The sequence below is a fragment of the Dromiciops gliroides genome, chromosome 5, assembly GCF_019393635.1.
Source record: "Dromiciops gliroides isolate mDroGli1 chromosome 5, mDroGli1.pri, whole genome shotgun sequence".
Taxonomy (NCBI): Eukaryota; Metazoa; Chordata; class Mammalia; order Microbiotheria; family Microbiotheriidae; genus Dromiciops; species Dromiciops gliroides.
Window position 1 is genome coordinate 302841030 of NC_057865.1, and position 144179 is coordinate 302985208.

Genomic DNA, 144179 nt, shown 5'->3' on the forward strand with positions numbered 1-144179 from the left:
AGTCCCTGAGACTAAGAGGACTAAAGGGGCCACAGAAGGACTAGCAGCTCTGTTCTCCAGTAATTGGATAATCTTTCTCTTACATGAAAGCCCCGTCTGTACAACTGCCCTCAAACTAACACCAATGCCAGGAAGCAGGAGTCAGGGTCATTCCAATGACAACAGAAATGTCGGTGGTGGTGTTCACAACTGGAATTCAACATTTCTGAATAAGACTTTTTTGATTTTCCCAGGGCCTTCCATCAAGATGGCAAATGGAAAAGTTGCCACTGAGCTCAGCTTCCTCTTCCTCTCAGAATAACAGGAAAGTTGCAAATCATGTCACAGCCCAGGAAGAGGAAAAAGGAAGCAAATCCCAGCCATGTAACTCTTACATTCAACAACATCAACAACAACAACAGCAGAAGGCCCGATTATTGGTGGATCACCACCATGTTGGTCTTCTGTCCCTTCCTCTGTGGGATTAGAGCCCTGCCTGACATCAGCTCTTGAGGCCTCCACTTTTCCATTTGTCAGCATCTTAGCTGAACACAGTACCTCTGTTACTTAAGAAATTGAGTTTTGGGGGATGAGATGTGAGACTCGAGGAGGGAGGGGGCAAGAAGTGTGGGGCTTTTTATATCACTATTGAGTAGAGTTGGGAACTGGATTTTGACAGGAAGGTTGTAGAGGTTGGGCCTCTGTGCAAAGAGTTCCCAAAGCCATCCTTTGGCAGTCTTTACCACCCCACATTGGATAAAGGTCAAAGAATTCACCCAACCCATCTGGAGAGGAACAGTAGCCATGTTTGAGGGATTCACAGGATGGCACTGGGCCTGTTTGGACACTATTGACTGCAGAAGGAAAAGAGCTTCTGCTGGAAGAACTGACTCCAGGAAAGCAATCATGGGAAAACCAGCAGAGAGAAACCAAAGAAATCACTGGAATTTTTTCTTTCTAAAGGACCACAAAATAACATTCTGTAAAGGTGACTTTAAATATCAATGAAAAATAGACTTACAAGAAAAATAAGGAATAAAAATCAGTCCTGCCAAAGGACAACCAGAGTTGGGGGTAGGATGGAAGAAGGTGCAAGAATTTATTAAGTGGTTGTGATGGCACAGTGCCAAGGGCTTGCTGAATATTATCTCATCTGATTTAAGAGAGCAGTTGAAATTCTTACTCATCAAGCAAAAGCAACATAACAAAGGTGAGTTGGTTGACTTCTCTAGGCTGCCGAATTTGTTTGGATTCTGACTGTCGTTATCCACCGTTTTACTGTGTGTGTCATCATCCCGCCTACATTTATGTCTTCTACAAATTGGTCAAGATCCCCCCCTATGCCTTTATTTAGGTTATTGATAGAAATGTTGACTAGCCCAGGGCCAAGCAGAGATCCCTGGGGCAACCCCTGAAGGCCTTCTGCTAAGGTGACATTGAACCATTAGGGTTCAGCCAAGTGCCCCACTGGACTCTGCTTCACCTTTCTCATAGACGTCTTTTCAATTTGCAAACTATTGAAAGTTCCCCAGTTGTTGGGGCAGCTAGGTGGCACAATGGATAGAGCACTGGTCCTGGATTCAGGAAGACCTGAGTTCAAATTTGGCCTCAGACACTTAACACTTACTAGCTGTGTGACCCTGGGCAAGTCACTTAACCCCAGTTGCCTCACCAAAACAAAATAAACAAACAAAAAATATACATAATTGTGGGGCAGCTAGGTGGCACAGTGGATAGAGCATTGGTCCTGGATTCAGGAGGATCTGAGTTCAAATCCAGCCTCAGACACCTAACACTTACTAGCTATGTGACCCTGGGCAAGTCACTTAACCCCAATTGCCTCACAAAAAAAGTTCCCCAATTGTAGAGTCATAGGCTTTCAGTGACTGCAAGTTGCCACTCCATGCCCAGAATCATAACCAAAGATGTATCCTATTGGACTTCTTTGCTCTTTAAGCTGGAAGAAGAAATCTGATTGAAATCTTATTCTCTGTGGTCCACAAGCAGGGTTACTGTGGTTACTTACAGGCCAGGTGGCCTGAGAACGAGACTCTCCCTAAATCGTACCACTTGGGACCCCCTAAAGCTTGGGACAGTATGTCCTGGAATCAGTGCTCCACTTTAAGAAGGAGTTAAAAGTCAAAAAATAGGCAGTCAAAATGAGCAGGCAGAAAAAACAGTGGACCCTCAAAAGTTTCTTTGGTGACAAGGTAAATAAAAATACACCCTCAGAAGAAGATAACAAAGTCAAAGCTCCTATATCCAAAGCTTCCAAGAAAAATATGAATTGGTCTTAGGCCATAGAAGTGCTCAAAAAGGACTTTGAAGATAAAGTAAAAGTGGTAGAGGGAAAAGTAAGAGAGGTAGAGGAAAAAATGGAAAGAGAAATGAAAGTGATGCAGGAGGATCATGGAAAAAAGTCCACAGCTTGAAAAGCCAAATTGGCCAAATGGAAGAGGAGGTACAGAAGCTCTCTGAAGAAAATCATTGCTTAAGAATTACAATAGAGAAAATAGATGCTAATGACTATGAGAAATCAAAACAAAATTAAGCAAATCCAAATGAATAAAAAAAATAGAGGGCAATATGAAATATCTCCTTGGAAAAACAGCTAACCTGGAAAATAGATCCAGGGGAGATAATTTGAAAATCACTGGACTACCTGAAAACCATGACCAAGGAAAGAGCTTAGACATAATTTTCCAAGAAATTGTCAGGAAAAATTGTCCTGATATCCTAGAAGCAGAAGGTAAACTAGAAATGGAAAGAATCCACTGATCTCCTCCTGAAAGAGATGACAAAAGAAAAACTTTCAGGAATATTATAGCCAAATTCTAGAGCTCCCAGGTCAAGGAGAAAATATTGCAAGCAGCTAGAAAGAAATAATTCAAGTACTGTGGAACTATAATAAGGATAACACAAGATCTAGCAGCTTTTACATTAAAGGATCAGAAGACATGGGGGCAAAGGAACTAGAATTACAACCAAGAATCACCTACCCTGCAAAACTGAGTATAATTTTTCAGGGGGAAAAATGAGACTTCAATGAAAAAGAGGACTTTTAGGCATTTGTGATGAAAAGACCTGAATTGAATAGAAAATTTGACTTTCAAATACAAGACCCTAGACAAGCACAAAATGGTAAATAGGAAAAAGAAATCATGAGGTGTATTAAAAGATTAAATGGTTTATATTCCTACATGGGAAGATAATACTTCTAACTCGTAAGAACTCTCTCAGCATTAGGGTAGCTGAAAGGAATATACTTAGACAGAGGGCACAGGTGTGAATTTAATATGAAGGGATGATATCTGTAAAGCATTTATTTTTTATTTATCCTTTTTTGTGTGTGGGGCAGGCAGGGTGGGGTGGTTTGTGTCTGGAGCCGGATTTGGGCTCAGGGCCTCCTGGGTCCAGGGCTGGTGCTTTGTCCATTATGTCACCTAGCTGCACCATGATGACATCTTTAAAATAAAGTTAAGGGGTAAGAGGAATGCACTGGAAGAAAGGGAAAGGGAGAGGTGAACGGGGGAAAAGAACCTCACATAAAAGAAACAAGAAAAAGCTTACGGAGTGGAGGGGAAGATGGGGAAGGAGTGGGGGAATGAGTGAGCCTTACTCTCATCAGATTTGGCTCAAAGAGGGAATAACATACACACTCAAGTGGGTATAGAAGTATATCTTGCCCTGCAGGACAGTGGGAGGGGAAGGGGATAAGGGGGGAGAGATGAAGGAAGGAAGGGCAGATTGGGAGAGGGGGCAGTAAAAAGCAAAGCACTTTTTAGGAGGGATAGAGTAAAAGAAGATAGAAAATAGAATAAATGTCATGGGGAGGGAATAGGATGGAGGGCAATACAGTTAGCAATAGTAACTGTGAAAGAAATGATAAGCAGGATGCTATCAGAAGGACTTATGAAAAATGCAGTTCATCTACAGAGAATGAACTGATGGTATCTGAATACAGATTGAAGTATAATTTTGTTAGTTCCTCTTTCTAAAGGTATTTTGTCTGTTTTCTTTCACAACCTGACTAATGTGGAGATGTTTTGCATGACTGCACATGTATAACATATTGAATTGCTTGATCTCTTAGGGAAGGGCAGGAAGGGTGGGAGGAAGAAAATTTGGAACTCAAAGTTTTAAAAAATCAATGTGAAAAAATTTGTGGTTTTTAACATGTAATAGGAAAATGCTAAATAAATAAAATAATCTTTTAAAAATCCTAAAAATAAATAAATGGACAAATGAGCAAATAGATAGATAGATGAATAGGTGAATAAATAAATAAATAATGTAACTGGGAGTGCTGAGTAAAATAAAAATACAACACAACATAGATAATGTTCATTTGTGGTTTTCTGAGTCAATGCAAGGCCACAGAGAGCCATTTCAATTTGCATTTAATGCCACTTTTCTAATAGAGACCTTTCCCATTCCTGCCTGCTGCTCCAACCTTCCTCCCTCTGGTTACCTTTCATTTACTCTAAATGTATATTGTATCAATAAAGATATATTGCCTCCTCCATTACAAAATAAGCTCCATGAGATCAAGGACCATTGTTTTACTTTTCTTCATAGTCCTGATCCTTAGAATAGTGCTTGGCACATAATAAACACTTGATAATTGCTTTTAAAAAGATCTCACATTCCAAGGGGAATATTTCCTCTCCCCACAGTTTTGCTTAGGGTCCCCTTATGTCCTGGTTCTTGAGACTATAGATGAACAAGTTAAACTTGGGGGTTATAACAGTATATATCATGCTGACTACAGAATCCTTTACTGGGTGTGTAAATGAGGCATGCAGCTAGACAGCAACTAGAGTCCTGTAGAATCAAGTCATTACAGAAAGGTGGGAGCTGCAGGTCAAGAAGGCTTTCTACCTCCCACTGGCTAATGGGACTTTGAGGACTGCTGAGATGATGTGGACATAGGAAACCAAGATAAATGAGAGGGGAGATAAGAATAATACTGCTCTCAGAGGATTTCAGAGAAACCTGGAAGGACTTACGTGAATTGATGCTGAGTGAGAGGAGCAGAGTCAGTAACATCAACATTTTGTGATGATCAACTATGATAGACTGGAAAATAATAAAATACTTTTATAATTTAAAAAGTCAGTGGGAAACTGCACATGAAAGAGATATTTACTCATATGCCTGCTGAGTGTAATCATTTTAACCCTATTGGTAGCATAGAGTTGAGATAATTAATAGGTCTACATGCCAAAATGAGTAAATGAAACAATTATAATGCATCATGTCATAATCTTATCTCTGCCACCACCATTTTCAAATAAAAATAACATTTTACAAGTAAAAAAATTCTATTTCGCAAGTCAAGGAGATAGAAGAAGAGATTCTGGTGGCAGGTCCTAAGAACACGTGACCTGAGAAGCAGGATGAGAATATTTAAAAGGAATCCAAGGGAGAAGAGAAGATGGCATGAGTTCTGTACAAAGCTCAAAGGGATATTGACTAAAAAAGAAGCCAGTGTTTTTTGAAAGGGAAAAGGATATTTTTGGTAAACTTGGATAAAAGGTTCAAAGTCAATACCATTTGATTTAACAAAGATTTATTAAGGGGGCACCATTTGAAGTTGGATGGACCAGTGAGTAGAGTGCTAGGTCTGGAGTCAGGAAGGTAAGCTTTTATCCTTTGAAACTGTAATAAGTATACCATTTATGTGTTTATCCAAGTCCCTGATAAAAATGGGGAAAAAACAAGGCAGTTCCTTGGTCATGCCTCTGGATCCTTCCTTCCAGACAATATCAAATGCCAACCATTCAGTCAGTCCCTTCTGAATCTGTCTAATCACACTGTCAATGAGCTCCCATTTCTCCTCTTTGTGATTAGAATCACATGAAGTACTTTCTGAAATGCTTTGCTAGTACTGAAGTAAAGGCTGTCTGCAGATACATTGTCTTAACCTAGCAGTTCAGTAGACTGGTCAAAAGTGGAATATGGTTCATGTGGCATGGCCTCTTCCTTTGATGATACAATCTAGAATTTTGTCATAAAGTGACGCCAAGCTCACTGGTCTACAGTTTGGGGATTCTCTTCTCTTCCCTTTTTGTCCTTTCCCAATCCTCCAAGCCCTTTACCATTTCTGTGCCAGCTGCAGGTGACTCAGAAATCCCATCCTCTAGTTCTTTCAGAACCCAAGGTCTTTTTTTTTTTTTAAATCTGGGCCTAGTGACTCAAATTCATCCAGAACAACTTGATAATATTTTACACTCCGGAAGTATAAACTCTCTTTTGGATATTTTTGTCTTATCATTGCTCCTTGGAAGAAAGGAGTCAAACCAGAATTGATGGCTCTCCATCTCTTTTTGTCAATGATCATCACCCCTAACAGTGATCTTCACCCTTGAGTTTCCTCTTTCTTCAATATAAGACTAAAAACCCACCTTTTTACTATTCTTAGCTTCATTTGGCAGCCTCGGTTCCTTCTGAGCTATAACACTCCTGATGTTAGTGTTATAGGACCAAGCCACACTATTAGATTCACTGTTGTTCCCTGCTCTGGCTTTCATCTTTTGTATCTGTCTTATAAAAGTGTAAGTTGTTTGGTGATTTCCTTGGACATCCACATCAGTCACAAAATTACAAAATATCAGAGGGGGAAGAGACCTCACTAGACATCTTGTTCAATAACAAAAACACACTAGGAATTCCTATCTCCTCAGACAAATTCTGTAAGGGTCTTTCTCAATGCTCTGTGTAAAAAAATTAATTATTAATAACTATATCTAATCTGGGAAAAATATATAATTGGATTTATGAAAAATTATGAGTGTATGAAAATGATAAGTTTTGGAAAATTATAATTGGGCCATAAGGCCCCACATTGGGCACTATTAAAATGTGAAAATATTTTTACTGACTAGCCTAATTTGGGTGGCTAATCTGACTGGAGGACTAATCTGGGGACTGTTGACTAACTAGCTATCTGGGTTTTTTTTTGTTTTTTGGGGGGGTAGGCAATGGGGGTTAAGTGACTTGCCCAGGGTCACACAGCTAGTAAGTGTCAAGTGTCTGAGACTGGATTTGAACTCAGGTACTCCTGAGTCCAGGGCTGGTGCTTTACCACTGTGCCACCTAGCTGCCCCGACTAACTGGCTATCTGACTGCTGTTAATTTAATGTGGGCCATTTATAAAGTTCCACCACACTGCTCTACTCCCCAGATAGATAAGCAAACTATTAAGAAGCCTCTTAACTAAATAATCAATGCAGAGTTTATTTATGAGATACTATTTAAAATTAAGAAAACAGGGAAATAAAATGTACAACCTGACTGCATTGCGGTACGTCTCTTTCCACTGCGTCTCTTTCCCACCTGCTGCACCTGGAACTTTTTTAATACAATAAGGGCCTTAGCTACAAGAGGCCTTAGGGCGCTCAGGTCCTTTATTCTAACTCCAAGCCCCTTTCACTTTGTAAATCCCCCTGCTTCTAACTTTCTTCTCCTTACTGCCACCACTGAACCCCTGTGTTTCTCTCTCACCGACCTTCTGTCTGTCTGCTCCGTCAGTCTGCCCTTTGGCCTCTCTTTTCCCTGCTCCTTCTCCTGCATCTTTGTAGCTCCCTCTCTAGTGTGCTGCACTCCAACCTTTCTAATCTTGTCAGCTGCCGCTTGACCTCTTCTCCACCTCATCTCGTCCCATGAGATATGGTATGATAATCTTTCCATAACACTTTCAGGTGTCATGAACACATACTAAATTTGGCTTTGATCCAGACACATGGTGGTAAAAAGTGTTATTGATTGCATAACTACCTCAACCTTGTAATTCCCAAACAATAAAAGACCTAACTAAAGATCAGAGGCTTCTTTCACTTGCTGGTCTGGGAGTTAAATAAGGGAAAGGTTAAAGGGGAGTTTAATGCTCTTGTATCCAATTTTAAATCTCACAGTTTGGTTCATCGGAATGAACCCTTGCTGTCTAACTCCCAGGTCTATATATACCTTTTCTTCTCTCCACTCAAATCTGGGGGCTTCTTGCGCCCCCACAGTCCAAGCTAATCTACCAGCCAGGGCTGTAAAGCCCCGTGGGCTGTACAAGATGCCAGGTCAGACAGCTGGGGGAAAAAAAGCCCTCAGCTCCCTCCGACCTGAGTGGAGCTATCTGAAAGATCCCAGGGAGCCTGTGCTGAGGTACATAAGCCTGGAGCGCACCGCCCCCCCCCCCCCAGCTGCAGCCCAGTTTGATGCACCTTACATCTGTGCCCACTGTGGATCTTTCCATTGCCTTTTAGTTCAATTGCGACTTGATTCTTTAGAGAATTTTATATATCATTTTTTGGTAGCCATGTGCCATCACCAGGAGAATATCAATGTTAAATGAAGATCATGTGTGTTATCTTATGTTAGTTGTTGTTGTTGTTGTTGTTGTTGTTATTCAGTTGTGTCCAAATTTTTGTGACCCTATTTAGGGTTTTCTTGGCAAAAATACTGAAGTGGTTTGCCAAATCCTTCTCTGCCTTATTTTATGGATGAGGAAACTGAGGCCCAGGAGGCCAAATAACTTTCCCAAAGGCATTGCAGGTAATGAGGGACAGAGCCAGGAGAGAGAATTGCTATGGAAATTGGGTCATTTATCCAGCCTTTGGCAATACTTTATTTGTTGGAACTCCTGACAGTGACAATCAATTCTGTGACCCAGTCATTTGGCTAGGTCCATGATCTGTTAGGGAAGGAAAGAAGACAGAATGGGGAGTGGGATCCAGGCAAGTGAGGTTACTAGGTACAATAAATTCTGTTTTATTTATATACCACAATTTGTTCAACCATTCCCAAATTGATAGGCATCCTCTTTGTTTCCAGTACTACAACAAAAAGTCCTGCCATGATAATTTTTGTGCATATAAATCCCTTCCCTTTGACCTTGACTCCTTCAGTATATCTGACTAACAGTAGTAATAGTATGCATAGTTTCATAAATTTGTAGTCCTAAACTGTTCTGAAGAATGTTTGAACCATTTCACAGTTCCACCAAGAGTGTATTAATGTGCTTAGTACCCCATAACAAAACTCCTGCAGCAATCACTACTTTTCTTTTGGACATTGTTTCCATTAAGATGAGTATAAGGTAGACCTTCAGAGTGATTTTAATTTGCATTTCTCTAGTATTAGTGATTTGAAACTTTTTTCTATATGGTTCAAAAAAAATTTATACAATGGCAACCCTAATGCAAAGAAAAATAAGGGAAAGATTTAATTATTCTGATCAATGCAATGAGCAATTATATTTCAGAAGACTTAGGATGAAATGTGCTTTCCACCTCTTGGCCAATACCTAAAGGATCAAGGGTATAGTCATTTAGGAAGACATTAACATTTATTGTCTACTATGTGCCAGGCACAGTATGCAGATGGAGATACAAGGAAAGGCACAACCATCTCTGCTCTCAAAGGGGTGAGTCTAATGGGGGAGACAGCATGGAAGCAACTATTTTACAAACAAGCTATAGACAGGATACATTGGAAATAATCAAAAAAGGAAAGACATTAGAATTAAGGGGGATCAGAAAAGGATTCTTGCATAAGATTGAAGTGCAAAGGAACTGGCATTGTGTGAAAGGTGCTCTGCATTCTGGTGACACTGGCCATGTTGCTCTTGCTTCCACAAAATCTGAGACTGTCCATGCTCCAAATACTCTCCCTTCTTGCTTTTCTGGTTTCCTTCAAGTCACCACTGAAATCTAATCTTGTATAAGAAGCCTTTCTCCAGCCTTTAGCACTATGGTGTAAAGAAAGGGAGAAAAAAGAAGAAATGAGAGAGAAAGCAAAAGAAAAAGAGAAGAAAAGGAGAAAAAGAAGAAAGAATATTTTTAAAAAATAAAATACACAGAAGAGAGCTGAAGGAAATTTAGAAGGGGACAGAGACAAGAAGGGTAATTTTCTTAGTATTTTGCTCAATTTAGTACTTATTAAAACTAGATAATGAAAGTTCTTATTTCTTATTGGGCCCTTTCTCTGTTCTTCATATATTTAAATATTCATGCGGTTGATGTTGATCAAGTTTGATAATATAGAAAATTAAAAGTAAAGCAATTATAGCTTCCTTGAATATGGAAGAAAATCTTTGTAAAGTAAGAATGCTCTGAGTGAGGTTTGGATAAATTAAGTCTGAACTTGTTCCCTTAAAACCATTACTCATATAATTGTATATTGTTGGCTTTGTGCCTCAATATGGCAGGATAAGAACCTTGTTCCTTTTTTATATCCTTTTCCATTTGGCTTTTCAAGCTGTTGACATTTTTTTCATGACCCTCCTACATCACACTCACTTCTCTTTCTGTTTTTTCATCTACCTCTCTTACCTTATCTTCAAAGTCCTTTTAGAGCACTTCCATGGCCTGAGACCAATTCATATTTTTCTTGGAGGCTTTGGATGTAGGAGCTTTGACTTTGTTATCTTCTTCTGAGGGCGTATTTTGATCTTCCTTGTCACCAAACAAACTTTCTAGTGTCCGCATTTTTTTTTCTGTCTGCTCATTTTGACAGACTATTTCTTGACTTTTAACTCATTTTTAAAGTGGGGCACTGCTTCCAGGATGTACTGTCCCAAACTTCAGGGGGTCCCAGATGGTATCATTTAAGGAGAAGCACATTCTACATTCCCCTGGCCTGTGCTCTGGTCTATAAGTAAACTCAGGCCTGCTTGCTCTTTAACTTGGTAACAGAATTCTGTTTCACTTTGGTTGCAAGCTCAGACATGCCTGTGCCCCTCCCCAACCTGGGCCACCACTCAAAACTGCTTCATGGTTCTGAGCACAGGCAGCACAACAGAGTTCTGCCTCAGCACCAGTAGAGACCCCTGCATTCTACCCCCAGCCAACCACTCAACCATCTTACTGTTCCCCGAACTCAGTTTCAGAAGTAGCTGCTGCCTCAGCTGATTCCAAGGCTCTGGAGGCCTGATTCTCTGGAGCTGGGACTGGATCTGTGCAGTGTGGCCTGGATCTGCACTCTACTCTCACCTGGTACAACAGACCTTTCCTGCCAACCTTCTAAGCTGTCTTTGGCTGGAAAATTATCTCATCCCATCCTTTTGTGGGTTCTGTTGCTCCAGGAATTGTCTTATGGCATTATTTGAAGGAATTTGGGAGGGATTTGAGGGAGAGCTCTGAGAAGTCACTGCCTGTCCTCCACCATCTTGGCTCCTCCCAGGAAGTTCCTAACTTGGACTGTCTTATAATTTTAACTGGGGGCAGCTAGGTGGTACAGTGGATAGAGCACTGGCCCTGGAGTCAGGAGTACCTGAGTTCAAATCTGGTCTCAGACACTTGACACTTACTAGCTGTGTGACCCTAGGCAAGTCACTTAACCCCAACTGCCTTACCACAAACAAACAAACAAACAAATAATTTTAACTTGTTGTGGCTTTGAAGGACCTTGTTCTTATTGGATCAATTAGGACTGACTTGATCTATTTTGCCATTTCATAATTTGGAGTTAGGGAGAATTTGTTGGACATGAAAATTCTGAAAACTCCTTTGTCCTCTGCAGATATGGATGACTGTGTGATGTACCCACTTTGTAATCCCAATAAAGAAAGAGATCATTGCTTTCCCAAAGTCATGTCCTTTCTCCACTCTGAAGACATTTTGGGATTCACTCTGACCTATATGGCTTTTTCACTTTCACTACCCACAACACTAGTTCTCATAGTCTTTGTGAAGAATTGAGATACTCCCATAGTCAAAACCAACAACTTGGCTCTCAGCTACATTTTCTTCATCCCCCTTACTCTCTACTTCCTCTGTTCTTTGATCTTCATTGATCATCCATCCTCAGCAACCTGCATCCTTCAACAAATGATATTTGGATTGGTTTTTACTGTGGCTACTTCTCCTTTTGTGGCTAAAACAATCAATGTGGTTCTGGCCTTCAAGACCACAAGATTAGGCAGCAGGATCAGGAGGTTGATAGGTCCCAAAGTATCCACCTCTTATTTTCTTTTGCTTTGTGATCTAAGTGATTCTCTGCAGTATCTGTTTGGTGACCTTTCCTCCATTTCCAGAAACAGAAGCTCATTCTGAACCCAGCTACATCATCATTGAGTGTAATGAAGGCTCCACCATTGCCTTTTACTGTGTCCTGGGCTACATGGGGGTCTTGGCCTAGGACAATTTCATGGTGGCTTTTCTTTCCAGGAAACTTCCTGACACCTTCAAGGAAGCCAAGTTCATCGCCTTTGGTATGCTGGTGTTCTGCAGTGTCTGGGCCTCTTTCTTCCCTACCTGTTAGGGTGCCAAGGGGAAGACCATGGTGGCTATGGAGTTTTTCTCCATCTTGGCTTCCAGTGTCAGTTTATTAGTCTGTATCTTTGTCCCCAAGTGCTATGTGATCCTAGTGAGGCCAGAAAGGAACATGCAAGAAGGGGTAAATAAAAAAGGGGATTTTGTTTGTTTGTTTGGAATTTTATTTTCCAAATTACATGTAAAAGCAAATTTCGACATCAATTTTTATTTGGGGGGTGAGGCAGTTGGGGTTAAGTGACTTGCCCAGGGTCACACAGCTAGTAAGTGTCAAGTGTCTAAGGTCAGATTTGAACTCAGGTACTCCCGACTTCCAGGGCCAGTGCTTTATCCACTGTGCCACCTAGCTTCTCCTGACATCAATTTTTAAAAATTTTGTGTTCCAATTTCTCTTCCTCCCTCCATTCCCACCCCCACCCCAAGAACTCAAGCAATTCAATGTAAGTTATACATGAGTAGTCATGGAAAACATCTCTACATTAGCTAGGGGGTAAAGAAAAAAGTAAGCCAGAAGATTAACGATAAAGGAAATGTAAGTTAAACATCCCTAACAGTGGACAAAGATGGAACTAGTCAATATTTGAGGGCTTGTGGGAAGGAAGCCAGACCAATACACCATCTGTGGAGTTGAGAATTGGCCCAACCTTTCTGGGGAAAAAATTATAATTATTCAGGAAAAGTGAAGGAATTGTACATCCTTTGATTTAATTATTTCTGGGCCCATGTCAAAGGAGGAAGAAAATGCAGTGAGAAAGTATAGAAATGCCTCTCTTCAGTTTTTAAAGTCCTTCAAAACCTGTGCCCTTCCTATCTTCCCACTCTTTTCACCACCTATTCACCTTCAGGAATTCTGCAATTCAGTACATGGAACTGACCTCCTTGCTGTTCTTTACACAAGATGCTCCATTTCATGACTATGCATTTTCACTGACTGTTCTCCATGCCTGAAACTCTCTCCATCTCCTCATTTTTATGTCCTGGATTCCCTGGCATACTTCAAATATAAGCTAAACTCCTGCCTTTTGAAAGAAGCCATCATGGGTAGAACCAAGATGGTGGAGAGAAGCCAGCAAGTTGCCTGAGTTCTCCTATGGTTCCCTCAAAAAGAATATTAAATCAAGCCTTTAAATGGATTCTGAAACTACAGAACCTACCAAAAGACAGAGAGACACAATCTTCCAACTTGAGATAATTTACAAGACATCAGGAAAGGTCGGTCTCACTCGGGCAAAAGGGGAACACAGCACAACTCAGCTAAGCACAGAGCAGTGCAGCACAGAGGGGGTCTGGGCAAGTCATCAGGAGGCTCTTGACCACAGCAGAGCAACTGAGGCCCCTTGATCTTGGCTCAGCAAGCTCGTGGCACAGCGGGCCAGTTGTAAGATCTGCCAGCACCAGCTGAGAGGTCAAGCTACCAGCTGGACAGCAACCCACAGGACAGGCATGACTGGGCCAGGCCATCCCAGTGCCTGGAACAAGCATAGGGAGCAAACCCAGGGTGGTGAGGAATCCACAAGCCACAGAAGTCTCACAGTACAAAGTCAGTGACACAGCCCCTATCCCCAGCACAAAAAGCTTGAAACCGTGACCTCTGTTCCCCAGGAGCAGACCTCAACTTTGAAAAATAAGCCACAATATGAGTAAGAAACAGAAAAGGACTTTTACCATTGAGACCTTCTGTGTCGACAGGGAAGAGCTAAACACAAACTCAAATGAGGATAATACTCTCAAATTGCCTACATGTGAAGCCTCAAGAGGGAAGATGAATTGGTCTCAAGACCAAAAAGCCTTCTTGGAAGAGCTCAAAAAGGATTTTAAAAATCATTTGAGAGAGAAGAAAAAATGGGGAGATAAATGAAAGCAACACAAGAAAATTATGAAAAAAGAATCAACAGTTTGGAAAAGGAAGCACAAAGATTGACTGAGGAAAGCAATTCCTTAAAATAATTCATTTGGCCAAATGGAAAAGGAGGTTCAAAGGCTTACTAAAAAAAAAACACAAAACCAAAGCCTTAAAAATTCAAATTGGACAAATAGAAGCTAGTGACTCTATGAGACAACAGGATTCAGTCAAACAGAATTTTTAAAATGAAAAAAATAGAAGAAAATGTGAACTACCTCATTGAAAAGACAACTGACCTGGAAAAGATCCAGGAGAGAGAATTTGAGAATTATTGGACTACCTGAAAACCATGATCAGAAAAAGAATCTAGATACCATATTCCAGCAAATTATCAAGGAGAACTGCCCTGATATTGTAGACTCAGAAGATAAAAATCATCATTGAAAAGAATCCACCGATCACCTCCTGAAAGAGACTCCAAAAGGAAAATTCCAAGGAATATTGTAGCCAAATTCCAGAATTATCAGGCAAAGGAAAAAATACTCCAAGCAGCCAGAAAGAAACAATTTAAATATCATGCAGCCACAGTCAGGATTGTACCAGACCTGGCAGCTTTACAATTAAAGGATAACAAGGCTTGGAAAATGATATTCTGGAAGGCAAAGGAGCTTGGATTGCAACCAAGAATCAACTACCCAGCAAAACTGAGCATTGTCTTTCTGGGGAAGAGATGGGATATTCAATGAAATAGGGGACTTTCAGGGTTTCCTGATGAAAAGACCAGAACTGAATAGGAAATGTGATCTTAACATACAAGACTCAAGAGAAATATAAAAAAGTAAACAGGGGGAAAAGTTATTTAATAAGGTTAAACTGTTTACATCCCTACACAGGAAGATAATACTTATAACGCCAAGGGGGTAAATAGGATAGAGGGAAATAGACAGTAATAATACTGTAAATGTGAATGGGATGAGCTCTGCCATAAATGGAAGCAAATAGCAGAGTGGATTAAAAACCAGAATCCTACAATATGTTGTTTACAAGAAAGACATTTGAAGCAGAGAGATACACACAGAGTAAAGGTAAAAGGCTGGAGCAGAATATATTATGCTTCAACTAAAGTAAAAAAAGCAGGGGTAGCAAAGGCAAAAATAGATGTAGTTAAAAGAGATAAGGAAGAAAACTACATCTTGCTAAAAAGTACCATAGATAATGAAGTAATATCAATACTAAACATGTATGTGCCAAGTAGTATAGCATCCAAATTCTTAGAGGAGAAGTTAAATGAGTTACAAGAGGAAATAGACAGCAAAACTATACCAGTGGGGGATCTGAATCTTCCCTTCTCAGAATTAGATAAATCTAGCCACAAAATAAATAAGAAAGAAGGTGAATAGAATGTTAGAAAAGTTAGCTATGATAGATGTCTGGAGAAAATTGAATGGGGATAGAGAGGAACATACCTTTTTCTCAGTGGTACATGGCACATATTCAAAAACTGACCATGTATTAGGGCACAAAAACCTCATAGTCAAATGTACAAAGGCAGAAATAGTAAATGCATCCTTCTCAGATCATGATGCAATAAAAATTACATGTAATAAGAGCCATGGAAAGTAGACTAAAAATTAATTGGAAACTAAATAATCTCATCCTAAAGAATGAGTGGATCAAAGAACAAATCATAGAAACAATCAATAACTTCATCCATGAGAATAATAATAATGAGACAATATACCAAAACCTATGGGATGCAGCCAAAGCAGTGCTTAGGAGAAATTTTATATCTCTAAATGCTTACATGAATAAAAAAGAGAAAGAGGAGATCAATCAATTCGTTGTGCAACTAAAAAGCTATAAAAAGAACAAATTAAAAATCCCCAATTAAATACTAAATTAGAAATCCTGAAAATCAAAGGACAAATTAATAAAATTGAAAGCAAGAAAACTATAGCATTAATCAAGAAAACTAAGAGCTGGCTTTATGAAAAAAAAATCAATAAAATAGATAAACCTTTGGTTAATTTGATAAAAAGAAAGAAAGAAAGAGGGCAGCTAGGTGGTGCAGTGGAGAAAGCACCGACGTTGGATTAAGAAGGACCTAAGTTCAAATCTTACCTCAGACACTTAACATTTACTAGCTGTGTGACCCTGGGCAAGTCACTTAACCCTCATTGCCCCACAAAAAAGAAAGAAAGAAAGAAAGAAAGAAAGAAAGAAAGAAAGAAAGAAAGAAAGAAAGAAAGAAAGAAAGAAAGAAAGAGGATGGGGGCAGCTAGGTGGTGCAGTGGATAAAGCACCGACCTTGGATTAAGAAGGACCTGAGTTCAAATCTGACCTCAGACACTTAACATTTACTAGCTGTGTGACCCTGGGCATGTTACTTAACCCTCATTGCCCTGCAAAAAAAAAAAGAAAAGAAAGAAGAAAAACAAATTACCAGTAGCAAAAATGAAAGGGATGAATTCACCACCAATGAAGTGGAAATTAAGCAATAATTAGGAACTATTTTGCCCAACTGCATGCCAATAAATTTGACAATTTAAATGAAGTGGATAAATATTTACAAAAATACAAATTGCCCAGGTTAACTGAAGAGGAAATAAAATCCTTAAATAAGCCCATATTAGAAAAAGAAATTAAACAAATCATTAATGAACTCCATAAGAAAAAATCTCCAGGGCCAGATGGATTTACAAGTGAATTCTACCAAACATTTAAAGAACAATTAATTCCAATACTATACAAATTATTTGGAAAATATGTGAAGAAAGAGTTCTACCAAATTCCTTTTATGACACAAATATGGTGTTGATACCAAAACCAGGCAGAGCCAAAACAGAGAACGAAAATTACAGACCAATTTCCCTAATGAATATTGAAGCAAAAATCTTAAATAAGATATTAGCAAGGAGATTATAGAAAGTGATCACCAGGATAGTACACTATGACCAGGTGAGATTTATACCAGTAATGCAGGGTTGGTTCAACATTAGGAAAACTGTCAACATAATCAACCACATCAAAAGAAAACTATCATATGATTATCTCAATAGATGCCAAGAAAGCTTTTGACAAAATACAGCACTCATTCCTAATTAAAAACACTAGAGAGCATAGGAATAGATGGAGCTGTCCTTAAAATAATAAGCAGTATCTACGTAAAACCATCAGCAAATATATATAATGGGGATAAGTTACAGGCATTCCCAATAAGATCAGGGGTGAAACAGGAATGTCCATTATCACCTCTATTTTTTAATATTGTACTAGAAATGTTAGCTTTAGCAATAAGAGAAGAAAAAGGAATTAAAGGAATCAGAATAGGCAAGGAGTAAACAAAACCATCACCCTTTGCAGATGATATGATGGTATACTTAGAGAATCCTAGAGAATCAACTAAAAAACTACTTGAAACAATGAACAACTTTAGCAAAGTTTCAGGATATAAAATAAATCCACACAAATCATCAACATTTCTATACATGATCAACAAAATCCAGTAGCAAGAGATAGAAAGAGAAATTCCTTTTAAAGTAATGGTAGACAATATAAAATACTTGGGACTCTACTTGCCAGGACAAACCCAAGAACTATATGAACACAATTACAAAACACTTTTTACACAAATAAAATCAAATGCAAATAATTTGAAAAATATGAATTACTCATGGATAGGCTAAGCTAATATAATAAAAATGACAATTCTACCTAAATTAATTTACTTATTCAGTGCCATACCAATCAGACTACCTAAAATTATTTTATAGAGCTAGAAAAAATAATAACAAAATTTATCTGGAAGAACAAAAGGTAAAGAATATCAAGGGAACTAATGAAAAAATGCACAGGAAGGTGAGCTAGTTGTACCAAATCTATAGTTTTACTATAAAGCAGCAGTCATCAAAACGATTTGGTACTAGCTAAGAAATAGAGTGGTGGATCAATGGAATAGGTTACTCACAGGAGACACAGTAGCAAATGACTTTAGTAATGTACTGTTTGATAAACCCAAAGACTCCAGCTTCTGGGATAGGAATTCAGTATTTGACAAAACCTGCTGGGAAAACTGGAAGATAGTATGGCAGAAACCAGGCACAGACCAACATCTTACACCTTATGCTAAAATAAGGTCAGAATGGGTACATGATTTCTACAAAAAGGGTGATTCCATAGGTAAATTAAGAGAGGAAGGAGTGGTTTACCTCTCAGATTTATGGAAAGGAGAATAGTTTATGACCAAACAAGCAATAGAGAATATTATGAAATGCAAAATGGATGATTTTGATGACATTAAGTTTAAAAGTTTTTGTACAAACAGAAGCAATGCATCCAAAATTACAAGGGAGGCAGAAAGCTGGAAAACAATTTTTATAGCCAGTATTTCTGATAAAGGCCTCATTTCTAAAATATATCAGGAACTAAATCAAATTTATAAGAATCCAAGTCAATCCCCAATTGAGAAATAGTCAACGGATATGAACAGGCAGTTTTCTTTTTTTTTTTTTCAGGCAGTTTTCTGATGAAGAGATCAAAGCTATCTATTGCCATATGAAAAAATGCTCTGAATCATTATTGATTAGAGAAATGCAAATTAAAACAACTCTGAGGTACCACCTCATACCTACCAGATTGGCTAATATGACAAAAAAAGAAAATAATCAATGTTGGAGAAGTTGTGGAAAAATTGGAACACTAATGCATTGTTGGTGGAGCTGTGAACTGATCCAACCATTCTGCAGAGCAATTTGGAACTATACCCAAAGGGCTATAAAGCTGTGCATACCCTTTGATCTAGCAATACCACTTTTAGGTCTTTTTCCCAAAGAGATCATAAAAAAGGGAAAAGGACTCACATGTACAAAAATATTTATAGCTGCTCTTTATGTGGTGGCAAGGAATTGGAAGTTGAGGGGGTGCCCATCAATTGGGGAATGGCTAAACAAATTGTGGTATATGAATGTAATGGAATACTATTGTGCTGTAAGAAACGATGAGCAGGCGGATTTCAGAGAAACCTGGAAGGACTTACATGAACTCATGCTGAGTGAGATGAGCAGAACCAGGAGAACATTATACACAGTATGAACAACATTGTGTGTTGATCAACTGTGATAGACTTGACTCTTCTCAGCAATACAATGGTCCAAGATAGTTCCAAAAGACTCACGATGCTCTCCAAATCCAGAAAAAGGAACTGTGAAATCTAGATGCAGATTGAACCATAATATTTCTACTTTTTTTGTTTTTCTTTTTTTCCCTTTTGCTCTGATTCTTCTTTCACAGCATGACTAATGCAGAAATATGTTTAATGTGATTGTACATATATAACCTATATTAGATTGCTTGCTGTCTTGGGGAGGGAGAAAAATTTGAAACTAGAAATCTTATAAAAACAAATGTTGAAAACTATCCCTACATGTAACTAAAAAATAATAAAATACTTTTATTATTAAAAAAAGAAAGAAGCCATCCCCCTTAATGCTAGTGCCTTCTTCCTGAGATTATCCCCCCATGTAGTTTGTATATATTACTTGTTTGTATATAGTTGCTTACATGTTGTGTCCCCCCCATTATACTGCCAGCTTCTTGAGGGCAGGGACTGGGGTTTTTTTTACCATTCTTCATATCTCCATCACTTAGCACAGTGCCTGACATATAATGGTGCATAATAAATGTTGATTGACTTGACAGCAACACTTTTTGAGGTTAGCAAAAACTGGAAATAAAAACAAATGTCCATTGACTGAGGAATAGCAAAATGTGACATAGGAATGGACATTCATTGTGCTATTAGAAATGACCAACATCAAGAAATGAGAGATACATGGAATGACTGTATGGATTCTTTTTTTTTTTCTTTTTTGTGAGGCAATTGGGGTGAAGTGTTAAGTGTCTGAGGTCAGATTTGAATTCAGGTCCTCCTGACTCCAGGGCCAGTGCTCTATCCAATGCGCCACCTAGCTGCCCCTTGGAATGACTGTATGAATTGATCCTATGAGGCAATGAGAATCAGCCCAACAATATAGATTTGATACAAATAGTCACAGTGGGCAAGCATGTTCAAGGTCCAAAATTAGAAAAAAAAATTACTCATATCTGGACATTCTTTTGTATTTTATGTTGTCCTTTCCCCAAAAACTCTTTTTTGTCCCATGAAAACTCTTGATTTCTCCCCCAAAAGCCCTATTTTCCCTGCCATATGACTTGATTTGCTGAATCTCTTCATTGTAATTCCTGCAGTGTAACAATCACAGACTAGTAGGTTACCTTGGTTGTCCTGCAAAGGGACTTTGTAGAATCCAACTATGTCATTTTGGATGATTAAAAACTTAACTAGGCACAAACCAGAAATAGATAAAATTGCCCTTGATTAGATTAAACTATCCTGGGAATAAAGTATATCTAAGCAATCAAAGAGTCTTGGGAAAAGAACAGAATGATGTGGATCTCAAGCAGTATCGCTCTTCTTTATTTCATTCCCAAGGGAGGATATGATAACAATACATACGACTCAGCATCGTAGTCACCACTTCCCTCCAAACTTAGCTGTTCTTTTAGTCCTACCAAGAAAAGCTGAGTTCCACATCACAATGGTGTTTATCCAAGGGATGGTTTTATTCGACTTCTTTTCAAAGGGTGGTGTCTATTTCAAGGAATTGTAGGTATTGACCTAAAAAAACAAGAAAAATACATTACTGACTCCTCTATTCAGACTGCAATGTTAGGGTTAGAAAAGAGTTAGGACTTTACGTCCCATTGTGTATTTAAGAATTTTCATCATCAAAAGTAATACTAACAATTGCTAGCTGTTTACAGTGCTTTATAAAAAGCATGCAAAGCCCTTTATATGGTCATATTTAGCTCATAACAACCCTGTAAAATAGGTGCTATTGTTACCCCTATTTTATAAATAAGGAAACTGAGGCAGAAATTGTACCTAGAGCACACAACTGGTAAATGTCTGAAGCAAGATGAAACTCAGATCTTCTTGACTCTACAATCAGGATTCCATTTACTATATCACTTAGGGGCCTACTGGGTAGGATATGAAGAATTGGGCAATGCTAGCTACAGAGGGTGAAATGTGGGAAGGATTTAACCAGAAGAAAGTAAAAAATGCTAAAATATTAATAGTATAGAACTGGATGAGAATGCACATTATAAATCAACACTAACAACAACAATAATCCTAAATCTAAAAACTAAGCAACATGAATACAAAAGGAGTGGGCATTCACTAGCGGTAAACCAACAGAATTAGATGTTAATTCCATAATATAAAAACCTGTTCCTGAGTACATAATATCTTGGGGAAAGTAACCAAGCTATAGACAAAAGAAGACAAATATCAAATACTATAAAAGTGGTGGTGGTGGTGGTGATGATGATGATGGACATGAAGAGTCAGATTGGATAAATAATCAGAAGAGAAAGGAAAAATGGGGACTGGACCTGACATTTAATTAGTAGAACTAATTTAATTAGGGAACTTCAAAGGGAGGAAACTCATCTCCACCAATACAGGTCTAGGTACCTTCTCTGCAACAGTCTTAGAGAGATGAGAAGTTGTGACTTGTCCAGGGTCACACTGTCAGGATACTGTGTTCAAGTCAGAAACCAAATCTGAGCCCAGGTCTTCCTGGTTCAGAATCCAGCTCTCTATCCACTATGCCATGCTGTCTTTCATCATGGAAAAAAGTTATATAAAATGGGAGGCAGAGAGTGGTCAGAGGGGGGTACCTATGTGTACTTATGAAAGATAATCAATAAAATATGACATTTCCTCACAAAGTTCATTGGGCTTAAAGAGTATTCTGATTCAATTTTTTAGACAGATGCTCACACCAAGGCTTTTCACCAAAAGAGCTAGAATGTTTTCAGGGCAATTTCTGGGCAGTGCTAGGAAAGGAGAAGTGTGACTGTTTCTCCAAAAACATGGAACTGAAAACCCAGGGAAGTGCAGTCTGGACACCAAGCCCTTTGCAGCCAATATCTCCATGTCAGACTCAGCCCTGACATGAGCTTCCCAATACCCAGGCCTAAAATCTCAGAATACTTCTCAATCCCTTCATTATAGCAGCTCTCTCACCTCCCATGCTTTCTCCTGATCACAGAGGCATCATGTGGCTTTCAAACTGACTCCTAAAACTACATACAGAGCCCCTTGGGTGTCTGTCCCTCCACTAAGGTCTGAGCCTGTTAAGGATGTCAATGAACAAATGATGTCCACTCACTTGTAGAATTTCTGTTCCTGCTCCTCTCTTCTGGGGATGCCAAGGCATCTCTTTTGTTAACCCAGGAAATGCAAAGTGATTCAGGCTCAGAGACTCCTCCAGCAACTTCAAAACCAGATCTTGGGACACCACTTAAGCCATTAGGAGCCTCTGAAAGGATTGAAATGTTTAATGAGAATGATGAAATGCTTCCTTCCCTCCCTGTAGAGCAAGCAAGTCTTTGAACAGAAGTCTCCTATCATAGATTCTAATGAGGCTCTAATCCTGTAGACAAAGGTAAATGCAGGGAGACTCAGTGGTAGGTCTGGGAAAAGTTGGAGTCAGATTGCAAAGGTGTCCCTTATCAAAAGCTTTTCCAAAGACTTAAAAAGATGCTTGATTGCTTCATCATCAGTGGCTCCTTTAGATGAATTTCCTAAAGATCTCTCAAAAAACATCTTCCTTTCTCCCCTTACATCTTAGCTTAGACCACCTGGCCTACTTGGCCATGCAGTCTCCTCAAAGTGGCCCCAGGGATACTCAGGTCAGTTCCTGAGTTTGCAGCCCTGCTCAGGAAGACCAAATTACAGGGTGAAAACAGGAGACTGGATATTTGGGTCACAAGGGGTCAGTCTGATGCCCCTGGTGTGGTGGTAGGGGAAGAAAGAACAATTTCCCGCTTGAAGGGGAAACTCAGAGGAGAAGGGATGTGAGGGGCTCCCCACAAACTTTGCTTGCTGCATAATTCAGAGAAGGACTTCTCTCTTTAGATGACATAGGTACTGTCCAATAAGAAAAAGAATGTCTATCCTCTTCATTTGGAAAAGATAAATTTTTCCTTAGCTCAAAATTCAGTTCTTTTCAGTTTCCATGAGAAACATGAAAAACAGGAGGGTAGAGTTAAGATGGCAGGGAACCCCGCCCCCTCAAACAACTTTATATAATGTCTCAAATTCTGGAGTGGCAGGACCCGAAAAAGGATGGGGGTGAAACAATTTTGCAGACCAAGACAACTTAGACAGTTGGCAGGAAATGACTTATTGACCAGGGTGAGAGTGGAGCACATTGCAACATAAGCCACACCCCAGCAGACCTACAGTAGGCTTTGGGGAGCAACTGAATTAATGGTGGTAGTGGTGGTTTCCAGACTTCTCAGCCCACAAATGACAAGGAGGCCAGACAACTGGACAGAAAGAGATTACTGGAGCCCCCTTTTCATGAGCAATAGTGATATAATAGGGGAAGGAGAGTGGGAGATATTCCTGAATGATCTCAAGATCTGAGAGTGCAGGGGTGGGAGCTGGGAGAAGCCATGGAAGGGTTAATAATGGCTGAGATAACTAACATTTCTCTAACACTTTTAGATTGGCCAAGCACTTTGCAGATACTGTCACATGATATGTGAATGAAATACTGTATGTGAAGGATTTTGTGAACCACAAAGTACTCTATAATAGTTCCAGCACGGTGCAGGAGATAAGACCCTGTGCTTGGAGTAAAAGGACCTCCACTGGAATCCCACTCCAGACACCTACCAGATGCATTACTGTGTGCAAGTCACTGAACTTGTATTCATCTGCAAAATGCAGTGGTTGGATCTGAGGGCCTTTAAGATCCCTGTAAGCCCTGAATCTATGATCCTATGATCCTATAAAGAGCAGTTTTTAGAAGAAGCAAAAACAGTTTAACTCCATGGCTTCCTACAAGGTCACTGAAGCTTCATCAAAGTAAGACTATGGGGCCAGATGGATGGTGGGCCAAACCCAGGATGGCTGTTCTGAGTCTGAGTCATTTCAAGCAAACCTTTTCAAGGATTTATTCCTTCCTGTGGCTGTGGTCTATTCTCTACTGGGTATTTAGAGGCCACTCGTATCATGGGAGCGAAAGGCCCCTGAACCCTACAGACCTGGGTGGTTAAATAGATGTAGGTCTTCATCCTCCTTCTGGGGAACACCCATCTTCTTGTAAACAGCTTCCTGAAGAACATTCCCTGCTTGAGAAAAGCATGAGAATGGAGAGCTTTCAGGTTGAGGGGCTCACATCCTGACATCCTCATCATGACTTCCCCAGATGGATCAATGCCCCTCTCACTGAATGAAGAGACTCCCTTTCCCCAGCTTGACATCTATTCAAAACTATGGGCATTTCTTCACCTTCCCCACCATCTATCTACTTTGCAGCTTCCTTTACCAGCTATGATCTTTCCTTAGAATTGTTCACAATGAGACTTCCAGTTATGTCTTAGGTCTTCCTCCTCTCATGTGCTAGCACTCCTTTGGCCACATGTCCTGTATCAGCCTATCTTAGGACACGCAGGAGAGGTCAGCAGGTCTGACAATCATGTATACTGAAACAATTGAAGTGATATGTTGGCTCTATTAGGCATCCTTCATTTACTTCTGGCATAGGGATCCCCTAAAGAGGTCAATTCACTCTGTCATTGTAGTTTTCACACACACCACCCCCCCCCACCGTAAACTCTCACCCTGAGACTGAGGCCCCTCACTCAGGTCCTGATCATCTTAAGATGAATTCCTGGCCTAGATAACCCACTGCTGGGCCTCCTACCTCTGATTTGGTCAGTCCATCCTCTAGCTTTGCACCACAGGAAGAGAGCAAGTAGGAACAGTACTATCAGGACAGCCCCAAGGACCCAGAAGAGCTTCAAGGCTTTGTGACCTATGAAAGAGAAATTCCATGGGCCCTCTGTCCCTGACTCTCTCATGATGTCCAAGGAGCTAAAGGCCGGTCAACATCCAGATAAAGACACTAGGTTCTTTGTGGGAATTCTAAATGCACTTGTTGGCTCATTATTTCATAACTGCTGACTCCTGATACTAAATTCCATATCTCTCCAAAGCACTGGGTCCTTCCATAACCTCCAAGCATGGGTGAAGGGTTGGAAATGAGGCCTATCAAGGAAAGCCCCCATAGCCTAGCAGTGTGGGCTCTAGAGGTCCTGTGCTGTTCCTTATTATGTCATTGGAAGAGCTGAACCTGCTTAGACAGTGAGAAGCAGGTCCTTGGGGCCCTTTCCTGATGGGAGTGTATCTAAGGGATGTTCCCATACTCCCAGTAACTAAGTGGGATTTATCAGAGATTGGTCCAGGACAGTGAAATAGTCTCAGAGTGTTTCATCAAGGAAACAAAGTGGGGAATGTGGTAAGATGATTGGAATTTGGCTGTCTGATTGGATGAGCCACACCTGGCCTGCCCTGAAGTGACGTGTGCTGCTGATGTCAGCAGGAGAAACCACTCTCCAGAGGCAGTTTTGAAGGACCTCCCCTTTTGGGGGAGGGAGAGTAAACTCTTGCTGAGGGGACCTCAGTCTCTTCCGGAGTCACTTTCCTTCCAGTGGTGTGAGCAGCAGCAGAGGCAGATGAGTCCTTCAGGCCCTGGCTATAAGCTGTTTTTTCCACTGAAGCTACAAGCCCCAGGTAGTGAGTTAACATAAAAGCCCTGCTTTCTTTTGAATTAGCTGAACTGGAAGTGAGTTTGGGGATTGTATAGACTTAGTTTAGAGTTAGGAGGATTATCCGTATTTCTTTTTCCTTATTCCCTTATCTTTGATTTTTATTAATTTCACCTTTGCTGTTTATTTTATTCCCATTAATAAAACCTGGTTCATTTGTGGGAAAGAGGCTCTTAGGCTCCTTTCTTATTGGCCTGGGAGAAATATCTAAAAAGGCAGTTTGGAGGGGAGGGAGCTTTGGACCTAGAGGTCCCTCATTATTTCCAGGACCCCAATATTATGGTGAGCCACTCAATTAACTCTCCATATATTAAATTTGGCCCTCACAAGAAGATGTGGGGTGTGTAGGGGGAGTCACACAGGGGCAGGCCTGGCTTGCTCTTCACTGAGTTTCCCCCATGCAAATTACTGGAGCCCCTTCCTCTGTTATCTCTATCCTAGTCACCCCATGGATAGGAGAGTCATACCTGAAGATTCCTGAAGTTCTCTAGTTGTGGGAACACCTGGAGGAGGAAGGAGGAAGAGAGCTGTAGTGTGGGAGAAGGAACAAGTGTCTATTCTGCTTCCTGCCTTGTTCATATTCCCTGAGTCCCCCTTTCTGCACATATCAATCTCCTGATCTCCCTCCATAAGGACTGGGAGGGATAAAGATAACAGGGTCAAAGGCAGAGTGTCCAGAGATGATCACAGACTCAGGGACTGATGCTGTTCATTCCTTCTACCTGATTCTCTCCCTGACACCCCATGACAGACACAGTGCCCAGTGACTCGGTTCCTAGTCTCAGCCCAGGCTCTCAGACCCTTACCTGAGCACCTCACACCAGCATCTTCTTTGTGCCCACAATCTGTCTGCCCCCAGGGATCAGCAACACAGTCCCACAGAGAGGACTCATTCCCTTTGCAATGAACATTATTCAGCCAGATGGGCCCGATTCCTTGGCCAAATGCAGCCTCCCCTGGGGCACCCAAGGCTGAGCCGCAGCCCAGTTGTTGACAGGTCACCTCAGCATCAGCCAGATCCCAAGCGTCATCACACACTGTTCCCCAGGAACCTTCATGCCAGACCTCCACACGCCCTGAACACTTGTCTCCTCCTCCTCGGACTCGGATCTTGCCTAGAAGTGCAAAAGCATTGCTTGTTCCACCTTCAACAAGAAAAAAAAGCCCTCTAACCCTTGAACCCCAAGGGAAAAAAGAAGCCATGAACTGTCATTGTGATGAGAAGACACAATTATAGCCTAGGCCTCCTGGCTTTGGGCGTCTGGAATAAGAACATGCCGAAAACAGCCCATTTCCTTCTTTGGCAGCATATTGGATGAAAAGAAAGGTGGGGATGTGTGCCTTCACCACTTGTCAGCCGCTTGACTTCTGAGAGCGATCCTCTCTGCCTCTGGTGCCTGATGCAGGTGCTCTCCACTCGAGCCCCGCCCTCCGTGGGTAGCATGGTGATTGCTTGCAGTGTCTTGGCAGTTCTCATAGGGGATGGAATTGGGCCATTTCTAGAGATTAGGCAGCCCTACTCTGGCCAGGAGAAAGCAATCTGCACCCAGACTGGGAAGCTTGATTCTCCTGGAAGAGGGTCACAAAGCGACCTCCGGCTCATTCCACCTCCTTGAGCTTCAGGTTCCACATATGCCAAATGAGGCAGTTGTACTGAATGAATCGCAAGATATTGTCCTTATTCATCCTCATCCCAAATTCTTTTTTTTTTTTTTGGTGGGGCAATGAGGGTTAAGTGACTTGCCCAGGGTCACACAGCTAGTAAGCATCAAGTGTCTGAGGCCAGATTTGAACTCAAGTTCTCCTGAATCTAGGGCCGGTGCTCTATTCACTGTGCCACCTAGCTGCCCCCCTCATCCCAAATTCTAATCTAGGTGTAACTTCTGCTCTTAATGACAAATTGCAACATTTCTCTGATTAATTAAAAATTAGCTCAACCCTATAAAATCTAGAAACTCTCTCTGTTTCTGTCCCTCCCTAAATTTAAATCAGCATAAGGTTATTGACTATACTATTTATTAATTGTGTAACAAAAAATGAAACAAACCCATAAATAATTATTTATCACAATCATCCATGATAAACCTCACAGCTGAAGTCACCTTTAACCATCATTACAACTACTGATTTCTCAATTCTGGAAACACGACGCCACCATTCATTTCTCTTGGGATATGAACTGGAGTCTCTTCTCAAGACTTTTCTTCATATTTTCTTGCAAGAAAAGCATTAAATCTGATCCTCTCCGGAAATATGTTCTCAGTCTTGTACTCATTCCTTTCTTTAGCCATCACATGAATAGTTTCTCCAGAATGATAATTAAGCTTTCAATCTCCTCATGGATTCCTCATAGAATGACAGCTAAACAATCACTCTAAGATCCCATTGCCTCTTAGAGATACAGTGATAGTTCCTACATTCTTTGTGAAAGAAGCTATTGAAACTGATGTTACATGTCATTCTAGAAATATATCTTTCTCTCCGATTCCTTCCATTTTCTTATACTAACTGAAACATAACTTTCTTCTGAAGACACCACATCCCTTGGATCACTCAACTTTAAAAAAATTTTTAATTAATTTTAAAAAATTAACAAACACCTATTTTTCTCCCTTCCATCTTACCCTCCCCACCAGGAAACAAAATGAAAGAAAGAAAGAAAAGAGGAAGGAAGGAAGGAAACAAACAAGAAAAAAGGAAAGCTAACTGTTACAAACACGTGTGGTCGAGCAAAATAAATTTTCACCTTGGTCACATGTACCTACACACATACACACACATATGTCTCAGTCTGTATTCTGAGGACATCCCCTCTCTGTCCAGAGGTTAGTAGATTTTATCATTGCGCCTCCAGAATCATGGAAAGTCATTGTGTTTATCAGTTTTTAAGTCTTTCAAAGTTGATGGTCTTTGCAATGTTGTTGTATACATTGTCTTTCTGGTTCTGTTCAGTATTTAGCTCATATTCTTCTATTCCCTGGCTCTCTGAATATGTTAGCTTTCTGTTTTCTCAGCCTCCTCAACTCCTACAACATCTTTCTCCAATCTACTTCAATAATGAGGACCCCTAACAGAAATACACATCATCACCACCACCATCATCATGCCCCTCCCCCCTTCAAGTTTATTTGTTTTGGCAGCAGAATTTTGAGTTTGGGCTCCAACAGCTACTACACTCCAAGTACATTATATGCCATGGAGGCAGTATGCCCTTAAATTGTGCTCAGGATTGGGGAAAGAGGATTGTACAAATGTTGAAAGGAGATTTCTGCTGGATTTTGTTTTCACGTTTCACTGGAGCACTAAAGGCCACTTTGGCAGTATCCAGGTACCTCAGAAGTGCCTGGTTGTCCATGAGGCTCCAAAGAGCAAGGAGAGAAGACATTGAAATTATGGTTTGGATGCAGAGACTGGCTGTAGATTCTAGCAGAGATATAATAGAGTCCTATTTAGTTGAAGTTTTTGCCCTTCAATTAAGTTTCAGAAGGACTTTAAAAATGCTTTCCCTATGGAGGAGCTGAATTTGTAGGATCTCACTTCCCAAACCACCTGGGAAGAAGGAAGATGACACATTTAGACTTGTGTATGAGTGACCCCTTATTACTTTACTTTTTTGTGTTCTGATGATATGTTTTACTGTTCCTTTTATTATTCTTTGCCTGGGTCAGTTAGACTGGTAAATAACAAACTATTTGGGCCTGAATTTGCTTTAAAGGTTCCCAGTTGTAAACTAGGTAAGAACTAAAAGAGTATTGAATTTCAAAAGTCTCCCCAAGTTTTCCTGGAGTCTGAGTGACTTGATATGGGTGATATTTGCCAGGACTTCTCTGAGGTCCACGGAGGCCCTGAGTGACACATTTCTTATCCTACTACCCTTGTTCTAATAGTTAGGGTTATTTGTTTTATTTACAGTGTTGGGGGTGGGGAAGGGTATGTGTCATACAGAGAAAACCTGGGTTTGAATCCCAGCTCTGTGGCTAGAGCTGTAGCTACTTCCACGTCTATGGCCCTGTTTCTCAGACTCTAAAATCCTAGCTCTCAATCTCTGGTCTTCTGATCCTATAAGGCTCGGCTGCCAGCAGAGCAGAGGTTCATTTAGCACAGATCGTTCCAAGACACTAGGCAGGCGCGACATTATGCACAGTGTCTTGTTGTCCAGATGGAGGTGTGTGTCAATGTAGATAAAGACATAGACAAATATACACATACATATATATACACACACACGTATATATGTGTGTGTGTGTGTGTGTGTGTGTGTGTGTGACATAGGTATAGATAGATATGGATGATAGAGAAGATAAAGAAATACAGATGATATGTATAAATAGATATTGACCTACATCTCTCTATGTCTTCATCTATCATCTATCCCTCTCTATCTATCTATTTGAATCGGAGTCTTCCTCTTTCACCCAGGCTGGAAGTACAGTAGCCACTCCCAGGCCCAAACCCAAAGCTCATTGGCAAAGCTAATTTGCCCTGCTATGTTTCCAGTCTGGGAAAGGTTGCTCCTCCCCAGGTGACCCAGTGCCAGATTTAGTGTGGAAAGTCAATCTCCCTTAACTCTTCTCTTCCAAGTTCCAACAATCCATCAGCCTTAGCCTCCTCTGTAGCAGATTACAGGTGTGTGCCACCAAGCCATATATACTTAATGAATGTAGGAACAAGGCCCAGAATGTGACTCGGTCAAGGAAGACATTGGCCTCACCCCTTGCTTTCAGTTCTGTACCACTGCCCTTTCCCCTTCATAGCCATTTACATGAGAGATCAAAAGACTTACATTTGGGACTGAGGGTTCCCAGATTCTGAAAGTTCTTAGGAGTTTTCTTGACACCACCAAATGGATGCTGATCACCTTTCCAAGCTGAACATAAAGATGAACATCTCCCCTCCCCTGGTAAGGTTATTTGGAACTTTACATTATTTCCATTTGTGTGCTCAGTACCAATAAACTGGTTGTTGAGCATCCATAAGCATTTGATCAATTGCTGACCACATCCTGGTCAACAAGGGAGGCTTTAATGACTAACTTAGAATGATTGCCCCTTTCTAGATCTCTGTCTTTCTGAGGACAGGTGAGGAGAAATCAGGAATCAAGGAAGCCATGGCCATCAAGTGCAGGCCCACACACTGATCATTTAAATGACCACATAGTCATCAGTACAGTATGAAGCACTAGGGTCACCCCATCTGGTGTGTAACCCTCACCAACAGCCCATCTCTTCTCCCAGTTACTTCCATTGGGAATCTTCCCAAGCTATGACTAAGTAGTGGGAAATTCACCTTCTGATCAAATAGTAATGCAGGTTATCACTATGACACAAGAAGTGATTAAAATAAATTCCATTCTCAGGAGAGGAATCAGCTTCTCTAGTGATTTGTAGATAAGTGGTGTTCACAATGCAGGTAGTTTAGTGGCTTCTTATTTTACCTCATTCTGGCTAACCAGGCATTAAACTTAGCTTTTTCTAAAGAGTTATTTTGTACCAATGTCTTGAGCTGGGTGTAGGTCCTGAGGCCATCAGTGTCAGGTAAGAGGAGATTGGAGTTGAAAGTATTATTCAACATATAAAAATATGTTTTAACATTTTTATTTAAAGTTTTGAGCTCCATATTCTATCCCTCCCTCCTTCCCCTCCTCCTTCCCTGAGATGGCAAGCAACCAGATATAGGTTATGCATGATTCAACATTTCTCTTTCTCCTTACCTTTGCTCTAGTCTGAAAATATTAGGTGGCTTGCCTCTATTCCAAAACCAACCCATCCCCTTTGTGCCCTTGGTCTTATTCCCTTTCAACTTCCCAAGGACTTTACTCCATTGATAACATTCCCTTTCCTTTGTCACCTCCCAATAACACTCATATTCAGTGCCAACAAACATGCACACAGGTCTCCTTTATCTCAAAAGAAAGCCTCTCATTCACTGTTAATCATGTGAAAAACACTGTCAATATTCACTGCCTCCACTTCTTCACCATTGAGGTCCTCCATACCCTCGACCTCCTGCAATGTGCCTTTCTTCCCCACCACCAAATGGAAAGTGCTCCCTCCAAAGTTACCTAGAACCTCTGGATTGAGAAATCAAAGGCATGCTTCTTAATTGTCACCTTTCTTCATCAGTAAGGCATAGTGAACAGCACTGGACTTGGAGAAACACTTGGAGTGTTTCTGGGCTAAAGTCCAAATTCTTCTTTTTGGCTATAAATGTTTAAAATAAAATTTTACTCATTCTTTGGTTCTTATATCACTTTTGTTTTCCCATTTGTCCTTTCCCCTTCAACTTCCTTTTCCAGAGAGCAATTCCACATAACAAGGAATAAAAGAAGAAGAAAAAACTTCAGTAAAATAAATGAACACATTGAAAAAAATTGACGTTACATGTAGGATTCCACATTGATTATTCCCCACCTCTGCAAAGAAGGGGGAAATGACTTCTATCTCCTTTTTCGGACCAGGTTTTGTTATCTTTGCTTTAATTCTGGAAATATCACAAGCATTTCTTCATTGTATATAATGCATATAATATTGGTTCTTGATTTTAGACATTCTTAATCCTATTTCAAGAAAGGTCCATTTCCTCTACTGAGCACTCCTAACATGGAAAGAGGAAAATTAATGCATTATCTGTGTAATCACAGATCTGTCACCCATCTCCCTCAGGACAGAGGATACTGTAGATCTTTTTGTCCAACCTGCTGAGTAATCCTAGCATGCCATCATCCCCCAGCTCAGATTCCCATAGCAATTATATACTGACCCCTTTAACATTCACTGTGCTTTCTCATAAGTTCATTGCCTGCCTCACTATCTTTCTTTTCTTCATCGATATACTGATTACTCCCTCAGAGATCCTAAAAGTCCAGTTCCTCAATTTATCCAACTCCCATGACCTGCTCTTCTACCCCAGCTCAGCTACAACACAAAGATGGTCCTATCCTTGATCTCGCTATCACACATGAATGTTTCATTTTCCTGATCAAGAATCATGAATTTCCTTTATCTTTCCATCTCACCCTGGGCAGCATCCCTCCTAAACTTTCTCTTCATCTCCATTTACCCTCCAGTTCCACCAACCATCAGAATTATCTCAGGTCAGAACCTCTCGCATGGCTACACTCTCCTCCCTTCACAATCTTGACTTCCTGGTGAGTTAAACTGTGCTCTATCCTCTGCACTTAAATCCCTTGCTCACTTATCCCATCATTCATCCCATTTTACCAAATACCAGCCTTGGAAAACTCTTGCCATTCACCTTCTTCACTTTTACTCACATGCAGCTGAATGGAACTGGAGAAAGTCGTAATGCTGATCTCACTACAAATCTCTGCCAGCTTAGTAGCTTAAATCTCAACTAGACCCTCACAGAAACAAGGCTCGAACCCTAGGCCTTTCCTGCTCATTTCAGTAGCCAGGTCAAACATTGCCCCCACCCCTTCCTTTCCCGCTTAGCACACTATTCTCGCCCTATCTTCTCTATTGGTCTCGTACTTTACTGAAAAAAGAATCGAGACTATTCATTGAACACTCCCTCTCCTACTGTCGTCCTCGTCACTCAGACAGCCTTCCAAACTACCTTTCCCAGTTTGTTCTCTGATGACGTACGGCCCCTCATGCTTGCCAAAGCAAACCTCCTCACATGTACCCTTGATCCCTGTTTTCTCCAGCAGTTTGCCTCCACCATTACCCTTTGGCTAATTCATATCCAATCTCTTCCTATCTACTGGCTCCTTCTCTGCTCCCTTAAAACAGGCCCATGTCTTGCCTATCTACAAAAATCCCCCTCACTTGTTCAGACAATGCCTGCCAGCTATGGTCCCAACCTTATCCTCCCCTTCCCAGTTCAGCTCTTTGAAAAAAGAAGCCTATAGTCTGACCCTTCCCCTGAATTGCTGCATTTCACGGTCTCCTTGACCAGTCCTCAGCATTGGACATGATTGACCAACTCCCCTCAGACATTCTCTCCCTTCTGGGCTTTTGTGACTCAGCTGCCTCTTGGTTCTCTATCCTGACAGCTCTTCGGAAGTCTCTTTGGCTGCATCTTCATCCATGATGTCTTCACTCACTGTGGATGTTCCCCAAGATCCTGATCCCTCTCTTTTTTCCCAGTATAATTTCTCACTTGGTGATCTTATGAGCTCCCATGGGTTCAATAAACTTTGTTATGCAAAGGATTCTCAGATCTATTTATACAGACCCAGTCTCTTTTGTGAGATACTCGATGTCCTCTTTTTTCCTCCGTCTGTCTGTCTATCTCTCTCTCTCTCACATACACACACACACACCCCACATAGTCAATCAATCACTAAATCTTGTCATTTCTCCATTTTTCACTTATGTCCTTTCTCTCCACCAACACAACTAGCATCCTAATTCAGACCCTTCTCACCCATCCCTTGGACCATTATAATAATCTAATTGGTCTCACATCTCAATTCATCCTCTAGTTAGCTGCCAAAATTATTTCCCCACAGTGTATGCCACTCCACCCCCACCCCCACCCCCCTGCCACCATGCTGCTCAATAAGGTAGTGTGACTATTAATTCCAGGGTCAAAAATGAGGCCCTTTGCTATTTAAAGACATTGGGGGGGGGTGCAGCTAGGTGGTGCAGTGGATAGGGCACCAGCCCTGGATTCAGGAGGACCTGAGTTCAAATCTGGCCTCAGACACTTGACCCTTACTAGCTGTGTGACCCTGGGCAAGTCACTTAACCCCAATCGCCTCACCAAAAATAAATAAATAAACAAACAAACAAACAAATAAAGACAATAAAGACATTTGCTTCTTGGTGCATTTCTACCTTCTGAGTCTTTTTGTACTCTGCTCCTCTCTACTCATTCTGTAATACAGCTGTACTGGCCTCCTCACCCTTCGTCCTTCATGCATTCCCATTTCCTATTTCTGCACTGATTATTCCCCATCCCTAGATGGCTTTACCTCCTAAACTTTGACTCTTAAAATCCCTGAACTCTTTGAAGATTCAGCTCAAGTGCCCAGCTTTCAGTACCATCCCCCACATGGTTGTCTTTCATCTACTCTATCATTATTTTGTATGAACTGATTTACATGTGCTGTCTCTCTCATTAAAATGTAAATTCCTTAAGGACAGACACTTTTTAATCTTCCTTTGTATCCCAAGTTCCTTAGCACTTTGTCTGGTCCATATAAATGCTTTTTGATTGGGTGACTGATAATGCATATTCAATGTTTGTTGAAGTATATCATATGGGATTAGGAACAGAATGGATTTCATGAAACTTGTGTACAGACCATGGGGCACTCACCAACACACGTGATCCAGGCCTCCTCTATTGCATTGGATGGTCTCTTCTCCCATGGATCTGATGGACACTGCCAAAGGGAGGTAGGTCCCTTAGGACACTGAACACCATTGACCCACATGGTTCTGGAACTTGCCTCATTTGTATGAGCAAAGTCAAGAATCCCACTGTCCCCACAGCCTAAATGCCTGCAAACCACTCCCACGGTGACTGCGGTCATGTTCTGTCTGCCAACGCTGCCCCAGATCCCATTGTAGAAGACTTCCAGTCGTCCTTCACAGGCCTGGCTGTTGGTCTCGCTGAGCAGCCTCAGAGACATGACCTCTACAGAAGAATGCAGGTAAAGTTTCTTGGTGAATGAAATATTAGGAGGTTCCCTCCCTCCACTTCAGTGGGCCCACAGGATAGGTTCTTCCCAGACTCCTTCTGGGTACAATCATCCTGGGCTTGCAAGAGAGATCACCAAAGCAATAACAGCAACAGAACCAAATCCTTCTCTCCAGGGTCCTCGGTGTCCATGTGGCCTGGAGTTAGTACTCAGACAGAAGTTACTAGCCTTGTGTTTGTCATGGAAATCAAAGTCAACTAGACTCGAATCAGGACAGCAATAAGTCACAGGTGTGTGAACAATAAACAGATTTCACCTCTTCATTTGCTACTATCATGGCAAAAACTTGTTTGCATAGACACAAAATCAGGAGAAGCCTTAATTGCAAACAGAAAATGCATGCATCATGGGGAGTCTCTTTGACAAAATAGAAGCCACTGCTCCTTCACACACACACACACACACACACACACACACACACAGCTTTAAAGGGTCTTTTATACCCTGAGGTCCCACCCACCCCCCACAATCCTCTAGTTTCTATTTGCATTAACCATGCTGGCAGACTTGCTGTAGAATTTTATCATTGATTAGCCATCAATAATTCTGCCCATTAACCCTAGTACCAAGAGTAGGGATTGGGAGAGTATCCAGAAACTAGGGACAAGAGGAATATTTAGACTCTTCACTTTGAATAGAATTGGGAGGCTATTTCTAAGATGGTGTTACTCATGCCAGAATAGGGGAGATACAGGGCCTCTCTTGGCACCTCCCCACCAATGTTTGACACAGGCATTCCCCACGGAAATTATCCCTTTTCAGAAACTTGTTCCAAGACTGCACAGATAATTAATAACAGAAATGACAACAGGCTTCCTGGTTCTTACTTCAATATTCTTTGTATTACAGAAGGAGACAGATTGGTGAAATGCCTCTCTCTACAATAACCATGTGTCAAACAGCCATTAAACATGCTTCTTGGGGCAGCTAGGTGGCGCAGTGGATAGAGCACCGGCCCTGGAGTCAGGAGGACCTGAGTTCAAATCCTACCTCAGACACTTGACGCTTACTAGATGTGTGACCCTGGGCAAGTCACTTAACCCCAATTGCCTCACCAAAAAAAAAAAAGTTATAAATGAATCATGCTTCTTTCTTTTTTGGTTTAGCTGTGTCTATATGTTAATGTGTAGGTTTTATAGGTGTATCTTTATATACGCACAGCCATTCTAACTTCAAGTTATATTTTAATGTGTATGTCTATATTGCACATAGTAAATTGTATATGTATGTATATTTATGTGTGTATGTGTGTGCATGTGGGTGTATTCTATGTATGTATGTATATGTATATGTATATGTATATGTATATGTATATGTATATGTATATGTATATGTATATGTATATACACACACTTACTCATCTGTACCGTGTTTATGTGGCTTAGTGTAAAACCATAGCCAATATTATAAAGAAAAGACCATCAAGAAAGTGGCCCAGTCCTGCACATACTTGGAGGAACTCTCTGCCAGAATGCCCCTTTAATCATCTCCTCTCTCTCCTTTATACCCTTTCACCTCCTCAGTAGAGAGGCATATAAGGGGGTAGGGTTGATATACTGCTGGACCTGGAGTCAAGAAGGCCTGAGTTCAAATTCGACTTCAGCCCCTCACTGGCTGGGTGATCAAGAGCAAGTCACTTGACTTCTGTTTGCCTCAATTTTCTCAGCTGTAAAATGGGGGGTAAGAATAGCACCTGAAAAAAAAACTGGGGCAGCTAGGTGGTACAGTGGATAAAGCACCTGCCCTGGATTCGGGAGGACCTGAGTTCAAATCTGGCTTTAGACACTTGACACTTACTAGCTGTGTGACCCTGGGCAAGTCACTCAACCCCAATTGCCTCACCAAAAAAAAAAATAGCACCTAGTTCATAAGGTTGTTGTAAGGATCAAATGAAAAGATATTTGTAAAAAGGAAAAAAGTGCTTAGCACAGTTACTGATACATAATAGATGCTATATAAATGTGTATTCCCTTCCCCTCCCCCCTTATCTCCAATGTCTCCTTTATCTTCTAGGTCCATTCCTGTTACCTACAATCATGCTAAAGTCTACCCCATCTTTTAAAAGAAAAATTTCTCTAGACCCTAAAATGCCTTTCACGTTTCATCTTATATCTCACCTCACTTTCCTGTTAGCCACATTCTGGAGAGCCCAATCATCTCTACTTGGGGTCTCTGCTGCCTCCTTTCTTTTCTTTTCTTTTTTTTTTGCGGGGCAATGGGAATTAAGTGACTTGCCCAGGGTCACACAGCTAGTAAGTGTTAAATGTCTGAGGCCAGATTTGAACTCAGGTCCTCCTGAATACAGGGCCAGTGCTTTATCCACTGAGCCACCTAGCTGCCCTATTCTCAGTGTTCTTTGCCAGAATATCACTCATCTCACAACTCCTAACTTATTAATAGCTTGTGATCCAGACTATTCTTTTGTTCTTTTTTTCTTTTCATTTACATCTTTAGATGCTCACAGGAAATTTCTCACAAAGACCCAACTTGCCCTATGTAGATTTTCTTTGAGAGATAACCAATGCTAATGGTTATTTTCCCAACAACTACCAAATATTTCTCAATTCAGTGTTCTCCTGTTTTCAGACTCTAAGTCCCTCTCATGCTTTCATGTCAATGAATGGGAGATGATCAAGAAAAGGACATTGAGAATGAATGGTCAGCCAGGTGGGACAAAATTAAGAGCAAGAGGAGTGTCACAAAGACCCAGGCACAAAACTGGCAAAGACCATTCCTAGTCTAGTCATCTGCCTTCAAGGAGATTTTAACTTATCAATATTTGAGCAAGTCCACCCACTCTGCCCCTTCCTCATATGGGTATTGAAGTGGTAGAGCCCATATGTGGCAATTGTATTGCAATGATGAGAATAGATTTTTATTGAAAAGCTAAAAAGTATGTTTCATTTCAAATGGATTTGTTGCTTCTCCACTTTGTAAAATATTCTGCTTGTTTTTTTTAACCTAAACATTTTCTTTATCCCAATTTTAGTCTCAACCACAAAGATGACAGGGGTTAGCTAAAGATAAAATTAAATTGAGTTAAAGAACCAAACCTGTGCCTTAATGTTAGGAATTTTCCTAGCTGGTGACTATTGGCTACTGTAGTAGTACCCCTAACTTTTCATCTAATGTTGTCTTTTTTCAGTTATGTCTGACTCTCGATGACCCAATTTTGGATTTTCTTGGCAGAGATATGGGAGTAATTTGCCACTTCCTTCTCCAGTTCATTTTACAGATGAGGAAACTGGGGCAACCAGAGCTAAATGACTTGCCCAGGATCACAGAGCCAGTAAGTGTCTGAGGCTGGATTTGAACTCATGAAGATGAGTCTTCCTGATTCCAGGCCCTAAGCTCTATCCACTGCAGTGCCATCTAGCCACCCCACTTTCATCTGATATAAACTCCATAAGTCTGCAGAAGGGACCACCTCCTGGATCTGGGGAGCCATTGTGGTTAGCTATGTATCCCAAAGGGAGCTAGTTATTGTACTAGGATGTGGCTGATGACATCTCCACAGAGAAGTGGGGTAGGGAGGAGGGACCTGTGTTCCCCCCACAGTGACACCCACCCCCACAAATAGCATGTTCTAATATCATGTTGCTTCCTGGTACACTATAGACAAATGTATTACATTTTAAAATCCAGGACCTCACTTTCCGATAAAGCTTTTGAGGTCCAGCCTTGTGTCCACCTCTACAATGAGATGATAGACTATTCATGTTTACATTGACATTGTTAGGAAGACTTCATATTTTGTCATATGATTTTTCTACTTCATCGTCTGTAGTTGATGTCAGTGTGTAGATGTGTGTGTGTCTTCATAATGGTCAGTTTGCTCACTTGCTGGAACCCAAGGGCTGAGAGTCTCATCGAATGATGGCTCTGCATGAATGTCAATGTCTAGGTCCTCTAGGAATGTTTGGAGACTTTAGTTATTAGAGAGACCTTTCACTTGGTTAGATTAATGGTCGTGATATAGTTGAGATAGATGCGCCAAAGCCTGTAGGATTCTATGGCCCCTTTCCTATAATTCTGCACCATCACTGCAGAAGCTAACTGAGGCTGAACAGACTGAAAACCAGCAACTAGCAAGGACAATTTAAATGTGCAAGTCTCTCTGGTTTCCTTTGTTGAAAAAAACAGAAGTTTTTTCCTTTTCCTGTCTTTGTTAGATCACCACAATCATCCCATGGTTCCGTTTACATCTTTGTTCATTCTTTGATAATTTTATATCTATCTAAAATTGCTTTGGCGTAATTGATAAATAGTCAAAGGATATGAACCAGCAGTCTTCAAATGAAGAAATCAAAGCTATATAAAAAATGCTCTAAATCATTAATGATTGGGGAAATGAAAATTAAAATAGCTCTGAGGTACCACCTCACACCTATCAGGTTGGTTGATATGACAGAAAATGAATATGAGAAATGTTGGAAAACTGGGAACTAATGCACTATTGGTAGGATTGTAAATTGATCCAATCATTCTGGAGAGCAATTTGGAACTCTGTCCTAAGGGTTATAAAACTGCGCATATCCTTTCACCCAGGGATACTTTCACTGCTATACACTGTCTGTATCCCAAAGAGATTTTTTTTAAGGGGGGGAGGACCTATTTGAACAGAAATACGTATAGCAGCTTTTTTGTGGTAGCTAAGAATTGAACATTGAGAGGATGCTCATCAATTGGGGAATGGCTGAACAAGTTGTGGTATATGATTGTAATGGAATAGTATTGTACTATAAGAAATAACAAGCAGGATGATTTCAGAAAAACCTGGAAAGACATACATGATCTGATACAAAGTGAAGTGAACAGAACCAGAACATTGTAGATAGTAATAGCAATATTGTACAACAATCAACTGTGAATGACTTAGCTATTCTCAGTTATACAGTGACCTAAGGCAATCCCAAAGTATTCATGATAAAAAAAAAATGCTATCCATTTCCAGGGAAAGAACTGATGTTGTCTGATTATAGACTGAAGCATGCCATTTTTCTCTTTCCTTTTTCCTTCCTTCCTTTCTTCCTTCCTTCCTTCCTTCCTTTTTTCCTGTCTTCTTGAACAAAAATGACTAATATGGCAATGTTTCACATAATTGCACATATACAACCTATATCAGACTGCTTACCATCTCAGGGATAAGGGAAGGGAGGGAAGGAGGCACAGAATTTGGAATTCAAAACTTTAAAAAAATGAATGTTTCAAAAATTGTTTTTACGTGTAATTGAGGGGAAATAAAACTGCTTAGGTGTTCTGTGTCTTTCATAAAGCACATCTTGGGGGCAGCTATGTGGTGCAGTGGATAAAGCACCAGCCCTGGATTCAGGAGGATCTGAGTTCAAATCTGGCCTCAGACACTTGACACTTACTAGCTGTGTGACCCTGGGCAAGTCACTTAACCTTCATTGCCCCACCAAAAATAAAGCACATCTCTCAAATTTAATCCTGCTACCTACACAAAGCAGTGATCCCGTGCCACTGCAGATTTGTCCTTGGGCTAGTACAGACAAGGCAAACCTGCATCCCAAGGACTCTTTGTACCACCGAGGATGCCCATCTGGACAGTCCTATGTTGACCTCACCCAAGGGATATTGACCTCAGGTGATCCTCTCTCACTTGCCTTCATCCTCCCTCAGTCCTTTCCCCTTTAATTGGATATTCAATAGGTATGTTCATAACAGACCTGAGCAGAGCACTCCTGCATCTTCCTTGTGCCTGCATTTGTGCTGACCCCAGTCTCTTGAGGGACATTGCCACACCTTGGATTCATTCCCAGAGCAGTTCACATCGTCCAGCCAGATGGGCCCAGTTCCTGCTCCAAAATGAGCAGAAATGGTGGCATTGTAGGCCACACCACAGCCAAGCTGTCTACACACCACCTGGGCATCATTTAGGTCCCAGGAGTCATCACAGATGGTGCCCCAGGCACCATCATGGTAGACCTCGACTCTTCCAGCACAGCGATCTCCCCCATTCACAAGGTTGATCTGTCTCAGCTCTATAGAGAGAAATATCTGTTAGTACACCATGCAGTCCAATCCTTTTTCAAGTGGTGACACTGCACAAAGCATTATGATTTGTGCTGATAATCAGTTAAAAACAAAACTGCCTTCAAGGAGTTTCTCTTCTACTGAGGGGAATACAGCAGGCAGACTGATAAGAAGTAAGATAACAGGAGGTCAGAGATGAGGTCCAAGGTAATATGAGGAATTCACTGTGAGGGAATCTAGAGATTGCAAGAGGTGGGGCTGATGAAGCAGAACTCTCCAGGTGTGGGCCAGATTGTGAAAGGGCATGGAGACCAGAGATGAAGGATATATCATGGGAAGTGAGAAATGGTAGACAGAACTTGGCAGTTGAAGAAAGGCTTGAGCTTAAGTCAAGCTGAGGAGTTTGTCTTTTATCCCAATGGCTCCATTGGGAGCCATCTGGGATTTTTGAGCAGGCAAGAGAAAAAGTCATGTCTCTGCTTTAGGAAGATGATTTTAGCAGCTGAGTGGAGGATGTGCTGGAGAGAGAAAAGACAGCCAAATGAAAGGTGACCAATGAGCCTGAGCTAAGGAGGTGCCATCCCAAAAGGAAGGAAGAGGACAGAGGCAAGTTAACGTAAAGTGTGAAATTCAGCAACTATTTGGCTGTGAAGAAGATTGGGGCTGGGAGCAGACTAAGGAGAGAGAGGGTGAGTTTCAGGTTGTGAATCTGGATGCTTATGAATCTATGTTGCACTAGCAAAGAGAAGAGTTTCCTAAGTGCTGCTTGAAATTCTCACCTGAGCATAAAGGTAACTGAGGCTGAGCATCTTGGCACTGGAATTGATCATCCTGCTGGTTTCCTGCAAAACAAAGATCTGCTAAGAAGGTAGATAGATCTTATGTCTGTGTCTGTGTCTGTGTCTGTGTCTGTGTCTGTCTGTATAGGGCTAGATGGGGTAGCTGGATGAGATCTAGAAAGAGATCCAGCCCCAAAGGCAAGTTCTTGTCCTCTGGCGTCCTTCTAGTTGTTCATTGACCCAGAGAAGGAGGCAAAAACAGTCTGTCTTAAGACTCTCTCCCATGAGACTCCCTGACCACATACACTCTTCTCAGATTTTCTTGCTCCCAGAGACAGGCCTCCTTCTGTCCATGGGCCCAGGATGGGAGGTTTTCTCCTCTTACCTGAACAGTTCACAAGAGCAGTATTTTCAGGACTACAATGTGGGGCTCCCAAAGCAGTCATTGGACAAGTCTCCAGGTGGGGCTCAGTCCCTGAGCAGTGATATGTGTGCCCCCATACAGGGCCTCTTGCTTTTCCAAAATACACTCCTGTGGAGGCTGAGACAGCGACTCCACAGTCAAGTTGCTTGCAGAGAACATTGGCATTGGTCAGATCCCAGTGGGAGCCACAGAGGGCTCCCCAGACTCCTTGAACCTGGATCTCAACACGTCCCTCACACCTGGAGTTGCCATCCATCAGCCGGAAGTCTCTGTACCCTGGAAAGAAGATGAAACCTTAGAGAAGAGTCTGTGATCCTGGAAGTGGGGGGTAGGAATGGGGGTAGGCACTTTGTTATCTCTCACTTGAGCAGATGATGCCGATGGTCCTGTCAGAGCTGCACTTCCTGCCATGAATGGGCACTGTGGGGCACAATGTGACATGGGACTCGTTGCCTGTACACTGAAGCAGCTCAGGCAGGACTTGGCCACCTCCTTCTCCAAAGGAAGCCCCATCCAGGAGAGAGACAAGGGTGCCACACTGTAGCTCCCGGCACAACACACTCGCTGTCTGCAGAGGAAAATCAGGACTGCAGACAGAGACCCAGCTGTCCTCGTACTTCACTTCCACTCTCCCAGAGCAGGGAAAGTCTCCCCCACTCAGTCGTGGTTGCATGTGGTCTGTGACACAAGAAACCCCCAGTTAAGACCTTGCACTGCTGGGGAAGAGCACACGACTTTCTCCCAACCCCTGCCTTGATCCTTTTCCCACTCTTCTCCAGACCACCCCAAGAGCAAGGGCCCTGAGGGCCGGTGGAGGCTGTGCTTTCCACTGAGGCCTTCCTTGGGCACTCATTTCTTCAACACACATGTGGAAGCTGCTGCTGCTGCTGCACCTGCTGCATTTAAGACATGGTGGAAGGGGCAGCTAGGTGGCACAGTGGATGGAGCACCGGCCCTGGATTCAGGAGGACTTGAGTTCACATCCAGCCTCAGACACTTGACACTTACTAGCTGTGTGACCCTGGGCAAGTCACCTAACACTCATTGCCCCACAAAAAAAAAGAAAGAAAAAAAAGACATTGTGGAGAACATGTGGCATGGGACCTCAATGTGCTGTCTGTGCTGTGTAGCCTCTGACCCCAATTATACCAAACCCAGAGCTCCTAACACAGGAAATCTCTTGGAATGGAAGAATAGATACAAAAATGGACAATTATGCTATTGCCAACTTTGAAGGTGCTCCACAGGCTGGTTGTCCCTGATACTTTAGTGGTTAACAATTACAGTCATAATAATTGTCAGCAAAGGCTCATGTAGGACATCTAACTTGATCCTTAGAGCAACTCTGCACAGTAGGAAATAGTGTTACTGCTATTTCACAGATGAGGAAACTGAGGTAGAGAGGAGTGAAATGACTTTTCAGGGTCACACAGCTATTCAGTATCTGCAGGCAGGCATGAGCACAGCCTCTAAGCCCCAATCCAGTGATCTTTGAAGGGACCTGGCCACCAGCTTTCAGTTGCCACGGTGATTAACAGGTTTGGATATTTGGAGACTAAGCCAAATTATTGGGCCAAAGTGGAACTCACTGGCCATCCTGCATGGTCAGGAAGTGACCAGAGAATCTTTGTCATAATGACAGGTCAGCTCATGGGGCTTGTCTGTCTTCTGCCTCTTATCCTTTGATGACAGCTGGTTTATACATTTATAATGTCTAAATACACCTTGGTAAGAGCAGTAAATTGTATAATAATGGACATTTAAGTAGCCTTTGAAGTTGGACAAGTGACCTAGATAAGTATGCTCTCAATGGAGCCTCAGAACAACCCTAAGTAGGTGGTACAACAGGAATTATTACTTGCATTTTACAGTTAAGGAAATTGAGGTTGAGAAAAGTAACATGACTATATTTCCATTCATCCATTCATCCATCCATCCATCCATCCATCCATCCATCCATCCATCTATTTATCTGACTGTCTGTCTATCTATCTACCTACCTATCTCTCTATCTACAGCTTTGAGACTTCCTGTACCCAGATAGCTTACATACTTCTTGTGATTTTCTATATACAACCACACTCTCTTATTTAATGCTTTGGATATGCATCCAGTGAGCTGCCTAGAACAAATAGATGAAGGAGTGCCATTCCTAATGGTCAAGAGTTTTTGAACATACTGCAAACAGGCCTTCTCGATATCAAGTAAGGTGATTCTCACCTCTTAGACAAGGGGTGGGGACTAGACATTGTTATCTTCATGACCACTCCTTCCTCTAGTGAAATTACAAACAAGGTGGACAACAGAGGGAATCAAATTACTTATCCTTGGTTTTAAGGGTGCAGCATCCCTGCATTACACATATTTGTGCCCTACATCAGAGTCCAGTAGCCAGAAGCCCAGGGTTACCTCAGTAGCCTTTTTCTACCATCACCATTAAATGAGTCAATCCTTGTGATGACTATGCCAAGAAGTTCTTCTTCCCCAAACCTAAAAGAACCTGGAACAGTCTCCTGGACCATTTCCCTTATACCACTGATGGTTCCTGTGCCTCATTGATGGAAATGTTCTGACCAGGACCCAGAACCATGGAGGAGAAGGTATTTTTCTGTTGTCATGAGCTTAATGTGGTTCCCCAAGTTTTCATTAGGCTCTTAAGCCCATGTCTTTATTATGACTTGCTAGACTCCGTTGACCCAGGAATTCTAACAGTCTGCATCAGTCATAGAGTTGGTCCTCAGGATGCCTAAGGATCAATGATTACTGCATGAAACAAAACTAGTCCTATCTACATGTTATCAACACTTATGGAATGAGCTTTGAAATATCCCTCAAAGAGGTCCATTAGGAGCACTAATTGGAAAACAGACATGTCCTTGTGGAGGGCACTGGCATTACCACTGAGTGCCCACATGCCTGTATCACTGACAACGGTTGTGGAAGTCTGTGAATATGAGGGGCTTTCTCAGACAGTAGTCCAGATACTTCTCTCTTGGGGGACCTCCCTATAAGTCTGTGTACCTGGGTGCCCCCAGCCTCTCCTTCTGGGGATGGAGAGGATCTGTTTCTTTGGATAAATGAAAATGGAACAAGTAGGAGGAAAGCAGGCCAAGTGACTGCATCTTGACATATTGGTGCTAAATCTCACTAATTGTGAAGACATTCCAATGAGTAGAGCAAACACAGCTTCTTCCACATGTTGAAGGCAAGGCAGAGGGGAAGAAAGGTCTGCTTGGTAAATGGGCCTTGTTCTAGGAAGAAGAGACTGGCATTTACCATTGGAGCCTGATTGGGTCCCAGGTACATAGGACTGTATTGAGACCAGGAGCCCAGAGATGGGCTGCTTCCTATTCAGGAAGGAGCCAATGGGCAGGTATTTTTCAGGAAGGACCTTGCGCTATGTCCTCTAGCAGAGAATTCATCACTGTGACCCTACACCAAAGAATCCCAAGGGTTTGCTCTGTTCTGATACTCCCTGGATTCTCACAGGAAAAGCACACACACACACACACACACACACACACACACACACATCCCTTTTACTAAATAACTTCTTCCAGGTCCCTAAAAACTCACAGCCTGGCTAATATCTTTATACATGTAAAATGTAGGGCTTGGGTTTGTTCTGCTGCTGGAGCCATCAAGGAAACATTGATTATGGGACAGGGACTGGAACAAGCTACAGGACCTGGGGAAGGAGGGTCGAGAGACTATTCAGGATTGGGATAGGCTGAAGTCCTGGGAGGATCCTTGACCCCACGCTGAATCCTTAGGAATCAGATTCCTCCAGGGGGTTGGTCTCTGGGATCCAGACTCACCTGAGCAGATGACAGCAGCTTTTTCATCCTCATGACAGGAGATCTTTCCCCATTCCCAATTCCCACAATCCCCAAAAGATTCCTCTTTTCCATAGCATTTGATTCCAGTGATCCAGACGTGCTCAGAGATGGTCCCAAAACTGTGTTCCAAGGGGATGCTGACAGCAACTCCACAGCCCAGTTGCTTGCAAACCATGGTGGCTTCATCGAGTGACCAGCTTCTCCTGCACACGATGCCCACCTCCTCATGGACTCTTACCTGCACTACCCCTGCACACTGGCTGCTACCCCCAAGCAGCCTCAGCTCCAGGGCGGATGAATCTGTAAAAGAGACAGGAACAGGAGCGGCTAGGTGGCGCAGTGGATAGAGCACCAGCCCTGGAGTCAGGAGTACCTGAGTTCAAATTCGGCCTCAGACACTTAACACTTACTAGCTGTGTGACCCTGGGCAAGTCACTTAACCCCAATTGCCTCACTAAAAGAAACAAACAAAAAAAAAGAGACAGGAACTTCACCTCGAGAGAGCCAGGCCCCCCTACCCTTGGGACCTCAGTGGCTCTGTCGGCCATCTGTACTGCTCCTACACTACAGTGAAGCATCAGAAGCCCTGCCCTCTGCCAATCACTGGAGGACACAGAGACACTACTGAGAACTTCTTGTCATGGTTGGCATACTGCCTTCTGTCACTCGAGCACTCAGCAGAAGCCATGTGACTTTTGAGGGGGAGATTTCTGCTGATAGGAATAACGATTCAATATTTTGTATAATATTAGCTTTTTAAAAATATATTTCATTTCTTAATCTGAACATTTTATGTTTTTCTTAGTCATCATTTTCCTCTGAGTTATTAGTTTTGTTAGCATATAACAAATAATTTTTCATAATTTCCTTTATTTTTCCTTCAATTGTGATGAATTCACCTTTTTATTTTTTACATAAACAATTTAATTTAACCTCTTTTAAAATCAGATTACCTAAAAAAATACTCAGATTGCCTAACTATTTTAAAAGTTTTTTTTAATTAAAAGAACTCAACTCTTATTTTTATCAACTTAAAATGGAAGGGTTTGTACAGTTTTATTAATCTTTCTTTTTGGTTTTCAAATTTTTTACATTTTTTAATTGGAGAATTTGTTTAATCCTGGATTTGTTTTTCTCATTTTAAAAACAAAATTGAGGGGCAGCTAGGTGGTGCAGTGGATAGAACACCAGCCCTGGATTCAGAAGGACCTGAGTTCAAATCTAACCTCAGACATTTGACACTTACTAACTGTGTGACCCAGCACAATTCACTTAACCCCAATTTCCTCACCACCCCCACCCCCCAAATTGCATGCCCACTTCATTGATTTGTTCTTTCTCTCTTTTATTGGTTAAAAGTATTGAGAGGTATACATTTTCTCCTAAGGATTTTAGCCTGACACCATAAGTTTACAATTTTTTCTCATCATTGTCACTTTCTTTAATGCAGTTTTCTGTTCTTTGTACCACTAGAATTTTAGAATTATTTGGCCTTCAATTATTTTTAATGCTTTCTTTGAAAGTCATTGCAAATAATTTGTATTTCATTGTGATTAGTAAAATATATCCTTAATATTTCTCTTCCCCCATACATGGTCAGTTTTGGTAGTGATACCATGGACAGTTGAGACTATTTACATTAATTTCTATTTCAATTCACCTTGTTCCTGACTTTCTGGATTTCAAAATCCTTTTCCTGCACCAGATACATTCATCTCTCCCTTTCCCTTTGTTTTTGCCATCCTTCTGTGTATTGCTTTTCCCATTAGAGTGGAAGCTTCTTGAGGGTAGAGGCTGCCTTTCTTTTTGCTTATAATTCTATCTCTGGCGCTCAGTGCCATGCCTGGCAATTGAATAAATGCTTGTTTTCTTTTCTTCCATCTGTCCAGCCCTACCTTGTTCCCTTCCTTCTTTGAAGTGACTGTTTCATGTTTGTCTTTGTGTTGCTCACATTTTATTTAACTTAGAAAAACAAAGCAAAGTTGTAAAGGTAATCTTCCAGGGAGAACTTACTCACTCATATTAAGAGCATGTAGAGGGGCAGCTAGGTGGTGCAGTGGATAAAGCACCGGCCCTGGATTCAGGAGTACCTGAGTTCAAATCCGGCCTCAGACACTTGACACTTACTAGCTGTGTGACCCTGGGCAAGTCACTTAACCCCCATTGCCCCTCAAAAAAAAAGAGCATATAGAAATCAAGGATGTGGGTGATTGTCCTGATCCTGGCTTCCAGATCACTATTGGTTTGTGGGTACAGGTTTTACTGAAGAATTTATGGATCTAGAGAGATGTCAGCAGTCTCTAAATGACCCTAAGCAGTCCTAGCTATTTTCATATAGTTCTCTCCCCTCTCCCTGTTAGTTCTGGGACTTGGGGATTTGACAGCATGCATGAAGAATGCTGTAGAGCAAGCATTCCCAGAGCTGAGGGACCTACCTTCTTTGAGGAAGTAGTAGGGGCTTAAATAAGGAGTCTAGGTCAAGGTATCATGTGGAGTAGAAGGCAGACTGTTTAAGTTGGCAATGATCCCACAGAGGGTTGTAGGATTCCTCATCTCTTGCCTCCATACCTTTGTACAAATTGTCCTCCATGACCAGAATGTACTTTCTTCTCATCTCTGAGTTCAACTCACACGCTATCTCTCCCACATGCCTTCTTCTGGTCTCTGTGGATGCCACTGCTGCATCCCCAAATTGTTTTGTACTTACTTATATGTGTACATGTTATTTCCTTGAGCCAAATACAAGTTTCTCAGGGAGTCAGGACTGTTTCATTTTTGTCTTAGAAACCCTGGGAGGGGCAACTAGGTGGTTCAGTGGATAAAGCAACAGCCCTGGATTCAGGAGGATCTGAGTTCAAATGTGGCCTCAGACACTTGACACTCACTAGCTGTGTGACCTTGAGCAAGTCACTTAACCCTCATTGCCCCACAAAAAAATAACAAACAAAACAACTAATCATAAGGACAAAATACTGATGTATATGAGGAAAGGGATAAAAGGCAACAGAAAAGAAATAAATTCCTATAAAGAGAGTGGCATAATGGATGGAGAGATAAACCATAACATTATATTATATTCAAGAAACACATCTCCAAATAATGGCATATACAAAAAAATGAAAAAAAAAAGAAACCCTGGTACCTCATGCATATAGAAAGAGCAAGGGATTACCAGAAAGACCCCCTGATGTACCCCCAGAATGCAAGGCAGTCTAGAGGAAGGTCTCCTACATACAATGCTGACCTAAGGAAAATGTACAAAGCCTTGGACAGGAATCATACCGAATGGAAAGGTGTGAATTGATTATGATATTCCCTGATAAAGGGACCTCATACATGGTGAGATTATCCTAGATACATACCATAGTGTCTTGCACATAGTAGGTGCTGAATATTTACTAAATTATTTATCTAAATGCCGTGATGTCCATTTTGATGTTTAAAGACATCAAAATAATATCTTTATGCTCTAGTCCTTTGTCTCAGCTCATTAATTATGTGCTTCTTTTTGTATCTTGAGTCCACAACCTTGTGGCAGGTAGATGACACAGTGGAATGTTGGGCCTTGGCTCAGGAAGACCTGAGTTCAAATCCAACCTCAGGCATTTACTATCTGTGGGACCCTGGGCAAGGCATTGAATCTCCTTGTGTCTTAGTTAAATAAAGTAAAATGGAGATAACAGCATCAACCTCCCAGGGCAGTTGTGAGGATGAAATGAGATCATATTTGTAAAGCACTTAATACAGGGCCTCACACAGAATAAGCACTTGATAAGTTCTTTCTCCTTCCATCTCTCCCTTCCCCCTCCCTTCCTTCCCTCCCTCCTTCCCTCCTCCTTTCCCTTCTTCCCTCCCTCCTTCCTTCCTACCTTCCTGACTTCTTGTGACAACCATCTCCCAACAAATTATTTCCCCAAACAGCCCACCTTCCTATGAGATGCCCCTGCACTGGGTCCTTACCTGAACACATCACTCCAACATCCTCACTGTGTCCACAGTCATGGGTTTTCCATCCTCTGTGTTTGCAGTCCCAGAGAGCAGACTCATTCCCATTGCAAGAAACATCATCAAACCAAATGTGTTCAATGTCATCACTAGCATTGACGCTAATCAAGGCGCTTATAGCAGAGGGGCATCCCGCTTGCCTACACACCACAGCCTCAGCATTCTTGTTCCAATTATCATCACAGACTGTCCCCCACTCGTTATTTATTCTCACCTCCACTCGTCCTGAACAGGAGTTTACTCCACTCCCCAGCCTCAGGGACAGATCTGCTCCCTCTGCAACAGAGATGCACAAACATGCCAGTGATGGTGAAAGTTTGGAAGCAGAAGGGAATGGAACAGTCCTATTGAGGAGACAGACCTAAGATAAAGAGAAGTACCAGGTGAGAAGCACAGGTGAGAGTCAAAGTGAGTTAACTTGGCTCCCTGGTTCATGGTTTTTGAGGAAAGGAGTAGTCTTTCACCAAAGTATGGTGGAAGGCCATGTCATCACATGAGTGAGGCCAAAGGTCAAGGAGAGAGCTTTCCTGGGGTCTCTGGATATCATACCTCTGTTCCTACCAGTGTTCTCCCATGAATCAATCTCCTTGTCCCAGGCTGTATTTCATTTTCAGTGGTCACAAATCTGTTACCTGGAAAGTTGGGTTTTAATAAAGCAGAAGTCCCTAACCATGTCTGTGCCACTGGCCCTGGTCATCAGCCTAATGAGGCCATTTTCAAAACCATGTTTTAAATGCATAAAATTAAATAATAGCATCACAAATTTAAATAGTTATCAAAATATTTATAAAACCAAGTTCATGAACCCTGGTAAAGAACCCCAGTGTTAACAGAATCCTGGCATGTACCTTGATCAGAAACAAGTGAACTCAATAGGCCAGAAATAAACAAACATGTAAAATACTTGGGAGAAGAATTCCCCACTTAACAGGAATGGATGGGAAAATAGGAATAGGAAAAGAGTCTGACGTGTGTGTGTGTATATATATAGATATAGATATAGATATATAGATGTATACACACACACACACATATACACACACACATATATACACACACATATATCAGCATATGCCATATAATTTCCAAATGGATACATAGCCTAACTGATCAATTAAAAAACATGTACATATATAAATATGTACAAGATAATTTTGGGGTGGGATGGTAGTTTGAAGTGAAAAAATTTGAAACAAAAAGGAAAAAATTTATCTTTTATAGCTTTAGCTAGGGGTAGACTTCTAAATGAAAAAAGAAATAGAAGGGGACAGCTAAGTGGCACAGTGGATAAAGCCCTGGCCCTGGATTCAGGAGGACCTGAGTTCAAATCTGGCCTCAGACATTAGATACTAGCTGTGTGACCATGGGCAAGTCATTTAACCCTCATTGCCCAGCCCCAAAAGAAAGAAAGAAGGAAAGAAAGAAAGAAAGAAAGAAAGAAAGAAAGAAAGAAAGAAAATAGAGATAGAGAAGATTATGAAAGACATAGTAGACAGATTCAGTTACATGAAATTATGCTTTTCCATGAAAAAAATCAATACAGTGTTCATTAGAAGGTAAAGTATCAATTGGGGAAATATTTTTGTATTGCATCTCCTTGACTAAGATCTGATAGCCAACATATTAAGGGAATTAACACATGTATACATACATATGAAGAGATATACATATATATGGATCCCTACATATATTCATATATATATACACGTACATAGCCAATAAATGGATAAGGAACATATTAAGATAATCCTCAAAAGAAAAATTGCAAATAAGAAAGATTATTCCAAGTCACTTATTGAAGTGAAGAGAAACTCAATCAACAATTCTGAGGTTTCACTGCACACCCAGAAAATTGGCAAAAATGGCAAAAGAAGGGGCAGCTAGGTGGCACAGTGGATAAAGCACCGGCCCTGGATTCAGGAGGACCTGAGTTCAAATCTGGCCTCAGACACTTGACACTTACTAGCTGTGTGACCCTGGGCAAGTCACTTAACCCTCATTGCCCCCCAAAACTAAATAAATAAAAATGGCAAAAAATAGGATTCAGTGATGTTGGAGGGGTTGTGGAAACAGTAATGAACTGTTGGAATGTGTGTGTGAATTGGTCTAATCAGTCTAGTAAACAACACAGAATTTCACGAAGAAAGTGACTATCATGTCCATATTCTTTGAGTCAGAGTCCACTGTTCAGTATATAATGGAGGTCAGTGACAAAAAGAAAGGCTCTCATAAAAACTAAAATATTAATGGCAGCATATATCATAGTATTTGTAGTAACAGGACTGGAAGGTGGTAAATGCCTACCAGTTGGGAAGCTAAAGAATTGTGGTACATAAAAAAAAAATGGAACCTTATTCTACTGTATACTCAGTTAATGAGGGAAAGCAGGACTAGAAGAATCCAGGAATTAGCTGGAATTATGCACATTTGAATATGAATGCTCCTCAAATTTGTTAATAATATCACCTCTTGTATTTAAATTCAGACTCATTTGACCACATCGTGGTGATGTGAGATGTTGGTTAGGTTCTGCAAGACTCCTTTATAGTTTTCCAGCAGTTTCTGTCAAATACTGAATTCTTGCCCTCAAGTCTTGGTTCTTTGGCTTTGTCAAACATTCTATGACTGTGGTCACTTACTACTATGTTTTGTGTACCTAGGCCATTCCACTGATCCACCACTCTATTTCTTAGCCAGTGCCAGATAATTTTGTTAATTACTGCTTTATAATAGTTTGAGATCTGGTATGGCAAGGCTACCTTTCCTCACATTTTTTCATTGATTCTCTTGATATCCTTGATCTTGTATTCTTCCAGATAAGTTTTGTTATTATTTTTAGCTCTATAAAATAATTTGATTCAATAAACATTTGTTAAGTGCCTATTACATGCCAGGCACTGTGCCAGTTCTTTGGTAGTTTGATTGTTATGACACTGAATAAATAAATTAATGTAGGTAGTATTGTCAATGTTATTATATTGTCTGGGCCAACCCATGAGCTCCATTTGTTTAGCTCTATCATTTTTTGTGTGTGTGAAAAGTGTTTCCTAGTTATTTTAAATGGAATTTCTTTTTTCTACCTCTTCCTTCTTGGTTTTATTGATAATATACAGACATGCTGATGATTTATATGTGTTTATTTTATGCCCTGCAACTTTGCTAATGTTATTGTTTAGTTTTTTAGTTGATACTCTTGGGTTCTCTAATATACCATCATATCATTGGCAAAGAGGGATAGTTTTGTTTTTTCATTGCCTACTTTAATTAATTCAGTTTCTTTTTCTTATCTAATTGCTATTGCTGAGACTTCTAGTAAAATAATGAATAATAGTGGTGATAATGGACAGCCTTTTTTCACTCCTGACCTTACTGGGAAGGCTTCTAATTTATCCACATTACAGATAATGTTTCTTCTTGGTTTTAGATAGATACTACCCATCATTTCAAGAAAGTTCCAGGGCAGCAAGGTGGTGCAGTGGATAGAGTACCAGCCCTGGATTCAGGAGGACCTGAGTTCAAATTCAGCCTCAGACCCTTGACACTTACTAGCTGTGTGACCCTGGGCAAGTCACTTAACCCTTACTGCCTCACAAAAAAAAAAAAGAAAGTTCCATTTATTTCTATATATTTCTAGTAATTTTAAAAGGAATGGGTTTTGTATTTTGTCAAAAGAAATTTGCATAATTACAATAATATAATTTTTGCTTTTTTGTTATTGATTTGATCAATTCCTATATATAGTTTTCCCAATATTGAATTATCCCTACATTCCTGATATAAATCCTACCTGGTCATATTGTATGAGGTTTGTGACATATTTCTATAGTCTTCTTGCTAGTATTGTATTAATTTTTGCATTAATATTCATTAGAGAAATTGAGCCACAGTTTTCTTTTTCTTTTTCCTTTTTTTTCTTTCTATTCTTCTTCCTTCCTTCCTTTCTTTTTTTTTCTCTCCCTGGTTTCAGGAGAAACCATATTTGTGAAAATGCCTGGAACAAGAAGGAGGCTGGTGTTACTGAACTTTAGAGTATAGGGGAGGGGTAAGGTGTAAGAAGACTAGAAAAGGGAGAACAGGTTATAAAGGGCTTTGAATGCCAAAAAGAAGATTTTATATTTTATCCTGGAGGTGAAAGGGAGCCATTGAAGTTTGTACATTTTTTTTTTGGTGAGGCAATTGGGGTTAAGTGACTTGCCCAAGGTCACACAGCTAGTAAGTGTTAAGTGTCTGAGGCCGGATTTGAACTCAGGTACTCCTGACTCCAGGGCCGGTGCTCTATCCACTGCGCCATCTAGCTGCCCCCGAGCCATTGAAGTTTACTGAGTAGGGAGGTGATGTTATTGGACCTGTGCTTTAGGAAGATACTTTTGACAGTTGATCAGTGGATGGACTAGAATAGAAAGAAATTTGTGGTAATCTGGCTTCCAATTTCATCACTTAAGCCAAACTGCACTCTCCAAAGTTGCTAATAATAACTTAATTGCTAAAAGCTAAGGACTCTTCTCAGTTTTCTTCTTTGGCTTCTCTTTAGCCTTGGACACTGTTGATGACTCTCTTCTGAACACTCTTTTTTCTCTAAGTTTTCAAGATGTTGTTCTCCTTGTTTTCCTCCTGTCTTCCTAACTACTCTTCAGTCACCCTAGCTAGATCTTCATTCAGGTTATATCCACTAACCAGGAGGGTCCCCAGAGGCTCTGTCCTGGGTCCTCTTGTCTTCTTCTTCTATACTATTTCACTGGGTGATCTCATTCATTTGTTTCAATTATCATATCTTTGCAAATGACTTTCAGGTTTGCTTGTCCAGCGCTAACTGCTCTCCTGTGACTTCTAGTCTTGCATCTATTATAGCCTATTAGACATCTTGAACTGGATACTCCACAGACATCTTAAACTCAACAGGTCCATAACTAAACTCACTATCTCACCATCCTTCCAGTAACCCAGGCTCACACTTTAGACATCATCCTCACTCTTTCTCTTCCTATATGCAATTAGTTGTCAAGTTTTGTTAATCCTATCTTCATGGCATCTCCTGTATATACCCATTCTCTCCTCTAAGACTGTCACTATCTTGGTACTGGTACTTATCACTTCATACCTGTTCCATTACCATAACCTGCTGGTTGGTCTTCCTGCCTTAAGTCTCTGCCCACTCCAGTCCATCCTTCACTCAGTTGTCAAATTGATCTTCCTAAAGCATAGGTCTAGCCATGCCACCCTCCAATTGAATAAAATCCATTAGCTTTCCACTGACTCCACAATTGAAGATCAAAGCTTGTTTTTGGCTTCCCTTTCTTACATACAGAGATGATTTCCAATATTCTTGGTCTGTATATTGTTTGTATACAATTGCTTGTGTGTTGTCTCTCCCATTAGACTTGGAGCTCCTTGAGAGCAGAGCTTGTCTGGCCTTTCTCAGAGAGAGCTTGGTGAATAGTAAGCACAGAATACATTCTTGTTGTGGGATTCGAACAGGCCAGAAGTGGAATGAACTCTATTATTGGAGGGCATCAGATAGAACCTGGGGATGTTGAAGGGGGGATTCTTCATCCAACATGGATTGGACCAGATAGCATAGCTACACAAGTGCCTTCTGTCTTTGAAATGCCGTAAGGGAGGAGGGAGGGAGGAAGGAGGGAGGAGGAGGTGGTCATGTGATGGGAGATATGACATAAATTGTGGAGGGAGGAGCCACAGGATATGGAACCTAAATGGACAATGAGGAGGAACAAAAGTCCCAAAATATTCCCAGGGTTCAGGCCTGAAATAGAGAATGTTGGAGGAGGGGCAGGTTTGAGGTGGGCATGGGACAAAAGAATGAGGTCAGGTTTCCACACTTGAAAGAGGAAATGAGAATGCTTCAAGGGCTGATACCATGCCTGTCAGAGTCAGGAAATTTCTGTTTGGAGGCATGATGGCACGCATAAAGGAATTTTTCTTTGGGGACCAAGACTTACTTGAGCATATAATGAACACATCCTCATCATGATTACAATTATGCTCTCCCCATCCACTGTGTTGGCAGTTCCAGAGAGCTGATTCATTACCAAGACAGGAAACTTCATCAAGCCAAATGGGTCCAGATCCATTTTTTGCATTCCCAAGGAAATGAAGAACTGATCCACATCCCAGCTGTCTACACACTATGGAAGCTTCCATATTGCCCCAGCTATCATCACACACAGTCCCCCACTCTCCTTTCACTTTTAACTCCACTCTGCCTTCACAGTGATTAGCCCCATCTGCCAGCCTCAGTTCCAAGTCTTCTTCACCTGCAACAGAGGAAAAGACATAGTTGGAGAAGAGTTCTTCCTGAGTCACTTCCTTAGGGAACTCAGCAGTGTGATTCCACTTACACTGGAGAACTGGGATGGAGGTTGGAATTACAAAACATAAAGCTTAGAAAGGACCTGAGCAAATTCTAGTCATACCCATACATGAAAGAATCCCTCTGATGACATACCTAGCAAGTAGTCTCATCTACCCTATGCCTGAAGACCTGTTAAGAAATCTAATTCTTTGTAGTTGGTTTTTCTAAAGAGAGAACCTCTGGAAGAAGCTATGTGGCTATCTTTGGGGGGGATAATTTGGGTATCCATTGGAAAGATCTTTAGACTTTGGCCAATGAAAGGCTTGAATTTGAATTCTCCTTCTAGTATCAATTAGCTCTCTGGCCCTGGGCAAGTCCTTGAATCACATAGAACACTTCAGGTTCCTCATATTTAAATTAGAATTATAATAATTGTAGTAACTGCCTCATAGGGGTGTTGCAAAGATCCAATGACACAATATATGTGAAGCCCTTTGAAAATCTTAAATGCTTCTATAAAGGTCAGCCACCATCATCAAGGATCACCACTGCTATTGCCTCCAAGGAGGCATCTCCTCTTTCAGCATTGAGATTATAATGTAGAACCATAGCCATGACAGCCACCGACATTTGCATAGGATTTATTAGTTGACAAAGTAATCCTACATGGAGTATATCAATAGATCTTTACAGGCAATGGGTTTCATTTCTTTAATAAACATTTTTATTTAAAATTTGAGTTTCAAATTCTAGCCAACCCTCCCTGCCTCAGGCAGTAAGCAATCAGATATAGGTTATATATGAGCAATAATGTAAAACATTTTCATATTAGTCATTTGTATAAGAATACTTGAATAAGGGGCAGCTAGGTGGGGCAGTGGATAAAGCACCAGCCCTGGATTCAGGAGAACCTGAGTTCAAATCCAGCCTCAGACATTTGACACTTACTAGCTGTGTGACCCTGGGCAAGTCACTTAACCCCAATTGCCTCACCAAAAGGAGAAGAAGAAGAAGAAGAAGAAGAAGAAGAAGAAGAAGAAGAAGAAGAAGAAGAAGAAGACTTGAATAAAAGGAAAAATTAAAAAGAAGGTGAAAAATAGCATGCTTCAGTCTGTGTTCAATCGATATTAGTTCTTTCTCTAAAGGTAGCAATTTTTCATCATTAGTCTTTTGGAATTGTCTTGGATCATTTTATTGATAAGAATAAATCATTCACGGTTCTTCATTGAGCAATCTTGCTGTCACTATGTACAACGTTCTCCTGGTTCTTTTCACCTCACTATACATCAGTTTATGTCTTTCCAGGTTTTTCTGAAATCATCCTTCTTGTTATTTCTTATAGCACAATAATATTTTATTATAATTATATACCACAGCTCATTTAACCATTCCCAAATTGATGGGCATCCCTTTGATTTCCAATTCTTAGCTGCCACAAATAGATCTGCTATAAATATTTTTGTATAAATAGGTCCTTTCCCCTTTTTTTGGATGTCTTTGGGATATAAACCTAGCAATAATATTGTTGGATCAAAGGGTATGCACAGTTTTACAGCCCTTTGGGCATAGTTCCAAATTGCTCTCTAAAATGGTTGGATCCATTCACAACTCCATCAACAGTGGAGTAGCATCCCAATTTTCCCATGTCTCCTCCAAAGTGAGTTTCATTCCATCAACCCTATAGAAAGCTATTATATTATGCAAACCATACTATCCAGTTTTTAAAAGTAAATTTTATGCAAATTAAATAAACTCTGAGGTACTACCTCACACCTATCTTATTTGGTAACATGACAGAAAAAGGAAATGAAAATGCTGGAGGGGATGTAGAAAATAGGGACACTAAAGCACCATTGGTGGAGTGATAAACAGATCCAACCATTCCTTTTTAAAAAAAAATCATAAAAGTATTTTATTATTTTCAAGTTACATGTAAAGATAGTTTTCCACATTTGTTTTCATAGGATTTTTATTTCCAAACTTTTCTCCCTAGGTTGAAAGAAGATAAAAAATGGAGTAATTATAAAGGGGAGGGAATAGGATGGAAGGTAATACAGTTAGCAATAGTAACTGAAAAAAATGATGAACAGGATGCTATTGCAAGGACGTATGAAAAATGCAAACCATCAACAGAGAAAGAACTGATGGTATCTGAATACAGATTGAAGTATAATTTTATTTGTTAGTTCCTCTTTCTCAATTATTTTGTCTGCTTTCTTTCACAACCTGACTAATGTGGAGGTGTTTTGCATGACTGCACATGTATGACATATTGAATTGTTTGATTTCTTAGGGAGGGCTGAGAAGGGAGGGAGGAAGAAAATTTGGAACAAAAAGTTTTAAAAAAAATCAATGTGAAAAAATTTGGGTTTTTACGTAACTTTGGGAAAATTCTAAATAAATTAATTAATTAAAATCGCCAACTTTTTCTCCCTCCCTCCCTTCCCTTCCCCCTCCCCGAGACAGAAAGCAATCCGATATAAGTTATATATGTACAATCACATCAAAAATATTTCTGCATTAGTCATGTTGTGAAAGAAGAATCAGAACAAAAGGGACAACCTCAAAAAAGAAAAAACAAAAACAAAAGTAGAAACAGTATGGTTCAATCTGCATTCAGAATCCATAGTTCTTTTTTCTGGATGTGGAGAACATTTTCCATCATCAGTTCTTTGGAATTGTCTTGGAGCATTGGATTGCTGAGAAGAGCTAAGTCTATCACAGTGATCCAACCATTCTTGAGAATAATTTGGAATCATGCCCAAAGGGCCATAAAACTGTGCATACATACACTTTGCCCCATCAATGCCACTACAAGGTCTGTATCCTCAAGAGATCAAAGAAAAGAGAAATAGACTTATATGTATAAAAAATATTTCTAACAGCTCTTTTTGTGGTGGCAAAGAATTGGACATTGAGGGGATGCCCATCCACTGGGGAATGGCTGAACAAGTTGTCCTATATGATTGTGATGAAATATTACTGTGCAATAAGAAAGGATGAGCAAGATGTTTTTTTTAAAACCCTAGGAAGACTTGCATGAGCTGATGCAAAGTGAAGAGAACAGAACCAGGAGAACATTGTACACAGTAACAGCAACATTGCACAATGAACAGCTGTGAATGACTGAGCTATGCTCAGGAATAAAATGGTCCAAGACAATTCCAAAGGATTTATAATGAAAACTTGCTATCCACCTCCAGAGAGAGAACTGATGAACTCTGAGTACAGATTAAAGCAGATTTTTTCACTTTTTTGTTTTATTTTTGTGTCTGTGTTTTCTTTTGCATCATGGCTAATACAGAAATATGTTTTACCTGACTTCACATGTATAATTGATATCATGCTTGCCTTCTCAATGAGTGGGGGAAGGGCACGAGGGAGAGAATTAGGACCTCAGAATTTTTAAAAGAGCGTTAAAAAATTTTAAGTGTAGGGACAGCTAGGTGGCACAGTGGATAGAGCACTGGCCCTGGAGTCAGGGGTACCTGAGTTCAAATCCGGCTTCAGACACTTAACACTTACTAGCTGTGTGACCCTGGACAAGTCACTTAACCCCAATTGCCTCACTTTAAAATAACAATTTAAGTGTAAATGTCAAGCGGGGGGTGGGGGGGGTGCATCTGGGTGATTCAGGAGGACCTGAGTTCAAATGTGGCCTCAGACACTTGACACTTAGTAGCTGTGTGACCTTGGGCAAAACCCTCATTGCCCTGCAAAAACAAAGAAACAAATAAATTTAAAAATAAAAATAAAATGTCAAGCAGGATGATTTCAGCAAAACCTAGAAAGACTTACATGAATGAATGTATAACGAAGTGAACAAAATCAGGAGAATGTTGTACACAGTGACAGCAATATTGTTTGATGAAGAACTGTTAATGAACTGACTATTCTCAGCAATGCAATGATCCAAGACAATCCTAAAGGACTAACGATGAAGCATACTATCCACCTCCAAAGAAAGAACTTATACTGATTGAATACACACTGAAGCACGCTATTTTTCACATTTTAACTTTTCTTTTATTCAAGTCTTCTTATGCAAAATGATTAATATGTTAATGTTTTACATAATTGCACATGTAAAAGCTATATTTGATTGCTTACCACCTGGGGGGGGGGAAGTGAGGGAGGGAGTTAGCAAGGGATAGAATTTGGAACTCCAAACTTTAAATAAGGATGTTTATTAAAATTTTTTTAAGATAATATTGAGGGACAGCTAGGTGGTGCAGTGAATAGAGCACCAGCCCTGGAGTCAGGAGGACCTGAGTTCAAATCCAGCCTCAGACACTTAACACTTACTAGCTGTGTGACCCCGGGCAAGCCACTTAACCCCAATTGCCTCACTAAAAAAAAAAAAGAAAAGAAAAGAAAAGAAAAATATAATATTGTAAAAACTTAAAAAATAAAGAAATAAAAGGAAAAGTTAAATGAAATTGGGAAATAATGAATGAAAAATATATTTTAAAGGGAAAATTGCATTTTATATGCAAGGAATTTTCAATTAATCAGTTCAAAATAGGAATCATTGAGTCCTTGGGAAACCTAGGACAGGGGATAATGTGAATAAATGCAGCAATTGAGGGAAAGGCCCTAGAAAAAAGAATTAGTGGGAGTGATTTAGAACTTGAAGATTGTCAGAGCAGCTAGATGGCACAGTGGATAGAGCACCAGCCCTGGATTCAGGAGGACCTGAGTTCAAATCCAGCCTCCAACACTTAACACTTACTAGCTGTGTGACCCTGGGCAAGTCACTTAACCCCAATTGCCCCACAAAAAAAAAATTATAAAAAAATAAAAATAAAAAAATAGAACTTGAAGATTGTCTTAATTGACATCTCCTCTCTCTAAAGAGACTAAAAAATCCTTGAGTGGAGCCTTCTGTTTTACTGGAGAGTACTTGGCACAGAGCCATCATTAGATAAAATGTCAAATGGAAATTGCTCTGCATTTCAGTGTCTCCTTGTGTCCTTCTTCACCTGTACGTGAACATGTGGTCCAACTGCACACTAGGACCTCCTGTTGCCTTTTGGATGCTCAAGGTAGACTATTTTTTTTAATTTTTGGTTTTTAATTAATTAATTAATTTTAGTTATCAACATTGTTTTTATAATATTTCTAGTTTCAAAATTTTCTCCTTCCCTCCCTCCCCAAGACAACAATCAATCTGATATAGGTTATATATGTACAATCACATTAAACTTATTTCTACATTACTCATGCTGTGAAAAGAATTCAAGGTAGACTATTGGGGGTATCCACATCTGAGTTTCTTCAGAGAGCATTCCACTTTCTGACTTATTTCCTATTTGTAAAACTTGATCTCAGCCACCAAACTATTGGGAAGGGATTGATAAATTAATTCACAGGGCAGCTAGGTGGTGCAGTGGATAGAGCACTGGCTCTGGATTCAGGAGGATCTGAGTTAAAATCCGACCTCAGACACTTAACATTTACTAGCTGTGTGACCCTAGGCAAGTCACTTAACCCCAATTGCCTCACCAAAAAAAAAAAATTAATATGGACTGAAAAAGGAAAAATGTTACTACAAAAGAAGCTTTGGCAAGGTTTTTCCCTCTTCCCTCCATATTTGGAAAGGGCTCAAATCTGTTATCAGTAACAGATTTTGTCCATTGTCTGATGTCCACTCTACCTAAGTATGAAAGTATGGACTTCTTGTTAGAGAGGTGGGCCCCTGGCAAAGCAGCTTTTTGGCTTTAGGAAAACACGAAATATGACCAAGTGGTTCTCCATCTTGTGCAGATTCCATCCACTTCTGAAGGGGCAGTGCTGGGGTTGGTGGGCAAGAGGGAAAGGGGGTGTTAAGGACTACATACTTCTTGTTTTTTAATCATTTCAGTCATGTCTGACTCTTTGTGATCCCATCTGGAGTTTTCTTGGTAAAGACACTGACATGGCTTGCCATTTCCTTCTCCAGAAACTGAGGCACACAGGATGAAGTGACTTGCCCAGGGTCACACAGCTAGGAATTGTCTGAGGCCAGAATTGACCTCTGGGAGACATCTTCCTGATTCTAGACCTGGTGCTCTCTCCACTGCATCACCCAGCTGCCACAGTTTCAGTGTCTCTGAATGTAAAATGGGAATAATAATAGCATCCACATTCCATGGTTGATGCAAAGATCAAATGAAATAATATATGTAAAGTGCTATATGGATGGTAGCCATTTAATTTGATTTCAGCAGCAAAGCACTCAATAAAAGGCATATTGTAATGCAGTAAATATAAGGGATTGTAGAGAGGTAAGGACTGAGATCATGTACATGTTTGGATGTTTGTTTGTTTACAGGGCAATTGGGGTTAAGTGACTTGCCCGGGGTCACACAGCTAGTAAGTGTCAGGTGTCTGAGTCTGGATTTGAACTCAGGTCCTCCTGACTCCAGGGCCAGTGCTCTATTCACTGCGCCACCTAGCTGCCCCGAGATCATGTACATGTAAGAGGAGAAGGGGATTGAATCAATCACACAACCAATGAAAGGAACCTGCTCTGGACCTGATGCCTTTATCAGATGGGAACCCCTCTATTGACTCATCAATCAAAGTCAATAAGCTAGGTATGATAGTCCTTCATCAATTCATTAGGAGTAAAATACCCCCAACCATTGCACCAAATGAAATCAAGCTCCACAAGAACTGAACTCAGATTCTTTGAAGAGTTGGTCATGCCCTGTTTGGAACCCAGTAATCCAATGGTATGGAAGTCCTAAGCAGTGGCTGATTGCTGAGTCTGCATCAGGAGCTAAGGTCAACCTAGACTCACTCTACAATGAGCACTGAACAAAGTTTCATCTGCTTCAGGGGAAACTTTTGAAGACTCTGCAAAGGGAGAAAAGGACTGACTGTGATCAAGACCTTTTGCCATGAGCTCTCTTTCAAACCCTGATCCCGCTTTTCAATGAACTCTGGGTGTGCCTGTTGGAAAGGGTGTCACTAACTTTTGAAGGGATTATTTGCCTTACAATTCTTACTATTTCACTTTAGTAAATACCTATTTCTAAAATTAAATCCAGTCTGGCTGGCTAATAAATATTAGCTGATAATGGGGGCATAGCCTCAACCAAGCCAACCTGGGTTATTCCTAAAACCTAGAACCTATTCTATCTAGAATCTTGAGGAGAAAAAAAATAGGGCTGTAGTTGCACCAAATTTGCAGACAAAGGACCTACCTGCATTGAAATCTTGACCCTGCCCCTTATTACCAGTTTGGCTTTGGACAACTCGCCTAACTTCACTTGGCTTCAGTTTCTTCATATGTAAAATGAAAGAGTTATAGAGAATGACCTATTAGAGATATCGCTTCCATGTTTCAGTCTCTAGCACTTTAAGCCCTCAAGATATTTTTGGATCCTGACCCTCATCCAGCATTAACTATCCTTCCCACTTTCTTCTCAAGTAGAAAGGTGATATCCACTGTTAAATGTGCTTTAAAAAAAAAAAAAAGACAGTGCCAGATGATATCACATGATCTGCAAGAAAGCTGGCCACTGTTTCCACTATAAAGACAAAGGAACTAAGATTATGGAATGAAACTGAGAATTCTGGGGCCTCCCTAAAGATCATGAAATAACAAGAAATTCCCAGACATTTCCGAAAGAAAAAATGGGTCAGAAATAAGATCTCTACAAGCAGAAACACACACACACACACACACACACACACACACACAGCACAGAATGGAAAAGCAGGCATTGAAGACATATGAAGGGATGTCTCCCTAAAGAGGAAAGGCAGTGGGAGGACCAAACAGAGTGGGACCACAAAATTCCTGAAGTGAAAGGTCTTTTGGCAGAAGAGAGCAGAAGAATGCCTAGACTGAAGAAATCAGGAATGGAATTCGCTCATTCTGACTGCCAGACCTTGAAGACCCAAGGCACAAGAACAGAAGTTGGGTGAGCCTGGCTCACAAGTCTGCAGGTGGCTGACTAACACCAGACATAGGCCACTGGCAAGGAACCACCAGGAAGAGTGAGGCCATTCTGAAGGAGAAGGGAAGCAGGCTTTTCTTCCCTGCTCTCAGCCCCTTAAGGAGTGGTACCCAGCAGAAAGATGACTACAGGGAAACACTAAGCTGGGTTACTGGGCTGGCTTTGCAAGGAGGGGAAGGATCCAGAGTCCACAATGGAGACTCTAACCCCCTCTCCACCCCCTCCCCGCAAAGCCTGGCCTGTGATAGAGAATGCTGGACCAAATGCATCAGATAAGAGCCTAGCCCGCCCCACATCCAGTGCAATGACCACTCCCTGGTCTTGAAGAGAGGTCTCCAAGTGGGGATCCCAAGGATAGGGAGCCTTGTGTCTCCTCAGCCATAAGCCACTAGCCCTGAGGGGCGGAGGGTATCTTCTCTGGGGTCATGAACTGGAGTACAGGAGAGTTAAAGAGGGACCTCCCAACAAGTCAAGCAGGAGATTGGCAGACTGGCCACTGGGCTTCAAGAAAGACAGCCAGCCTGCTCCTCTGGGCAACACCCAGACTGTAGGGAATTGCAGCCCAGCTCCTGAGAGGATGGCTGTATGGTGGCCTGGCCAGGCTCAAAGAGCTGTGTGTACCCAGACACCAGACACCAGACAGTGGCTGTAGGTGGGAAAGCTGGCCAGTCCAAGACACCAGGTGCCAGGTTTGTCACCAGCCCAGTCTAGGAGAAGAACCACGAATGATTCCCCTGGCAGGAGTTCCGACCTCCAGGAAACCTCTCCCCTGGGAAGACTGAGCTGGCTTGGGGGCCCTCTGCTCACCGATCCCTCCTGCAGTACAACAGTGGAGCAAAGACAATAACCCTGCATCTGTTCCAGAGGACAAGGGTAGGAAGGGTGGGGAGGAACCTAGAGACTCAGCCCCCACAGTGCCCATGCCTGGAGCTGCCAAGCTGCAGAGGGAAGCTCTGCCCCATTTAAGGCTCAGAAAACCTTGCCCCAGAGGGTGAGAAGATCAAATGGGAGGGGTAGGGAATTACTCCCCCAACCCATTGCTGGATCCAAGATTAAAAATGCCACAATGTAACCAAGGGTGCCAAGCACCTGGGGCAAGTTTTGAGTCCAGCATGCCCATGGAGATGGTGACTACCCTCTTTTACAAAGCCTGAGGAAGTTCTGGGGGCTTGGGAGAAGGACCCTGAGGAGACAGAGGTCCTTCAGGATCTATCCGTCCACGCATTCACTCAGTTCTGGAAAGCCAGTCCTAACTCAAGCCCCAATTCTCAGAAATCTGTTTGTAAGAGACTTCTCACCACAGGTTTTGAAGACTTACCTGTGCAGGTCACTTGGGCATCTTGACCGTGAGTGCAGTTGTGCTCTCTCCAGCCACTGTGTCTGCAGTCCCAGAGTGCAGATTCATTCCCATGACAGGAAACCCCAGCCAACCAGAAGGGTCCAGGTGTAACAGTCAAATTCTTCCTCCCAGGGATGAAGAAAGTAGATGGACACCCTAGCTGCTTGCAGACCACAGAAATCTCATTTTTGCCCCAACCATCATTGCACACCTGGCCCCACTGAGCCTGGAATTTCACTTCCACTCTCCCAGCACACTTGCTGCTTCCATTGGCCAGTCTCAGGTCCAAGTTAGAGTCCCCTGAAAGAGACACAGGCTTGGGTCACTGGAGAAGTCCCATCAAATTCAGCCTAAATGCTACAATACTTTGAGTTCTCTTTGGCCAACTTTTCCCTTCCATTTCCAAAGTTCCTCCAGCTCCATCCCTGGTAATCTCTGGGAAGAGCATATCCCACTTTCAAAAATAAGTCAGCAGAGCTCTGCTCAGCATTGTGGACTTTGAAGTGAGACAAGGAAAATGCTGAGTACAACCTTCAAATGGTGCTTCTTTGACTCCTGACCTCTTCTTCTACTCTTAACCATATCCATGATATGAATTCCTCCTCTGGATCTTTTATTTCTCAAACCTCTTGTCCCCAAACTTTTCACACAAAGACCCCCTCAGTTCCTGAGAGCCTGATCTTGGGGATTTGGGGGAGTAATGAGTGGAGGCAGGATGGTATATTGCATAGAATACTGTATTGAAATCCAGAAGAACTGGGCTTAAACCCTTCTTTGGACTAGCCATATGACCATGGACTAGCCACCTAACCTTTTTTTGAGCCTCAGTCTCTTCATCTCTAAAATGAAACTAGTAACACTGTAGTACACATCTGACAAGATTGTTGTGAGGCTCAAATGAGCTCAGCTATGTAAAGCCTTCTCCTCTCAAAGGTGACTAGTATTTCTAGGAGAACCAAACCATGATACATGTCCTAGCTTGTTTCAATCATGTTTTGGGATGTAAATATTCAGAATGTCCTTTTTCATAACGAGCAAGGAAAATGGTGCCTTTTCATTTTTACTATCTCTTATTCACTTTTTCATATTATTCACAAAATTTTCTTCATAATATTCACAAAACATTGACTTCATGGGAAGTCTCTGGAAAGTGGAGGTGGAGGAATATGAGGAAAATAGAGATGACATAAAAATAAAATATAGCAATACAAATGTAGTTACAAAAAAAGCATTGACCTCTGTTATATCAGACATAAACTAGAGAAAGACAGTGAAAGATGAAGGGAAGGGGCTGGAAGGAATACCATAGGAAAACAGGTGCATTAATACACCCCTTTTGGAGCTCAGAATTGGTGCGACCATTTTGAAAAGTAATTGGATGGGGGGCAGCTAGGTGGCACAGTGGATAAAGCACTGGCCATAGATTCAGGAGGACTTGAGTTCAAATCCAGATTCAGACAGTTGACACTAGCTGTGTGACCCTGGGCAAGTCACTTAACCCCCATTGCCCAGCAAAAAACAAAACAAAAAGAAAAAAAGAAAATTAATTGGATGCTATGTATAAAAGTCATAAAACTTTTTGTGCCTTGACTGAGAGTTGGCCAAGGGCACCTTTGAATGGGGATTCACCCTGCATGTGCAAAAAATATATAATAGTAATAGTAAATAATAAAAAATTCAAAGACACATTGTGATAGGAAATATTTGGCAATAAACCAAGTGGCCTGTGGTTGAGAAAGGACTGAGTAAATTACAGTATATGCTGTAATGGCAAACTGCATTCCACAGGGAGTTCCAGAGAGGAATCCAAGAAATTTCCATGAAGTGAGGCAGAGTGCAAAGAAAAAGGCAATGACTTGCCACAAGATCAGGGAAGGCTATGAGAGCTAGACAAGAACAAGATCAATGCTAAAGTGAAGGCACAGGCACGCCCTTCTTTCCAGAAGCAAATTGTAAACAAGATGGAGGGCTTGTGCCCTGACAGTGAAAGCCCTGGAGAATCTTATTTCTTCATTGTTTCTAGGGACTAGACCATGTGTTGGACCATTCTGTCAGTGAACGCTAGATGGAACCGTTGTGCTTCCTTGAAACCAGAACGGTCATTAACGAAGTATGGTCTTTTGCAGGGTGCTCATCCCTTCTTCACCATCTTGCTGCTGTCTTTGTTCTTTCCAGGGGCCTCCTTCATGTTTTTGCTGGCTTCTCTTTCTAGGCATTGTAACAAGATGCAAAAGGATTTCTCAAAGAGCACCAATGAAACATTTCTCAATGGACAGGAAAACATGCAGAAGGGAATACCAACAAATGTCAATTTGGTTATTACCTTATTAAATACAAAGCATATCCATCCACCTATCTTTCTGTCTACCTGTCTTGTTGTCTAAGACCAAATGTGCATAAGAGAGTTTCTAAAGAAAGCCTCTTTGGTGTTCCTTTTTATTGCCCAATGATTCTTACATTCACAATAAAAGAGAAAGGTGGCGGGCAGCTAGGTGGCACAGTGGATAAAGCACTGGCCTTGGATTCAGGAGGACCTGAGTTCAAATCCAGCCTCAGACACTTGACAATTTCTAGCTGTGTGACCCTGGGCAAGTCATTTAACCCTCATTGCCCCTCCAAAAAAAAAACAAAAACAAAAAAAGAGAGAAAGGTGTCTTCCTGGTGTTTCCAGGTGTTCAACAGGGGCTGAGCACCTCTGCACTTTAGCCCACAGCACAAGCATGTCTTGGACTTTCAGAGAGAAGCAGAGGCAGCATAGCTTCCTGGGAAGGAGCCTGGATTTGTGATCAGAAGACCTGATTTGGAGGCACAGTCATTGTGGACAAAGCAGGGCACCTCTTGAAGTCTCCTTTTCCTCATCTCCATGATGAGTGCAATGATTTATGCATTCTCTGCCTCTCGGAATTGGCATCAGAAAGGTTTGATAAACCATCCAGGGCTAAATACAATTAACTGCCACCTTCATTTCGATGGGATCTTGAGGCTCCTTCTGGGTTACTTCCCTTCCCCAACACACTATCTCAGGAGGTGTTTTGTTTTTTAATAGCTCTAATTGGTCAGAAAAGTCCCAGATACAACTTGTATCCTATGTTCCTATGTATTTCTTCTGGGGCAAAGCAGAAAGAGGCAACTGTGCTTATTTGAGGGTTGAGCAAACTCAGTACTCACCACCACATCTGGTAATAAAATAAGCACTCAGGAATAGGATGGGAAGCCCATAAATCCATGGGTTCATCTGGGGTCGGTAGGTTCCAAACTCTGTGGGGACAAGAAAAACACCAAGAGTGAAGACTCACCAGACCTCAGAGGCTTGGACCAGCCACATAGCCAAAGCTAGAGTAACTTTTCTGTCAGATGGTGCAGTAGATAGAATGCTGGGCTTGGAATCAGGAAAACTCATCTTCCTGAGTTCAAATCCAATCTCACATACTTGTGACATAGCTGTGTGACACTGAGCAAGTGACTTCACCCTGTTTTCCTCTGTTTCTTCATTTGTAAAATGATATGGAGATAGAAATTAAAAACACTCTGGCATCTTTGTGAAGAAAATTGCAAATGAGGTCATGAAGAGTAAAACATGAATGAACAACAACAGAATGACTTTCTGCTAAATAACAAAGGTGTGACTTAGGAGCCCAGTACTGGTTCAAAAGAAACTTAGAGCCAGGCCTGCATGGGCTCTGGGTGAGTGCTGGTAATGCCACAACTGCCAGAGTCCTGTGCAGAGAGAGATTTAAGGATGTCCTTTACACTGGCCCATTCCACCCATCAAGCCTTAAATCATGTTGGAGCAACCATCAGAGTAACTTGCCTCCACTGTACCTAGGAAGTATGTAATGGTTTCCTGAGTGTGTGGCTTTGGATCTCTTTTTTTTTGTCTTTGGGTCTCTTGAGAGTGCTGCCCCCTTCTGTTACCTACCAATTCCCCCCTGCATCTTCCCCACATCTGTCCCTAGCCCTGCTTCACCCCCTTCACCCTTTTCCTCTCCAGGTTGCCTCTTCCCCTCCCCCTACTGACCATTACATCATGAACCTTCATTCCTAAGTTTTTGACTTTGTCCTCTCCCCATATGTTCCCCCCTTTCAATATCCATCCACAGTAGAGATCACAGTAGAGATGAATACACCTAGAATACCCCCCACCTACATCTTCCCAACCCAGAGATGCACCAGAGCATGCTCTGTAGGATTGATATTTTCTGAATCCAGCCTTTCCCCTTTATTGGGTTAGCTCCAGCCTTGCCTCTGAAACCATCAACAATCCACGTGGTTCCTGAGCAAGGCAAGACTGATGTTCTTGGGGGAAAGTTGCTGATGGTGAGGGTGGGCACCTGAGAAGCCCCACAATGTGTGTCCATGGAAGTTGGCCTGTATGGCCACAGTGTTGATAGAGTCTGGGTAACTAGGGCATTAGTGGTTAGCTGCCTCCTTGGACCCACATTAAGCACTAATATACTGGTCCCTCACTAGTTTATATTGAACCAGTAATGATCTCAAAGGGGATATCCATGGATATCCAGGCACGTCAATGCTGCTTCCTTACCTCCTTCTTTGTTATCATGTCCCTAAATATGTTCACCATTACCAGGGGCAAAATTTGAGGGGGGAGTGAGTAGGAGAATCTATCAGAGAGGACAATCTAACCCCAGGGGCACTGGGAGACAGTGCTTGGAGTCCTTGGCCCCACAGCTTCTAAGGGGATGAGTGGTCCCTAGGGATTGGGCAAAAGCTTCAATGCAAGCACTCCAGGCTCCACTCCACAGTGATTCTGTGGACTTTCTTTCACATACCACCAAAGCCTCCTTACCCTTGAAATTCACTCTGCCCCTGTGGCCCTTTCCTCTGGTTTGCTGCTTCCTCTTAGAAAAGATGCCCAGGCTACCATGTCTTCAGTTCTCTTCAGGCCCCACTTCTGAGTCTCTGGACCTTCATGTCCTTGAAGGTACCTTCTCCTCCCCCTCCCAATACTTTCAGTTCCCTTTTCTGGGCTTTCTTCCTCAATAAGAACATAAGTGCCTTGAGGGTGGGGGCTGTCTGTCTGCTTGTCTTTGTATCCCCAGATCTTAGCACAATGCCTGGCACAAAGTCATACATCCTTAATAAAGGTTCATTAACTTGTTGATTGAAGAGAAAGGATGTGGTGATGGTGGTTGCCACAAGGAAGAAGTATATCCCCCTGGGACAAAGCCCAAAGGCTAGTTATGGCTCAAAGTTCTTTCTCCAGCTCCCTCAGAGTACTTTGCATTGACCTCTCCAAAGTCATAGACATCGATCTGCCTCAGATACTTCAACACAGATTTTAAGCACCTAATATGCTCAGGACACTGTGGTTGTTGCTAACATCCCTTTTGCTTGCATCTCTTATCTTTCAGTGAGGAAGGAATCTTTAAGAGATTGATGTTGCACATCTTGGATACCAAGAACTTAGTCCCTAGCTTCAAGGAGAGTAATTCCCTGTCCCTCCCCTTTAGAATAGAAGTAGCATTTCTCCTGCCCTTCAAAACAATACCTGCTGATATTTTGAGATGGTTTACAATTTGCCAATCCCCTCCTGCATCTATCATTGAGTCTGGATGACCCCAGAAGGTCACTATTCTGAGTATGGTCATCCCTGCTTCTGATACAAGGAAAGAGAAGCTCAGAGACATGACCCATTTTGTCTTTAGCTACCCACCTCCCTGACAGGCTTAATTTCATGGGAGCCCAGGGTCCTCAGCAGTGCAATGATAGGATATTTCGAGGCTAGTAGCTATGCTGCCCTACTGTGCTATCACTATAATTGAATGTAGGTCCTATGTTGGTACTCTTGAAGTCAAGGGCTACATTTTTTATCTTAGCATCCTGGGCTTTTTGTTTTTCCTGAGGGCAGGGGCTCTGTGATTACTACACTACATCACAGGGTCTAATGCTGTTTTTCTTGAAGTTGAGGCTATTTCATTATGATTCATGAAGGTAGGGCTCTGTCCCTTTCCTTTCCCTCCCTAACACTAATTCCAAGCTCATGTTACCCAGTTCAGCACCTGGACTATAGGAGGTGCTCAGTGAATGTTGTTTGATTCACATTGCTAGAATGCCCCCTATGAAATCCTCTATTGCAGAGATTCTAGACATAAATGCTGTCTCTTTCTTGGCTATGTCCCTCTTCTCATCTGTCTCCTTTCTTTTCTTCCTTCCTTCTTTTCTCCCTTCCTCCCTTCCTTTGTACCCAGAAGATGGCCTCCTTTGATTCTGATATCCCCATTGGCCTTCATCCCTCAGTTCCAGTCTTGATTATGCTGGTCCTCCTCTCTTATTCTCCATTAATTTCCAGAAACTTCAACTTGCCTCCAGGACCATATTGAACTTTTCAGCATTTTCCATATGCTTTCTATGCCTCCTCGCTACCTCACCCTTCACCCCCAAGTTCACTTATTCTTGGACAGATTCCACTGCCCCAGAAGACAAGAAACTCACGTTTGTGGGGGAAATCAGCAGGTGGTATCCATCTGTATCTACTCATCTCTGTCTGTGGTACTGAAGTCTCTTCTCTATCTTCTGCTAAAGATGCTGACCCAGAGAAGGGGACCATCTGCGCTCTGCCAGTCACCTTTCCCTGCTAGAAAAGAGTGAGCTGAAAAACAGAGGTGGAGTTAACTCAGAAGGAGAAGTCTACCCAGGAATTGTTGTTCCTGTTCATACTCACGAGTTTGGTTTGGTTTGGTTTGGTTGTTCTTATCAAGGAACAAGGAACAACAAAAGGAAATTGAGAAACTTGGCCTCCAGAATTTTTAAAGAATAAGAATGTTTTATGTACACACATTGATTCTGATGAATTGCCATTTTTTTGGTTTCTGAATTTTACTTTGTTATATCTATACATTCTGGCAAAACATGAGGTTTTTATGATCCTTCAGCTTAAGAAGGAGGGAAAAAGCATCAAGAAAATCAGGAGAAATCTGAAGAGTGAGCTTGGTGTCTAAGTGGCTAGGATGCTGCTGCCCTTGACATTAGGCAGACACGAGTGTGATTCACCTCAGTCAGGAACTAGCCTTGTAACCACAAACTACATGATTTCTGGTCATTTCCAAACAATGTCTCCCTTCCCCCATCTTTCTTGCTTCCAACAGTAGAAAATAAACTCCTTGAGGATAATAACTGTCTTGATTTCCTTTATTTTTGGCCTCATGAATTCCTTCCCTTCTGCCTGACCCCTGCAGGAAGGACCAGTGGGTCTCCAGGAGACCATACATAGATACTTAGAGTACTGCTAGAGAAATACAACAGTAGGTAGGTCAAATAGATATGCAAACATTTATAGCCTTCTGTTTCTTAAAAAAATGAAAAATAAAGACTGTGAGATTAAAATTGGATATTAGTTCATAAATGTACCCTACTTAACCTTTCCCTTAATTTATCTCCCAGACTAGTAAATGGAAGAAGCTTCTGGTTTTCTAGATAGACCTTTTATTGTATGGTAGTCACAAGGTGATGTTGATTAGAAGGATAGGAAAGTAGAAATACAATACAAATCATCTTAAGTCTAGGCTTAGTCTATATTCTGTATAAAACTCACCAAAAGCGGAAGGCCACCTTTGGGGCGAGAGACCGAGTCAAGCGCGCTGTTAACCGAGAGCCAGGCCGAGTCAAACTCCAGTCCGCGTCTGTCTGTGCAGCACAGCCAGGAGATCAGCAGAGCAGGAAAAAAGGCCCCACTCCCGTTCTCTCCTTGCCTTTTAAGCTCGCACCCCGGAAGTCGAGTGCTCAGCAGACAATCTGGCGTGCGTAGCTCATGCTGTTGGTCTCCTCCCCAAAAGGGTGGTCCTAAAAAAAAACCTGGCATCTCTCCATTATCTAACCGACTGTTAAAACTTTTTACCACATTCCCCCCTTTTGTTCCTCAAGAAGACATATTTATACAATGTTATCTCCCCCTATCCCCCAGAGGCAGGCACTACATACTTGGCAGTGGAGAAAGGATTGGATCTGGGGACATATGAACCAGGCTTTACAGGATGGGCAAAACGTGGCATAATGAAATGTTAATTCTAGCACTGGTTCTGCTTTGTAAACTCAAAACAGCAAGAAAAGCACCCAAAAAGTCCCCCCACCAGATAATGGGAAGGCAAAGAAGGAAAACCGGTAGAGAATCTGAAAGAAATAGAATAAAACAAAAGGTTTCAATTCAAAGACTAAAGATTAGGGTCTATCTATAAGAAGGAGAGGAAAGGAGCTGCAGTAATGCTAGTGTAATTGAGCTCTGGTGGGTGCCCAGAGTGCCACAGGTATCTTTTCCAGGTGGAAGGTGTGAGGGAGAAGATGATGTCTGTCCATGTGGAGGAGGCCAGGGAGCAGCTTCTCTGAGAATCATGAAGATTGGAAGTATCTTGGAGAGAAAGGCTGGTTATTCCATAACTGGTTCCATTCAGCTAACTATGTGGTGGGAAAGAGGCTCTGATCAGCTACTGAGGCCTTCAAAGAGACCTGCCAGGTTCAGCTACCATCTCCTTGCCCCAGCATTCCCTCTGCAGTAATCAGGATGCTCCACAGGGTAGCCCAAGGGCTTTGTAAGAGGGCTGTTAGAGAATGAAGATATGGAAAGAGTTACTCTCACTGATACAAAGTGAAATAGGCTGAACCAAGTAAACAAGGTATAACTTCACTACAGTAGTGTAGATGGAAAGAAAAACCACAAAACAATTAAAAATGAATGTTACAAGGGCAGCTAGGTAGCACAGTGTATAAAGCACCAGCCCTGGATTCAGGAGGACCTGAGTTCAAATCCAGCCTCAGACACTTGACACTAGCTGTGTGACCCTGGGCAAGTCACTTAACCCTCATTGCCCTACAAAACAAAACAAAACAAAACACACAAAAAAAGTTACAAAATTATAAACAACAAACTTGGCCTCAAGAAGAGATAGGAGAAGACCTCTGCTGGCCCCCACCCCCATGCCTATTCCTTTGAAGAGGTCAGGGTCCATGGCAATGAAACATTTTGTATGTTTTCAGGGTGTTTTTAAAAAGAAATTGTTTGGTTTTGCTGTCCTTCCTCCCCTTATTCCCCTTTGTTAAATGTGCCCAGGGAGCTGATGTGGAGAGGCTGGGAAGCCTGCTTCCAAAAGTTTTATGATGACTTGTGATGATGCTGGAGCCTAAGTGCTGGTCTGATAACCTCGTGGCTGGAAGAAGGCTTTTTATCTAGGAGTACTTTAAGGAAGTAGCCATCAGAGCCTCAACCACTTTGCCTCCACCTGCTTCTGTGGTTTGGTTCCTTTGTCCCAGTGAGGGACAATGCTGTAAGGGGAGAGGCCATGTCCTTTTTCTCCCTGAGGAAATGGGGCCCTGTGAAGTAGACCTGAGTAGTTTGCTCTGCCTTGGTTTTTTAGTTCTAGGTAAAGGAGGTTAATCTGGAAGCAGTGGCTATCAGGACATTGAGTCTACAGAAATCCCAATGTCATAGGCTATTCTTGGTTCTGGAGCCAGCTCAGTAGAGCCAGCTCTGGTGCCCTCAGGAGTAGAGTGACCTTTTAGACCCGATCCAGGTGAGATGAGGATTCATCCTTCAGTCATGCCATATGTGGATGTGAACTCGGTGGGACTAATACTATGTAACAATTGTGCTATATGAGCCCACTCAGATTTATTCGAGGCAGGACAGAGTATGCCCCAAAGTTGGGAGAAAAGTATCTGTACTTTGTACTTACTAGTATGTGAAATAAATGTCTATTTATAAAAGCTAATTGATGTTAAGTAAGTGGAATTAGTGGTGCTACTCACTGGTGGCTAATAGAGTAGGAAACATAGCCCTTGGCGGCTTGAGATTATAGGAGTAGAGAACATTTCCCTAAACCCCTCAGGTTACCACCCCATAGAATACTGGTTCTGGGAAAATTAGCTCTTGGGGGGGTGTGTATTATCATATATTTGGGGTGGTCCTTTAGGAGAGGGAGGGATACAGGGAGCAATTTAGGCAATGTAATAAAAAGGTAACTGTAAAATTTGTTTAAAAAAAAGAGAGATCAATTGTGCATACCTTTCGATCCAGCAATACTACAGCTAGATTTATATCCCAAAGACATCCCCAAAGAGAGAAAAAGACCTATTTGTACAAAAATATATATAAATAAAAATGTTTATTATTTTAAAATATTAAAAAGAGATTATTGGGGCAGCTAGATGGCACAGTGGATAGAGCACTGGCCCTGGATTCAGGAATACCTGAGTTCAAATCTGGCCTCAGACACTTAACACTTACTGGCTGTGTGACCCTGGGCAAGTCACTTAACCCCAATTGCCTTACTAAAAAAAAAAAAAAAAAAAAGAGATTATTGCTGGGGCAGCTAGGTGGCACAGTGGACAGAGTATTGGCCCTGGATTCAGAAGGACCTGAGTTCAAATCCAGCCTCAGACACTTGACATTTACTAGCTGTGTGACCCTAGGCAAGTCACTTAACCCCAATTGCCTCACCAAAAAGAGAGAGAGAGAGATCATTGCTAATTTTGAAGAGAACTGTCACAGTTGAGTGGTATAGCTGGAGGCCAGAGTTCAAAGAATTGAATGAGATGAATAAGAATAATGGAAGTTCACACAAGGAAAGGAGACATTCTTTTCAAGGAGTTTGTCTATAAAACAGAAAGGAATTCTAGGGTTAAAATATAGCATAGACTATAAGCAGTAGCTTATATTCTATATAAAGGGTTGACAAGGTACAGTAAGAAATTTTTTAAGTATGAGAGAGACCGGTCAGGGGATTGGACAATTGGTCAAAAAGAGATTGAAAGGGACCCTTTGCTGGCACTAGGTTCAGGACCCTGTTGCATGGCCCATACACAGTTCCAGGTCACAGTCCCAGGGCAAAGAGGATCACTAGTGCTTTTAGCTGCAGGAGAGCAGGGGAACCTGGTCACAGTTATAGGGCCAACAGGAGTGCTGGAACTTGTGACTACAAGGGTAAGGATGAGAGCACAGGCCAAGGAGAGCAGTGCCTGCAGGAAAACAGCAACATAAAAAACCTGAAGCTTGTAGCATCCAGAAGGTTAAAAGGTTAAACTGTTTACATTCCTACATGGGAAGATGATACTTCTAACTCAGAACTTTCTCAGTATTAGGGCAGCTAAAAGGAATAAATTTAGACAGAGGGCACAGGTGGGAATTAATTATTAGGAATGATATATGTAAATCATTTATTTTTTATCTTTTTTTGGTTTTTTTGGTGGGGCAGTCAGGGTGCATGCCTAGGGTTGAGCATCTGGTGAGTGGCTTGTGTCCGAGGCCAAATTTGGGTGGGTGCTTTGTCTAGTGTGTCACCTAGCTGCCCCATGATGACATCTTTAAAATAAAATTAAGGTGTGAGAGATTCACACTAGGAGAATGGGAAAAGGAGACATGAAATGGAGTAAAGTATCTCACATAAAAGAAGCAAGAAAAAGCTAATGGAGTGGAGGGGAAGATGGGGGAGGAGTGGAGGAGTGAATGAGCCTTACTCTCATCAGAATTGGCTCAAAGAGTGAATAACATACACACCCAAGTGGGTATAGTAATATATCTTGCCCTGTGGGGAAGTGGGAGGGGAAGGAGATAAGAGGGGAGAGGTAAAGGAAGGGAGGGTAGATTGGGAGAGGGGCAGTTGGAAGCAAAACACTTTTGAGTAGGGAAAGGGTAAAAGAAGATAGAAAATACCATGGTGAAGAGTAAAAGAAGAGTAAATATCATGGTGAGTGATTAGGATGGTGGGAAACATAGTTAGCAATAGTAACTGAGGAAAAAAATCGAAGCTGAGGCAAGAGCAATGTAAGGTGAGGAGGATGATGATGATGGAGGTGCTTACTTTGCTGGTCTATTGTGAAGAAAATTATTTGTCAGGTATAAGGTACTATATAAATGTAAGCTATTATTATTGTTGTAAGAATCAACCTCATGGGTGTTTTGCAAGGAAATTTCCCTTCAAAGTATTATATAAATGTAGTTTACTATTTAAAAAAATGAGCAGGATGCTTTCAGAAAAACCTGGAAAGACTTACATGAGCTGATGCAAAGTGAAATGTACTGTATACAAAATAACAGCAATATTGTAAGATGATCTGCTGTGAATGACTTAGTTATTTTTAGCAATGCAATGATCCAAGACAGCTCTGAAGGACTTATGAAAAATGCAATCCATCTACAGAGAAAGAACTGATGGTATCTGAATACAGATGGAAATATATTTTGTTGTTGTTGTTAGTTCCGTTTTCTAAAGTTTTTTGTCTGCTATGGTTTGTTGGACTGCACATGTATAACTTATATTGAATTGCTTGAGTTCTTAAGGGGGAATAGGGAGTAAGGAAGAGAATTTGGAACACAAAGTTTTAAAAATTGATGTGATTTGTTTTTACATGTGAGGTGAGGAAAAATCTCAATTAATTAATTGATTTTTTAAAAACAAGAAAGAAAAGAGTTCCTTTAAAAGTAGAATTGGCCAAATAGAAAAAGAAATAGAAAGGATTACTGAAGAAGATAATTCTTTAAAAATTAGAATTGTGTAAGATGAAGCCGACTCCATGAGACACCAAGAAACAATAGAACAAAATCAAAAGAATGAAAAAATAGAAGAAAATGTGAAATAACTCATTGAAAAAACAACTGACCTGGAGAGGAGAGACAATTTAAGAATTATTGGACTACATGAAAGCCATGATCAAAAAAGAGCCCAGACACCTTTCAAGAAATTATCACGGAGGGGCAGCTGGGTAGTACAGTGAATAAAGTACAGGCCCTGGATTCAGGAGGACCTGAGTTCAAATCTGGCCTCAGACACTTGACACTTATTAGCTGTGTGATCCTGGGTAAATCACTTAGCCTTCATTGCCCCACCCAAAAAAGAAGAAGAAGAAATTATCAAGGAAAACTACCCTGATAGTTTAGATCCAGAGGGTAAAATAAAAATTGAAAGGATCCACCAATCACCTCCTTGGGAAAGAGATCCCCAAATGGAAACTCCCAACAATATTATAGCCAAATTCTGAAGCTACCAGGCCAAAGAGAAAATACTGCAAGCAGCCAAAAAGAAATAATTTAAATTACCATGAAGCCACAGTCAGTATCATACATAATTTAGCAGATTCCACATTAAAGGATCAGAGGGCTTAGAACATGATTCCAGAAGGCAAAAGATCTAGGATTACAACCAATAATGACCTACCCAGCAAAAGTGAGTATAATCCTTCAAGGGGAAAAATAAATATCAAGCATTTCTGGTCCACAGATCAGAGCTGAATAGACACATGTATGCAAAACTTATTATGTATATGACACAAAGACAAGAGCAAATAACATTCCCTGCTTTCAAAGGGATTGAATTCATAATTTAAATAAAAATCTGAAGAGAGGAAAATAAAATCTGCACTGAGTTGATAAATGACTCTATGAAAGCTGATGAGCTTAATGAGGAAGGTTATCAATAAAGAAAAGAAGAGGATCCAGGACAGAGCCTTGGGATGACCCACAGTCACAGGATGGGACATGGAAGAAGATCAAGCAAGATAAATCCAATTTCTTACACAGGCAGAGGAAGAACCGGAAGAGAGCAATATTATTTTTTTTAAAAAAGGGAAGAGAGAATGCTAGAGAGGAAGTAGAGAAGTCAACAGTGTTGACTTCTGTGCAGACATAATGAAAAAGGAGAATTGCAAAAATGTAATGTAGTGATTGGTGACCTTAGAGCATTTTATCTGGGTGGTAGGACAAGGGGTCAGACTATAAGAGATTAAGAAGTAATGAGAGGGGGTAGCTGGATGGTACAGTGGATAAAGCACCGGCCCTGGATGCAGGAGGACCTGAGTTCAAATCTGGCCTCAAACCCTTGACGCTTTCTAGCTGTGTGACCCTGGGCAAGTCACTTAACCCTCGTTGCCCCACCAAAAAATAAAAAAAAATTAAAAAAAAAAAAGAAGTAATGAGAGAAGAGAACATGGAAGCAATAAATGTACATAATTCTTCCTGATACCTCAAACCTTGACCTTGCCTAGATCTTTAGGAATCAAGTGCACTAGGCCTATTTTTCCTCGCTTCATATTTCCTTTTCTTAGTATTAGTCTTTCATCATGTGAAACAGACACTTCAACCACAGTTGTCTCTTTCATACTTGCCACACATCAGCATGGTGACACTGTGATTATCACAAGATACTTCTCCAGTTCAGCTCTTCAATTTGACATTTGCTCATCTGTGATCAAATGCTTCTTACCCAATATCCCTCCCATTCTACCGTCAATCTACCAACCCTATATTCTGCTCTCACAAAAAGCTATAATCACTTAGCCTCCAACCAGTTCACCTAGAGGTTAACAGGCCTCCTCTTCCTCATAGTTACTGGCCGTGTGACATTGGTTAAGTTGCTTAACCTACCTTAGTCTGTTCTCTCATTTATAAATAATAATAATGAAGCCTCCCTCCTAGGGCTTTTTTGAGGATAAAATAATATTTGTAAAGTACCTTTCAAACCTTAAAGTGTTGTATAGATGATGACAATGATGTTGTTGTTACTATATTGGATTCCCATTCTAACTGCACATTGACTTCTTTAGCAATATTTCATCTTCTAGACCCTTTGCTCCAATGCCCTTCCCAAGACTTATTGAGAATTGGTAAAGGAAACCTATCTCACAATGAAAGATGCCTCCAAGTGTGATGGGGAATCTCAGGAGGCCAATCCCTGGAGCACATTACTTCCTCTCCAAGGTAGCTGGAGCTTTGGAGATGAAGGATTAACTTCTTCATTTCTACTTCCAGAGAAGGAAGACACACATGGTTCTAGACTCTTGTCAGGAAGAGGTGCATAGATAGAGGAAATAAACATGAGAAGGCAAAGAATGAGGCTGGATCCTCAACATATTCTTAATTTCCAGCTTGCCTCTCCCAAGACTTTGAGATGGAGGCCTCTCACTCCCAGGGGGTCATATTCAGTTCATATAACTTCTCCAATTTCTATTTGTGAGTTTATCTGCTGTTGACTATTTTTAATGGTCTTTTGTGCAACTGACATTTAGTGGGAAGAAGTTAAGCTTGTGAATAAGAAGCTTGGCTTAATCTGTCCCTTTTGAAAGATCAATAAAGTGACTTGAACTGAATACAAAAATCATTCCTCTACATTAACAATATTGGGGGGGGGGGTGTAAAGCTTGATATAATTCTAGTCCTGTACTCTCTTTTATAAGAGAATGTCATCCTCACAGTCCCTTCTCTAGGCAGGAATCAAAATCTTCCTTGGAGCCCATGAGCCACATTTATACAACCCATGTACACACACACACACACACACACACACACACACACACACACACACACACACTTTACATGGGAAGCAGACATACTCTGCCAATTCAATAAAAAGCCATGATTTCTGAAGACTAGTAAAAACTGATTTGACTGATACAGCCTCAGGTCTACCCCCAACTCCAGGATGCCATATGCCAAAGTTAAAAAATCCAGAGACTGGGCTCTATATCATTAGAATACAGCTCCCTATGTCCCTATCCCTCATTCCTCACTCCTCATTGGGCATGTTAGAAAATACATTCACTTGACTAGTCCTATAGTTAACAGGGCTCCCTTCACACTGGTATCATACTGGCTCTTTGTCTAAAACTCTATATAACTTTTAGGCCCAATGGGTTCTGGACCTTGTACAAGGGCATCTATCTTGACTCTACCCCATCTCCCCAGGTCCTTCACTGTTTGCTGCCTACTGCAGGCAAGGAAGTTGTACATTGAGATTGCTCCTAGTAACACCTCTCTCCTCCCTTTGTGAGCAGCAATAAAGTTTGTTAAAAGCTATCTCTCTCGGGGCAGAGCCAAGATGTCAGAGGAAAGGCAGTGAGCTCCTGAAGTCATGACACGATCGCTCCAAAAAACATCCAAATAACACCATAGGAAAATGCCTAGAGCAGCAAAACTCACAGAAGAATGTGCTGAAATCATCTTCTAACCAAGAACAGCTTGGAAGGTCAGAAGGAAGGAGTTGCTGTGCTAACACAGGAATCAAGCCCAACCCCACAGTCACCCTGATACAGATCCAGTCCCAGGAAGGCCTCACCAGAGAAGCAGACCCCCCCCCCCCAGAGTCTCTGAATCAACTGAAGCACCAGTGTCATCTGGAACTAAGCTCACAGTCTGGTGAGTGGGCTGAGCCCTGGGCAGGGGGGAGACTACAGGGGTCTATGCTGGTGCTAAGGCAGAACTTGGATTTTACACCCCTGCTGAGAACCAGGAGGTAGGCTCAAGTATCAGTGGCCCAGGTGGGGGAGGGGCACAGGCTCATCGGAGCTAACAACCACAACACACAAAGCTGGTTGATTAGCAAGTTGGTCTGGGGTCATCTAAGGACCAGGGAACAGGCCGGGTGAGTGAAGAACCTGATTCTCCTTAAATCATACCACCTGGGACTTCTTAAGCTTGGGATACTGCAGCCTGGAAACAGTGCCCCACTTTAAGGAGATAAAAGTCTAGTAAAAGAAAGGCAAGATGAGCTGACAGAGAAAGATGGGGACCATAGAAAGTTTCCTCAGTAACAAGGAAGACCAAGGGGCACCCTCAGAGGAAGATGTCAACATCAGGGCCCCTATATCTAAAGCTTCCAAGAAAAATATGAATTGGTCTCAGGCCATAGATGTGCTCAAAAAGGACTTTGAAGATAAAGTTAGAGAGATAAAGGAAAAAATGGAAAGAGAAATGAGGGAGGTGCAGGAAAGACATGAGGAAAAAAGTCACCAGCTTGAAAAGTCAAATTGGCCAAATGGAAAAGGAAGCACAAAAGCTCTCTGATGAAAATAATTACCTAAGAATGAGGATTGAACAAATGGAAGCCAGTGACTTTATGAGAAACCAAGACACAATCAAGCAAATCCAAATGAATAAAAAAATAGAGGGTGATATGAAATATCTCCTTGGAAAAACTGTTGACCTGGAAAATAGAGCCAGGAGAGATAATTTGAAAATTATTGGTCTACCTGAAAACCATGATCAACGAAAGAGCTTAGACATCATCTTCTAAGATATTCTTAGGGAAAATTGCCCTGCAATTCTAGAAGAAGAAGCTAAAATAGAAATTGAAAGAATCCACTGATCACCTCCAGAAAGAGATCCCAAAAGGAAAACTCCTAGGAATATTATAGCCAAATTCCAGAGCTCTCAGGTCAAGGAGAAAATATTGCAAGCTGCCAAAAAGAAAGAATTCAAGTACTGTGGAGCCCCAGTCAGGATAGTACAAGATCTAGCAGCTTCTACATTAAAGGACAGAGGGCATGGAATATGATATTCCAGAGGGCAAAGGAAATGGGATTACAACCAAGAATCACCTATCCAGCAAAACTCAGCATAATTTTTCAGCAGAAAAATGGGACTTTAATGAAAAAGAAGACTTTCAGATATTTGTGATGAAAAGACCTGAACTGAATGGCAAATTTGACTTTCAAATACAAGACCCTAGAGAACCATAAAAAAATCGGAGCTGGGAGACATACCTGGGGTCTTACAGTGGGTGACTGTCTTGTGTCTGAGGTCGGGTTTTGGCTGGGATTCCCCTGGGTCCAGGAGTGATGCTTTGTCCACTGTGTCACTTAGCAAGGTGATGACATCTTTAGGGTTAAATTGAGGGGTGAAGGGAATTCACTGGGGGAGGGGGAAGGACAGAGGTGAAATCCTACATGAAAGAAACAGGTGTAACGATTGGAATAACGCCACCTGCTGGATACTAACTGTAGAAGAGTTCTGCCCATGAAGCGAAGGTCTTTGAGGGCAAGACCAGGAGTCTTGTCTTTGGTATCAGGAAGTGACGCGGACTAGTGGGAGGAGGAAGGAAGAGACTGGCGCGGAGTCTCGGGCCTCTTTCCTCTGGACTCTGGCGGAAAAGGGAGCTAGAAATGTGCTCTCCCTTTAATAGATAGGAATCTAGGCCTTTTTCTCTCTCTTTACCAAATTCTTATTCTCCTTAATAAATGCTTAAAAGTCTAACTCTTGCTAAAGCTTATAATTTATTGGCGACCACTCATTAGATATTTTAGACAGTTTAGCTAGAATTTTAGCCCTTAACAGATGGCTGACCACGAAGAGGAAAGCTAACCCTCAGTCTTCTGATCTGCTGGTTGGGTAAGAAATTTCCCCTCCCTCTCCCTTTAACTGCTAAGTACTGGCGCACTGGCTGTGTTTTCCTTTAAATTTTTTCGAATGGACCTTTTAAACTCCCTAATTACCCTATTTTTGATTTTAGTCTGTTTAACCAGACAAATGGGAGATAAGATCATGTTAATGCTTTGTTTTTGTGGATTTTCTATTTTTCTTTTTATTTTTGTTAAAAGAGCCAGCAACTTACTCACACAAGGAAATATCTCTCCCTCTCCCAACCATGCTTTTTCAGAGAAACCTGAAGAGATTCCTGCAGCTTTTCCCAGTTCTAACACTAATTGTTGCTTTAATTTTGCATGCCTGGAGGCAATGACCCACCCTCTAGAAGCTTTTAATCCCCTAGCACCTGGAGGCCAAGTGGGGGAAGAGGAATCCAGGCCTGAGTTCAAAATCAAGTCTGATTCTAATTGCTCTGGTCCCTCCCCTCCTCTCCAAACCCCACCCTCTACTCCTCCCATGGCCAAGCCCATTGCTTCCCTGGCCGGGGAAGTCCAAAGATCTAATGCGCATGCTCAACTTTCTCTAACTGCATTTGCAGCTTCAGGCTCACCCCTTCCCCAGCCTGGCTGTGCTTCTGAGACAACTTTAGAAAACCCTTTAAATTCCAGATATGCTCGTTTTGTTCATAATTTTGCTAACCTGCTTTTGTCTTTAATTAGTAATCTTATAAAGCATTTGTATGGTGAAAAGGCTGACAGACAATATAGAGGGGTTAAAGAAGAAAAACTTAAGCCGAATAAGAATGACAATCATCAACATAGTTCAAGACTCCGCTTCTTTTGCCATGGAAGGGTATATATTTTACAGAAATGTAGAAGTAAGCAGCAAGGTATTGATATGAGTATTGGGGATTTTAGATATCGGAATCAAAAGTGTTCTGAATTCACTCAGAGTAATAGTATCAGTTCAGAGGTTACATAGGATTTCTATGCTATTATATGTACATTTTGAAATTAATGGTATAGGTTTATTTTCGTAGAGGTTTTCATGCATTTGAGATTGTGTTTTATACTTAGTTTCTAAAACAAAGAGAATATTTGTAAAAGCTTTTTATAGTCATGTGGTCCAGTTTATATTTTATAATACTCTTATTGATATTAAGTTCATATTCATTTAGATTTCCCTAGTTTGAATTTCATTGTCTTTTATTGTTCCACATGTATCTTCTTCTATTCATTCATCTATCTAATTTTGAAACATGGTTTTGATTTCATAATACAATGTTAATTCTAGGAGTATTGTGCTCCCATATTCTGAGTTGTTTGTTTTTGTTATTTTTTCTCAACTGATTATTTGATCAAACTCTTTAAAGCATTTCCCTAGCAAATTGTTTGCCATGGCAAGTGTAAATTGATTCTAGAAGTATTATTTTTGATAAGCATATTCCAAAAAAAAAAAAAAAAGAGGGGAACATTTGTAAAAGTTTTCTTTTTTCAAAAAAAAAAGTTCTTTGAGATTCTGTTATGCTTTAACTTGTATTTAAATATATTCAGATTTTTCACAAAAGTAATTGTATACTAAGTTTTTAAAAAAGGGGTATTATTTGAAATTGTTGCATAATTATATATTGTGTTCTGAGTCAAGATGTATTCACATTTTTTGCAATCATTTATTATCCTCAATTTTTAAATACATATGAGACTTGGATTATGGGAACTTATCATTTAAGACATTAATTGCCTTTATTCTGAGTTATCAGATGCCAGTTGGCCAAGATGCCATCCAATCACAAGAGGAATACACGCAAGAGCAGACACTGAACTGTCACATGAGGGGAGACATGCATGAAGTCAAGGTATGGCCAAGGGAACGGCTTTTGACAAATGTTGAGGTTGGATTCTCTTGGTTTAATATTTTATTTTTCCCCACAATATTGTACAGATGGCTGGAAGTATTGATCCCACCCATCTCACTTCTACACCTGGCTTCTATGCTCCCTCCTATATGCCTGATGCCATGGACATCTCAATCCCATGCATCTGATTAAGTCTGACTCAGTTTCTTCCAATATGTTCGGTGGCATGGACATATATTCCATCCACCTCTTTTAAGCCTGGCATACTGTATGGGCAGTACATACTGCTCAAGTGTGGGAATGCTCATATCCCATCATTTCTCTGTTCTTTTATGGTAACCCCCATAATTATCTCAGGTGTCATGATAAATACAGTGTTGAATTTGGCCTTGACATCTGTTACCAATTATATTAGATTTTTTAATTTCTCATAATGGCATGAGGATAATTAGGCAGATGATGCAAAAAGTGATGAAACAAAGATAAAAAATTATTTTTAATAATTAATATCGCAGCAATTATCTTCTCAATTACCCTCCATAAGGGGGGGACTATAGTAATATTATAATTTTAAAGAATGTTTCAATTTTTGTTTTATTATATGTTTCATGTGTAACAACTAAGATTCTGAATTCCCTTAGACATGTTTTTGAGAACTTTCATTGTTTGATTTGATTATTGACAAAGCTATTTTAAAGTTGTGTTAAGCTCAATTTTGTAGGAAATTTCCTGGCTGATTACCAGTATCCACACATCAACCCCTGAAAAGACTTCCATTCCACGACTACACCTAGAGGACATCTAAGAAAAGACTTTCAGAGACTTTAAATGAACAGTTTTGATTTGTTGTTTTTGTTTTTGTTTTTTTTTTCTCTTTCTGTTATAATATACACCATCTGTAATATGTATTCTCTGCAGAGGCCCTCCCTTTGCAAGACTAATGTCAAAGCGTCAGTTCATGAGGACAAAAAAAAATCGCCCCTCTGGACAAAACTTTCCTCTCTTCCTTTTCTATATTGTTGTTCACATATTATTAGTTATCAATAGTTATTATATTCTTTTTACTGTTCCGTCAAGGAAACATTTTGTTTCTTGAGGAACAACAGGGGGGACTGTAACGATTGGAATAACGCCACCTGCTGGATACTAACTGTAGAAGAGTTCTGCCCATGAAGCGAAGGTCTTTGAGGGCAAGACCAGGAGTCTTGTCTTTGGTATCAGGAAGTGACGCGGACTAGTGGGAGGAGGAAGGAAGAGACTGGCGCGGAGTCTCGGGCCTCTTTCCTCTGGACTCTGGCGGAAAAGGGAGCTAGAAATGTGCTCTCCCTTTAATAGATAGGAATCTAGGCCTTTTTCTCTCTCTTTACCAAATTCTTATTCTCCTTAATAAATGCTTAAAAGTCTAACTCTTGCTAAAGCTTATAATTTATTGGCGACCACTCATTAGATATTTTAGACAGTTTAGCTAGAATTTTAGCCCTTAACACAGGAAAAGGCTTATGGAGTGGGGGAAGAGATGGGAGAGGAGCAGGGCAGTCAATGAATTTTACACTCATCAGAAAAGGCTCAAAGACCTTAAACTCATCAGAGCTGCCTCAAGGAGGGACTAACAGACACACCCAACTGGATGGAGTAATCTATTTAATCTGGGCAGCAAATGAGCCTAACACTCATCACAATTGGTTCAAAGACCTCAATCTCATTAGAATTGGCTAAAGGAGGGAATAATGTACACATTCAATTGGGTGGAGTAATCTCTCTAACCCTGCAGGAAAATAGGAGGGGAAGGGTATAAAGAGAGAGGGGCAAAAGAAAGGAGGGCAGATCGGGGGAGGGGACAGACAGAAGCAAATCCCTTTTGAAGAAGGATAGGATGAAAGAAGATGGATAATAGAATAAATATCATGGGGAAGGGAATAGGATGGAAGGGAAACAGCTAACAATAGTGATCATGAGAGAGAAAAGGGGGAAAAAATTGTACAAAAAATATTTATAGCAACTTTTGGTGGAGGCTAAGAATTGAGAATCAAGGGAATGTCCATCAATTGAGGAATGATGAAAAAAGCTGTGCTATATGATTGTAGTGGAATAGTCTTGTGCTACAGGAAATGACAAACAGGATGATCCCCAAAAAACCTGGAAAGACTAATGAAGATTGATGTATAGTGAAGTGAGCAGAGCTGGGAGGACATTGTGCATAGTGACAACAGTATTGTTCAATGAGCAATTGTGAATGACTTAACTACTCTCAGCAGTGCAATGATCCAAGACAATCCCAAGAAACTAATGAGGAAGCTTACTATGCACCCCTATAGAAAGAACTGATAAAAGGAACATTTGTGGATTGTACATATATAACCTGATTGCGATCTTGGGGGGGGGGGAGAGGGAGGGAAGAAAAATTTGGAACTCTAAATCTTATGAATGCTGAAAACCACCCTTACATGTAACTGGAAAATAAAATAAATGTATGTTGCTGAAAACAAACGAATGAATGAATGAATATATAAATGGATAGATAGATAAAATAGATGAATGAATGAATGAATGCTATGTCTCTGTGGGCTGTTCCTCTTCACCAGAATTCCTTTGTATTGTAATATCTGTCAGAGCACTGATGATGAAGTCCACCAAGCTACCTGACAGAGAGGTGATTTGCATATCAATATGCAGAAAGAGACATGTTTGGGGAAATGGAGTGTGGGGGGATTCTTTTCTTTGTTTAATAATGCATATTTGTTACTAGGATTTTGCTAGACCTCTTTTCTTTTACAATGCAGGAGGAGGTGAGAGAGTAAGAAAATAAAATGCTTGTTGATTGAAAAAGAAAAGAAAACAAGCCAGGTCTGTTCCTAAAAGCAAAGTTTCCAGAGCTCTCCTTATAGTGACACTTTCAGAGCTTAAAGGCCATTGATGAGCTTGTTTTAGGGAGTGTAAGCAAAAAACATTGGGCTTTGTTGATAGGACTGAAAACAGAGGCATGGCTGGTGTACAGAGTTAGCTAATGATACAGGCATACAAAATATTGTGGGGCAATAAAGAGACTATTACAATAAGGTGGGTTGGGGCAGCTAGGTGGCACAGTGGATAAAGCACTGTCCCTGGATTCAGGAGGACCTGAGTTCAAATCTGGCCTCAGACAATTGACAATTACTAGCTGTGTGACCCTGAGCAAGTCACTTAACCCTCATTGCCCTGCAAAAAAAAAAAAACCCGAAACAAAAGCAATGGCAATAAAGTGGGTCACATGAATTTTTTGGTTTCCCAGTGAACATAAAAGTTATGTTTACACTATACTGTAGTCTATTAAGTGTGTGATAGTATTATCTAAACATGTAAATACTGTAATTTTAAAACATTTTATTGCTAAAAAAAATGCTAACCATCATCTGAGCCTTCAGCAACATAGTCTTTTTGCTGGTGGAAGATCTAGCCTCCATGTCCAGGCTGCTGACTGATTAGGATGTTGGTTGGTGAAAGTTGGGGTGGCTGTGGCAATTTCTTAAAATAAGACAACAAAGTTTGCCACATCAATTGATTATTCATTTCACTTGAATGCTTAGATGCCATTGTAGGGTTATCAACTGGTCTAAATTCAATATTGTTGAGTCTCAAAGAATAGGGAGGCCAGAGGGGAGACAGAGGTGGGGAAGAGAGGGAGGGAGAGGAAGGGTGGGGGACTGCAGATCAGTGGAACAGTCAGAATATACACATTTATTGATTGTTTGCCATCTTATATGTGTGCAGTTCATGGCACCCCAAAATAATTACAGTAGTAACACCAAAGATCACTTATCACAGATCACCATAATAGATACAATAATAATGGAAAAGTTTGAAAGAATTACTAAAATGTGACACAGAGATACAATGTGAGCACATACTATTTTTTTTTTTACCTATAAGGTATTTTATTTTTTCCGTTACATGTAAAGATAGTTCTCAACTTTTGTTTATACAAGCTTTACAATTTCATATTTTTCTCCCTCCCTTCCCTCCCTCCCCCCTCCCTAGACAGCAGGTAATCTGATATAGGTTATATCTATATATCTATATACATATACATATAGATATATATACACACACATATATATACACATAATAACATTAATCCTATTTCTGCATTAATCCTGTTACAAGAGAAAAAATCAGAGCAGTGATGCAAAACCTTAAAATAGAAAAAAAAAACAGCACCCAAAACAAAAGAAATAGTATGGTTCAATCAGCATCTATACTCTACAGTTCTTTTTTTTTCTTTTCTTGGATTTGGAGATCCTTTTCTATCATAAGTTCCCTGGAACTCTTCTGTACCACTGCATTGGTGAGAAGAATATAGTCCATCACAGTAGGTCAACACTCAATGTTGATGATACTGTGTACAATGTTCTTCTGGTTCTGCTCATCTCACTCATCATCAGCTCACGTAAGACCCTCCAGGTTTCTCTGAACTCCTCCTGCTCATTATTTCTTACAGCACAGTAGTGTTCCATTGTATTCCTATACCACAACTTGTCCAGCCGTTCCCCAATTGATGGGCACCCCCTCAACTTCCAATTCCTTGCCACCACATAAAGAGCAGCTATAAATATTTTTGTACATGTGGGTCCCTTTCCCCCTTCCATGATTTCTTTGGAAAAAAGACCTAAAAGTGGAATTGCTGGGTCAAAGGGTATGCACAGCTTTATCGCCCTTTGGGCATAATTCCAAATTGCTCTCCAGAATGGTTGGATCAGTTCACAGCTCCACCAACAATGCATTAGTGTTTCAATTTTCCCACAGCTTCTCCAACATTTATTATTTTCCTTTTTTGTCATTTTAGCCAATCTGATAGGTGTCAGGTGGTACCTCAGAGTTGTTTTAATTTGCATCTCTCTAATCATTAGAGATTTAGAGCATTTTTTCATATGGGAATAGATAGCTTTGGTTTCTTCATCAGAAAACTGCCTGTTCATATCCTTTGACCATTTCTCAATTGGGGAATGACTTGGATTCTTATAAATTTGATTTAATTCCCTATATATTTTAAATGATTAAACACATTTATTATACCTAAAAGAAAAATAGGGAAAAAACCCCCAAAGCAAACGAATTCTTTTTTTTTTTATGTATGAGGTATTTTATTTTTTCCATTACATGTAAAAATAGTTCTCAACTTTTGTTTATACATGCTTTACAATTTCAGATTTTTCTCCCTCCCACCCCTCCCTTCCCCCTCCCCTAGACAGCAGGTAATCTGATATAGGTTATATAGATATAGATATAGATATAGATACATATAGATATAGATACATACACACACACATATATATACACATAATAACATTAATCCTATTTCTGCATTAATCCTGTTACAAGAGAAAGAATCAGAGCAGTGATGCAAAACCTTAAAATAGAAAGAAAAAAAAAAACAACAGCACCCAAAACAAAAGAAATAATATGGTTCAATCAGCATCTATACTCCACAGTTCTTTCTTTTTTTTTCTTGGATTTGGAGATCCTCTTCTATCATGAGTTCCCTGGAACTCTTCTGTACCACTACATTGGTGAGAAGAATATAGTCCATCACAGTAGGTCAACACTCAATGTTGATGATACTGTGTACAATGTTCTTCTGGTTCTGCTCATCTCACTCATCATCAGCTCACGTAAGACCCTCCAGGTTTCTCTGAACTCTTCCTGCTCATCATTTCTTACAGCACAATAGTATTCCATTGTATTCATATACCACAACTTGTCCAGCCATTCCCCAATTGATGGGCACCCCCTCAACTTCCAATTCCATGCTACCACGTAAAGAGCAGCTATAAATATTTTTGTACATGTGGGTCCCTTTCCCCCTTCCATGATTTCTTTGGAAAAAAGACCTAAAAGTGGAATTGCTGGGTCAAAGGGTATGCACAGCTTTATCGCCCTTTGGGCATAATTCCAAATTGCTCTCCAGAATGGTTGGATCAGTTCACAGCTCCACCAACAATGCATTAGTGTTTCAATTTTCCCACAGCTTCTCCAACATTTATTATCTTCCTTTTTTGTCATTTTAGCCAATCTGATAGGTGTCAGGTGGTACCTCAGAGTTGTTTTAATTTGCATCTCTCTAATCATTAGAGATTTAGAGCATTTTTTCATATGGGAATAGATAGCTTTGGTTTCTTCATCAGAAAACTGCCTGTTCATATCCTTTGACCATTTCTCAATTGGGGAATGACTTGGATTCTTATAAATTTGATTTAATTCCCTATATATTTTAAATGATTAAACACATTTATTATACCTAAAAGAAAAATAGGGAAAAAACCCCCAAAGCAAACGAATTCTTTTTTTTTTATGTATGAGGTATTTTATTTTTTCCATTACATGTAAAAATAGTTCTCAACTTTTGTTTATACATGCTTTACAATTTCAGATTTTTCTCCCTCCCACCCCTCCCTTCCCCCTCCCCTAGACAGCAGGTAATCTGATATAGGTTATATAGATATAGATATAGATATAGATATAGATATAGATATAGATACATATAGATATAGATACATACACACACACATATATATACACATAATAACATTAATCCTATTTCTGCATTAATCCTGTTACAAGAGAAAGAATCAGAGCAGTGATGCAAAACCTTAAAATAGAAAGAAAAAAAAAAAACAACAGCACCCAAAACAAAAGAAATAATATGGTTCAATCAGCATCTATACTCCACAGTTCTTTCTTTCTTTTTTTTTTCTTGGATTTGGAGATCCTCTTCTATCATGAGTTCCCTGGAACTCTTCTGTACCACTACATTGGTGAGAAGAATATAGTCCATCACAGTAGGTCAACACTCAATGTTGATGATACTGTGTACAATGTTCTTCTGGTTCTGCTCATCTCACTCATCATCAGCTCACGTAAGACCCTCCAGGTTTCTCTGAACTCTTCCTGCTCATCATTTCTTACAGCACAATAGTATTCCATTGTATTCATATACCACAACTTGTCCAGCCAGTCCCCAATTGATGGGCACCCCCTCAACTTCCAATTCCATGCTACCACGTAAAGAGCAGCTATAAATATTTTTGTACATGTGGGTCCCTTTCCCCCTTCCATGATTTCTTTGGGCAAAAGACCTAAAAGTGGGATTGCTGGGTCAAAGGGTATGCACAGCTTTATCGCCCTTTGGGCATAATTCCAAATTGCTCTCCAGAATGGTTGGATCAGCTCACAGCTCCACCAACAATGCATTAGTGTTCCAATTTTCCCACAGCCTCTCCAACATTTATTATCTTCCTTTTTTGTCATTTTAGCCAATCTGATAGGTGTCAGGTGGTACCTCAGAGTTGTTTTAATTTGCATCTCTCTAATCATTAGAGATTTAGAGCATTTTTTCATATGGGAATAGATAGCTTTGGTTTCTTCATCAGAAAACTGCCTGTTCATATCCTTTGACCATTTCTCAATTGGGGAATGACTTGGATTCTTATAAATTTGATTTAATTCCCTATATATTTTAGAGATGAGGTCTTTATCAGAAGCACTGGCCTCAAAAATTGTTTCCCAGTTTTCTGCCTCCCTTCCAATTTTGGATGCATTGCTTCTGTTTGTACAAAAATTTTTTAATTTAATATAATCAAAATCATCCATTTTGTATTTTATAATATACTCTATCTCTTGTTTGGTCAAAAACTGTTTTCCTTTCCAAAGATCTGATAGGTACACTATTCCTTTCTCTCCTAATTTACCTATGGTATCACCTCTTATGTCTAAATCATGTATCCATTTTGACCTTATTTTAGTATAAGGTGTAAGATGTTGGTCTATGCCTAATTTCTGCCATACTATCATCCAGTTTTCCCAGAAGTTTTTGTCAAATACTGAGTTCCTATCCCAGAAGCTGGAGTCTTTGGGTTTATCAAACACTACATTACTAGTGTCATTTACTACTGCGTTTCCTGAGCCTAGCCTATTCCATTGATCTACCACTCTATTTTTTAGCCAGTACCAGATAGTTTTGATGACTGCCGCTTTATAGTAAAGCTCCAGGTTTGGTACCGCTAACCCACCTTCCTGTGAATTTTTTTTCATTATTTCCCTGGATATTCTTGATTTTTTGTTTTTCCAGATGAATTTTGTTATTATTTTTTCTAGCTGTATAAAATAATTTTTAGGTAGTCTGATTGGTATGGCACTGAATAAGTAAATTAATTTAGGCAGTATTGTCATTTTTACTATATTAGCTCTGCCTATCCATGAGCAATTGATATCTTTCCAATTATTTAGATCTGATTTGATTTGTGTGAAGAGTGTTTGGTAGTTGTGTTCATAGAGTTCCTGGGTTTGTCTTGGCAAGTAGACCCCCAAGTATTTTATATTATCTACCATTACTTTAAATGGAATTTCTCTTTCTATCTCTTGCTGCTGGACTTTGTTGGTCATGTATAGAAATGCTGATGATTTATGTGGATTTATTTTGTATCCTGCTACTTTGCTAAAGTTGTTAATTGTTTCAAGTAATTTTTGAGTTGATTCTCTAGGATTCTTTAAGTATACCATCATATCATCTGCAAAGAGTGATAGTTTTGTTTCCTCCTTGCCTATTCTAATTCCTTTAATTCCTTTCTCTTCTCTGATTGCTAAAGCTAACATTTCTAGGACAATATTAAATAATAGGGGTGATAATGGACATCCCTGTTTCACCCCTGATCTTATTGGAAAGGCCTCTAATTTATCTCCATTGCATATAATACTTGCTGATGGTTTTAGGTAGATACTGTTTATTATTCTAAGGAAAGCTCCACCTATTCCTAAACTCTCTAGTGTTTTTATTAGGAATGGGTGTTGTACTTTGTCAAAAGCTTTCTCTGCATCTATTGAGATAATCATATGATTTTGGTTGGTTTTCTTATTGATGTGGTTGATTATGTTAATAGTTTTTCTAATGTTGAACCAGCCCTGCATTCCTGGTATAAATCCCACCTGGTCATAGTGTATTATCCTGGTGATCACTTGCTGTAACCTCCTTGCTAATATCTTATTTAAGATTTTAGCATCAATATTCATTAGGGAAATTGGTCTATAATTTTCTTTCTCTGTTTTTGCTTTGCCTGGTTTTGGTATCACCACCATATTTGTGTCATAAAACGAATTTGGTAGAACTCCTTCTTCACCTGTTTTTCCAAATAATTTGTATAATATTGGAATTAATTGTTCTTTAAATGTTTGGTAAAATTCACCCGTAAACCCATCTGGCCCTGGGGATTTTTTCTTAGGGAGTTCATTAATGGCTTGTTCAATTTCTTTTTCTAATATGGGTTTATTTAAGGATTTTATTTCTTCTGCCGTTAACCTGGGCAGTTTGTATTTTTGTAAATATTCATCCATTTCATTTAGATTGTCAAATTTATCGGCATACAGTTGGGCAAAATAATTCCTAATTATTGACTTAATTTCCACTTCATTGGTGGTAACATCACCCTTTTCATTTTTGATACTGGTAATTTGGTTTTCTTCTTTCTTTTTTTTAATCAAATTAACCAATATTTTATCTATTTTATTGGTTTTTTCATAAAACCAGCTCTTAGTTTTATTGATTAATTCTATAGTTTTTTTGCTTTCAATCGTATTAATTTCTCCTTTAATTTTCAGGATTAGTGTCTAATTGGGGATTTCTAATTTGTTCTTTTTCTAGCTTTTTAAGTTGCATGCCCAATTCATTAATCTCCTCTTTCTCTTTTTTATTCATGTAAGCATTTAGAGCTATAAATTTTCCCCTAAGCACTGTTTTGGCTGCATCCCATAGATTTTGATATGTTGTCTCATTATTGTCATTCTCTTGGATAAAGTTATTGATTGTTTCTATGATTTCTTGTTTGGCCCATTCATTCTTTAGAATGAAATTATTTAGTTTCCAATTGATTTTCATTCTACTTTTCCCTGGCTCTTTCTTACATGCAATTTTTATTGCATCATGATCTGAGAAGGACGCATTTACTATTTCTGCCTTTCTACATTTGACTATGATGTTTTTGTGCCCTAATACATGGTCAATTTTTGAAAATGTGCCATGTACTGCTGAGAAAAAGGTATATTCCTTTCTATCCCCATTCAATTTTCTCCAGACATCTATCATGTCTAACTTTTCTAGTAATCTATTCACCTCTTTCACTTCTTTCTTATTTATTTTTTGGCTAGATTTATCTAATTCTGAGAGGGGGAGATTCAGATCCCCCACTAGTATAGTATTACTAATTCCTCTTGTAACTCATTTAACTTCTCCTCTAAGAACTTGGATGCTATACCACTTGGCGCATACATATTTAATATTGATATTACTTCATTATCTATAGTACCTTTAAGTAAGATGTAATTTCCTTCCTTATCTCCTTTAATGAGATCTATTTTTGCCTGCACTTTGTCTGAGATAAGGATTGCTACCCCTGCCTTTTTTACTTTAGCTGAGGCATAATATATTCTGCTCCAGCCTTTTACCTTTACTGTGTGTGTATCTCTCTGCTTCAAATGTGTTTCTTGTAAACAGCATATTGTAGGATTCTGGTTTTTAATCCACTCTGCAATTCACTTCCGTTTTATAGCAGAGTTCATCCCATTCACATTCACAGTTATTATTACTGTCTATTCCCCTCCATTCTATTTACCCCCTTTGTACTTTTCCCCCCTTCTTTCACCCTATTCCTCCTCACCAACGTTTTACTTCTTACCCCTGCCTCCCCCGATCTGCCCTCCCTTTTTATCACCCCCCTCTTTTCTTTACCCTTTTCTCCCTTGCTTTTGTCCTCCCTTCTATCAGTCCCCCCCCTTCCCTTCCCCTTTTGCTTCCCTAAAGAATGAGTTAAGTTTCTTTATCCCAATGAACGTATATGTTATTCCCTCTTTGAGTCAAATCTAATGAGAATAGGGTTGAAACAATGTTCCCCCCTCCTTTCTTTCCCTCTATTGTAATAGTTTTTTTTTTCCACCTCTTCATATGATATAATTCATCCCATTCCACCTCCCCTTTCCTCTCCTCCCCATAGACTCCCTTTTTAACCCCTTAATTCTTTTGTATCATCACATCAAAGACAATTTATATTTATACCCTCTATGTAAAGTCCTTCTCTCTGCCCAAATACATTTACAGTTCTTAAGAGTTATGAGTATTATCTCCCTGTGTAGGGATATAAACAGTTTAACCTAATAGGGTAACCTTTTTTTTTCCACCTCTGTTTACCTTTTTAAACTTCTCTTGAGTCTTGTATGTTGAGATCGAATTTTCTATTCAGTTCTGGTCTTTTCACCAGGAAAGATTGAAAGTCCGCAATGTCATTAAATGTCCATCTTTTCCCCTGAAAGAAAATGCACATTTTTGCTGGGTAATAGATTCTCGGCTGCAATCCAAGCTCCTTTGCCTTCCGGAATATCATATTCCAAGTCTTGCGGTCCTTTAATGTTGAAGCTGCCAGGTCCTGAGCAATCCTGACTGTGGCTCCATGATATTTAAATTGCTTCTTTTTGGCTGCTTGGAGTATTTTCTCCTTCACCTGATAATTCTGGAATTTGGCTACAATATTCCTTGGAGTTTTCCTTTTGGGGTCTCTTTCAGGAGGTGATCAGTGGATTCTTTCAATGATGATTTTATCCTCTGATTCTATGATATCAGGGCAGTTCTCCTTAATAATTTCCTGGAATATGGTGTCTAGATTCTTTTTCTGGTCATGGTTTTCAGGCAGTCCAGTGATTCTCAGATTGCCTCTCCTCGATCTGTTTTCCAGATCAGTTGTCTTTCCAATGAGGTATTTCACATTTTCTTCTATTTTTTCATTTTTTTTATTCTGCTTGACTGATTCCTGGTGTCTCATAGATTCTTTATCTTCCAACTGTCCCACTTTAATTTTTAAGGCATTGTTTTCTTCAGTGAGATTATGCACTTTTTTTTCCATTTGGCCAAGTGAATTTTTTAAGACAGTGTTTTCTTCAATGAGATTATGCACTTTTTTTTCCATTTGGCCAGATGAATTTTTTAAGGTATTGTTTTCTTCAGTGAGATTATGCACCTTTTTTTCCATTTGGCCAAATGAATTTTTTAAGGCTTTGTTTTCTTCAGTGAAATTATGTGCTTCCTTTTCCAAGCTGCTGATTCTTTTTTTTTTTAATGTATGAGGTATTTTATTTTTTCCGTTACATGTAAAGATAGTTCTCAACTTTTGTTTATACATGCTTTACAATTTCAGATTTTTCTCCCTCCCTCCCCTCCCTCCCCCCTCCCCTAGACAGCAGGTAATCTGATATAGGTTATATCTATATATCTCTATACATATACATATAGATATAGATATATACACACATATATATATATACACATAATAACATTAATCCTATTTCTGCATTAATCCTGTTACAAGAAAGAGAATCAGAGCAGTGATGCAAAACCTCAAAATAGAAAAAAAAAAACAACAACACCCAAAACAAAAGAAATAATATGGTTCAATCAGCATCTATACTCCACAGTTCTTTCTTTCTTTTTTTTTTTCGTGTTGTTGGAGATCCTCTTCTATCATGAGTTCCCTGGAACTCTTCTGTACCATTGCATTGGTGAGAAGAATATAGTCCATCACAGTAGGTCAACACTCAATGTTGATGATACTGTGTACAATGTTCTTCTGGTTCTGCTCATCTCACTCATCATGCTGATTCTTTTTTCATTCTTTTTTTTTTCATTCTTTTTTTTTTCATTCTTTTTTCTTCTACCTCTCTCAATTGATTTTTAAAATCCTTTTTGAGCTCTTCCAGGAAGGCTTTTTGTTCTTGAGACCAATTCACCTTCCCTCGTGAGGCTTCAGATGTAGGCAATTTGAGGTTATTGTCCTCATCTGAGTTTGTGTTGGCTTCTTCCCTATTGATACAGAAGCTCTCAATGGAGAGGGCCCTTTTTTGCTTCTTACTCATTATTGCAGCTTATTTGTTTATTTTTTAAGTCGAGGTCTGCTCTGGGGGCACCAGGGTCCCTGTTTTGGGCTTCTTGTGCAGGGGTATAGGTGCTGTGTGACCGGCTTTTTACTCTGAGGCCTTTATGGTGTGTGGAGATCCCCCACCCTGCACTTCCTGTCTGATTGTGCTTGGCCAGCCAGGCGCCAGACCCCGTCGTCTGATCCTGCCTGACCCGTTCGTGGCCCTCTTGGCCGGTGCAGGTAGGTTTTTCCACTGTCCTTCTTGGCCACCAGATTTTTGAACCAGGTTCCAGGGGCCTCAGTTATTCGGCTGTGGCCCGCAGCTCCTGCTGACTTGCCCCGACCCCCTCGGCACTGGGTTGCTGCCCTGCGCTGGGCCTCCCTTTTGCCCGAGTCAGACCGACCTTTCCCTGAAGTCTTCTAAATTATCTCTGGTTGGAGGACTGTGTCTCTCTGTCTCTTTGCAGGTTCTGTAGTTTCAGAATCTGTCCAGAGGCTTGATTTAATGTTTGTTTTGAGGGAACAGAAGGAGAGCTCAGGCAGCTTGCTGCTTCCTATCCGCCATCTTGGCTCCCGAGCACATACTATTGAAAAAAAATGGTGCAGATAGACTTGATGGACACAGGGTTGCCACAAACCTTCAATTTGTAAAAAAAAAAAAAAATCCAATATCTGTGAAGTGCAATAAAGTGAAGCGTAATAAAATGAAGCCTTCTCAACTTAAAATAGGAAGATATGGGGAGCAAGGAAAGTGTAAATAGTTCAACCTGATTAGTCTATGGGAATTCAGCAACTAGGCATAGGTTAGAAATTGCAGCATGATGATATATCTGGAATGGCTCCTGATTTGATCCTGTCTGTGCTTTTTTTTTTGTTTTTTCCTTTTTTGCAAAGGGTAGCAAATCCCCTCACTTCCATAGGATGTTCTCTGTATGCACAGGATCCTGGAGAGTGGCATTCCAGAAATCACTGAGTCATAGCATCAGGATTAAAAGCTTTTAGGGATATGGTTTACACTTTATCACCAGATAACAAGCTAGAAAGAACTGGAGGGGGTCACCCACTGACCCCCTCAAGTAAGAAAGGTGGTCAAGTGAAGACCTTTTTTACTGTCCTAACCAACAACAAACCATCTGCTGAGACACTGCTGGGCTTTGCCCTGTAGGGAGGTCATAGAATGAAGTCTTAAGGTTCTCCTGAAGCACTGACACAAGCGGTAATAACCCTCATACTTCACATTGGTGTACAACCTCACAGGGGTCAAAATCTAGAACATAAACAGAGCTCATAGGAACCTCAAAAACCCAGCAAGGAAGGCAAAGCATGTATTGCTATCCCCCTTTTTACAGATGAAAGCACTGATGCTAAGCAGCTGGGCTGCTTGTTACACAATCAAATGAGAATTAGTACCCAGTTCTTCTGATTTTCAACCCTGGGTTAATTTCATCTCCAACCCAACATAGGAAGACAGTGCTAATAGTATTAAAATGGTACCAGGGCCCAGGATATATCTTCCTCTGCATTGTCCCTGTTCTCTTTGTCTTTTCTCCTCAATGCTGATGGGTCAGACTGAAGTGTATTGCAAACTGAGCATAACAATTTTTTTCTGGCAAATGGATTGCTGTGGTTTGCTAACAGATGCTTTAAAAAGAGGAAGCAATCATGCATGCCTCAAGAAATATTCATGTAAGTTGAACCTCTGCAGAACCTTAAGTGATCTAAAGCATTCTTTCAACAACAAATACCCATCATTTGGTGATGGTCTTAGTGTCCAATAGAAATCTGTATTCCCAGCTGCTCCAACTTCTAGGGTCCAAACCAAAGTGCCAACTGGTCTGGGGCCACTTAAGGCTTTGGGTAAGATCAGTCAATTACCTAAGTTTGTCCTTTTCTTGTGCTTGGAAGGGAAACTGGGGATTACCTTGGTTTCAAAAGCCAGAGTTTCTTCCATTCCCTATTTCATGTCTAGAATCAAGGCTTAATATTTTGAGGTACCAGAGGGAAATTAACAGCTTTCCATCCCTACTCTCCTCTCTGCACAAGAGGAAAATTCTTAGGTTTCCAAATCAGGAAGGGAGCCACCCCCACCCAGATGGGTCTAATCTCTAAAATTAGTCTGTTTAGCACCCTGAGAGGATACAGCTGCTGTGCACTGAGAAGAATTGCTTCCTGTTAATTCAGACAATTCTGCTGCCTCTTACTGCCCCTCAATCCAGTCCCAGGCAATTCAGCCAACATCTATCAAGGTGCAAGTATCAGTAGGAGAAGGTGCCTCTTGACTGGGAATTTCCTACACCAATAAAATCTCTGGCCCAGAATCTAAGAAAAAGCACCAGGGGCTTTGTTAAGGGCTGTTGATCTAAAACCTGAAATGAAGCAGTGACCATGCTCAGGGAGTTTACATTTTACAGGGAGGCTGTAACATGTACATACAACTGTCAACATAAACTGGATTTGGATCTGCCATTGGAGACTGGGTTGTCGAGATATCTTTTTTGTTCTTTTTTGCAGGGCAATGAGGGTTAAGTGACTTGCCTAGGGTCACACAGTGTCAAGTGTCTAAGGCTGGATTTGAACTCAGGTCCTCCTGAATCCAGGGCCAGTGCTTTATCCACTTTGCCACCTAGCTGCCCCCTGGGTTGGCAAAATATCAACAGCAGAAACTTCTAAAATGAGGTCATGAACCTTCAGACTTGGTGGGACCATGGGTTCAAGATCTGATTCTGGGGAAGGAAATGGTGCAATGGATAGAACATGGCACTGGAATCAGAAAGACCTGAGTTCAGTTCCGGCCTCAGACACTTACTGGCTGTGTGACCCTGGACAAGTCACTTAACTCTGCCTCTCAAAAAAGGAAAGAAAAACAAGATCCCATTCCTCTAGTAGGGACAGAATCTGAGAAGCAAAATCCAAGGACTCTTGGTTGTTCAGGAAAAGTCACCACCTACCAGTCATGATTGCTGCTGCTGCTGCTGCTGCTGTCTTAATAATACTTGGCAAAGAATGAGCTGGGGTAGATCCTGGATTGCTGGTATGGTCAGTATGGCCCCACTGCTGAAGTGGTGAGATGGAGCAATGCCCAAAGGGAAAGTTGGAGTCAGTCAGTGGTCAGCCTGGTAACTGCCACAATACTGCCAGTAAGCTCAGCTTGGGAGACTGAAACTGAGCCCCTTGCCCTTGGGCTGTGGGTCTCCACTGCATACCAGGACAGTCCCAAGGCTCGAAACACATGGTCCTGACCCTTATTTCATTCTCCTGAACGCCTGGAACTTTTTGCTTTTAAAAACTGTATTCTCAAAGGGTCCAGGACTCACAAAAAAGATTAAGAGGAATGGGGAAAAGGAGGAAGGAACAATGCCAAGCCTCTTACTGATACAATTGTGCATTAGAGTCAAAGGACCTGGGTTCAAATTCCAGGTTTTCTACATCCTGCCTGTGTGACCTTGGGCAAGTCACTTCTCTCCTCATCTGCAAAATGAAGGGGTTGGGTTAAATGATTTCTGAGGTCCCTTTTAGTTCTTAATCTAGGAACCTATGAAATGTGTTATTATAAATGTTGGCCTGTGCCTAATTTTCCTGGAACCATTCCTCTGCTACAAACCTTTGAAGTCTTTAGCCATAGGAACAGTCTTTCCCTCCCTGCCCCTTCAACTAGTGCTGATTAAATCAGGGTCCAGTCTACCTTGGAGAGAGAGTGGATCATCTGGGTCCAAGTTCCTCATCTGATATCTGACCCTGAGCAAGTCACTTAACCCTGCCCTGGGGCTTCAGGCTGCTCCCTAAGGCTCTGAAGTGTACAGAGGGCACTGCCCTCCTCTGGTGAAAGGACCAGTGAAGCTGTGGAGGGGCTCCTGTTTCCTCTTCTACCCCCTTTATGAGGCTAGCTCTGCAGGATCACAAGTCCTGCACCTGAACAGAGCAGATAGCCAGATTGCCAAACTTTGAGCTCTGTTCTATAGCAAACTCCTTCCTACCCTGGCTTCCCATCTGTAGGGTAAGTACAGTGAGGGGTGGGAGGGGATGACAGAGAGAAGTCAAAATTGGGGAATAAAATCAAAGGAGGTTTATTTAACAATTGGGTTAATAAAGTAATGAAGGTGACTAACAGTAACCAGGCTGCTGAGAGCAATGAAGTAGCCCTTGCCTTAAGCAGCATGAACTAAGCAGTGTAAACCTACAAACTTGGGGTCGCCTGCCTCATTCTCGTCGGTTCATTAACCCTCTGGAGTTGAATATATCAACAGTACCCTCTTGTGGCAAAGCACTAGGGGACACCAAAGTCTCCTCCAGGAAGGCACATGAGCTCTGAGGAAAGTCACATTCTTTTTTTTTTTTTTAGCATTTTAAAAATACATTTTTATTGATGTCTTCTCTTTGTTATATCATCATAATTATCCCCAGCATCCATCTCCTCTTCCTCCCAGACAGCCATCCCCTTTAGCAAGTAGCATTTTTTTAAAGAGAAAAAAACCCAGTGTACCTGATTATATGTTGACAAGAGTTTGAAAACACGTGCAATGTATAACTTCTGTGGGCCTTCCACTTCCAAGAAAGGGTGACTTGATGGTGCCTTCTCACATCTCTTCATTTGAATGCTGCTTGTTTTGTTACATTTACTTTAATTTTTTTGTTGTGGCTGTTTTTTTTCCTTTTACATTGGTATACTCATTGTGGAGTTCATTTTCTGGGTTCTGCAGATTTCACTGCATCAGTTGATGTAGATTTTCCCAGGTTTCTTGCTATTCATCACACACATCATTTCTTATAGCAGCATAATATTCCATTTCACTCATGTTCCACAAATTGTTTAACCATTCCTCAATTGATGGCATCTATTTTGTTGTATGTGGGGACTTTCTTCTTTTTTTTAATTAATAAAGTATTTTATTTTTTTTACGTTACATTTAAAGATAGTTCTCAACTTTTGTTTATATAAGCTTTACAATTTCAGATTTTTCTCCCTCCCTCCCCTCCCTCCCCCCTCTCCTAGACAGCAGGTAATCTGATATAGGTTTTATATATATATACATATACATAATAACATTAATCCTATTTCTGCATTAGTCATAAGAGAAAAAAATCAGCAATGATGAAAAACCTCAAAATAGGAAAAACAACAGCACGAAAAACAAAAGAAATCGTATGGTTCATCCAGCATCTATACTCCACGGTTCTTTTTTTATTTTCTTGGATTTGGCGATCTTCTTCTATCATGAGTTGCCTGTACCATTGCATTGGTGAGAAGAATATAGTCCATCACAGTAGATCAACACTCAATGTTGATGTTACTGTGTACAATGTTCTTCTAGTTCTGCTCATCTCACTCATCATCAGCCCACACAAGACCCTCCAGGTTTCTCTGAACTCCTCCTGCTCATTGTTTCTTATAGCACAATAGTATTCCACTGTATTCATATACCACAACTTGTCCAGCCATTCCCCAATTGATGGGCACCCCCTCAACTCCCAATTCCTTGCCACCACGTAAAGAGCAGCTATAAATATTTTTGTACATGTGGGTCCCAAATTATTCTTTTTTTTGCGGGGCAATGGGGGTTAAGTGACTTGCCCAAGGTCACACAGCTAGTAAGTGTCAAGTGTCCGAGGCCGGATTTGAACTCAGGTATTCCTGAATCCAGGGCCAGTGCTTTATCCACTGTGCTATCTAGCCGCCCCTGGAAAGTCACATTCTTGTTGACCTTATTAGGATTCTGTTGTTACCACCTAGAAGAGGGAAATAGCACAGTACAATGGAGTGGAAAGAGCACTGCAGCAGACAAAGGTTAAATTCCAGGCTCTACCACTTATTGATCTGTGTAGCTTTTGGCTGGGGCTCAGTTTCTTTATCTGTCAAATGAGGGATTGGACAAGGACACCTCTGAGGTCCCTTCCAGATGGAGGTCTGTGATTTTAAGATGAACTGCCAGAAAGAAAAACATTTCAGATTCACAGATAAAAAGCATAAGAAAAAAAAATCAGTTAGAAACAAAATGGCATTACTAAGCCATGGACAAGACCCAGTAAAGCTAGGTGGGTCCTGATGCTGCTGCTGCTGCTGCTGCTGCCACCACCACCACCAGCCATATGACAGTGGATGAACCTCCCACCCTCCATGGGCCTCCAGGTTCTCTGGGAGATGGCTTCAGTAGCCTTGGGATTGGCCCTCAAAAGGGTTTTTGCTGATGCTGGTGTGTTGTGCTTCAGTCATTTCAGTTGCATCTGATTCTTTGTGGCCCCTTTTGGGATTTTCTTGGCCAAGATACTAGGATGGTTTGCTCGTTCCTTCTTCAGGTCATTTTACAGATCAGGAAACTGAGGCAGGCAGCAATTAAGTTACTTAGACAGGAAGTATGTGAGGCTGGATTTGAACTCAGGTGCAGAAGATGGTATTCTAGCTGAGATTTGAAGAAAGTGAGGGAAACCAGGAGGTGGAGGGGAGGAGAGAAACCCTTCCAGGCTTGAGGCACAGCCAGTGAAGGTGCACAGAGTCGAGAGCAGAGAGACCAATGCCACTGAGTGGAGCCAAGTTTAAGAAGATAAGGGAGGTGAAAGGAGCCAGGGCATGAACAGGTTTGTAAACCATGGGAGCTGCCATTCATTGGCTAGGATCCTGTGTGCTGCTCAAGCCTCCAGGGCCCCCTCCCCATCCCTTTTCCCCCTTTCTGCTGAGCCAGTAGTTACAGTGACCTAGGGTAGATAACAAGAAGGCCACAAAATCCCCATCCAATCAGAAGTTGTTCCACAAGGACAATTTCTCCCCAGAATCAGGGAGATTAGGATTTTAACCCAAACCAGTCTCTCAGTGTCCTCCAGCTAACCCCAAATTGCACTGCAGTTGCTTAATGAGCCTTATGCCTAGTATCTAACACACCCTTGGGTGGAAATTTTACATTATTAGAGGGGGCAGCTAGGTGACGAAGTGGATAAAGCACTGACCCTGGAACACCTGAGTTCAAATCCGGCCTCAGACACTTGACACTAACTAGCTGTGTGACCCTGAGCAAGTCACTTAACCCCCATTTGCCCCGAAAAAACAAAAACAAAAGAACACAAATTATATTTAGACACATGTCTTATGATCAAGGCAGGGGTACATGTTTAAGAGTTAATATGAAGTATGAGTGTGAGGAAGAGTGTGCATCTGGAATAGTCAACCAACAGCAAAACGGGAGAGGGAATCTCTGCGTTAGTCATGATAAAGCTGTGATGAGCATGCTTTGCACAACTTCCTTGAAAGTGTATGCCCTTTCTTGTGAGATCATAATAAAATGGCCTTCCTGCTTTGCACCAGACTGGGAGTCCTGCCTCAGTTTACCTGTTTCTAACAATCACTTTGATTCCTCATTGATACTGCCCCAAACCAGCTAGGGGGTGCCACAGTGCTCAGAGCTCCAGGCCTGGACTTTGGATTACCCAAGGCAAGTCACTCAGATCCTGTTTGCCTCAGTTTCCTCAACTGAAAATGGGACAATAATACCTACCCCCTGGGCTTCTGCCTGGCACATAGTAAGCATTATATAAATGTGCGCTATTACCATACATCAGTTTTATGAAGAAAAGCCTCTACTAGGTGGCCAAATCATCTTCTCTTCTCCCCAAGACTGGCCAACAGGAAGTTCCCAGCCCTGGGACCTCCCAGCAGAGTGTGGTAAAAAATTATTGGAGTTTTAGCTGACTCATTTGGGAGGCGCCACACCTGGCCCACCTTGAAGTTACATATGCTACTGAGGTCAAAAGGAGAACTCTCCATAGGCAGGGACTTCCAGAACACTAGCTCTCTCTCTGGGGCTTCTGCCTTTCTGGTGGCGCAAGCAACTGTAGACTTTCCAGGTTTTGGTGAGTGAACACAGAAAACCCTAAATTTCTTTGAATTAGCTTAATTGGAAATGATCTGGGGATGGCATAGGCTAAGTTTAGAGTTAAGAGAATTTATCTGTATTTATTTTTCCTATTTCCTTTTCTTTGAGTTTTATTAATTTCACCTTTGTTGTTTAATTCCCAAGTAATAAAATCTGATCCTTTTGTGAATTAAAGATGTAAGGCTCCTTTCTTATTGGCCTGGGAGAAATATCTAAAAGGGCAGTTCAGAGGGGAGGGAGCTTTGAATCTAAAGGTCCCTCATATTTCCAGGACCCCAATATTTCAGCGAGTCACCCAATTAACACTCTGTATATTAACAACCCAGGTTAAAAGAAGAAATAGAATATCTAAATAAACTTATTGGGCAGCTAGGTGGTGCAGTGGATAGAGCACCGGCCCTGGATGCAGGAGGACCTGAGTTCAAATCCAACCTCAGACACTTGACACTTACTAGCTGTGTGACCCTGGGCAAGTCACTTAACCCCCATTGCCTCACCAAAAAAAAAAAGTAAATAAACTTATTTTATTTTTTTGCATGGCAATGGGGGGTTAAGTGGCTTGCCCAGGATCCTACAGCTGGCCAAGTCAACATCAATATTTAACATATATGCACCAAATGGTATAGCATCTAAATTTTTGAAGGAAAAGTTGAATGAGTTACAGGAGGAAAAAGATAATAAAACTATACTAGTAGGGGACCTTAACCTTTCCCTATCAGAACTGGATAAATCTAACCAAAACATAAACAAGAAAAAAGTCAAGGAAATGAATAAAATTCTTGAAAAGTTAGATAGATCTTTGGAGAAAATCAAATGGGAATAGAAAGGAATATACCTTCTCAGCATTACATGGGACCTACATGAAAATTGACCACATATTATTAGGGCATAAAAACCTTACAACTAGATGTGGAAAAGCAGAAATAGTAAACACATCCTTTTCACATCATAATGCAATAAAAATTACATTCAATAATGGACAATTGAAATATTAAAAACCAATTAGAAATTAAATAATCTGATCCTTAAAAACAAGTGGGTCAAGAACAAATCATAGAAACAATTGATGAGTTCATTAAAGAAAATGACAATGATGAAACAATGTATCAAAATTTATGTGATGCAGCCAAAGAAGTTCCTAGGGGAAAATTTATACCCCAAACTGCTTACATCAATAAAATAGAGAAAAAGCCAATCAATGATTTGGGCATGCAACTAAACAAACTAGAAAATTAACAAATTAAAAATCCAACTAAACACCAAATTGGAAATCCTGAAAATGAAAGGAGAGATTAATAAAATTGTAAGTAAGAAACCCATTGAATTAATAAATAAAACTAGAAGCTGGTTTTATGGGAAAAAACACAATAATATAAACAATTGGTTAATTTGATTTAAAAAAAGGAAAGAAGAAAACCAATTTACTAGTATCAAAAATGAAAGGGGTGAACTCATCACCAATGAAGAGGAAATTACAACAATTATTAGGAACTATTTTGCCCAATTATATGCCAATAAATTTGACAATTTGAATTAAATGGATGAATATCTACAAAAACAAATTACCCAGATTAGCAGAAGAAATAAAATATTTAAATAATCCAATTTTAGAAAAAGAAATTGAACAAGCCATCAATGAACTTCCTAAGAAAAAGTCCCCAGGCCCAAATGGATTCACAAGTGAATTCTACCAAACATTTAAAGAATAATTAATCCCAATATTATATAAATTATTTGAAAAAATAAGTGGAGTCCTACCAAATTCCTTTTATGAGATATGGTGCTGATACCCAAACCAGGAAGAGCCAAAACAGAGAAAGAAAATTATACACCAATCTCACTAATGAATATTGATGCAAAAGTTTTAAATAAAATACTAGCAAAAAGATTACAGAAATATATCACAAGGATCATACACTATGACCAGATGGGATTTATACCAGGAATGCAGGGTTGGTTCAATATTAGGAAAACTATCAGCATAATTGACCATATCAATAACAAAAGCAACAGAAATCATAATTATCTCAATAGATGCAGAAAAGGCCTTTGAGAAAATACAGCACCCATTCCTATTAAAAACACTAGAGAGGGGCAGCTAGGTGGTGCAGTGGATAGAGTACCAGCCCCGGATTCAGGAGAACCTGAGTTCAAATCCGACCTCAGACCCTTGACACTTACTAGGTGTGTGACCCTGGGCAAGTCACTTAACCCCAACTGCCTCACCAAAATCAACAACAACAACAACAACAAAAAACCACTGGAGACCATAGGAATAAAAGGAGCTTACCTTTCAATGATAAACACTACTTATCTAAAACCATCAGCAAGCATTATCTATAATGGGGATAAGCTAAAAGCCTTCCCAGTACAATCAAGGGTGAAGCAAGGATGCCCATTATCACCTCTATTATTTAATATTGTATTAGAAATGTTAGCTATAGCAATAAGAGAAGAAAGAGAAATTAAAAGGAATTAGAATAGGCAAGGAGGAAAGAAAACTATCACTCTTTGCAGATGTTATGATGGTATACTTAGAAAACCCTAGAGAATCAACTAAAAAGCTCCTTAAAATTATTAAGGACTTTAGCAAAGTTTCAGGATATAAAATAAACCCACAGAAATCATCAACATTTCTATATATTACCAATAAAGTCCAACAACAACAAATAGAAAAAGAAATTCCATGTAAAATAACTGTGACCAATATAAAATACTTGGGAGTCTACCTCCTAAGACAAACACAGCAACTATATGACCAGAACTACAAAACACTTTTCACAGAAATAAAGTCAGATCTAAATAATTGGAAAAATATTAATTGGTCATGGGTAGGCAGGACCAATATAATAAAAATGACAATCCTACCTAAGTTAATTTATTTCGTGCTATACCAATCAAAGTATCCAAAAAAATTTAAAGAGCTACAAAAAATAATTTTAAAATTCATCTGGAAAAACAAAAGTCCAAGGATATCATGGGAATCAACAACAACAACAAAAAAACCAAACCCAAATACAAAAGAAGGTGGTCTACCAGTACCAGATCTCAAACTGTATTATAAAGCAGTAATTATCAAAACAATCTGGTACAGGCTAAGAAATAGAGAAGTAGGTAAGTGGAATAGAATAGATAGAAATTACACTATAGTAAATGACTATAGTAATCGAGTATATGATAAACCCAAAGATCCAAGCTTTTGGAACAAAAACTCATTATTTGAAAAAAACTGCTAGGAAAACTATAAAGCAGTATGGCAGAAACTAGGTATAGACCAATATCTCACACCATAAACTAAAATAAGGTCAAAATGGGTCCATGATTTACACATAAAAGATGATACCATAAGCAAATTAAGGGAGTATGGAATCATTTATCTGTCAGATTTATGGGCAGGGGAAGAATTTAGAACCAAAGAAGATATAGAGAATAAAATTAAATGTAAAATAGATCATTTTGATTATATAAAATTCAAAAGCTTTTACACAAACAAAACTAATGTAAATCAAGATTACAAGGGAAGTAGAAAACTGGGAAAGCATTTTTTAAATAAATACCTCTGATAAAGGCCTAATTTCTCAAATATAAAAAGAACTGAGTCAAACTGATAAAAATACAAGTCATTCCCCAATTGATAAATGGTCAAAGGATATGAACAGGCAGTTTTCAGACAAAGAAATCAAAGCTAGCTATAATCATGAAAAAATGCTCTAGATCATTACTGATCAGAGAAATCCACATTAAAACTCTGAGGTATCACCTCACACCTATCAGAGTGGCAAATATAACCAGAACAGAAAATCTTGGATATTAGAAAGCTGGGACATTAATCCACTGTTAGTGGAGTTGTGAAAAGATCCAACCATGCTGGAGAGCAATTTGGAACTCTGCCCAAAGGATTCCCCCTGAAGAACTATACTCAATTCTGCTGGGTACCTGATTCTTGGCTGTAATCCTAGCTCCTTTGTCCTCCAGAATTACACATCCCAAGCCTTCTAAGCCTTTAATGTGGAAGCTGCTAAATCTTGGGTTATCCACAATATCTGAAGTACTTCTTCACAACTGTTTGCAATACTTTTCTTCTTGACTTGGGAACTCTGGAATTTGGCTAATATATTCCTGGGAGTTTTCATTTTGGGATCTCTTTCAGGAGATGGTCAGTTGATTCTTTCAATTTCTATTTTACCCTCTGGTTCTAGGATACCAGGCCAGTTTTACTTGAGAATTTCTTGTAATATGATGTCTAGGCTGGTGAGGTTCAGTTAGTCCAGGAATTCTTAAATTCTCTCTCGTGGTTCTATTTTCCAGGTATTTTCTTCTATTTTTTTTCCACTCTTTTGATTTTGTTTGATCATTAGCTTCCACTGGGCCAACTCTAATTTTCTTTTTTTTTCTTTTTGTGGGGCAAAGAGGGTTAAGTGGCTTGCCCAGGGTCACACAGCTAGTGTCAAGTGTCTGAGGCCGTTTTTGAACTCAGGTCCTCCTGAATCCAGGGCCAGTGCTTTATCCACTGTGCCACCTAGCTGCCCCCCCCCCCCCCACCGCTAACTCTAATTTTGAAGGAATTGTTTCCTTCGTTGAGCTTTTGTACCTCTTTTTCCATTTGGCCAATTAATTCTACTTTTTATGGAGTTTTCCACAGTGGATCTCCTCATTACTTCTGACAAGTGACTTAGAGCCCAGACACATTACTCCCAAGGAAAATTACTTTATTAACAAGCTTTTTCTTTAAAAGAAGTTTTAAGCATATTTTAATTTCAGAACGTCATTATGTATGAAAGCATATTTTAATTTCTATCCAGAAAGCCCCAAGTCTCCTTATCCTAACTTGTTTGTTCTGTTTCTCAAAACTATGAGATTTCACACACGTGTATAAGCTCTGAACAAATAAAATGAAGCAATTCCATGCAGGCTAAATAATGAATGGTCTCGTTAGCTCGGCAGCTTTCTCACTAATTCTAGCTTTGCCCTCTTCTGCTGCCTTCTCCATGGCTTCATGGTATTTCTCTACAGCACTTTTCAAGGTGAGGAAGATTTCCTAAAAGGAAAAATAAAAGGCTATGAGTTGTATTTTGAATAACATACAATTTACCTCAATATTTCATAAAATCAATGGTCTCAGTATGTACAGGGTCTTTTGACTCAGATTTCTTCAGAGCTTGGAAGTCTCTTGCTGAGTTATTCAGCTCTCTGGGGAGTGAGACACCCCTCCCCCCACTTCAGTCCACCTTCATCTGTAACTCCCTAGAGTTTGGAAAGCAAAGATCAACTTCCCATGTCAATATTTTGGAGTGAGGAAGGAACCCCCTTAAAGCCTCCCAAATTTCCCCTCCAAACCATTAGAAAACCACCTTAGAATTGGTCCAAAAGCAGGGAAGCAGCTTATCAGCCCTACAGGAAAGGTTTATCTGCACAGTCAGTCTCACGGCAAGGAGCCTGGGACTTTAAGCCTGGGGCAATCCACCAGTGAGGGGCCTGCCCTCCTGCAAACCCGAAGCCCCCTAGGCAAATGTGCAGTCTGAGCTGCACAGCAAGGCCCCATCCCCAGCTCAAGCCACCAGGGAGGCTTTGACCTCACAGCTGAATAGTAGTATAGCCACACCCTGAGGCTGGCCAACAGTAAGATCCCACCTCTTGGAACCTACCAGCAGACTCTGTTTCCATAGTAATCCAGCAACAAGAGGCCCCAACCCTTGGGCAGATTTGCAATAAAATTAATCCTCCAGAGCCTCCTAACAGAAAGGCCCTGTTAACATAGCAACCTAGCATCAGGGTACCACCCCTGGGACCAACCACCCACAAGATCCCTCCTCCAAGGCCAGACACCAAAAGACAGTTACTATAGCAACCCAGCAGCTAAACCCCACACCTAGGGGAAGCGAATAGGCCATGCCCAGTAGTCAACAGTAAGACCCAGAGTCCCAGCACAAAAACTTGGGACAGTGCAGGACTAGAATCCAATTCCCCAGTTCTCACAAAAAAACACCGAGAGAGAGAGAGAGAGAGAGAGAGACAGACAGACAGACACACACACACGGCATAAAAGTTAACAAAAAAATGAATTCCTGAGAGTGCTTTAAAAGAATTTTTAAAAGAAAATTAGAGAAATAGAAGAAAAGGTGTGTGTGTGGGCAGGGAATGAGAGTAATGCAAGAGAATCATGAAAAAGTCAATAATAGCACAGGAAAAAGAAATACAAAATTTGCTGAGGAAAACAACTCCCTAAAAAATAGAATTAGCTAAACATAAAGGAAGCTCAAAAGGTCACTGAAGAAAATAATTCCTTAAAAATTTCAAGATAAAATAAAACAAAATCAAGTTAAAAAACAAAATATGAAATTTCTCACTGGAGAAACAATTGACTAAAAAATAGACCCAGGGGCAGCTAGATGGTGCAGTGGATAGAGCACCGGCCCTGGAGTCAGGAGTACCTGAGTTCAAATCCGGCCTCAGACACTTAACACTTACTAGCTGTGTGACCCTAGGCAAGTCACTTAACCCCAATTGCCTCACTAAAAAAATAAATAAATAAATAAAATTAAAAAAAAAAAATAGACCCAGAAGACACAATATAAGAATTATTGGAATATTTGAAAGCCATGATCACTGCTGCCTCCCCTCACCAGCCCCACCCCCCACCCCACCCCCCAAAAAAAAGCATGGACAGTATCTTTTCAAGAAATTATCAAAGAAAACTGATATGTTAAAACCAAATGGCAAAATAGAATTAAAAGAATCCACCAAAAACTGCCTGACAGAGATTCCAAAAGAAAACTCCCAGGAACATCACAGCCAAATTCCAGAGCTCACAGATCAAGGAGAAAGCATTGCAAGCAATGCCCCCGCCCGCCCCCCCCCCCCAAAAAAAAAGAACTTTCAAATACTATGGAGTCAGGATCACACAGGATTTGGCCAATTCCACATTATAGAACTAGATGGCTTGGAATACAATGTACCAGAAGGGCAAAAAAGTTAGGTTTACAACCAAGAATCACCTGCCTAGAAAAACTGATATAATCTTGGGGGGGGGGGAAGGGAATGGACATTTAACAAAATGGAGAACTTTCAAGCATTTCTGATTAAAAGACCAGAGCTAAATTAAAAATTTGACCTCCAAATACAAGATTCAAAGGAAATGTAAAAAGGTAAAAAAGAAACAAGAAAAAACAAATTCAATAAGATTACACTGTTTATATTTCTATTTCTATATGGTAAGATCATATTTGTAAGCCTTAACAACTTTATTAGTTATAAGAACAATTAGAAGGAGTATATGTAGACAGAGGGTATGGATATAAGGTGACATTGATGGGATGATACCCCAAAAAACAAAAGGGTGAGAAAGAAATTGCACTGGGAGGAGGGGGAGATATGAATGGGGTAAATTATCCCATATAAAAGAGGCACTGTTATAATGAAGGGGGAGAATGGCAGGCAAAGCTTAAACCTTATTCACATCAAAATTGAGTCAAAGAGGGAATTACATATTCAATTGGATATAGAAATCTATCTTGTCTTATAAGGAAGTAAAAAAAAAGGACAGGGATGATAGAAGGGGGAGGAGGAATTGATAACAGGAGGGGATATTGAGAAGAGTGGGAGTCAAGAGGGTGGGGGGATAAACAAGCAAAAAAATAGCATAGAGAGAAATACACAGTTATCATAACTATAAATGTGAATGGGATGAACTCACCCATTAAGTGGAAACAGATAGCAGAATGGATTAAAATCCTACAATATATTGTTTACAAGAAACACAAGTGAAACAGAGAGATACACACAGGGTAAAGGTATGGGGCTAGAACAGAATCTATTATGTTTCAGCAGAAGCAAAGAAAGCAGGGGTAGCAATCATGATTTCAGACAAAGCAAAAACAAAATTAGATCTAATTAAAAAATAAAGAAGAAAATTATCTTGCTGAAAGGCATCATAGATATTGAAGTCATGTCAATACTTAACATGGTATAGCATCTAAATTTTTGAAGTTGAATGAATTTACAGGAGGAAATAGATAATAAAACTATACTTAGGGCAGCTAGGTGGTACAGTGGATAAAGCACCGGCCCTGGATTCAGGAGTACCTGAGTTCAAATCCGGCCTCTAACACTTGACACTTACTAGCTGTGTGACCCTAGGCAAGTCACTTAACCCTCATTGCCCCACTAAAAACAAAAAACAAAAAACTATACTAGTGGGGGACCTTAACCTTTCCCTATCAGAACTGGATAAATCTAACCCAAAAAATAAAGAAAGAAGTTCAAGTGAATAAAATTCTGGAAAAGTTAAATAGGATAGATTTCTGGGGAAAACTGAATGGGAATAAAAAGGAATATACCTTTTTGTCAGCAGTACAATGGCACCAACATAAAAACTGGCCATGTATTAGGACAAAAATTTCACAACCAAATGCAGAAAAGAATAATAAACATGTCCTTTTCAGATCATAATGCAATAAAAGTCACTGGACAATGGAGAGATTAGATAAGCGGAACAAGAAGTCCTAGGTGGCGGGGCAGCTAGGTGGCGCAGTGGATAGAGCACTGGCCTTGGAGTCAGGAGTACCTGAGTTCAAATGTGACCTCAGACACTTGACAACTTACTAGCTGTGCGACCCTGGGCAAGTCACTTAACCCCAATTGCCTCAAAAAAAATAAAAGAAGTCCTAGGTGGTGTTCAAGTCAGGATGACTTGAGGTCAAATCCAGTCTCAGAAAATATCACAGGCAGGTAGCTACTGTCTGCCTCAGGTTCTCCAACTGCACAATATGGATTCTAATAGAATCCACCTTCCAGGGTTGTGAGCATCCACTGAGATCATACTTATAAAATGCTTGGCATGGTGCCTGGCCTGTTTATTTCCTTTCCACTCCCCAACATTCACACATCTTATAATATTACTGGTACATTCACGGTACTGCCAGATTTCATTATAGCTTGGAGAGCACTGGCCTTCCTTTCTCACACCCAAGCACGCCAGTCTATGTTCACAGAATTGCCTAGGTCATCCTCATGCCTAATAAGCATTCCTTCTTTACCTCCACCAAAGAGACTCTCTCAGCTCCAGTAGCAGGATGCCAAACTGCTCCTGCCTCTTCCATAGATATTCTTTGTCTCTGTGTGCACATACACTGTGTATGTATGGCTTCAGACACTTGACACTTACTAGCTGTGTGACCCTGGGCAAGTCACTTAACCCTCATTGCCCCGCAAAAAAAAAAAAAAAAAAAAAAAAAAAAAAAAGAATGTCATCTCCTCAGCTCCAGGAACTGTTTGGGGTCCAAGGACAAGTACCTATGGTTTTTGTCATTGAATCCCTGACACTGGCCTGATTCCTAGCACACAGCGGGTGCTTGGGGACTGACTGCCTATCACTAGAGCACATCTAACATGGTATCATTTAGCGCTCTTCAGATTCTTTTTTATTAGAACAAACATTTATTCGTGCTATTATTTGAAGGCAGTGCCTCACTCAAGCCTTAATCTTTTAGAAATGAGTTTTTAAAAGCAACTGTGAAGAACAAGAGTTTTGAAGAGGTTCTGTCTGCAGATTGTTCTGATTCCATCCTTTGCCTAGAAATGAACAGACGTTTGCAGAGAACACCACTTCACACCAAGGCTACCTGAGCTATCCTTCTCTTTACTTGTCAGTTACAATTCATCGAAAATGTCAAACCTCTCCTCACCTGAAATTTTAGTTTCTCATTTTCAGTGACATCTTTGAGCTGTTGCATTTCACGTCTGATTTTCTGGACATCAGAATTAATTGCTGTCACCTGTTCACATATGGCTCCTCTCTTCTCTTGAAGTTTATTGCATTCCCTAAATGGAAAAAGGAAGATGGTGTAATTGGATGGCTCCTCTATGAGCCAGTATACAAGTAGAAAAAGGCAAATTTTAAATGGAAATTCAAGATATTTGAAAGTGAGCATTTTTCCTTACTTCTATCAAGTAAAAAACTTTGCTTGAGAAAACTTACAAGCATAAGATATATAAAGACAGTTAAAATGTCCAAAGCAGAGTGTTGATAATTAAAAAACGAGTACTTAAAGTGGAACTTCCAAGTTACTAAATTTCTAATTCTGTCAGAGAAGGCCAAGATTCCCTGGAAAACTCAGCATATACCTCATAGAGTCAAACTCGAGTATAATGCAAAATCACTCTATCCCGAAACATTTCCAAATCTGGTTTATGGGCCTTTAAAACAGGGCTTTTATACACACACACACACACACACACACACACACACACACACATATATATTCAACGATAACTACTTTGCTCAAGTTTTTGTTGGAAAAAAATTAAGATATTTTAAAATTTCTAAAACAACTATGTTTGCATAAGTGGTTAGTTCAGGTAGAATCTTTTCTCTTCATCTTTATGTTATTATGTGAAGGTTGGCTTTAAAAGATCCTGATATCTTTCTGATGGTTATGCTAAAAGTATTTCTTCAAAATATCGGTGGTTCTCAAGCATTACAAATCACCTGCTCTTATTTGCTAGGGCCAAATAAACATCATTAGAATGAACAGAAAGACTTCATTTGATGAAATGCCCATGAAACATTTTCAAATTAATAGCAAGTAAATGATCAATTCTCACTAGAAAAAATGTGTATAATTTTTCATATTATTAATAAAAATGCTATGATCTGGCGGAGAAGCTAGAAAGAACAACCTTTGCAAACCACTAAAACAACTGACATCACAGTATAGTCTCATTACTATGGCAAAGACACCTAGTCAAGACACTTCCCCCTAAAGGATATCAACATGAGTTAACAGCCTTTTGGATATCTGAGAATATTAATGTTGCTGCTTAGGAAAAGGTTTCAAAGTGAGATCTCGTTTGTCCAATATAGGAAATAATTTGGATAGCTTGTAAAGTTGATTATAATGAGATGGAAATAAGCTGTAAGTAGAAGGTCTCCTTTTTAAAAATTACATAAAAGAAATGGAATTGCCTTTTTTTCCCTAAAGGTAGAGGGGATATTAGTGAGCATCATAGTTACTTAATTGTAAGTTTTTGACTAATTATAAAAGTAGTGATTTTTTTCAAAAGATTCCAACTTTTAGAATCTGGCTCGATTTGAATATAGCATCATGCAACTGAAAATAGTTTAAATTCATACTCAAGTACTAAGCGTTTATATTGTTTGACATCTTCATGCTTCTTATTTATCTTCAGCTGGGTTGTAGCAAGCTTCTCTTTCTCAACAATGACTAGTCTTTTCAATGAAGTTTCCTCAGTCTTCAGTTTCTTTAATTCTGTCTGAGCACTTTCAATCTGGTCCTCCAGGGACTGGTTCTGTGAGGAAGAGAAAGTATTTAGGATCAACCAAACCAATGAGGGTTTAGGAAAGTGAAGTATTTTGTTTCTTTGTTTATCTTGTACCATAGAATGATTAAATACAATTTTAACACAAGATTGAATGGCTTTAACCTTGAGAGTTGAGAAAGGGCATCTGGACTATCATAGTTAACAGGGAATCACGATAGATTTTTCAACAGTTAAGGAAAAGCAGTATCTGAAGCAACATTTATCCAGGAGGAATGTATACTAGACCGGAGTAAGACTGAACAGGCAAGAGAACCAACCAGAAGGCTGTTGTAATAATAAAAAGAAGAGCCATTTAAAACTACCTTCTTGGAAATGATTGGGTATCAATGCACCCTATGGCTATCTATCTCTTTCACTCTTACAGCATGATTGGCCCAACATCTTTCCCAGTCATTTAATTTGGTGATATTTTATGGCTTGTTCATACTTAATCATTACAAACATAACAGGATGTTTCACATATCTCTTTTTTACTCTTGGTTGTTGCTGAGTTGTTAGGAAGAAAAATTATAAGATAATAACAAAATTTTGTTTTTTCAGTCACTTCAGTTGTATCCAATTCTTTGTGACCCCATTTATGGTTTTCTTGGTAAAGATATTGGAGTGGTTTGCTGCTTCCTTCTCCAGCTCATTTTACAGATGAAGAAACTGAGGCAAACACAGTAATGTGCATTGCCCAGGGGCACACAGCTAGTATGTGTCTGAGGCCAGATTTTAACTTGGGTCTTCCTAACTAAAGGCCTGGTATTCTAACCACGCCACCTAGGACAGGGACCCTAAATTTTGCTTTTCCTAGAACTGAAGTATTCCATGACTCAATAGCACAGAGCATCACTGGAAGACTTTTGATGTTAAAAAGATGGAATTTAGGAAAAAAAAAAAAAGAAAAAAGGGGCAGCTAGGTGGTACAGTGGATAGAGCACCAGCCCTAGAGTCAGTAGGATCTGAGTTCAAATCCGGCCTCAGACACTTGACACTAACTAGCTGTGTGACCGAGTTGCAAGAAAGAGGGAGGGAAGGAGGGAAGGAAGGAAGGAAGGAAGGAAGGAAGGAAGGAAGGAAGGAAGGAAGGAAGGAAGGAAGGAAGGAAGGAAACAAGGGAAAAGATGGAATTTTTTTCAGAGATGATTGGGGTGGAGAGGGTATCGCTGATATCACTGAGCAAATGCAATCCAGTGCATTTTTTTCTTCCTTTTCAAAAGTGATCCACTTCACTGCCCATCAGCAGTGCTTATACAAGAATGATGCCCATTGCCCCTGCTACTGAATATCAGTTTAAACTGTAGGCATGCAGTTTTTCTGCCTCTTAAAAAAAAAGTTCTGAACTAAAAACATAGAGGGCATTTCCATAGCAAAATATAAAAAGGTTCATTTAGGAAATCATGGCTTTCCATTTCATTCCATTCATTTGCTGCCACATTTGGACTTGATTATCAAAGTCTCTAGGTCTAGCCTCTAAGGGAGGAAGTAAAAATGGCACTAATAAATGGGGGGGTGGGGCAGGACAAACAGTAGTTAATTATGCACAGAGCATGCATATTTTGAAAATAACACAAGTCTGAGAGTTCTGAGGAATGATGTATCAGGATACTCAGTATCTGGGGAAGATACTAGATGAATGGGAAAAACCAAAAAGACATTCCTACTGCCACTGGGACAATTAAGAAAATCTCATTAACATCAACCTATATTCCTATTTTCTCCTCTTTATGAGAACAATGTTTTGAGGGCAGCCTTAAGGAAAACTGGAGAGGATTTGGAGGACCCTAAGCCTGGCAGAAAATGCCAGAGCTCAAATGCAGCTGGCAGTCTTTGGGGGACAGCAGGAAGTAGTGAAGGAGGTTTCAGCATTACCCAATACCAACCTCCTTCAAGATCCTTGTGATTTTGTCCACACTTTCTGCGAGTTCTTGCATCTTCTTTTGATATAATTGTAGCTCCATTTGGAACGAAGGCATACCCTCAATCGCATCTCGATAGGCTTCATATTTCTCAGTCACTTCAAGCTGAAAAGAAAAAGTACTTGCTAGAAACCACAGCTCAATCATCTTTTTGACATAAACGGTAGTAATGTCCACTTGTTTGCTTTTAAGTAATCTCTGTACTTGACAACACAGAAGTCTATATGGAGCAATCCATTTTCTCAGTGAGAGCCCTTGTACTCTAAGTTATCCTTTTTAACTGCCAAAAGGTCATTGGCTCATACATAACAACTGGAAGTAGCCACAACCTTAATAACTTAATTCACAGAGAATCTTCCACCTTGTTTCTGGCAATAGAATTAATCTCTATCCCAAACAAATCTAACTGGAGATGTTAAAATACAGAACTGACTTGTTTCTTTTGTTTCTTCCAATAGCTGAGACTTGAGAGAAGCAGAGAAATGACTACATGGAGGGTCTAGATCATCTATAATTGGAAAATTTCCCCGAATCAGTCGGGGGTTCAAGTAGACGGCTTCCATGGTTCTTCCCGGTGCTACGTCTGTGACTTGTTAAAAGATGCCCATAAACCACTTTTGAGGTCAACAGAGGGGATAATATTCCAAAAAGGAATAACTGATATTATTCACCTTTGAAGTTTTGAGTTTCTGCACTGTCTCTTTCATTTTCTCTTTATCGTTCTTTAACTTTTCTGGAGAGTCCACAATTTTTGTTTTCAAACTTTCCTGTTCTTCTTTCAGAGTAACCAATGACAATTTTAATTCATTCTGTTGAGAAAGAATAGTAAAGCTTTAGATTTATTCAGAAGAGCACAATAATGAACCTCAAGAGTAAAGGTGGATAAATCACATCAACGGATGGTCAATGTGCTAACACAAAGTCCAAGCTGCCGTTGGCAGTGAAGCATAAAGGCCACTGGACTGGGGCTGAGTCCTAGCCACAACCCGTCCCTCACTCAATGTGAGTCACATCATTGCAAAGTGGGGAGTACCCCTTTGAACCTCCTGCTCTTTTGTCCTCACAGAAGCAGAAGATGCTCAGGACAATGAGAAACCAGTGCACGAAGAATCTTTGAGAACAGAAAACACCACGTTCCTGGGACAAACCTAAAAAGCCTTTGTTTTGGTACTCCTCACAGAAAAACGAACTTGGAAGAGCCAGGAAACTAAATGGTTAGCTGTTGTTTCCCCTGTAATACCAACTAATTTCAAAGCTGGTAAATGTGAAGGCCAACGCAAACCGCACCTACCATCATTCTTCCATTTCAAGAAGGCATCCTGGGCAAGTGGCTCTTCAACACAATTCCCTGGCTGGTACTTTCTTAACCATTCCCTCTTTCCCCTTCAGAACTTCATGTGTTATAACCTCCCAGAGGGCAGGGACCATTTGTTGTTTTGCCTGTCTTTGTGTTCCCAGTGCTTAGCACAGTGCCCTTGACTTTCGTCTATGAGGAATAGGCATAGGCTCAGAGACCAATGACTTCCCCAAGGTCACACGGTGGCAGTATAAAGAGTAGAAATCAGAATGCCTAAGCTCTAGTTAAGTACTCTATTCATAAGATCATGACTGTTGTCACTTTGTGGACCCAACCCTGTGCCTCAGACCAGGAAGTGTTTGCTGTCCAATGAAAGCTCCATTGTCCCTGCTTGGGGGCTGAGGTCTTAGGCCATTCACCAGCCCCAATGTTCCTCCATCTGACTCTAGGCTCACAGGTGGCAGTTCTAGTGAAACGGAAATGAATACAGATCTTTACCAGTCTTTTAGTGGTCTCAGCAAGGTCTAACTTCTTCTGGGAAATTCCTTCTTGAATTGTTGCCTAGGGCAGGAAACAGTCATTAAAAATTGCTTAATTGCCCAGAAAATATTTTTAAACAAAATCTATCATTGGTATAAATGGAACAACTGAAGTGTTGTTTTTCCCGCCCCCCCCCCCCAACCAGCAGAAATCTGCAATCTCAGACAGGGCCCAGCTTTAACAATGCTCTAAGAGCACCCAGAGTGAGGGATGGGAGAGTTACTGGAAACACAAGGAATGTGCAAGTCCCAGTGGACCCACATGATCAGGCTCATGCTAACTCCTGTGTCTGACTATGAATTCATGAATTGAGGGCAGGGGGTATCTTAGAACCCTTACTGGTCATCTGAATGGGCACTCTATCTCCTAGCAGGGATGTCCATTTCAGGAAATGAGATCGTGTTTCTGAGCACAGTATGAAAATGAAGGGAGGGACATGTTCCTGAAAGTCATCCATAAAGTCACAAGAGAACATTATAATAAAAATGTATGATATTTTTAGAATTTATTTTTATATGTAAAAAAATATATAATATCTGATAAAATGAACCTTCCGCTTCAGGGCTATTATTTGTCTAAAGAATTACTAGCGGGGCAGCTAGATGGCACAGTGGATAGAGCACTGGCCCTGGATTCAGGAGTACCTGAGTTCAAATCCGGCCTCAGACACTTACCACTTACTAGCTGTGTGACCCTGGGCAGGTCACTTAACCCCAATTGCCTCACCAAAAAAAAAAAAAAAAAAAAAAGAATTACTAGCAGCTCTTGAGAAGCAGAGCAAGGACTGGGGAAACACTAGCCAATTCTTCCTCTTTGGCTCCTGCTCTAAACTCAGTCTGTGGACGTTACTGCCGCTGTTATGACAGTCAAAGAATGGTGAACCTGAAGGAGACCTGACTGCCCATCCCAGGGGTTTTAAAAAGTATTTTGCTAACTGTTAATCGAGTATAATTGGTTCCCTCTGTCATTCTGTAGATTTTATTTTACACATTAAAAAAATTTTAGGCTGTTCCAGATGCCAAAAAAATCTACAACACAAGAAAGGTTGATAGCTTTAACCACTCACTTGACAGGAATTGCATTTTGCACCCATTTTATATTAGGAGGAAACTGAGGTCCGGAATGTGGAGGCCATGCGCCCCAAGCCCCAACCTCCAACCTCCATGCTCAGACAGCATTTTTAGCATCACATTTGATAAGATCATCTGCCTCAGGTTGCCTGAGAAACATCCCTGAATCCTCACACTGGCTTTGGGAGAGACCCTTGCCTTCTTCCCAGCCCCAAGGTACCTCCTTTTCCTTAGCTTCAGGCTGGGGGTTGGGGGAGACACTTGCCAGCACTATGCCTGACTCTAGGCACTGGACAAGAGCAGTTCCAGGGCTACTATGTCCAACCTTTATTTGGACAAGTGAAAGCAAACCGAACATCCCACATGCTCCCTCAGCCTAAACTTTAGAAGCTCCCGGAGGACTGAAGGACATCGGGCCATACTGCTTTCTGACGAAACCCATTCAGGGCTTGTTGCAGCTCCTGGACGTCATCCAAGAGTTGCTTGAACTCAACTTGCTCTTCGGCTGGGACGGAGCTAGGAATGAAGAAAGAAAAATGACACCGTGATAACGCCCACCTCTGCCTTTCAGCGTCTGAGGAATGGCCGTCCCTCCACACGGTCATTTTACTTCTATATAGTGAAAACGGAATAGAATAAAAAGTGACTTGGCTTGAACTAGATCCCTGACTTCACTGGGAGGGATGAGGCGTTTCCTCAATCGAGGCAGGCTGGGCCTTTGTGAACAATGGTTTTAGAGACACGGCTGCTTGGGCACTGGACCAGGGTCCCCCAGAGCATCAGAGAGGTGACCCAGAAGTTTTCCTGTCTTCTCACACCTTCTTCACCACCTATGTCCTCTGAGACCCAGTGACACAGGCCTCCTAGCTGTTCCTTGCCCAAGACCTTCCATCTCCCAATTGTGCATCTCTCTGGCTGTCCCCTAGGCCTAGAATCCTCTCCAACCACATTCCTGCAGTCTTTCTTTATCCTCCTCAATACCCATGTCTTCTCTCTGCTAACTACCTCTGATTTACCTTTCATCTACCTTATTTGCCCATAGTTCTTTACATGCTGTCTCCTCCATTATACTGTGAGCTCCCTAAAAGCTGGAACTATTTAAAAATAATTTTTTTTTTTTTGCCTTTCTCTGGATCCCCAATGCATACCACAATAACTGCAATAATTCCTGTTGACTCCCAGTAGTCCTATCCCTCGTAACAATTAATTTCATAAAATTCTGAATTTAAGTTAAATTATTTGGGAGCATAGTTCCAAATGTCTTCTCATAATGGCAAGACCAATTCATAGCCCTGTCAACAATTAATGTTGCTCTTTTCCAGTGATTGTTATTTTCCCATTTTAGTTGTTGTCATCACCGTTGCCAATCTGATGGGTATAAGTTGATCTAACTTTCATCTCCCTATCTAATTATTAGTGATGTGAAGCATGTCCCCTGACATAGTGGTTGCCAGCTTGGATTTCTTCCTTTTACAACTATCTCTTCATATCCTTGGACCATTTATCAAGAGGGCTATTGTTCTTATAAATGTGACTAAGTTCCTTAAATATCTTGGAAATGAAGGCAATCCTGGGGACCCAACATTGACAGTGTAAGATCCCCATCACTTGTGCAGAAGGCTTCTACTTACTCAAGTTTCTCCAGCTTCATCAGTGCTTCCTGTTGTGCTGCATGGAGCTGCTGCATCTTGTCCATAGAGGATTTCTGAAAAAGCAATTTTATGAGCTTCTATCAGCCCCTTTCAATGTTACCTGGTACATACACACTCCAAAATATGGTCATCCGGTCCATTCGCAGCGCCCATCAGAAACGAGATCAAAGCCAGTAGGAGCTGGGAGCAGGACATTCTTGGTCACACAGAAATAATCTCGGGAGAAACACAAATACTGGATTTGCTTTTTATCTCCACCTGGGAATTTCCACTTCATCTTTTAGACCTGGCTCCAGGAGCACCTCCTGCAGCCTTAAGTTTTTTCTCCTGGTATTTCTCACAGCATTTGGTTCCTACCTCTTCTGTGTATTGATTTATATTCTATTTGTATTATTTTGTACTTGTCTATCTCCTCCACTTGATTTTAAGTTTTATGTGGGAGATGATTCTCCAGTCAACTTGCTATTTTTTTGTAGGTAAAAAATAAAATATAAATGGAATCTCTTGCTTCAAAGGGCATCTACAATTCAGGAAACACTTTTGGAAGACTGATCCCCATATTAAGCCAAAAAATGATGTTTGATCTTACGTATTCCCATAAATATTTCATGTATATTTCTCGACGCGATTCTCGGAAGTGAATGAAGTTGATAATGGCACTTAAAAACCGACAGGTACGTTTTCCTTCTGAAATATAAGGTAAAATAATCTTAGCATAAATCTTGTTTTTACAGACATCAGAAGAGCCTAAAAGTGGGAATTTCCCAGTTGTTAGCAGAGCTTTTAAAATAAAGAATGATGAACCTTTCATTTAGTCAATAATTAACCTAGTTCCCAAACTAGCTTAGATTCAACAACTGCTTTTTTTTTTAATTAAAATTTAATGATCAACTTGTGTAGACCTCTATGTACACAGTTACAGGGGTGATGTTGGAGTAAGAAGAGGAATGGCATTTTTTTTTTAAGTGAATAAATTAGCCTACAGTAGTTTAAGTGGAATGGAAGAATGAAGGAAACCTTAACATCACAATATTTTTCTAAATTATAATTTTCTATTAAATTAGTAACTATGATACAAGATATTATAAATAACATTACTAGAAATTTAGATGTGAGGCATATGTCTTTTGTCTAAAGCTTTATGTCCATTCCCAGTGTCGTTTTCTAAGATAGTGGTCAGGTGCTCCACTCTATCAAATCAAAAAGCATTTTGTATAATAAGCACTTCCTATGTGTTAGGCCCTTCCTTCTGGAAGCTGAAGGAATTCCTCCACCTACATCCCATGGCAAACTGTCAGTGAAGGACCTTTCACCCCAAAGCACGGCCCTCCTCACTGGTGGCTGACTCTCCAATAATGCTATTTCAGAAAAGCCAGGCTTCCCTTCCCTCCACCCTCTCCTCCACAGGTTCTTCACCATCTGCCCTGCTGCCTGCCCTCCCACTAGAATCACTTCTGCCCGTTTCTCCAAGAGTGGGAGTGTTCCATCTCTTCCCCATCTCTGTCAACTTCTGTGCCCCACCGTGGACCCCACTCCTCTTCGTGTGAGGTTTTGCTCATCAGAAGGCCTTAATAAATGCGCTCATTCATTGTTTCACTTTTATTTATCGAACAAGAACCAGACTTTTTCTTTATTAAACTAAGAAGTACTGGTCTTGGGAACACAACAGGTGCTTCCTCCTGTTAATGTGGAAGGTTTTTCTTCTGAAGAGGTTAGTGAAGGTGCTACAAGATAAGATAACAGGTAGCCTGATTTATTATTCCATGTAAATGTAAATTTATTAATAGGAAGTTTCCTATGGCACTTCAGCATACCCAAGTAAACAATGTATTAGACTGAAGATAGATGTGGCCACGAATAAACATTTTAACTTACTTGGATACAGAATATCAGCAAATTCAAAATCATTCACCCGGCAGATGCGAAGAAAAGACTCCCTGTGGATTTGGATAAAACAAATGTGTTTTACTCCATTTTATAGGAAGAAACAAATGCAGACACTTGCTGATAAAAGTGGCCTAGAGCCTGCATTCTGCCTCCCCCACCCCCCAAGTCCTTGGGATGGTACCACCAGGCCCAGATGGTATAGACAGCTGCCTACACATGCTATAGGCAGATCTCTTGGTTCTCCTTTTCCCCCTTGGCATTATTCATACAGCTCCGTATTTCTAGTCTTTGTATTTTCACCGAGGAAGAGGAATCAATAATGTCCTGGGCTCAAATGTGTTCTGACAATTTCTGGCTAGAACCACAGGTACACAGCAACTTTTCTAGGCCATGGTTTCTTATTTGTGAAACAGAGAGGAAGCCAGGTGGCCCAGTGGATAGAGCACTATACCTGAGATCAAGAAGACTCAAGTTCAAATTCAGCCTCAGCTGACTGCCTCTCTCAGTCTTGGTTTCCCCATGTGTAAAAAGAGGACAATCATCACTTATACCTCCCAAAGTCAATATCATCATAAAATGACCTCATATTTTAGAAGCACTTTAAAGAAAACTTTATAAATGCTGGCTACTACTATTAAATAAAGTCATATACCCACTATAACTAATGGTATGTAGTAAGAATAAAATGAGATAATATATATAAAGGGCGTTGCAAAATTTTCCATAATATTTATGGAGATTCATCATTGTGATGGTCCAACAGAAGTACTGGAAGGCCAGTAAGCACTCACAGAGAATTTCAGTCCCAGCCCCTGGGACTATCATAACAGAAACACTTGACTGGAAGCAGGAAGCTCTCAGAGTCCCCGGCTCTTTCGCTACATGCCTGTGTAACTTTAAGCAAGACACTTTGTAAACCTCATCTTTTACCTTCCCCTGCCATTCAAAGCCACGTGACACCCACAGGGTGTTTACTGGTAGGCATTGGCTGACATTCTTCTTAGACAGTCAGCCTTTTTTTTTGGATGACAGCCACTCAAAGCACTATCCCAAACGTTTTATCCTCTAGTTCTGCTGACTATACAAGTATTTAAGAACATCCAAGCTATCAGGGAGGTTTCCAAAACAGTAGGCATTGTTGACTGCAAGGCTACCACAGCGGAATAGATTCTGAAACTTGCCAACTGAAGCAGAAAGTATTCTTATAACCTGGAAGAAATGTCTCCCCCTCACAATGGAAGTTGTTTAATCTAACTACATTTTACTAGAATATGTTTTAAGTCATGAACATGAAAGTCCAAGTGGAAAAAGAAAAACAAAACCTTTCCAATGGGTTTTACTTTTCAAAGATTAAATTGAAACTACAGGTAATTAAAAGTTAAAAACCCCAACAATTTTACTTACATATAAATAAACAAGTTACACAGTGGTAAGAAGCCTTCCATTATCTGTGGGTACATGACGTCAACGTTCACTGGCATCTAAACACAGAAATGGAGGAAATGTCAGGAGGGTGAGAATGGTAGACAGACTCCCAAAGAGCTTCGATCATTGATCCCAGAACCTCAAGGTGAACAACCTTTGATTGACACCAACCCCAAATAAGAAGGCTTCAACGCCAGGGCTACATCCTTTCCAGGGCAGGAAGCAGGTCTGAGGGAGGAGTCAGTGAGTCCCTTTCCCCCATTCCAGGGAGCTACAGCACAAAGATTCTGCTTCATGCAAACTTTAGGCTTTAACTGGTGACATGGCATTTGATAGCCATCTATTTCCCTCTGGACACATATTATCCTAGGAGCCTTGACCAGGCATATTCTTCCAGAGGAAAGAGAGATCAGCTTAAATGAATCAGAATCAGTCAGTGAATAAAACATTTAATAAGCACCTAACTGTAGCCTAGGTATCATTCTTTTTTTTTTTAAATGATTTATTTATTGATGCCCTTTTTTTTTTTTTTTTGGTGAGGCAATTGGGGTTAAGTGACTTGCCCAGGGTCACACAGCTAGTAAGTGTCAAATGTCTAAGGCCGGATTTGAACTCAGGTACTCCTGACTCCAGGGCCAGTGCTCTATCCACTGTGCCACCTAGCTGCCCAACCTAGGTACCATTTGAAGTACTGAAGATACAAAGATGGGCAAAATACTGTCCCTGTTCTCAAGGAATTCTGTAAGGGGTTGATAATCAAGAGAGGAATCAGAATTGGTTTAAAGACCTCAATCTCATTAGAATTGGCTCAAGGAGGGAATAATGTACACAGTCAATTGGGTGGAGTAATCTCTCTAACCCTGCAGGAAAATAGGAGGGGAAGGGGATAAAGAGAGAGGGGCAAAAGAAGGAAGGGCAGAGTGGGGGAGGGAACAGACAGAAGCAAATACCTTTTGAAGAGGGATAGGATGAAAGAAGATGGATAATAGAATAAATATCATGGGGTTGGGAATAGGATGGAAGGGAAACAGTTAACAACAGTGATCATGAAAGAGAGAAAAGGGGGAAAAATTGTACAAAAAATATTTATAGCAACTCTTGGTGGAGGCTAAGAATTGAGAATCAAGGGAATGTCCATTAGTTGAGGAATGATGGAAAAAGCTGTGTTATATGATTGTAGTGGAATGGTCTTGTGCTACAGGAAATGACAAACAGAATGATCCCCGAAAAACCTGGAAAGACTAATGAACATCGATGTATAGTGAAGTGAGCAGAGCTGGGAGGACATTGTGCATAGTGACAGCAGGATTGTTCAGTGAGCAATTGTGAATGACTTAACTACTCTCAGCAGTGCAATGATCCAAGACAATCCCAAGGAACAAATGAGGAAGCTTACTATGCACCCCCACAGAAAGAACTGATTAAAAAAAAAATAGATAATCAAGAGAGGAAAGGCACTAGCATCAGGGAGATTTGGTAAAAGCTTCTTGTAGACGCTGAGAATTGAGGAAAGTCAGGGAAGTCAGGAGACAGAGATGGAAAGGGAGAGAATTCCTAGCAAGAGGGACAATCAGTGAAAATATTTATAGTCAGGAGAGGAGATGAAGGGTCAGCTAGGTGGCTCAGTGGAAAGAGCACAGGCCCTGGAGAAAAATTTGGAACTCAAAAATGCTTACAAAAATGAAAATAGTCACATTTCTGCAGCATTTTACATACACACTACTTGCCATCCATTATCTCACGTGAGCCTCTAAGCAAACCCACCATGTAAAAAGCATCCAGCGGAATTCCATATACAATTTGTAGGGTTCTCAAGAAAATCTTGCGCAGGACTTCAGGCTGCAAAGAGAAAAAATATCTACCTTAAATATCCACCTTTCTAATATAAGAGAAACACCATCATTCTTATTACTGAAATAAAGATTGCATTATTTGATGTTGATTGGTATATTTATAGAAAAGGATAAGAACCATTAAATTGCCCAATTCTATTCTACCTCAAATTTATTTTCACTTTTTCCAATTATAATATACTACAGTACGGTGAACTCTCTATATAAAATAATGAGCATTAAAGACTTTGAATTATATTAGTTGCTTAAACTCAAATAAAGCAGCATCAGGAAAATCAATATATTTAACTCCTTTAAAAACATCATATGAAGATAGCTACATTTTTCTCCACTAGGAGAAATAGGGAATAGGGTTAGTCTATTTGTTAGTCATACCAATTTATAAAATGCAGCACCTCCAACAGGAAAGTCAAACATATTTTAAGAAGAGAGAACATAAGAAGTAGCTCAGGGATGTTTATACCAGTAGTTTATTTGGTGCCCTGTTTCTTCAACATCAAAACAAAGTTCAATAAGTCACATGGTAAGATACAGTCTGGAATTTGAGAAGAGGTAAAGAGATTTTTGTTCATTGAAAAAAGATTAATCTAATTTCTAAAAGATTTAAGAGGGGCACGGGGCAGTGGATTGAGGGTGAAATTTGGTGTCTAAGGCACGAGTTCACGTCTAGCCTCTGACAAAGACTAGCCGTATAACCGCGGGCAAGACACTTAAGGCGTCCCTGCCAGACACACGTTGGCTTTGAAAACCTGGAATCGCGTTATTTTGGGAAGCGTTTCCCGATGACATCATCTTCATCTCGTTCTCTTGTCTGACACAAGAAAGGCCCCAAGTTGCTAAAGGAAAAGTTTTCTAAGCCCTTCTTCTGTGGCTGAAAACTACATGAAATAAACCCCTTCAGGCCCAAGATAAGAAGAAGAATAGTTAGACTTCGCATGCTTGAAAACTTTAAAAAGGCTACTGTTTGAGGCAAACCGTTTCATTTCCCAAATCTAATTGCCAGTGGGAATGGGGGAAATTTGCTCCATGAATCATTTCAATGTCATTGAAAAATAAACCATGTAAGGGAGGGCAGCTAGGGGGCGCAGTGGATAAAGCACCGGCCCTGGATTCAGGAGGACCTGAGTTCAAATCTGGCCTCAGACACTTGACACTTATTAGCTGTGTTATCCTGGGCAAGTCGATTAACCCTCATTGCCCCGCAAAAAAAGTTAAACAAACAAATAAATAAACCATGTAGTGGAAAATATAGATTCTATCTATGAAAGTGACTGCTGTGTACTGAACAAGAGGAGAGCATTTTCTTTGGCTAATCTCAGCATAGCGTATGTCCACTTAGTTCCCCAAACATCATCACATTGCATGAACATACATCAACATACTTAGTACCTTTGGATTTGGAAAAATATCATTCTTGGAAAGGGTTTTGCCATCAGCCCCTGTCAGGATTGAATTCTGGACATGAGTCACAATCTCAGCTGGACTCAGCCTGGGAAAAGACAGGGTTTCCATGTTGGGGCCCTCCTGTCAGTGATAGGGGAAAAAAAAAAAACAACTTATATTAGAAAGCAATTGATAATTAACAGCACGTCTCAATGGTTTTAGGGGTCACTTGGAAGCTAAGATAGGGATGCACAGAGCAGTGCACCCGAGGAAGCATCTGTATCTATCAAATCAATCACATCTATCTATGTGCATCTACATACATATACACCCATTTCTGCCCTGGCTGAACTTTGTGCAAAAGAAAAAGGAAAGAAAAGAAAAAAGGGAAGGGCTTGGGGTGGAGTATAATATTTATTATCAGAAGAATCTTGTGTAGAGAAAACATAAAAGGGTGATTTAAACTTGGCCACATTCACTCACCTAGAGCAAGGTCAGAGGAGGGAGCAACACAATGAGCATGGTTTAGATCATTGTTGAAGATAGTGAAGATAATAAAGGGTTGAAAAATACAGCAGCTGTTCCATCAGTCACATCTAAGTCTTTGTGACCCATGGACCAGTGTCCATGGGATTCTCTTTGCAAAGATTTGAAGTGGTACACCATTTCTTTCTCCAGTAGCTTCCCTGCCTGAGTTTAATAAATGGGTATCTATAGTTGGATCACTTAGTATCTAACAAAGTGGAGTAGTAGTGAGGCATCTACATCAAACAAATAGGCTAGAATAAGTCGAGTTCTTTCCCATAGGTCTCCATTGATTCTGTCAGTGATACTGCATCTTACTTTATTAATTTTTCCTTTCAATTCCATTTACTGATATCTCTTCCTAAATTTTATCTTATTTGAGTATATAATTTATTTTTATCTTTTTGCCATCCATTAAAGTCATACTGGTGCTCTATGTCACGACTGAATTTAAGGCAAACTGAGACATTTTCACAGTATCGTTTATAATAATTAGTAAGACGATAGAGTAAAATCTGAGAGCTATGAATATCTTCTCATGTGCCTGAAATAAAATCATAACAACTGGTAGACATTTTAATGAGGAGGTGGGTCATGAATCTGCTCAGCTCCTTCCCATTACTTCCTCCCTGGGAGATGGGAATAATCCTCAGGTGGATCAGATGGGTGGAAGACATGGGAATAGTCCAGTACTTGAATTTGGGTTAAGTGGGTAGTGGATGAGGTTACTATGGGAGATGAAGCCAAGAATGGAGGTTCAATTCACAATAAAACTGAGATCAGAATGGAGGTGATTATAAGACCCAAGCTTCTGCTTGGCCCCTAGGCAAGTTTCTTTGGAATGTAGGTGAATGGTGAAGTTAACATGGTAAGGCATGAATTAAAATAAATGGTCACTCTTGATAATGTGGAAATGACCTTGTGCTCACAAAAGCTTGGGAGTAGAATGCAATCCTATCTATCAAGTGAAAGGCTCAGGATATGTGCAAGCTGTGGCCGAATATGTACAGGGGCAGCAGCCTGGTGGGAAGTGGACGAGGGCTGGCCTCCATTTGTCAGGAGGACTTCCTAAGCAGAAGGTTGGCCACTGAGAAGTGACTTTAATGGCTCTAACTCTAGAAAACTATTAAGTAGTAGAAAAGTTGCCATTTCCTTTGGGAGTGGTCATGGACACTTAAAGTACTTAATAAATAATTTCAATTGATTTAGATGGGTTTTTTTTGGTGAGGCAATCGGGGTTAAGTGACTTGCCCAGGGTCACACAGCTAGTTAAGTGTTAAGGGTCTGAGGTCGGATTTGAACTCAGGTCCTCCTGACTCCAGGGCCGGTGTGCTCTGTGCACTGCGCCACCCAGCTGCCCCGATTTAGTAGGTATTTTAATGATTGGATAGGTTAATGCTAATATTGCAAGAATTAAAACAGATTGTATAATAAAACTGATTTTTTAAAAGCGAGTTCATCAGAAGAACAAGTTTTCAGTTGGAAGGGATTTTGAAGTTTCTACTCCAACGCCCTCCCCCCTCGACACAGGCCTTGGCTTTGCCACTCCTGGCCAGGAGGGGCCGGGGCCGACGGGCCTCATTAGGAGGACATTCCACAGACTCGCGGGGGAGACGATGCCCAGAGAAAGGGCGCTTTAGAGGCTCCCCCAGGACACAGCCTCGTACCGGGAGACTCCAAGGCAGGAACGAGGAGGGGGCCGCGCCGGACAGACAGCTGCCCCCGGGCGGGGAGGACGCGAAGCCGGAGCCCTGGGGGTCTAGGGGCGAGACTCTGGGGAGGCGGGGCCCCCGCGGGCGGGCTCGGACGCGGCCCACCTCATTCCCCGAGGGGAAGGGGACACGCCCCCGGGACTGCGGCGCACACTCACCTCCCGCAGCCTCCGGCCTCCGCCGCGACCTCGCCTGGACGGGGGCGGCGAGTCTCGCACCCCTCCCCCGCCCGATCGGCCGCCCCGCCGAACCGCCGAACTTTTCAAATCGGCCGCGAACGAGCCTCCCGGAAGTCCCGGCCCTTCCTCCCGGACGCATTTCCGGGAGGCAAAGCTTCCGGTCGTCAGTCTGTAGTTCTTCCGGCGTGCGGGGGGTGGGGCTAGGGAGGGGGCCGAGGAGACGACTTCGGTGATCCGGAGCCACGTCCTCCTCCGGCGCCGCCAGGCGAGCGGTCTTTCCTGGCTCCCGGCCCCGTGCGGCCTCGGCAGGGGCGGCGGCCCCGAAAAGGGCTCTGGGGCGCGGGGGCCTCGGGGAGAGGGCCCTGGCAACAGCGCCTGTCGTCTGCCCGCCCACGAGGGACGTCCAGGCGCGGGCTCCCCCGAAGCCCCGGGACGTGCCCCGCCCCCCCCCCCAAGCGGGGCGAAGGGCGAGCTTGGGCCGGCCGGAGGCTGCTCTGCCTGTGCGCGTGCAGGCACCGCGGGCTCGCCGGGAAAGTAGGGGGCAGCGCCCCCCGAGAGCCGGGCGCCCTTTTTCCTCCTTCAGTTCTTGAAGCCCCCGTGCAGTGTTTGAATGAGGCTTTTCTGCCTGAATCCGACGCTCTACCGACCGTCCTCCCCCAGCCTCCCGGGACGCTTAGCCTGCCGATTTGTAAAGCTGTTTAAAGGGAATACACAGTTCTCTTTATACTTAAGGGTTCCGATTTTTATCCCTCTTCCCTCCCTCCCCTCTCTCTCCCCCGAGGCGGCAAACAATCCGATATGGGTTATACATGTGTGATGATGGAAAGCATGACCATATCTCTATCATTTTGTACAAGAAAACTTGATTTTAAGAAATGAAAGAAAGTGAAAAACGGCGTGCTTCAGTCTGTGTTCCATCAATATCAGTTCTTTCCTTGGAGGTACATAGTGTGCTTCATCAATTGTCCTTTGGGATGTTCTCGGACCATTATATTGTTAAGAACAGTCAAGTCATCCACAGTTCTTCATCAGACAATATTGCTATTTCTGTGCACACTGTTCTCCTGTTTCTGTTCACTTCATTATACATCAGTTCTTACAAGTCTTCCCGGGCCTTTCTGGAATCATACTGTTTGTCATTTCTTATAACACAATCAAATTCCATCACCATCATATGTCTTAGCTTGTTTAGCCATTCCCCAATCGATTTTAGCCACCATAAAAGGGAGACCTTTGTTTCAATACCTACCTAGTACTTTTTTATTAATGTGTTCCAGTAAGTCTCCCCCTCCTGCATTCCCTATTCATGTCTCTGTTGCTGTTCTTCCAGATACCTACACCTGAGCTCAAGTATTTGAGCATATTTTTCTGTCACAGGCTGGCCCCCAGCCACCAGTGATGGAATAGGACAGCAAGGGATCTAAATCTCATTCTTAACCAGATAATCACTCAGCAAACATGGACAAGGGAATCATAGGTGAGAAACACCGAGGAAAGAAACAGTCCAAGAATGCTTGCCAAAGCTAAGCTGTCCCTAACAGGATAGAGAGAGAATGAATATATGTAGTTGAGAAATAGAAGAAGAATGGAACAAATGTCAACCAAGTAGCCAAGTCAGGGTCTAGGAAAAATTAGTTAAGGATGGATTTTGTAGTTCTAGCATCATTGAATCAGCCTTCAATACTGTGAGTAAAATAATTATTAATAATGTATTTCTGGGGCAGCTGGGTGGTACAATGGATAGAGCACTGGCCCTTGGAATCAGGAGTACCTGAGTTCAAATCTGGCCTCAGATGCTTGACACTTACTACCTGTGTGACCATGGGCAAGTCACTTAAGCCCAATTGCCTCACCAAAAAATAAATAAATACAAAATAATGGCTTTCTAAGAGAAATCCAGAAGGCTGCTCTACCCCTCCCCAGCCTGGGAAGAGCTAGCAGCTTAACTAAAGGAACTCAGATTGATCCTTCTGACTATGTTAGAGAAGGGAACTCACCTTGACTACCCCCCAAGTCATGTCAATCGATGGAATTGAAAGATGCTAGCCAATTAGCTTTGAGCAGGATGTGAGAGCTGTCCCTATTGAAGGAGGAACAGGAGTGGACCCAAGTAGGCTTGCTTGCGCTCTCTCTCTCTCTCTCTCTCTCTCTCTCTCTCTCACACACACACACACACACACACACACACACACATATACACACACACACACACTCTGCTTGCCTCTCATACTTGCTTACTGGCTGCCTTTCCTCAGCCCTGCTTTCTGGGTCTCCTTGCTGAGTGTGTAACTAATGGGGAAGTTTTTCAGACATGCGATCAAATTAATAATAAATGCTTGCTGCCAAAACTGGTGTAATAGCCTCTAATTTATAAGTAGCAATATATTAGAAACCCCAGCCTGACTCCCCAATAATTTAGAACAGAGACAGGCTTTCCCCCAGTATTTCAAATGACACAGGACTAATGGAGGTTTGCACACCACAGCTCTGAGGTGCAGTAGAGTTAAAAGGTTGGTGAAGTGGTTGTGGCTAACTTGTACCTGCCCTGGAATCTGGAGGACCTGAGTTCAAATGTGGCCTCAGACACAGAGATGGTCAGAAACCTATTTGGGGAATGGAAACAGCAGGTGTCCTCCAGTAGAGATACAAAGTTCACCACTGGGGCAGCTAGATGGCACAGTGGATAGAGCACTGGCCCTGGAGTCCGGAGTACCTGAGTTCAAATCCAGTCTCAGACACTTAACACTTACTGGCTGTGTGACCCTGGGCAAGTCACTTAACCCCAATTGCCTCACACAAAAAAGAAAGAAAGAAAAGAACAAAGTTCACCACCCTTGGTAATTCCTCTTTCTCTAAATGACCTTTGGACAGAAGGTTCAAACCCAGGCAAATCCCTGAGGTTTTAGCAAGGCTGTACTGACTTCTGAAGAATTCTCAGGCCACTTCCCTTATGTGTGTATATGCTGACATATGCCTACCCAAATCAGAGGGCTGTATCTATAGTTGCCCTCCCCTAGCATCCCTATGGTGTAAGTAAACTTGACCTTTCCCATTCACTGTGGTCTGTGGGAATTAGTTATTTGGTATTGAGTTACTGAGTCTGTTGTAAGATCTTCCCAAGATAATTAATGGATTTATACAGAGTGGCACCTGGCAAAGGTGTTAAGTCATTTTTTCAAACATATCCAACTCTTTATGACCCTAAATAAGGTTTTCCTGGCAAAGATACTGGAGTGGCTCACCATTTCATTCTCCAGCTAATTGTACAGATGTGTAAACTGAGGCAAACATGGTTAAGTTGCTTTCCCTGTGCCAGGGTCACACAGTTAGTATCTGGGCCCCAATTTGAATTCTGCAAGTTGAGTCTTCCTGACTTCAGCTCCAGCACCCTATACACTATGGTGCCACCTAGTGGCCCTATCTAAGATGCTACTGTCTAAATCTAAAGACAAGGTCCAGACAGGAGAGGCTCCTCAGGGAACAATGCCAGCAAAGGACAATAGACTTCAAGATACAGGGAGGGAAGACCAGAAATTTAGAACAGCCTTCTCTTTTGAGAAAGAATTGAGACAGGGGTGGAGCCAAGATGTTGGAGGAAAGACATTAAACGCACAGAGCTCCTGATACAATTACCCCAAAAACAGCAATAAAAGAACCCCTAGAGCAGAAAAACCCACAAAAATACAGCTGAGATTATTTTCCAGCTATAGATAGATTACAGGGGGCCATGCTGGGCTACAAGTAAAGTCCAGTCCTGCGATCGTGGCAACAGAGACCCCAGGCACACCGCATCACAAGAATTTACCCCAGAGCCTCTGAATCAGCTACAGCACCCGCGTCTTCTGGAACTGAGCATGCGGTCATCCTCCAAGAGGTTGTGAGGGAAAATTGCCCTGATATTCTAGAAGCAGAAGCTAAAATAGAAATTGAAAGAATCCACCGATCACCTCCTGAAAGAGAACCCAAAAGGAAAACCTCCAGGAATATCATAGCCAAATTACAGAACTCCCATGTCAAGAAGAAAGTATTGCAAGCAGCTAGAAAAAAGGAATTCAAATACTGTGGAGCTGCAATAAGGATAAAGCAAGATCTAGCAGCATCTACATTAAAGGACTAGAGGACATGGAATATGATATTCCAGAGGGCAAAGGAACTGGGACTATAGCCAAAAATCATGTACCCAGCAAAACTGCATATAATCTTTTGGAGGAAAAAAATGGGACTTCAATGAAAAAGAGGTCTTTCAGGCATTTGTGATGAAAAGACCTGAACTGAATAGAAAATTTGACTTTCAAATACAAGACTCTGGACAATCATCAAAAAGGTAAACAGGGAAAAGAAATCACGAGGGACATTAAAAGATTAAACTGTTTACATTCATATATGAGAAAATAATACTTCCAACTCATAAGAACTTTTTCCATAAGGAATACACAGAGGACACAGGTCTGAACTGAATATGAAGGGATGGTATTTGTAAAGCATTTATTTTTTGTGTATCTATTTTCTTTGTGGAGCAAACAGGGTGGGTTGTTTAGTGTCTGGGGCTGGATTTGGGCTCTGGGCCTCCTGGGCCCAGGGCTGGTACTTTGTCCACTGTGCCACCTAGCTAACCCATGATGACATCTTTAAAATAGGGTTGAGGGGTAGGAGGAATAGACCTCAGAAGGGGGAAGGGGAGAGGTAGAATGGGAAGAGGTAGCTCACATGAAGGAAACGGAAAAAGCTTATGGAGGGGAGGGGAAGAGGGGGAAGGAGTGGGGGAGTGAGTGAACCTCACTATCATCAGAATTGGTTCAAAGAGGGAATAACATACATCCTCAAGCAGGTATAGTAATATATTTTTGCCCTGAGGAAAAGTGGGAGGAGGAGGAGGAGATGGGGGAGGGAGTGTGGGTAGAAGAGGGGAAGGAGGGAGCTATAAAAGCAAAACACTTTCGAGGAAGGTGAAGATGTTCTGCATAACACCACATGTATGACATATATTGAATTGCTTGATTTCATAGGGAGAGTTGAGGGGGGAGGGAGGGAGGAAGAAAAATTTAGAAAACAGAATTAGCTTAAAGGCCTTAACCTCATCAGAGTGGATTCAAGGAGGGAATAACACACACACCCAATTGGGAGGAGTAATCTATTTAACCATACAGGAAAGTAGGAGGGGAAGAGGATAAGGAGGAAAGGGTGAATGAAGGGAGGGTAGAGTGGGGAAGGGGTAAGTCAGTAGGAAAACACTTTTCAGGAGGAATAGGGCAAAATAAGATAGACAATAGAGTAAACATCATTTGAGGGAAATGGGATGGAGGGAAATAGTTATGATGATTGACTACAGTGTCAAAGCATATGGTACCTACTCTGCTGGACTACTTTGAAGAAAATTCTCTGTCAAGTTCAAGATACTATATAAAAATTATGATGAACAGGATGCTATCAGAAAAACCTGGAAAGACCCACATGAACTGAAGCAGAGAGAAATGTATTGTCTACAAAATAACAGCATTAGTGTAAGATGATCTGCTGGGAAGCATGTGGTTATTTTCAGCAAGGCAATGATCCAATATAACTCTGAAGAACTTATGAAAATTGCAGTCCATCTACAGAGAAAGAACTGATGGTATCTGAAAACAGACTGAAACACATTTTTTTTTGACAATTCCTTAATCTGAAGTTTTGTTTTTATATGTTTTCTTTCAAAACCTAGCTAATGTAGAATTGTTTTCCATGACTACTGTAAAAAAAAATATTATTTGCTAGCTAATCTAATCTGGAAAAATATATAATTGGACCTATGAAAAATTATAGGTTCAGAAAAATTATAATTGGGCCATAAGTCCTGCCGAAGTCGCCATTCAAATGTAGAAATATTTTGAATGACTAGCCTAATGTGGGGGGGACTAATCTGTGGAGGACTAATCTGGGGACTTTTGACTAACTGGCTTTCTGGCTGCTATTAATTTAATATGGGCCATTTATAAAGTTCCACCACACTACTCCACTCCCAAAATTGATAAGCAAAGGATTAAGAAGCCTCTTAACTAAATAATCCAAGCAGAGTTTATTTATGAGATACAATTTACAATTATGAATACAGGGAAATAAAATGTACAACCTGACTGCATTCCCATTCTGGTGCTTCCACCTGCTGCCCCTGGCACTTTTTTTAATACCATAAGGGCCATCGATGCCTCTTGCCTTAGGGTATGTTCCACTTTCCCTGCTCTTCTCTTAATCTTCACTTTCTCCAACCTGTGCTGACTGCTTCGGTGCTCTCCAATGGATCCTGTTCTGTCTGTCTGTCTGCTCCGTCAGTCAGCTCTCTTAATCTCATCAGCTTCTCCCAAACTCTGTCAGTCTGGCCTCCTAATCTTGTCCTTCAGCCTCCTCCTCTTGTCTGTCCTGTCTTTCTGCTAATCTTGTCAAATTCCCCCCTCACTGTCTAACTCCCAGGTCTATATATACTTCCTTCTTTCCACTCAAATCTCAGGGCTTTTTTTCCCCCCGCCCCCACAGACCAAGCTAATCTGCCTGCCAGAGTTGCGGCTGGGGGGATGCTCGAACATCACATGCTTCAGCACAGGCTACGCCAGAGCCCAGCTTGGACAAGACCAGGATCTCTCGGATAGCTCTGCTCAGGCTGGAGGAAGCTAGTGCTCCCTCCCCCCAGCTGTCTGACCTGGCGTCTTATACAGCCCACGGGGCTTTTTGGCTCAGCTGAAGCTGAGGGGGAGAGCAGCAGCACCTCCCACACAGAAGAGACCCTGAGGGCCTAAGGCTTTCTAATCTCAGCCTAAAGGTAGGGTTCCGGAATCAAAATAAATTTCCACACTACTCATTTATAATTTATATTGAATTGTTTGAGTTTTGGGGGTGGGGTGGGAAGGGAGGGAGGAAGAGAAGTCGGAACACAAAGGTTTTTTTTTTTAATTGATGTAAAAATTTGCTCTTACATGTAATTTGGAAAATAAAATTCTTAAAAAAAAAGAAAGAAAAGTGCGGCACAGAGGAAGAAATGACAGGCTTAAAGCCATATGGTTATGAAGTGACAGAGCTGGAATTGGGTCCCAACACCCAACCTCTACTGCCCAGCACAGTGGGTGATTGAGAGATTTCCTTCTCTGATCACTGTCCTTGTAGAGTGCACACTGAGGCTCATCCACAAGGCATGAAAGAGGACATGTGGAGGGCCTGAAGCTACCACAGTCCATTACTGTTGGAGAAGAATAAAGAAAATGTGACATAGAAGAGGTGTCTCCCTTAGGGAGGGAATGGGGATACACTGTGGCCAACCCACGTGTCAAGAAAACAACAGGAAGTCCTCAACATGGTGAGTGACGGATGAATGTCAGGATGGACAGGCAGAGTAGTATTCCCATTTTGGTTGCAATTCCTCTCCACCACTGGAGTCACAAATCCATCACAATGTGAGACAAACAGCACTTATTGTGTGTTTGAGAAATAGGAAAAGAATTGGGTAAGGAGTCCACCCAACACTAGAGGTCCCTTTGAGCTTTTTGAGAAACATTCCTGGAAGCCCACTGCTTAGAACATCACTCGATTTCCCTCACATCCCCCTCCCATTTCTAGGAGTACAGACGGGAATGTAGACAGCTAACTCAAGGTTGGAAAAAACTGGGACATCCCGAAGCTATTACATATCAGCAATAGAAGCATCACAGCCTGTTGTGATAGGTGTTCATGTTCCAAATTTGGAGGTGGCCATTGAGGGAGATGAGAATACCCATCAGTCACAATTGGATCCTAAGAGCTTCAGATTCAAGCTTCCATAAAGGATCCAATGGGGTCGCCATTCTTCATGGTATCTATGAGCTTCCCTTTTGCTGGTGCATCATCAATATTGGAATCAGTCAGTCACAGATGAGACCATCATTTCCAACATGGGGTGTCCATAACTATGGTGTAGGAGCAAGAGTGGCCTCATCAAGGATTCCTTAAACATTGGATCATACCAGAATTGCACTGCAGAGAAGTGTTGGGCATCACCCCCATCTCCTGGCAGATTTTTCTCCAAAAGTAGAATTCTATCACTTGGCACTGTTGATTCCCAGATACACCCCAAGGCAGATCTCAGCTGGGGTTCTTCCAAAAGTATGCTAAACTATATTTGCCGTGCAGGAAAGACTTCCTCTAATAAATGATGTCTTAATTCACTATGAACTGGATACCCATCAAATTTGGGAATCAATAAAGAAATCTACTGTTGGCACTCAAGACTTTTTGCCCAGTCCTTGGCCAGAGGGAGTCTGATTCTAGTCTTGATAACCTTAAACAAGGTACCATAGCAGATGCCTTGAATTTACTTCAGAATTCACCTTTGTGAGCTCAGAACCACTACCATCTCTGTAACCATAGACTCTCTCTTGAGGATCTCCTTGTCCCCATGTCTCAAGCTGTAACAAGGGGATTTTCTAGAAGGGCTTGGTTTCCCACACACACGATTTTCTAGGTCAGGGCTCAGCCTCACCATCAGGTTTTGGAAAATGAAAAAAAGTTATGCCTTTGTTTTATCTTTTGTCATTAAATTCAATAGGTTTTTATTTTCTTACAGGTATTTCTAATCTTCATGTAGTTTTCCTGCCTACAATCATCAACAAAAATTATAAAAATGTCATTGAAAAAAATTATGCTATTAGAAGGCTGAGGCTCCAAGCAAATAATTTCCAAATGCATCTACATCTGTTCTTTAGATAAGAGAGAAGACTTGCTGTCTTGACCCCTTATAATACAACAGAGCAACAGTGGGGTGGAAGAAGCAGATTAGGTTCTATGTGAAACAGTGCTTCTTAGCACTTTGAGCTGTCCACAGCAAACAGCTATGGAAAGGGGGATTGGGTTTCCCTTTCAAGCAGGGCTTGGTGACCTCTTAAGGAAGCAATAGAAGAGATTCTCACCAAGGTTCTAGATGATGTCCTGTGAACTCCCTTTCCCTTTTATAAGAGTGTGGGATGCTTCACAGATTAGACTCCATGCCAGCACAGATCAGTCAAAGCTTGCCCCTTACATCAGCAGCTTGGAAGTTAAGGTACAACTTCTTGGCCATCTCTGCCTATATCTTTACTTGAGTGACCTTGAATAAAATAAAAATTTCTCCATGTCTTTCTCTCATACCCATCTCTTTAACACTATCACTTCCAGGAATTCATTAGCAACATGAGTCATGGCTCTCCATTAATGTTCAAAGTATCCTAACATCCAAGAACAACAGGATCTTTTTTTTTTAATTTTTGCAGGCAATGGGGGTTAAGTGACTTGCCCAGGGTCACACAGCTAGTAAGTGTCAAGTGTCTGAGGCCGGATTTGAACTCAGGTCCTCCTGAATCCAGGGCCGGTGCTTTATCTACTGCGACACCTAGCTGCCCCTGAACAACAGGATCTTAACCACCAGGCAATCATTGGCCAATCAATCCAGCTACTACCCTCAAAAGAATCCCTACTCTTGCTTATTCAAGAAATGGTCATGACTTTGGCCAGAAACACTCTCCCGTATGGGGACACCCTCCCTTTCAACATAGCCGAAGACTGAGTCAGCCAAAAAATATCTTTCCTTCAACCTTCTTAGATACACCTTCTGTTGCTACTTGGGTTTCAAAGTGGTGAGATTGGTAGCCTAAGGATCTCCCATGCAAGGAAAGAGTGGGCTAATCAGCTAGTACAGGTGAGGGGTGCCACAGGGGGATCCCCAAAGGGTTAGTGTGAGATGTTCTATAAGGTGGGGAGGGATGGAGATTGTTTTGAGAATGCCCTTTCCTGACAATTCACAGTAGTCCAGAGCCTCAAGATCACTCATAGATTCGGTTCCCACAAAAAATCCTCAAACATTAGGGCTAAGGGTGGATTTACCACTTCACCTAGTATTACAAAGTTACCATGCACCTTCAGGAGTTTCCCGAAACGTATCTCTCCCCAATATCCCACCCTCTGACTATCTCTGTGTCAAGAAGGCAACAATGGTCATGCCTCCTATTCTCCTACATACCCAGGGTAGAGATTTCCAAGACCTCCCCAAACTGGCTTTATATTTACATCCCTCTCTAAGAGGACTGAGGAAAGAAATAACCAGCAATTACCACAATATAGGAATGTTCAGGCAGACCCACCGCAATGGCACAAGCATAGGAAGTCTTTTCCAAGAGTATCCTGAAACACCAGGAAGATAAATCCTTGATCTAAATCAGCCCGATTTTTTGATGGCATTGCAGTCAACTTTGAGCAGTTGTGGACACTGAGCCTCTTGTACAGGGGAGAAGCCCACTTCCCTCTTTGCAAAGAGAAACGTGGACACACATTTCACAAGAAACCCAAGTGTCCATCCTAAAAGTAAGCCGGGTGGCTTTGTGAGCTTTCTTTTGGGACTTTTGACCTAGCATGGGGAAGTAGTCAGTGTAAGTATAGCCCCCCCACTTCTCTCAAAGCCAGAAGGGTGAGAAATGTGGGGCATTAAATTTAGAAAGCCATTTTTCACCTCATTTTTATATGGGAGTTATGGAGAAAGTAGCTTTGTTCAGATGTGGTACCCTTCCCTACCTTGTTCCAGGACTGTTTCTTGCAGGGCACAAGATCAAGGGAATTTTCTATCAGGGATATCAACCTACA

At 40.9% G+C, this 144179-nt stretch overlaps 2 protein-coding genes across 7 annotated transcripts; both read right to left on the bottom strand.

Moving 5' to 3' along the window:
- Nucleotides 1-20536: 20536 nt before the first annotated feature.
- Nucleotides 20537-72678, bottom strand: LOC122729981 (scavenger receptor cysteine-rich type 1 protein M130-like). Of its 6 annotated transcripts, none has more exons than XM_043969151.1 (17): nt 72545-72678; nt 69260-69349; nt 66071-66391; nt 56451-56765; nt 50449-50769; nt 46468-46788; nt 43013-43327; nt 42611-42925; nt 42226-42288; nt 41140-41454; nt 35065-35385; nt 26586-26894; nt 26247-26282; nt 24876-24986; nt 24214-24297; nt 22329-22478; nt 20537-20764 (listed from the first exon to the last, which is right to left on the bottom strand). In XM_043969151.1, the coding sequence occupies exons 1-17, from the start codon at nt 72657-72659 to the stop codon at nt 20724-20726; spliced, it is 3543 nt and encodes a 1180-aa protein (XP_043825086.1). In that variant the 5' UTR covers nt 72660-72678; the 3' UTR covers nt 20537-20723. The 6 variants fall into 6 exon arrangements, 4 of the variants coding, with proteins under 4 accessions (XP_043825086.1, XP_043825085.1, XP_043825087.1 ...); XM_043969150.1 differs by having other exon boundaries at nt 24214-24300; XM_043969152.1 differs by lacking the exon at nt 26586-26894 and having other exon boundaries at nt 24214-24300.
- Nucleotides 72679-111505: 38827 nt separating this feature from the next.
- NUF2 (NUF2 component of NDC80 kinetochore complex) lies at nt 111506-133668 on the bottom strand. The gene is made up of 14 exons (XM_043967767.1): nt 133551-133668; nt 131162-131296; nt 129684-129758; nt 127899-127975; nt 126483-126544; nt 125197-125294; nt 124587-124660; nt 123378-123471; nt 121844-121906; nt 120720-120857; nt 120013-120153; nt 117939-118114; nt 116491-116626; nt 111506-111845 (listed from the first exon to the last, which is right to left on the bottom strand). Exons 2-14 carry the CDS (start codon nt 131282-131284, stop codon nt 111720-111722), a joined length of 1383 nt encoding a protein of 460 aa, XP_043823702.1. The 5' UTR covers nt 131285-131296; nt 133551-133668; the 3' UTR covers nt 111506-111719.
- Nucleotides 133669-144179: the final 10511 nt, after the last annotated feature.

Coding starts and splice junctions, on each gene's coding strand:
- NUF2 (XM_043967767.1), bottom strand. CDS start 131,284: ATGGAAACCCTGTCTTTTCCCAGGCTGAGTCCAGCTGAGATTGTGACT. Junction 125,295..126,482: donor TGCTGATATTCTGTATCCAA/GTAAGTTAAAAT, acceptor CTTATATTTCAG/AAGGAAAACGTACCTGTCGG. Junction 123,472..124,586: donor ATGAAGCTGGAGAAACTTGA/GTAAGTAGAAGC, acceptor CTTCATTCCTAG/CTCCGTCCCAGCCGAAGAGC.
- LOC122729981 (XM_043969150.1), bottom strand. CDS start 72,659: ATGGTCCCCTTCTCTGGGTCAGCATCTTTAGCAGAAGATAGAGAAGAG. Junction 69,350..72,544: donor TGCTGATTTCCCCCACAAAC/GTGAGTTTCTTG, acceptor TTGTCCCCACAG/AGTTTGGAACCTACCGACCC. Junction 66,392..69,259: donor TTTTATTACCAGATGTGGTG/GTGAGTACTGAG, acceptor TGTCTCTTTCAG/GGGACTCTAACTTGGACCTG.